The following is a 144,179-nucleotide window of genomic DNA, read 5'->3' as shown; positions in this document are numbered from 1 at the left end:
ATTTTAAAAAGTGTTGGGAAAAAAAAAAAAAAAAAAAAGGAGTTCCCGCCGTGGCGCAGTGGTTAACGAATCCGACTAGGAACCATGAGGTTGCGGGTTCGGTCCCTGCCCTTGCTCAGTGGGTTAACGATCCGGCGTTGCCGTGAGCTGTGGTGGAGGTTGCAGACGCGGCTCGGATCCCGTGTTGCTGTGGCTCTGGTGAAGGCCAGTGGCTACAGCTCCGATCGACCCCTAGCCTGGGAACCTCCATATGCCGCGGGAGCGGCCCAAAGAAATAGCAAAAAGACAAAAAAAAAAAAATTAAAATTAAAATTAAAAAATTAAAAAAAAAAATTAAAAGTGTTGGGGCTCTTATGGGCTTTTGAGTTAGTTTTTAACTTGGGGTAAATAATCTACTGAGCATACAGTGTGTTAAATCCTTAGCAAATGTTAAATATGGCTCCTGCAGCAGCAGAATTTATTATAAAATATGGATATAAATCAGATCATACCACTCTTCTAAATACTTCAATCTCTTCCTGTCCAACTCAAAATAAAATTTATTGTGCCCTATGTTATTTTGGGGGGAATAATAAGTAACTGGATTTATTTTATTTTGGATTATTTTTATAAAGTATACATATATTACTGTTATATATGGCATTCTCAAACCTTACTAATTTGATATCTCATAAAATTCAAAAAGCTGTTGATAGCTTTCCTGGCTATAAACTAACTTAAAGCTTTGCCTTTAAAAACCTGAGAAGGAACTAACATTCAGTATTTCTAAATAATGATATTACTATGCATGTCTTATATTGGAAACCCAGCTGCTTCTGACCTAAATTTCCAGTTAAAATTAAGATTTTTCTCTGCATCTTCTTGGCACTTCAGTTGGCCAGATACAACTTGGGAAGATAATTAAAACTCCCTAAAAATATAAATGAAATTGCTTCCATCTCTAAAATTCTTCCGAAAATGCTATCTGATCAAGATGGGATAAAATAAATGAGTATTTTAGGTTAGATAAATAAACCTCAGACATGGATCATTTTATTCCCCTTTATTCACTTTTTTTTTTAACAAAAGCAAAAGCATGAGGTATCTTATTATTGTCCCTCTTCCTTCTTTTAAACAGGATATATTATGGAGATTCTGGTGAACAGTAGGGAGTTGGGGTGTGGGAAGAAGTTCTGTAAAATTGCACTATGCTTTTACTTCTCCATCAGGCAGGTACGGTGGACCTTTAATTTTAAAAGAAAAATCATAAAAAGGCAACCTCTAAAATTTGTGGAGCATGTCGGTCTGCATGTCAAGACCATGCCTTCCTCACCCTCCACACACTTCTATCAACTGTTGAATTGAGGATATAACAAAGGGCTCCCTCACGGAGGTTCCATAATCCCACTGTGAAAAGAATGCATCTTTCTGGCTCCATCTGGTGGTGAGAACCTCTGTCTACTAGTGAGACTATAGTCCCAGACGTCCACCACCCAGATCTCTTTACTCACATTCACATTTGTATTTCTTAAGGAGGTCAATTGTCCTCTATGAAAATATGCATGAGGGAAGTTTCTGAGTTGTGTTGCTAACTGCAATGTTGATTAAAATAGCTTCAGCTAGGGCATTAATGCAGCTGAAGCACTAAAGAACAGCAAAGATCAATAGTGTTTCCTTTAAAAGTCTAAACTTTTAATTAGCCTTCTAACTATCAAAGGACCGATATGGAAGTTGAACACATAACACCAAATAAGTCTATTTCACATGTTTAAAGGTACAGCTAGCTTTGACCCTCTTCTAAAAACAAGTTTCGCAGTGTTAGAATTTTAGAATTGAGTCCAGTAATTTTAAAGACAATGTAATAGGGAAGAACAAATCTATGTTGGGTCTATTTTATTTATTTATTTATTTATTTATTTATTTATTTATTTATTTATTTATTTATTATTTGTCTTTTTTAGGGCCATACCCATGGAATATGGAAGTTCTCAGGTTAGGGGTCAAATTGGAGCTGAGCTGCCAGCCTGCACCACAGCTGTAGCAATGTGGGATCCAAGCCATGTCTGCAACCTACACCGCAGCTCATGGCAACGCCAGATCCATAACCCACTGAGCAAGGCTGGGGATCCAACCGGTGCCCTCATGATAGTAGTCAGGTTTGTTACCACTAAGCCACAAGGGGAATTCCTTATTTCTTTTAACCTTTGTATTCTATTGCTTTTGTTACAAGTCAGGAATGTTGCCTACAGCCTGAAATGTACAAGATAGCCCATTCTCAAGACTGGCCTTTAAAGGTATAGTATATTTCCATTCATATAGAGATAAAAAGTTGCAGAATAGAGAATAACATTTGTCTTGTTTAAGGAACAGCATGACCTGACTTTGTGGACAGCTGCAAAAACAAAGGATTCTGATACCAAGAAGTTTGCAACAACCAACCTCACTCCCTTCCCTTTTAATATAAAAGAAGCCTGAATTCTAACTTGGGTGAGATGGGTCTCTTGGACACTAGTCCACCATCTTCCTGGTGTGCTGGCTTTCTTAATAAAGTTGCTATTCCTTGCCCCAACAATTCATCTCTCAATTTACTGGCCTGTCCTGTGGAGAGCAGTACGAGTTTGGATGTGGGGACAATACTATCAGTAGGTCAACGTATCACAGAACAATTTATAGATCTACCATATTTATTCTAAAGAAGAATGTAGCTAAGATATTACAAAAATGTCAGAAACTGAGAAGGAAAAGTATCAAAGTCAAGAGCTTTGTAGCTAATGTATCAGTGTTCAATTTATAATCATACAGTACAAGCCACCTTCCTTAGAACAGAAAATCCTTCAGGGAAAGTGTAATACATGTTATATATAGCTGCCGTAACACTGCCACTTATTTCACTTGTAAAGTTTTGAATAATATGAAAAATATATGCCTATACATTATTCTAGGCAATATACAATACAGAGCAAGTTTCCAATTCCCATGATTTTTGCTTTCACATTCAGTGATTTGACAGTAACTTAAAATGTGAATTTTATTTTGGCTTGACAAAACTTATATTTCAGTATAAGGGGCTGTCTGATATAACTTTGGTGTAGTCTCCATGGCATATTGGGTGGCTAGGTTTATTATGAACTGATACACAGAAACTCAGAATATATTGTTAAATAAGAAAAACAAGTTGTAAAATATTGTACATGTAGGGAAGGGACAATTAAGAATCTGTATTTTTATTTGTTTACAAATAGCATGAAGAAATACAAGAGGATATATGAGGAACTAATAAATTTATATATGGGGTGATATACATATATAGGTAACAGGAACACAAAGAGATTGAGACTTTTCAAAGAATGATGCTGTACACAATTTTGATTTTTCAAACATGTAAATGTATCATTAATTTTTAATTAAATTATATTTAATGTAAAATATTCACTAGAAATACTTACTAAAAATATAGAAGCCATCAAGTCCTTCTTGATAGATACATTACCATAATCAGAGAAAAAAATTAGTTCTCTATAATTTGTCTTTGAAGTTCTTTACTTTTACCACTATTAACAAAGGACTTATTTGCCTAAATAGAAAGAAACTAAACAATATATTACATGTATAATACATAATATAGGTAATATGTTGACTAAGTTATATATATATATATATATATATACATATATATAATCTTTTAAGAAAATACCTTTTCAAGATTGGCTAGATCTCTATATACAGATAACTCTAGGCTATTTGTTATGGTAGAAATCTTAGCATGTATAGCCTAGATTGAAATTGAATATGATTCAATCTAACAAATATTTTGGGCCCCCCTTCTATGTTCTAGTGAATAAAATCTACAGATATTCCTACTCTTGTGGATATGACATTTTAAGTGGCTGAGAAGGAGACAGACCATAAACGAGAACTTAAATTAACAATATTTAAATTATTATTATTAAATCCTATGAGGAAAAAAAAAAACCCAAAAATCAAAGTTGTGTAAAAGGGATTCAGAGATCTAGGGATAAGGTTGGTGGGTTAATTTAAAATAAAATAGTCAAAGTGTACCTAACTGAGAAAGTAGCATTTGTGCAAGGACAGGAAGGTGTGTATTGGCCCTGTAGCTATCTGAGGGGGGAAGTATTCTAGGAAGACAGAATAGTTAAGGCAAAGGACCAAATGTAGAAGTACAGCTCAACTACTTAAAGAACAGCAAGAGGCCATTGTGAAACAGGGAAAACAGATTTTGGTCAAGGAAATAAAATGACTAGAATATATATATCACGTAGGATTGGTTTTTATTCTTGATTAAGTTGGAAACCCATTGTAGAGTTCTATGATTTCACACATTTATTTTATTTTATTTTATTGTTTTGTTTTACTTTTTAGGGCCACATCCATGGCATATGGAACTTCCCAGACTAGGGGTCGAATTGGAGCTGTAGCTGCCATCCTACACCATAGCCCCAGCAACACAGGATCCGAGCCGTGTTTGCAGCCTACATCACAGCTCATGGCAACACCAGATCCTTAACCCACTGAGTGAGTTCAGGGATGGAAACCGCATCCTCATGGATCCTAGCTGAGTTCAATTAACCACCAAGCCACGAAGGGAACTCCTGATTTGGAACATTTAAAGGGACAGATTGTGGAGTTCCCATTGTGGTGAAGCGGAAATTAATCCGACTAGTATTCATGAGGATGTGAGTTCAATCCCTGGCCTCAATCAGTGAGTCAGGGATCTGGCGTTACCATGAGCTGTGGTATAGGTTGCAAATTCGGCTTGGATCCTGCCTTGCTGTGGCTATGATGTAGGTCAGCAGCTGCAACTCTGATTCGACCCCTAGCCTAGGAACTTCCATATGCTATGGGTGTGGCCCTATAAAGCTAAATAAATAAAGGAAAAGATTGAATAGACTGCCCAAAGGAAAGGGGGGAGGTAAAAGTATAAAGAACATTTATTTATGAGATTATTACAATAATCCAGGCAAGAGATGTAGTGACTGGGGCCAAAATGGTAGCTGAAGGTGGTAGGAAGTGTTTGTATATATCTTGAAGGTAGAGCCAATATGATTTGCTAACAGATTAGCTATAAGAGAAAAAGAAGTCAAACATGACTTCACATATTTAGCCCCAGTAACACAAAGAATGGAGTTTCCTTCAACCAAAATTGGAGCGTGCTGTATGAGAGTGTTAAGGTTACACATTAGTCGGACCACAAGTGAAGAAAACAACTAGAATGACTTGGAACAGCTTCCAAAAGGATAAATAGTAAGATGCAGATGAGAATAAAGTAATTCTCTAGCTATCTTCTGCAATGTTGTGATCACATGTGACAATATTATTGATTCCATCCCACTCACCAAATCTCTTGGACGACAATGAACTTCTACTGTTGTTTGTCTTGGAAACTGAGGTTCCAGGCACAGCTTTGTCCCAACCAAGAGTCAGGACTACGGCAATGCTCCATGGAACTAAAGTTGATAAATATTTATCTCCTGGCATAGTCCATGATGGAAAAATAATATAAAAATGAATGTATATATATCTATGGCTGAGTCATTTGCTGTACAGTAGAAATTGGCACAACAGTGTAAATCAACTATACTTTAATTAAAAAATAATAAAGTTGGAGTTCCAGTTGTGGCTCAGCAGTAATGAACCCGACTAGGATCCATGAAGATGTGGGCTTGATCCCTTTCCCTGCTCAGTGGGTTAATGATCCCATGTTACTGTGAGCTATGGTGTAGGTTGCAGACCCGGCTCAGATCTGGCATTGCTGTGGCTGTGGCATAGGCTGGCAGCTACAGATCTAATTTGATCCTTAGCCTGAGAATTTCCATATGCTGTGGCTGTGGCCCTCTAGTAAGTAAATGAATAAATAAAGTTGATGGATATTTAAACTAACAAGTTATAAATATATCTGACTATAACATAAGATTATAATGCAGTTAACTCTCTTATATATGTAATAATGATGATGATAGAAGGTAATGAGTGGTCTAAATGTCTTTTATATCGACTTTGCAGTACCATGTAAAACTTCATGAAATCTTCTCCTCTAGTTATTTTTTTTTTAACATAAATGTTTAAGGAACTTGATTTTATGTATCTAAATTAACCAGCATTTGGGATAGAGAGTTGCATTAAATCCTGTGGATTTGAAATCAGTCATTATGTCTATCTATAAGTATAAAAGCTGAGAATGTAATATTTCTAATACTGGAAGTACTCAAGTATATGAGACAGAGATAGATAATCCTGTTATGGGGAAATGCCCTATTCCAGAAACAGACTTTTAACTTTTATGTTGTACCTATTTGGGTAAAGATAGATGTCTCCATTGTGACTCTGAGATTTGTATAGGAGAATGATGATACAATTTATTTAAGCATAGCCATACAATAACAATATACTGAGAAGGCATTTAAGATTTCTTCCACTGAAGACAACTTATTGATTTTTAAAAAAATATATTCTCCTGTCCAGGTAGAACCCTTTGTGTGTCCCCTGCGGTGTAGTGTACTAGAGTTCAGAACTGGTTGACAACATTAACATGGGTTGAAGAATAGAGTTTATTTGAAAGAAGAACATTTCCTAAGACTAGGATTAGTCATAAACAGAGTAAATGCACAGCTTCCCTTTTTTTTAACCCATGGTAACACATGCCAGAGGCACTGCTGGGCACCACCCCCCTCCACCCTGTGGGTTTTCCTTTATGATATCTATAAAGAGCATTCATGGGCAAGTAGCCTTGTCTGTGAGGGAAGACACACCCTGCTTGGTGCCAGGCAATCTAGATTTGGGGTGACACCCTTTAACAGGAGTTGCCTTGGAATCTAGATGCCCAGTTCCTGAAAACCTAGAGGCCATTCTACCAGAGTCCCTCATCTTTGATATGGGTTTCAATTCTTCCTGGTTCATTGTTCCGAGTAAGCTCCTGGAGTTACCTCTATACAATTCTGCTTGTTCCCAGGTGTTTTCACATGTGGGTTAAGTAAAATATGTTGGTTTACTAAAATGCAGGGTATTTCCAAAAATTTATGTGACAGTGATATTGAAATAGTTTCAGGCTGACAGTACAATTTTAATTTTATTCATGACTGAGTCTATGACATTTCATATAAACTTCTGGGAAAAATTTTAGCCTCTTCAGTGTGGGAGCTTATCAAAAATTTTTATGATATTGCTCATTCCATTGAAACATAAATGGGTTTATAACAGTACTGGGTTTAGAAAACAGTGTGGATAGAGGAGAAAGAAGATAAACTTAAAAAAGAAAACTTTTTTTCAGTGAATCCTTTAATTCACTAGAGCAGTTTTTTTTTAATGACATTCTAATTTGTGGACAACTGTTATATAACATCTTCATCTCTACATAACCCACTTAGCTGACTCTTCTTCAGCATGAAGCTCAGGAAGTATAATCTCCCAGGAAACTTCATTATTTTTCTTTCTATCCATTTGGACTAGAGGCACCTCTTGTATAGCACCTGGCCTCTCATAGCACTTGTACTGTGGAATTCATCACTCAGCCTACAAATTATCTACTTATTTATCACATCTTTTAAGCAAAACCCTGAAAATCAAAGAATATAGTTTTGGTCCTAGCATCCTCTAATACTATAACAGTGCCTGCCACAGAGTAAAACCAATAAATATCAGCAAAGAATCAAGAATTTGCATGAAACCCCAAATTGTATAAGTTACCATATAAAGAACATAGTTCTGAACATTTTATTAAAGGAAGGTTAAAATATATTTTTTTACTATTTTTATGAAATATATGTGTTTATATAGAAATTACTGGAAAAAACTTCCCTTTTGTCAGTATGTCACATTTAAGGGTCACTAAATCCACAAGGAAGTAAGACACCATGAATGAGAATTAGCCCAAGCAAATAAACAACAATAATAGCAATTATTCCAAAAATATTTAGACCCTTAGGAACTTTAGATGTTCGATAATAATAAACATATAAAATAACAGGGTATGAAACTTTTAAAATTAAAAAAAAGATTATCAGTAATACCATCTTATTTCAAAATGACTGGACAGTTTTTTTAAAAAGAACAAACATAACTTTCAGAAATGAATTGCTAATTTTTTTCTTTTTCTTCATTTTTTCAAGTTTTACCATAGTTGATTTACAGGGTTTGATAAATTCTGCTATACAAAAAAACTGTTATACATGTATAACAAATGTTATACATATACACATATCCATTCTCTTTCAGATTCTTTTCCCACATAGTTTATCACAGGGTATTAGGTAAAGCTCCCTGTGCTATACAGCAGGTCCCCAATGGCCAATCATTCCATATACCTTAGCATGCATAAGCCAATTCCAAACCCCCAGTCCATCTCTTCCCACCCTCAACGTGTGCCCTTTGGTAACTCTAAATTTTTCAAAGTCTGTGAGTCTGTTTCTGTTCTGCAAATAAGTTCATTTTATCCTTTTTTAAGATTCCACTTATAAGTGATATCATATGATATCTCTTTCACTCTCTAACTCCACTTAGTATGATAATTTGTTACCAATTCATATTGCTACAAAAGGCATTGCTTCATTCCTTTTAAGGCTGAGTAATATGAATAGCTAATTGTTGATGTCTGAAACATACTACATGGTTAAAGAGCAGATGAAATTCAGTTGAGAAAATAATTAATAAAGTAGAAGATTGATTTAATAATTACCTAGATTGCCAGAGGGTGAGGAAATGGAAAATGTGAAAAAGGAGTTAAGGGGTATGGGAGGATGGAATGAAAAAAAATTAACATACAACTTATGTAAGTTTCAGGAAGAAAATAAAGAAAATGGAAGAGACATACTATTTTCAGAGATAATGTCTAAGAGTTTTTCAAACCTAAAATAAAACTTCAATTCTTTTATACATGAAGCAGGATAAATTCTCACGAAACACAAGAAAGTACAAGGGCAGAACATCAAAGACAAAATGTAACTCCTAAAAGCAGCCACAGAAGAAAAACAATAACAAGGAAATGATAGACCTAAAGTAAACTTCCCAATATCAACAACAGAAAGCAGGAGGCAGTGGAAGAGTATCTTCCAAGTTAAGAGAGAAAATAATTGTCATCCTAGATAGGATGATAGAAAGAATTGACTTTTAATAATTGGAATACAATCCTTAATTATAGTTTAGATAAAATAACAAGGAGAAAATTTACCTTCAGCAGACTCATGCATTAACCATAATATCACTCACTGACTTATTAAAAAAAATGTATTTCAGGATGAAAGAGAGTAATCCTAGAAGTGAGATCTGAGATGAAAGAAAAAATAGTAAACACTAAATCCATTTGTTTAATGAATGGGTAAATGCTTAAAACTTTTACAAAGTAACTTTTAAAATAAGGGCTAAGTTGTAGAGCTCTTAAAAAGGCAGGAGTAAAAATGTACAAAAATAACTTGAAGACCCCATCTATTTATAACAGTGGCTGGAGAGAGCTAGGGAACCTCCCAAATATGATCTTGCTTTTCCAATTCTACAGGCATGTAAGTTCCTCTGACTGATATGACAAGGTCTCTACAGATGCAACAAAAAGCTCTCCTGACTGGAGAAAGTATGTCCCAAACACTATCACTTCCTGTCTCTTTTTGTATCAGTAAAGCTAAGTAAGCCATTTTTTTCTTTTTTTATCTATCAACATGATGTTGCACTTATTTGTTAATACGAAAATTGGTTATTATCTCACTGTTACTATTTCTGTTAATACTTTTCAGTAATATCTATCTTTTAAAAAATGTATTACTTTACAATTAGAGACAAGTTGTTATTTTTAAAATAAATATTACCTCAGGTCTCATAATTTCTAGAATGAGTTGAGGTAAGTTACTTAAACTCTCAGACTTGACTTTTCTCATTTTTAAGATAGGAATCATGATATGTTTTGAGGATAAAACAAATGAGCTAATATTTGAATATCACTTTTTTTTAAGGAAAGTTTTGACAAACGAAAGAAATAAAAGGATGGTGCCAGGCTCAGAGAAAACTATTATTACTTAATTTGCCTTTTGTTAAAACATTAAAATTTCATGGTAATGTGAGAAAAAAGAAAGTATACATGCATGCATAACTGGGTCACCTTGATGTACATTAGAAAATTGACAGAACAATGTAAACCAGCTATAATGGAAAAAATAAAAATCATTATAAAAATTAAAATCTACCTAATTTTTCCTTTGTTAAAATATTTTATTTTAAACTTTAAGACTATAGCCCACTCTAAGTATCTTTCTTTCAGGAAAATTTTATGTTTCTTTGAACACCTTCAAAAAGGAAATCTAGGGGAGTTCCCGTCATGGCACAGGGGGAATGAATCCAACTAGGAACCATTAGGTTGCAGGTTTAATCCCTGGCCTCCCTCAGTGGGTTAAGGATCAGGCATTGTCATGAGCTGTGGTGTAGGTCGCAGATGTAGCTGGGATTCTGCGTTGCTGTGGCTGTGGTGTAGGCTGGCAGCTATAGCTTTTATTCAGATCCCTCGCCTGGGACCTCCATATGCCACAGGGGCAGCCCTAAAAAGCAAAAATAATAATAATAATAAAATAAAATATAAAAAGCAAGCCTAAAAATGATAGCATTTTATTATTTTAAAGCAACTGGACAATACATTTATCTTAGTTGAATAAAATGTAGTCTATCATTTAATTTTTCTCTGCCAAAACATCATCATGGTAACAAAGGCTTTTTTCTTATAAATACATAGATGTTGATATATATTATATATATCTATATATAGTCTTTCATCTTTAAACTAATTTGCTACTATATTTTCTAAAGAGACTGTTGCAATTAATGTCTAGAGAGAAGCTGCCCCCAAATATTAATCAGTAGACAAACTTGTCTCAGTATTTTCAGAATATCAGATCAAGTCTAGTATGCAGTTGACTCAGAATGTGAAATGTAGTCTTTTTTCTTTTTTTTTTTCTTATTTCCCCAATACATTATTTTTTCCCTACTGTACAGCATGGTGACCCAGTTACACATACATGTATCCATTCTTTTTTCTCACATACTCCATCATAAGTGACGAGACATAGTTCCCAGTTCTACACAGCAGGATCTCATTGCTAATCCATTCCAAAGGCAATAGTTTGTATCTGGTAACCCCAAGCTCCCAAGCTATCCCACTCCCTTGGCAACCAAAAGTCTATTCTCCAAGACCATGATTTTCCTTTCTGTGGAAAGGTTCATTTGTACCATATCTTAGATTCCAGATAGAAGTGATATATGGTATTTGTCTTTCTCTTTCTGACTTACTTCACTTAGTATGAGAGTCTCTAGTTCCATTCATGTTGCTGCAAATAGCATTATTTTGTTCTTTTTTATGGCTGAGTAGTATTCCATTATGTATATATACCACAGCTTCCTAATCCAATCGTCTGACGATGGACATCTGGGTTGTTTTCATGTCTTGGCTATTGTGAATAGAGCTGCAATGAACATGTGGGTGCATGTGTCTTTTTTTTAAGGAAAGTTTTGACAAACGAAAGAAATAAAAGGCATCCATATAGGAAGAGAAGAGGTAAAACTGTCCCTGTATGCAGATGACATGATACTATATAGAAAAAACCCTAAGGACTCAACCCGAAAACTACTTGAACTGATCAATAAATTCAGCAAAGTAGCAGGATACAAGATTAACATTCAGAAATCAGTTGCATTTCTGTATACTAATAATGAAATATTAGAAAAGGAATACAGAAATACAATACCCTTTAAAATTGCACCCCCAAAAATCAAATACCTGGGAATACACCTGACCAAGGAGGTAAAGGATTTAAATGCTGAGAACTATAAGACATTAATCAAGGAAATTGAAGAAGATTAAAGAAGTGGAAAGAGATTCCATGCTCCTGGGTTGGAAAAACTAACATTGTAAAAATAGCCATCCTACCCAAAACGGTCTACAGATTCAGTGCAATCCCTATGAAATTACCCTTGACATTTTTCACAGAACTAGAACAAACAATCCAAACATTTATATGGGACCACAAAAGACCCAGAATTGCCAAAGCAATTCTGAGGAACAAAAACCAAACAGGAAGCATAACTCTCCCAGACTTCAGGCAATTTTACAAAGCCACAGTCATCAAGACAGTGTGGTACTGGTAGCAAAACAGACATATAAACCAATGGAACAGAATAGAGAACACAGAAATAAACCCAGACACCTATGGTCAATTAATCTTCGACAAAGGAGGCAAGAATATAAAATGGGAAAAGACAGTCTTTTCAGCATGTATTGCTGGGAAACCTGGTCGGCTACATGCAAATCAATGAAACTAGAACCCACTCTCACACCATGCACAAAAATAAACTCAAAATGGCTGAAAGACTTAAATGTAAGATAAGACACCATCAAACTCCTGGAAGAGAACATAGGCTAAATATTCTCCGACATCAACCTTACAAATGTTTTCTCAGGTCAGTCTCCCAAAGCAATAGAAATAAAAGAAAAAAAAAATGGGACCTAATCAAACTGACAAGCTTTTGCACAGCAAAGGAAACCAAAAAGAAAAGAAAAAGACAACTTACAGAATGGGAGAAAAACATTTTTTTGCTTGTTAGGGCCACACCCATGGCACATGGAGATTTCCAGGCTAGGGGTCAAATCAGAGCTGTATCAGCTCGCCTACACCACAGCTCATGGCAATGCCAGATCCTTAACCCACTGCGAAAGGCCAGGGATTGAACCTGAGTCCTCATGGATCCTAGTCAGATTCATTAACCATGGAGCCACAATGGGGACTCCCCCCCTTTTTTTTTAATAGTTGGTAATGGTGCTTAAACCCAACTTTCTTTTAGTTGAAAATAAAGGAAATTCTTAGACATGCAATAACTCTTTCTTTTTCTTTTTTTTTTTTTTTTGTCTTTTTGCTATTTCTTTGGGCCGCTCCCTTGGCATATGGAGGTTCCCAGGCTAGGGGTCGAATCAGAACTGTAGCCACTGGCCTATGCCAGAGCCACAGCAACGCGGGATCCAAGCCGCGTCTGCAACCTACACCACAGCTCGCGGCAATGCCGGATCGTTAACCCACTGAGCAAGGGCAGGGACCGAACCCGCAACCTCATGGTTCCTAGTCGGATTCATTAACCACTGCGCCACGACGGGAACACCCAATAACTCTTTCTTTTTCCTTCTAATAAATGATCAAAACCTTCAAGTACAGTATGATAGTTCATATTTGTCCTTTATTTTTCACTCAGGCTACTATATTTATATCTGATTTAATGTGAAAGTGTCACGCAGTGATTTCCAGGAAAAATAACTTGTGTTTTCTTCTGCACTTCAAAGCTGTGGTAAATTCTCAGAGAACCAGAGAGGCTGTAACTTGTCCATACTAACAAGGACAGAGGGGAACCCAGACATCCATTTCCATAGACCAGGTTCCTTCCTCTGGATTGTACTACCTTAAATTAGCACCACAAAGCCAGGAAACCATGATCATGTTCATGTGAAAAACATCAAACTCAACTTATCATGAGCCAGGCGTAGTTCTAAGCCTTCAATTCACTAAATCCTTATAATAACTCTACCAGGTTAATAATATTATTTTTCTCATTGTAAAACTGTGGGAAAGAGAGTTTAAATAATGTGCCCAAGGCAAAATTCTTTCCTACCACTAGGAAATGGTGGAGCAGGGATTCCAATGCAGGCAGAGTTCATGTTCTATAGCATTTAGAATAGAAACTGAAATTTATGTTAGTCCTCAAAATGTCCCATCCACTCATATTACACATCCTCAGTTGCCAATATGTGGTGGCCCCTTTTATTTCTCTAGGCTGACTACATGGCTTAGAGCTATTCCACTTACTCCTTCCTCTCCCTGGAAGACTGAGATACATTAACTTTGAATCTTAAAATACAAAGAACAAAGAAGAGATGAAATAAAACATAACCAAATACAATTATTTCTGAGTGTTTCAATATAGAACTTCTGAGTCTATTGCTCCAGCCTGTTCTTTGTGTAGATAGGGAAACTGAAGCATATGGAAGTTCCCAGGCTAGGGGTCCAATTGGAGCTGCAGAGTCCAGCCTACACCACAGCCACAGCAACACAGGATCCGAGCCACATCTGCAACCTACACCACAGGTCATGGCAACACCAGATCTTTAACCCACTGAGAAGGCAAGGGATTGAACCTGTATCCTCATGGGTACTAGTCCGGTTCTTAACTCACTGAGCCACAATGGGAACTCCTCTTCCTCCTTTTTATCTCCTCCTTCTTTTGCTCTTCTGTTTTCTTTTCCCTCAATCTCACATTGCATGTGGAGCAAATAGAATTCTCATGCACTACTGATGAGAATGTAGATGATGCACCCACTTGGAAAAAAAGATTGACAATTTTTTGAGTTTGACATTTTAAAAAAGGCACCTCTTCTGGTCAGCCTTTCCACTTCCAGTTATTTAATGGGCATCATTTGTAAAAGTTAAAGTAACAAGAGCAGATTACATCAGTACTTATTTTAGTATGGTATAGTATAACCTGGTGAGGCACAGGTTATATTAGCTCTGCTGCTACTGGGAGTTGGGGGCCTTTTAAACAGATATTTTTTAATCCCAAGGTATTTTTTTTCTTTTATTATTATTTTATTTTACCTCAGCAAAGGTTAAAAAAAAATATTGTGATAGAAATTTTAAAGAGACTTTTAGTCCCACTTAATGTGGACCATGACTCACCACACCTGCTCATCAGGGTCTAGCCCTTACCTAAACTATTAGGAAGAATAGAAACCACATTTCTACAACAAGTGAAGAGTAATGCTACCATCTTGGGTTCTTGCTTGTTTAATCAATGTGAACTGATAAAAGGCCAGACAGGAAAATTCAGGCAAGGAATTACTGGACACCCTTGGTGCAGCAGAGGGGAAGGATAACAAACAACAGGTTCTCTTGCTTGCTTGCTTCTGCAGCGGGGGCAGAGGCAGGTAGCAAGCTGGTTCCTTATATGGGGTGAGGGTAGAGGCAGGGCCAGGGGTCAGGCCAGAAGGTGGCTTAGGTGGTCTCCCCACCCCTTTGGTGGTGGTGTGTGCAGAGGGCAGGCATAGTTCCCTGATTTTGCTCTTGACAACGTGCTTTTGCTTTCCAATCTTCAGAAGTTCTCATCTTCTGGCCCATAGTTTGCCCCAACTGCTGAATGTATGCAATGGTTTTTAGTCTCTTACAGTTTCTTTGTATTTTGTTGCTTGAGATGTTTGTCCAGGTGCAAGCATGGCAGTACTGCAGCAAAGGACCCCAGATGCCAGGTCCTGAATGGTCTCAGAAGAATCTATGTACTTGGACACAGGAACCAATATAAGAACCATCTTAACTGATATTTGATCCAAAGTAGAAAAGAAAGATAATATTTTAAACCCCTGAAGGGCACATGAAAAATTTGACATCATCATGTAGAAAGGTACACTCATTTTATCAAATAATTTTTGGTCAAAAAATAAAATGGTTACTGGACAAGTTTTGATATTTATTCAAAAGTAAACATCAAGTGTTCATTTGACACCTGTTGTATGCTAGACATTTAGTTAAGCATAAGACACGGGGAAGGATGTGTATATTATTCAAAAGACTGGCAATCCACTTGAAGAATGAAGACTGACATTTGAAGTAATTAGAAAATAGTAAATGCAATTAAAAGCACGAATGTGATGCTTTTCAAACTTTAGGGTACTTGTGAATAATCTGGGTTTTTCAAGTTGTGACACCAAATATTCTAATTCACTTAAATCTGTGGTGTGAAACCTAAGAATGCACATTTTTAACAGCAATTTTCATAGAAGTGGCCCAGTGCTCATTCTTTGAAAAACAGTGACAAAGAAATATCCAATGTAAAGACTTGCTGTGTTTGCACCAGTTGTTAAAGTTTTTCTGAAGAAAATGTGACTTGATATTAATTGTAGAACATGGAAATTGGATTTCTAAAGTTAACTTTAGTTTTGCACTATATGAAATTCTGCTAAAGAAAGTTAAATAAGCAGTAGTCACACAACTTTTTTTAATAGAGACTTTCAACTGCCAGAAATTTCTAGCATGTAAAGATATATCCATTTTGTAAAGTTTGATCCTGTTATTATTAAGTGGTATGGTCTGTGTGCAAAAATACTGCCTCTAAGCACATGTGACCATGATGCTATTTTGAAAACATAACTTTGCACAATGAAATTAATAAGGTTGAGTGCTACAATTAATAATATAGGTTTAATATCTAAATAATAAACCAGAAAAATAAATAGAAAGTCAATGAGGCAAGGAAATATAACTAAAGAAAACAAATTAAAAGGTATTATGCCTGAGCCATTAGTTTCCACATTAATCTCTCACATACCCTTAAATGAGGGATAACTTTTAAGACGTGGCTTTTTTTCTTTATAGGAAAAAAGAAAATAACTCTGAACTTGTCTCAACTTGTAAGACACATTGTAGATGTGAAAAAGTATAAAGTATCATATATTTTTCTCTCCTGTCACATTTACCTATGTATGACTTTATGTATGTGTAGTGAAATTGAAAGTTAAAATATTTAAACCATTCTTCAAATTATCTCTCATTAAGAAAATAATTGAAAATTAGTAGTGTGTTAAACTCAAAAATAAGCAAAAGGAACTTTAAAATGAGATATAAATCTGATTGCACAAAAGCTACCACATTCAATCAGAATATCAGTTTCTAAATTGCTATGAATATTTAAAATATCCAACTTATCAAAAGAAGTCACATGTACCATAATACAAAGATATTATGTGGGAAATACGTCATCACTATGTAAGTGTGCATTATATTGGAATCATAACTTTTTCAGTAATGCTACTAAAATAAGAATAGAGATGTTTAGTATTGGTACACATCAAAACACATACACATTCACACACATTAAGAATACACAGATCATTGGTCTATTATTCCTGAATAAGAGAGAGAGGATTTAACAAAAACTAATATTCTGGAAAGTTCTTAAAGAGGCAGAAAACTTTAGAGAGTCACTGATAGTTTACAACTAATAAACATTGTGAAGCCAGCATTCAATAAAGTCTCTTAGTAGTCTGATCACTACTAGCAATATAGTTGATGAGAACTTGGTAATGTAAAATCAGAACTTCAAGAAGTTGCATTCAAATAAACTGAACATTTTCTTTTATTATCTTGTTGAAATTAAAAAGAAATGGAACATATTCCTTTCACAGGTAATCTTGATGAATAACTTGAAATTGCTATTTTTCATAGCCATAAATAAATTTAATTCTTATTACTTATGGTAGTTTAGATCTACTAAGTTGGTACCAACAGTGAATTAGTGAATACTGAACTACTGCACTTAGGGGAAATATAGGTTAATTCCTGAGAGCCTCGGTCACATTTTTGGGTAATGAGCAATACATAACTTTGATTTATGTGTGTTTCTGTTTAAAGACACCTTATTTAATGCATATTTTTGATTCATTAACATTGGACTTGCACTCAACAGCACTGTAACTTGTGATGGAAGGATGCTTATTTAACTCTCTTGTTTTTCATAAGACATCACAGCCTTTCTGAACTTAGAAACATTAAACAGCACTTCGGCTCTATGCTTGGGGACCATTTTAAACATCAAAATCACCAACAGAAAGCACAGAAATGTGCTAAAGAGACCAGGAAGAGGACACTTGTTTATTATGAGAGCTAAGACAAGAAGCTGCCTTCTTGCTCAACCTCACCTAGAACATGCACATCAGATGACGCAAATTTTCATTGCTCTATACATATCCATGAATGGCTGGAAAAGTATTGGGTTTTGGGTTACAAATAAATTTTAGCAAGTAAGTGAATTCACAAATACGGGAATAACAAGGATAAACTTGCTATGCTGTGAGAAAAGGCTGAAGAAGACACAAAGTGGAACTATGAACTGGTCTAAAACACTGGTGAAAATGAGACTGTTTCTCAGATGAAGGGCTGCTAAGGTTTGGCTAAGCAATGGATGAATGCTACAGCTGGCCAATACACAATTTATAGCAAGATATGTGGGCTTCTATTTATTTTCTGTTTCTATACCGAATAAATGATTAGGTAATTTATTCCAGGAAAAAAAAAATCTGTTTCATAAAAAGGAAGATTATCTTCCAAGCTTAAATGTTTAGGAAAACTTGTAGGCAATTCTAAGACACACATGTAAGTTAGACAGTTTCTGATCAACACTTTATGCCACATTATTCTGGATAAATATACTTAAGTTGAACCAAAATGACCCTTGAATACACTGAAAATACAACCTGTTCTATAATTACTAAGTGTTCTTAAATCAATGATTCTCAAATATCAGTGAACAACCTGTATCAGAATTCCTGGTATGTTCTTATTTGGAATACAGATTCTAAGAATCCACCCCAGGTTTAATTTAAAAGATTTTCTGAGAGTAAACCTCAGAAATATTCCTTAGAAACTGTTTCCTCTTTTTTTTTTAAGATAAGACTCTGAGTTTAAAACTAGTCATGCAGTTTAGAGCTACCCTCTTAAATGACAGTGACAAGAATTAGTGTAGAACTTGTTCAGTGGGTGGTCAGGCAGTTAGAGATAAATTACATGGCTGCTCTTATGGTTGAAGAATTGCAATTTCTCAAATAATGCCAAAGCAGCACACAACTTTTCTTCAGAGGACATGGTTATATCAGGAAAACAACAACAAAACAGATTTAGCATGGGGTGAGGCAAATAAGTCAGCACAAAAAACAACCATTTGAATAAGCACTCAAAATCCAATAGCTACCACCAAGATCTAACTGAAGATCAGCATATTATGGGACAAAAATATCCATAACTTAATTTTTAATGTTGATTTTTTTATGGCAGTTTCTCAATTGCCAACAACTGGATAATAGTAAACATATCCAACTCACTATAACTTTATCTCTTTATGCCACCCTCTACTCTCTTCCAGAAGCCAGGCACATGTTTCCTAGTGAATCTGATACTAGGTGAGAACTGGACAACAGATTGTAACGGCCAATGCTACAATGAAAATCTCTGCTCAATTTCAAAACAAAATTCAATTTCAAATTCCAACATCAAATATAGGTGTGTATATACATATATATATATATATGTATGTATATATATATGTGTGTGTGTATGTGTGTACATGTGTGTGTATATATATATATGTATGTGTGTAAACACACACACACACATCTACAATCTGGGCTGATTTATTGTGATCTTTTCATTTGTCATCCCCTTATATAGCCTGGGAGGGTAGGGGTAAGCCAAGGTTTTCTGACCACTTGAATAATCTCTAGGCCACTCTCAGTACAAATATATCAGGTCATTCCCTCTTCCCTAAGAGAATGACTTCCCTAACAGTGCTGCCCTCCATTCTTCTCAGCTGAGCCACATCAAGCTATGTATACAACCTCATTTGACTTGTTCTGAGCCAACTCTGAAACTTAAGGGATTCTTATACTGCCTCTGCTACCCATGTTGCTTTTGCTTTGTTGCTCTTCTGTTTCTTCATGTAGAATACCCTGGTGTTTCTGTATCTTAAGCTTCTCATTTGTAGCATATCTACTACGGGTTTGGTATTTTTTTGGACCGCAAATCCAGTAACTATTCATCAAGTATGACTGAGTTATTCCTCCTGTTGAAATGTCCTTACAGACATTTCTGTTAAATGGAATCAATATCTTGGATTCTGAACACTAAGCCACTGGTTCCAGAGGGCCCTAAGTCTCTATGTTCCCAGAACTAGAAAGCTATATCCAGGCATGACTAAATATGCAATATGGCTCCCTGCCTTGGCATGTTGGCTTTGTCTGGCAATAAAAAACATATATGATCTCCATATGCTTAGCCCAAAGGCTTTAAGTGATGCATTATAATATATATTGTTTTAACCGAGTCCCCAAAATACAGTCACTCAAACAAGATAGAAGCATATTTCTCTCACACATAATAGTCCAGAATTGTAATCCCATGTGATTCTGCTCTAATTACCCAAGTTCATCCTGTTTATGGTTCTTCGGTCTCATGTGGTGATGCCCTTGACTGCCTGGACAAAGATATCTTACTATATTTGCATTTCAGCCCAATGAAAAGGAAGGAAGAGAGAAAGAAAACAAAGAATCCTTTCTTTTTAAGGGATTTGACCTGAAAGATATAACCATCACTTCTGATCATATTCCAAAGCCTAGAGCTTAGTCATGTGGCTAATCCAAGATGCAAAGGAGGCTGAAAATCTAGTCATTGGCTAGAGAATCATATATCCAGCTAAAATCTGAGAGAGATTTTATTACTAAAAAGAAAAAAATAAATATAGACACAGAGATAAATCAGCCATGTCTGGCATAGACATACCTGTGATATTAAAAAATATGGAAAAAATTCAGTCCATCTAAACTGAGAACAACCTTGCATTATGGTGATTTGAGGTAGCTGCAATGTATAATAGACACTTGAATTTCTTAATGGATCATAAAGAAACAGGTGGTTGTTTACTAAATGTGAGGAGAATTTAGGAGGTGCTACCATTTACTCCAAGTTATTAGTTATCACAGATTAAAAAGCCAACTTTGAGAAAATTGATGTTAAGTACATCATAAAGACTATCCTAAAAGCCAGTACTTCCTGCTACTTAATTAAATATCTCTGATAATATTTAAACTACATAAGTAGTCAGATTTGGAAACAACACCATGAAATATAGATAAGAAGAGAACATATTTTGAGGCTTACAAGGGAATGAATTGAAAAGCACATTTTGGGGAAATCCTTGTGGTCTAGTAGTTGGGATTTGGCACTGTCACTCCTGCAGCCTAGGGTTCAATACTTGGTCTGCTGTACACCACAGCCAAAAAAAAAAAATGAAAAGCACATTTTTGAAACAGAACAATGAAAATTGTCCCATTAGCCTACCTTTATCCCCCCCAACACATACACAAATGCACAAGAGAGCAAACACTGCAAATTCAGCCCTGAGATTCCTGGAAGCTAACTTTTAAATTACCAAGTCCACTGAATCATGAAATCTTTAAAAATTGTGGCTCAGGGGATTACGACCCTGACCAGTACCCAAGAAGATGTAGGTTCAATCCCTTGCCTCAGTCAGTGGATTAAGGATATGCCATTGCCTTGAGCTCTGGTGTAGGTCATAGACATGGCTCAGATCCCCAGTTACTGTGGCTGTGGATGGCAGCTGCAGCTCCAATTCGACCCCCTAGCCTGGGAATGTCCATATGTCACAGATGCAGCCCTATGAAGCAAAAAAAAAAAAAAAAAGTAAATCAATAATCTTCTAGTTAAACTATCAAAAAAAAAAAACCCAAGAGGAAATAAATTATAAATCATTTTTCCCTCTACTCTACATTATAATATTCTTTACTGATTGGCAGGTGCCTTGCTTCCCCTAAACATACTGACTCTTACAGGAAAATATTGATATAAACAGAAACTGTTTTCATTTGCTAACAATGTATTCAGAAAAAATAATTCTTTTAATCTAATGCAAAGTAGTTGTGATGAAGAAAAACAAAGAACAAATAGGAAATAAAGGATTATAGATAGGCATTTTATCTCTCTCCTCTGCTGGATAACTTGAATGAAGAAGGGGGTCTTATTTTCTCCTAGCATTAATGATTACTTATGACAGTGCTGTTGGCATTTAATCCACGATCAGTACCAGTATTTATGCAAGAGGATGGATTTCAGAATTCTTTCTGCAAGGAAGAGCTAAGGCCAGAGCCTGTCCATCCTCCAAAGACATCAAAGGTATATAAGATTTAGGTTATAAACCAATTACAAGGAAAGTAGGAGAACCACAAGAACTGAATGGAAGGACCAGAAAGAGAGATTACCTATGTAAACATTGCTGCAAGAGCTCCAGAGGCTGAAAGCTCTTTATACAATCCTTTCATGTTTGCATGGCAGGCCCAAGACACTTAAGGGGACCCATGCATGTAGGACAGTGCTTCCGACAGAATATTCTAAAAAGTATTAGTTACTCAGTATATACTAAGAATAAAGGTGGATTTTGTATTTCTTAATGCCATAATATAAAATATTTAAATCAGTATTCTAGCTTCTACGTTACTATACCTGGAAACATTTAGCTGATATATTAGCCATTTTCAGAATCAGCTGTAAAATGCACTGATGCTTGGGTTCCATATCAGAAGATTCCAATTTAATTAGTCAAGGGTGCAGTCAGGAATTAGACTTTTCAAGCTCCCCAGGTGGTACTGATTGAAAACCACTGGGTTAAAGTACCAAAGATATGGGGATCCTGTATTGTATTTTTGCTGCTTCCTTGATATTTATTTTTTATTATTTGAAATATATTAGTTATATATCCATGAAACTGTATTGTTTTGACCATGTCCACAGCATGTGGAAGTTCCTGGGCCAGGCATCAAACCCACACCATGGCAGTGACCCAAGCCACAGCAGTGAAAATGCCATATTCTTAACCCACTGCACCACCAGGGAAATCCCGTATATATCTATATAAGTCTCGGTGATGGCTCATTGGCGTTTTAGCCCTTTGAATCTTATTCCACGTTTAATAACTTTCTTGCTTTAGATCTGTATCACCAGTAACTGAGTCTTAAGTGTCTAAATTTAAAGCATAATAGAACTAGTAAATATTGTGGATTTCTTAGCTTCCTTTTTTTTCTTTGTCTTTTTGCTATTTCTTGGGCCGCTCCCGCGGCATATGGAGGTTCCCAGGCTAGGGGTCGAATCGGAGCTGCAGCCACCAGCCTACGCCAGAGCCACAGCAACGCGGGATCCGAGCCGCATCTGCAACCTACACCACAGCTCACAGCAACGCGGGATCGTTAACCCACTGAGCAAGGGCAGGGACCGAACCCGCAACCTCGTGGTTCCTAGTCGGATTCGTTAACCACTGCGCCACGACGGGAACTCCTTAGCTTCCTTTTAATAAAAATGATTTTCTAAATTTTATTAAAGATAGGTAGAGAAAGAAGTACCATAATCATACATTTAAATATGATGGTCATGATTGTTCATTTTCCAACATCCACTGCACCCACATAACCACTTTCAGCCAATATTCATACTTCCATTCCTTTTGCCAGTGATTTGTTTAAGACTCAATTGTGATGAATAAAATGTAATGTCTGAGTAATCTAGGGAGTATTCCCTCCTATTTAGGATAGGGAAAGGGAGAGTTTCTCCTTTTTACCTAGATAATCTCATTTCTGTAAAGATATCAGGCTTACTTGGGTTGCAAGCTAACATGGGTAAACTCTCAGATACTTCACTGATGAAGATTGTCTAGGTAACAGCTTGGGAGGGAAGATAAGAAAGGAACAGTGTCGGAGTTCCTGTCGTGGCTCAGTGGTTAACGAATCCGACTAGGAACCATGAGGTTGCGGGTTCGGTCCCTGCCCTTGCTCAGTGGGTTAAGGGTCCGGCGTAGCCGTGAGCTGTGGTGTAGGTTGCAGACGAGGCTCTCATCCTGTGTGGCTGTGGCATAGGCCAGTGGCTACAGCTCTGATTGGATCCCTAGCCTGGGAACCTCCATATGCTGTGGGAGCAGCCCAAGAAATGGCAAAAAGACAAAAAAAAAAAAAAAAAAGAAAGAAAAAAGGGAACACTGTAAAGTAGGAGGGATAAAACATTCTCAGAGATGGAAGGGAAGGTCTAGAAACAGATGAACAATTTCTGACAAAAGAAATTTTAATGGGAGAATGACTTCCAAGGATTCATGCCCTTGCATTATCCCTTTCCCCTGAGTGTAGGTGTGGCCCATGACTAGCAGAGGACATTATTGAGTTAGGTTATGGCAAAGATGAAAGGGCTCCACAGATGAACTTTAGGCACCTATCAGTTGACTTTGTGTTAATGAAAAGAAAAATTATCCTGGATGTCTTTCACCTAGTTAGGTGAGTCCTTTAAAAGAATTTCATGAGGTAAGAAATAAAAAGCAGTGGAGATGCTCTTCTGTTGATCTCGAAGAAGCAACCTGCCATGTTAGAGAAAGGACAATGTGGCAGAGAATAATAGATGACCTCTAGGAGCCAGGATCTCAGTCCACAGCAGCAAAAGAAATCTGAATTTTCCAAGAAAAAAACAGTGAGTTTGGAAAAGAGTCTTGAGTCTTAAATGAGAAGTCAGCCCCAGATAAAACTTTTAGTGCAGCTTGTGAGACTCTGGGCAAAAGACCTAGATAATTCCTGCGTGGACTCCTGATCCACAGAAACTGAGGAAATAAATTATTACCTTTAAAGTTGCTAAGTTTGTGGTAATTTGTTAGAAGACTAATACAAGGAGAAGATAAATGTTGAGGATGCTAAGATATATTAACTTAAATTTAAAAAATAATCTTAGTTAATTGTAAGAGGTCATATGCAAGAAGCCAAGAAGAAAATCAGAAGTTAAAGATGAGTGGATAATGAAAATGGTTTAAAATAGTCCTGTGATAAATGTAGCAGTGAGTTCAGACAGCCTGAATGGACTTGTGTTTATGTGATGTCATATATGGCTGATGAAAAGAAAATCATAGACTGCATTCTATTTTTTTGTGCTCATGAGTCATTTGCAAATTCTTGTTTGCAGACATCCTACCACATATTATAAACATCCCACTGGCAGCCTGGGCTTTCATTCTTTGCCAATATTTAGGCTACATTCAGTCCTTTCTCACTTTTCCTAAATACAGATCAAATTTCACAATCCTTATACAAGTAATGTGTAATTTTTGTGGAGAGATAGGAAAATACGACTATATCAATGGCAAGACTTTACATAAAATAATTTACATAAAAATATTGTATTATGACTGCTATAATATAGTACCACAAATTGAGTGGCTTAAACAGAAGAAATTTATTCTCTCATAGTTATGGAGGCTAGGATTCCAAGATCAAGATGTCAATAGAGTTAGTTCCTTCTGAAGATTATGAAGAAGAGTCTCTAGAATCTCTCTTCTAGGTTATGGTGGTTTGCTGGCAATCTTTGACGTTCATTCCATGGCTTTAGATGCATCAACCCATCTCTGATCTGCTGCTCACATGGCTTTCTCCCTGTATATGTCTCTTCACATTATCTTCTCTTGGGGCATGTCTGTGTCCAAAATTCCTCTTTTTATATGGACACCCATCATACTGGATTAGGATTCAGCCTAATGACCTCACATTAATTTACTCACCTCTCTAAAGACCTTATCTTCAAATAAGGTCACATTCTAAAGGACTGGAGATTATTACTTCAAGATATTGTTCTTTAATTCAACCTATAACATACATCTTTATTTTTCCCCAAATTTCTCTGGTGTCAATCCTGTATCTTTACTATTCTTATTCTTTCTAGCCTCTGTGATAATATCTGCATTCCTCATCAGTGGTTTTAAGTATGTTAGGACTTTGAAAACAAACTTTTGGTTACCTAAAGGAGCAGGTGACAGGGGAGGAATGGACTGGGGATTGGGGATTAGCATATATACACTATTGTATATGGAATAATTGGCCAACGGGGACCTGCTGTATAGCGCAGAGAAATCTATCCAATATTATGTGAAAATCCATATTGGAAAAGAACCTGAAAAAGAATGGATGCATGGATAACTGAATCACTTTGTTGTACAGTGGATATTATCACAACATTGTGCATCAACTATACTTCAATAAAGCTTTAAAAAAGTGAAAAAAAATAGATTTCAGTCAGTAGGCATATTAAGGACTCAAGCAGTCCTCCAGATAATAAAAAAACAGACAATAAAGACTGCCTGCCAGATGGTTAGAGAATAGATGTCTACTGTGTCTCTCACATCTATGTTTAGACATTTTTCACCATTGGGAACTCTGTGAAAATCAGGAAAAGAATGAGAGCTAAAATAATGATAAAAACCCAAGCACATATGACTGTTTGTATGATGTCAGCACCATCCTTTCTCTCTGTTTTTGTTTGTTAATTTATATCTCTGAAACAATTTTTCCTTCAAACTAAGTCTTAATAATAAGTTGCCATGATTTTAACAATAGTCTATTGAATATTTATAGGACATTGAATTTATATTTACTTAAAGTTTTAACACAACTAAAATTCAAGAAGTTGATGTTCCTTACTATGACTTCTGAGAAATTGTTAGGTTTACAGTTAATTAAATGTCCAGTTTGTTAGATCTTTTGAAAAGTGATGAGACTGTAAATGTCTAAATTGCAATGTTACCTTCCCCAGTGGGATAATTACCTGATTTTTCACTTCCTAGTAAATGGCTCAACTTCCCACTGAAATGCTCCTAACATTTAATCAAATAAATGACAGAAGTCTCAGAAACATAAACTCAGCCTTCCAATATCTGAGTTTTACCACAGAAAAGTCTCAAGGCAAAAGTTTATCTTAGCCCACAATTGTTGACCCAGAGTTAGAAGTTCTTTAGCTATTAGGGGGGAAATTTAGATTACATGCTGACTTTATGAGGGAATTTTGGGCTCTTTGATGTGATCCTTCAGATATGACCAAGAGGGTATACAATATTGCCTATAATTCCTCTGCTTAACAAACCCATATGGAGAGTGATGCTCTTAAAAGGATAAAGCCTGAAGTCAACTTGTGTTAGAGGGGTGGAGTTCGGTTACTGGTAGCCAAAGAATCTGATACTCTAGCTCTATCCTTAACTATTGTGATTTAATTTGTTATAGGATCTGTGCATTAGCTAAATATGTTCCCATGGTGAATCTAATGTAATCAAGGTTGAAAAGCTGAGTCCTAGAAAAAAAAAATCTCTCTCTTATGCTCCATCCTTTCTTTTGAACATTTTATGAGCAGATTAAATTTGGACAAAACATGAATGGGCAAAGAAAACAGAAAAGTAGACTGCGGCCAAGCAAACAGGAATTTGTTGCCTAGTTTCCATGTCAACAACTGTTCCAATTGTTTTGTACGCACTGGGTTTACTGCAGTGAAAGCATACATACTATGTATGTAAAATTTTGCCTACATAGAACTACCATCCTGCAGGAGGCAGAAAGAGCCAGCAAATGGAGTAACATACAAAAACAGTTACTAATAATATTTTAAATAATACAAGCATGCAAAAGGCTATCAAGGAGAAGTATAGGCTACCATAGGGCAAAGGCAGAGGGACTTACCTTCACATACAAACAGCAAAGGACCAAGAGCAAGAGAGACACTTATAGAGAAAGATGAAACATTTAAAGGTTAAAAAAAAAAACAAAATAGCACAACAGCACTTTTTTTTTTTTTTAACTAGTCTCCTAGATAGTTGTACATTCTCTCTCCTTAACTGGTCTGTTTTAAGTGAAATTGACACATCAGGAATTTTAAGAACCTGTGAAGTATGAAAAAAACATACCATATGCAATTAGGAGACAGAGAAGGAACCTAAGCAGCTTGTTAATGTTAGCATTCATACCAGTCCTAACTGATCCTAGAATCCTAGGTATTCAAACTGTTAAAACAGTATAATATTTGTCACATGAAATTGTCTTGGCATATAGCTAATCTCAGCATCAGTAAGGTCAGTTAAAAGTGACAATCCTTAAATTCAAAGAAGAAACCTAATTTATAGTCTGGCAACTTGCCATTTTGGGCTAACTTATTTCACCAGTCAATAATTCTAATAAAAACTGATCCAAAGAGAATCATCAAAATAGCTGGATTTATAGTCCTGAAGTAACCTATATTTCCCTCTTTTACCTGTTCTACAGAGATATTGTGAAAACTTATTGGGTTACTCTTTATATCTACTAAAATCTATTATGATGTTGAGCTTTCAGAATGAATTCCATTTTAACCTCCTTTTTTGTTATTGGTGCTTTGTTGCATAAGATTGGTTTAAAGCTTGTGTATGAAATGTGCTATTGATTAATATTTTATGTTACCTTCTTTAATCATAAATTTTAGTAAAATACTATAAAGGAAACTATTTCGAATTGTAATGAGTAATGGTCAGAAACAATACAGAATGTCTTTCACTAACTGATCAAAGTTTAAAATTTTTGTCAAAATAATACCAGCAAATTTAATTAGAAAACTTAAAACACCCCAGAAAATTATAACTTCACTTTTACTCAAGAAAGTAGAAAAAATTACCAGATAAATATGTAATCTGAAGTCTGGTTAGAAGTCATAAACTCAATTCATATAATTCTGGAAATGCTCTATACCTGTTCCTATATCATTATTTCCTTCTGAGAAAACTACTTATTGAACAAAACTTGTGAGTTTTGCTCTAGTCTGGTGATTAGGTTAAGGCATTTATGAAAGCAAAGCAAAGAGTGGATCTATTATTTAGATAATGCATGGAAAATATTAAGATAGAGTTGGTAAGACTATGATGTAATTTTAAAAAAATGATGTATAAGTTAGAGAAATTTCTTCCATTTGTGAACCCCTTTTTAAAAAAATCTATATCACGAAGGAAGTATGGAATGAGTGTTTTTCTCTAAATAAATTTTCCACCCATTTATTGCTATCATTTATGTTAAACTATGTGAAGTCTGAGAAGAGGATGTGAGGTTTGCCAGACTAATAGTAATTAACCAGTAGTATAATCTTTCTTACATTGTACAAAATGCTTTCACATATAAGATCTCATTTGTTACAACAGCTCTGTGGGGCAGATATTAGAGTTGCATCCATTTTACAGGAAGCTGGGGGGAGAGGGGCTAAAGAAATTGACTGATTTACCCAAGGTCAGTTAAGTAAAGCAAGATGAAACCAGGAGCATACAACTGAACACACTGTTACAGCTTCACAATGTTAAGTAAAGGGCTTCTTTGTTTCATTTGTTTCAAAGTGTTGCATTGTAACACTATGGCATCATTTCAAGACTAATTCCCTGCTTCAGAATTTAGGAGTGTGACTTGCTTGGGTCAAATGATGTAGGCAGAGGGGGCACTAGCAGTCTTAAAAGGTACTTATGGCTTTGCGTGGGTTTGATCTGATATTTATTCTGCTGCCATGAGAAAGACATATCTTGGTTATTTCAGGAGGAAAATAAGAACTGTACCAGCCAAGGTATTCAGCCAAACCCAAGATAAAGCAGAGCCACCAGCTGACTGCAAACACATGAGCAAACAGCTGAGAACAGCAGCACCAGGACATTAAATATGGTCCAAAATTTTTACTTTTAAAGCAGTTGAGGTCAGTAAAACTCCAGAAATATTTGAGAAATAAAATTTTATTATTGTTTTCCACTGACAGTTTGAGGTTTTATGCTATTATATAATATATTAACTGTTAAAGAATTCAAAAACATGGCAATATGATTCAACCATGAATTCCTTCTCCCTCCGGTTTTATTTTTCCCAAGTCTTTCTGTCCATTTTTTTTTAAAGATATTAGAAGCTCTCCAAGGACAAAGGCACAAGTCCTCTGATTATAAAAATATGTTTTGAATATGGAGACATTAAAAGTGCATTTCATGGTCTCAAAAAAAAAAAAAAAACTTTACTGAACTAAGGCAATAGGAACAGAGATAGTTATTAACATTTCAGATACCAATGGTACCAATGGAAGAACAGATTGAGTTCTTGTCAGTTAAGAAAAGAAAGCCCAATAACTGAATTGTCTTAGCCCCATTTATGATAAAGAGCTGTCTCTCAGACATAGAGGAATTTGTACGTGAATGATAATTGTAGAATGTGACACCCATCACTTTTCTACCACGTGATGCTATCCCTGGGTATTTGGCTGACATTGAAGGAGATATTCTTTATTGACTTAAGTAATATATGACTATGGCAGCTAAGTTTGATTAACAGTAAAATTACACCATGAAAAATACTCACTACAAACTTGAACCCCATTTTTTTTGGTGTTTGGATCTCCAAATTAATATTCTAAAAAAAATCAGTATGCCTCTTAAAAGAAAAAAAAAAGTTGAGCAATATTCTAAATTTGCTTTTAAATAAATAATTTTTCCAAAAGAACTAGTTATTCATAATAAGCAGCTATTTAAATATTCGGGTGGTATCATTGGTGAATGCCTAGAATTTATCATGACTATTTTTCATCATAAATGTAACTTTCCACTCTAACGTCATTCTATTTTTTAAAAATTAAAGCTCTCAGGAGAAAATAAGAAAGTACCAATTTTTATACCATTGAATTGATGTAAATGCTTAAATATTTCCAAAAGTTGTTTACTTATTTTTTAAAAAATAGGCAACAAAACAAAGTTTTTTATTTGAATGTCTCTGAGTAGCAATATCACACCACAGAGAAAAAAATAGGATATTTGAAAATTAGACAAAAATTTTGAAGCTATAGCAGAAAATATTAAAAAATATGAAACTGCCTGATTTCAAACTAAATCATGTAAAATGAAACTAAGTATTATCTTTGTTGTTTAAGGAGTTACCCTGAATAAGCATGGTTGGATAAAACAGAGGTTTTTCCTTTATATTTTAACTTTTCAACTCTAAAAAAACAGTGACATCTAAAATAAATTGTGCTACCTGGTTTTGTAATTAAAATAAATTTCATTTAAATCCTATTTCATATGTATCTGGAACACTGAAATTCAGAAATTTAAATTTCTCAAAGAATTTGGTTGCAATCTGTTTTTCCTGGTTTACCCATCCAATTCCATGTGGTCTCTTTTCTTTGCATTCTTTGGCCATGGCTATCAAAATAAAGTAAATAGTTATCTTGCTAGAGTTGTGTTCATGTGAACATGCATGGAGAGGATTTTACAGAAGAAACATAGGGATACGAGGTCTTATATCCTCATATGCTTGTTTCAGATGCAGTGTGCCTGACTGATTCTATAACATGGCTCTTTTCTGAATGGTTCTAGAATATAAAACATATTTTCAAGTGATGAATTACAGTGTTGATGTCCTATGTGGAGTTTGATGAAGATTTTAAAGACTTCACTGTTACAGCAAAAGATAGAGCAGTATTTTGTCTCTCTTATCTTACACATGACCATCTTGTAATTGCTTCTTCTATTATTTACAAAGATTCTAAATATGTCTTTGGAATTTAGGCTACTGCTTTTTAAAAATAATTTTTCAGCCTCGTGATAAAAATGTCCATTAAGAAGTTAGATGTGGGAGTTCCCGTCGTGGCGCAGTGGTTAACGAATCCGACTAGGAACCATGAAGTTGCGGGTTTGATCCCTGCCCTTGCTCAGTGGGTTGACCATCTGGCGTTGCCGTGAGCTGTGGTGTAGGTTGCAGACACAGCTCGGATCCTGCGTTGCTGTGGCTCTGGCGTAGGCTGGCAGCTACAGCTCCGATTAGACCCCTAGCCTGGGAACCTCCATATGCCGCGGGAGCGGCCCAAGAAAAGGCAAAAAGACCAAAAAAAAAAAAAAGAAGAAGTTAGATGTGGCAAAAATTATGGGCAACCAGATCAGTCAAAATGGTCATTAGGGCATTGGGGGGGGGGTCACAAAATGTGAGAAAAAATTGATTTTACATACAAAAATTTGATACATACTTTTCCTGTACGAAAATATATAATCTATAGATTTAGAAGGCAGCATAGCTTAGTACTTAAAAGTACATAGCCTGTAATTAAACTATCCAAGTCTTAATTAGCTGTGAAACCACAGTATCTCAGCTGTAAAATGGAAAAATTAATAGTTTTTGCATCATAGATTTGTGAAGTTTAAAGAAAATAATGCCTGAAAGTATTAAGAACAGATATATTAAAAGTTACAATAAATTATATTAATTTTATATTTTAAATATTTTTCATATGACTCGGGGAGTAATGGGGGGATAATCTACAAAGCTATGTGTATTTTGTGTATTTTATCTGGATCTAATCATACTTCCAAATGAAGATTAGAAAATATAGTTTCTGGAGTTCCCACTGTGAGTTAAGGATCCAGCATTGTCTCTGCAGCAGCTTGGGTTGCTGCTGAGGTATGGATTTGATTCCTGGCCTGGTGCAGTGGGTTAAGGATCCAGCATTGCTACAGCTGTGGCATAGGTCACAGCTACAGCTCAGATTTCATCCCTGCCCCAGGAATTTCCATATGCTGGAGGTGTGGCCAAAACAGAAAAAAAGAGAAAAAGAAAATGCAGTTTTGGAAGCTACTTCTGAAACATACTATATGTGTGATCTTATGCATGTCATTTACACATGAAACCCCTTCTCAGCTTGTTTATTTACCTGTATGTAATAAGGTTATATCTCTATAGTATCTTCCAGCTTAAAATTACATGAATTCATTTTGCACTCAAAATTTTCCTAACAGTATTTGAGGTTATTTATATTTGTATTATGTATGTATGTATTATTTATATATCCATACATCTTTAAAAATATAAAATGTTAACATACTTGATCACAAGATGCTGCTGTTACTATATAATATATAGGATATGCATCATGTTATCTTTCAAAAACAAGGAAAGTACCAATATTTTATAATAACTGTAAGTGGAAAGTAACCTTTAAAAATTTAAAAATAAAGAAAATAGAAGACAGGTGGACTAAAAGTTTTTTCTCCTGTGTAGGGATTTCTAAATGAAGGTAAGTGACGTAGAAAGATTGTGGGGTGGAAGATAGGAACGTCACAGCCAGCAATCACACTACAGCAGCAAAAATGTCCCTAATTCTGGCTTTTTCTTTCCTATTCTCTTTCTCTCCTTCCCTCTTTCTTCACTTTTCCCAGAGATGTAACCAAAATATTTTGACCTCCTGTTCTTCCCCTTCATAAAATGTAATTTCCACCCAGTTCCTTCCCTACCTCAAAAGCATTAATAATTCTTTTATGTGCAGTTAAACATGAAGTTGAAAGCCATGTGATGTTAATTATATTTTTTTCAAGTAAAATGCCTATGTTTACAATTTTCTGTGTGGAAAGAACTTACTGTCTTAAATGTAGAATGATGAATTAATTTAGGAAGCTTAAAAATTGTCTAAATTCACTGATTTAATTTAGACAATCACAAATCAAATTAAACTTAAAAATCATCCATTAGAGAATACTTGGGAATTATTTTAGGGAAAGACTTCTGCACTGTTAAAATATTAAATTTCAATCCTTCCCAAATCCATACAATGCAGATATATATTTCAACTTATATTTTGTCCTTTTTTTCTTTTGCTGTAGTATTTACACACAATACTTAAATTGTGTACTCAAATCTTAACTAAACATTCACTGGGATTTTTTAAAATTATAGTTGATTTACAATGTTGTGTCAATTTTTGCTATAGAAGACTGGACGGGATTAAGATGGCAGAATAGAAGGAATGGAGCTCATCTTCTCTCATAAAAACAACAAAATTACAACCAAATGCTGAACAAACTTCAAGCAAATGGACTAGAAACTTTCATAAAGATATCCTACTCCAGAAGACAAAGAGGAGGCCACATCAAGAGGTAGGAGGGGTGATTATGTGATATAAGCAATTCCATACCTACTGGGTGGGAAGCCCAAAGACTGGAAAGTAACTGCATCACAGAGACTCACCTACAGGAGTGAGAGTTCTGAGGCCCACATCAAGTCCCCATGCCTAGGGATCTGGTACTGGGAGAAAGAGCCCCCAGAGCATCTGGCATTGCAGGCCAGTGGGGCTTGTACGCAGGATCTCCATGGGACTGGGGGAAATGTAGACCCCATTCTTGAAATGTGCATACAGGCTTTCATTTGCACTGGGTCCCAGGACAAAGCAGAGGCTCCAGAGGAATCTGGGTAGGACCTGACTGCAGTTCTTGAAGGTCTCCTGGGAAAACACAGGGGGACTGTGGCTCATTGTTGGGGAAGGAGATTGTAGGCAAAGCTCTTGGAAATAATCATCAGTGTGTGTTCCTCCAGAGGTAGCCATTTTGGGAAAATCTGGCCCTACCCATCAGCACTGAGAAGCCCCAGACCAATCAATTTCTGCTATACAACAAAATGATCCACTTACACATACATATATGTTCTTTTTCTCACACTCTCTTCCATCATGTCCTATCGCAAAAGATTGTATGTAGTTCCCTGTGCTGTATGGTAGGACCTCACTGCTTATCCATTAATAGTTTGCTGAGATTTGATAAATGCATATTTCTGTGTAACCCAAAGTCATATCAAGTTATAGAATACTCTCAGCACCCCAGAAAATTTCTTCCGGTGGGAATCAATCCCCTTCTACACCATCTGCAGGGGCAATGGATAGTCTGATGTGTTCCAACAATAAATTAATTATGCTTGTGTTGGAACATTCTATAAGTAGCATCATACAATTTGTATTTCTACTATTTATTTTTTGTAATGATTTTTACTTTTTCTATTATGCTTGGTTTACAGTATTATATCAATTTTCTACTGGACAGCAAAGTGACGCATTTACACATGCATATATACATTCTTTTTTTCACATTATCCTCCATTATGCTCCATCATAAGTGACTAGATATAGTCACCAGTGCTATACAGCAGGATCTCATTGCTTATTCATTTCAAATGCAATAGTTTGCATCTATTAAACCTAAATTCCCAGTCCATCCCTCCCCATCCCACTCCCCCTTGGCAACACAAGTCTGTTCTCCAAGTCCATGAGTTTCTTTTCTGCGGAAATCTTCATTTGTGATGTATATTAGATTCCAGATATAAACAATATCATATGGTGTTTGTCTTTCTCTTTCTGACTTACTTCACTTAGTATGAGAGTCTCTAATTCCATCCATGTTGCTGCAAATGGCATTATTTTGTTCCTTTTTACGGCTGAGTAGTATTCCATTGTGTATATATAACACCTCTTCTTAATCCATTCATCTGTCAATGGACATTTAGGTTGTTTCCATGTCTTGGCTATTGTGAATAGTGCCCCAATGAACATAAGGATGTGTGTGTCTTTTTCAAGGAAAGTTTTGTCCAGATATATGGCCAAGAGTGGGATTGCTGGGTCATATGGTAGTTCTGTGTATAGTTTTCTAAGGTACCTCCATACTGTTCTCCATAGTGGCTGTACCAATTTACATTCCCATCAACAGGGCAAGAGGGTTCCCTTTTCTCCACACCCTCTCCAGCATTTTTTATTTGTAGACTTATTAATAATAAGGCCATTCTGACTGGTGTGAGGTGATATCTTATGGTAGTTTTGATTTGCATTTCTCTAATAATTAGTGATGTTGAGCATTTTTGCATTTTTTTCATGTGCTTGTTGGCCATCTGTATATCTTCTTTGGAGAAATGTCTCTTAAGGTCTTTTGCCCATTTTTCAGTTGGGTTGTTGTTTTTTTTGCTGTTGAGCTGTGTAAGTTGTTTGTATATTTAGAGATTAAGCCCTTGTCAGCTGTGTCATTTTTAACTATTTTCTCCCACTCCATAGGTTGTCTTTTTTTTTTTTATGGTTTCCTTTGCTGTGCAGTTTGATTAGGTCCCACTGGTTTAATTTTGCTTTTATTTCTGTTGCCTTGGGAGACTGACCTAAGAAAACATTTGTAAGATATGAAGCCACCATCACCCTAATACCGCTACCAAAAAAGAAAATTATAGGCCAATATCTTTGATGAATATAGACACAAAAATTCTCAACAAAATGTTAGCCAACCGAATCCAACAACATGTAAAAAAAGATCACACACCACAACCAGGTGGGATTCATCCCAGGTTCACAAGGATAGTTTGACTTTTGCAAATCAATCAACATCATACACCACATTAATAAAAGAAAAGTGAAAAACCACATAATCATCTCAATAGATGCAGAAAAAGCATCTGACAAAGTCCAATGTCCACTCATGATAAAAACTCCCACCAAAGTAGGTATAGATGGAACGTACCTTAACATAATAAAAGCCATTTATGATAAACCCACAGCCAATATGATACTCAGTGGAGAAAAACTGAAAGCCTTCACACTAAAATCTGGAACAGGTCAAGGATGCCCATTCTCACCACTTTTATTCAACATAGTATTAAAAGTCCTAGTCACAGCAAGCAGAAAAACAAAAGAAATAAAAGGTATCCAAATTGGAAGAGAAGAGGTAAAATTGTGTCTGTATGCAGATGAAATGATACTATATATAGAAAACTCTAAGGACTCCACACAGAAACTATTTGAACTGATCAATGAATTCAGCAGAGTAGCAAGATACAAGATTAACATTCAGAAATTGGTTGCATTTCTGTGTACTAACAATGAAATATTAGAAAAGGAATATAAAAATATAATACCTTTTAAAATTGCACCCCCCAAAATTAAATACCTAGCAATAAACCTGACCAAGGAAGTGAAAAGACTTAGATGCTAAGAACTATAAAACATTAATCAAATAAATTAAAGATGATTCAAAGAAATGGAAAGATATTCCATCCTTCTGGGTTGGAAGAATTAATATTGTAAAAAAAGGCCATACTACCCCAAGCAATCTGCAGATTCAATGCAATCCCTAGCAAACTACCCATGACATTTTTCACATAACCAGAACAAACAATCCAAAAACTTAAATGGAAACGTAAAAGACCCAGAATTGCCAAAGCAGTCCTGAGGAAAAAACAAACAAACAAGAGCCATAATTCTCCCAGACTTCAGGCAATACTGCAAAGCTACAGTCATCAAGAAAGTGTGGTACTGGTACCAAAATGGACATACAGACCAATGGAACAGAATAGAGAACCCAGAAATAAACCCAGACACCTACAGTCAATTAATCTTTGACAAAGAAGGCAAGAATATAAAATGGGGAAAAGACAGCCTTTCCAGTAAGTGGTGCTCGGAAACCTGGACAGCTGCATGTAAATCAATGAAACTGGAACACACCCTCACACCATGCACAATTTATATTTCTTTTAAAGTTTCACTCAGCGTAACGATTTTAGATTAATCTATACCTTTCAATCACTAAGTCATTTCTTTTTATTAGTGAAAAATATTCCATTAAAAGAACATGCCACAGTTGATCCATTCTGTGAATTATGGACACTTGAGGTAGTTTCAGTTTGGGCTCTTATGAATAAATCTTCGTGTGAAATGTATGTTTCAAGTGGTTTCAGTGAAGCCACCATTCACCGTGATACACAAACCAGACAAAGATACTACCAAAAAAGAAAATTACAGGCCAATATCTTTGATGAATAGCTAGATGTAATGATCCAGTGTAATGATCTAGTGTAATGATCCAGTGTGACTGCTGGATCAAAGGTAAGTGTACGTTTGGCTTTGTAAGAAATTTCCATAATTCCCCAAATGGTTATAAAGTTTTTCATTCCTTCCCATAATATATGAGAGTTCCAGATGTTTCACATACTCTCCACCAGTTGGTGTTACCTTATTTAGCCATTAAGGAGAGTGTGAATTGTTCCCTCAGTGGATTCTTTACTTTGAATTTCCCAGATGAACAATGATGTTGAACACATTGAGTTTTTTTCTTTTATTGCTTTTGCTTTTTGCTACCTAAAAAATCTTTGCTTACACCTGTGTCATGAATATATTTTGCAATATTTTTCTCTAAAATGTTTAAGTTTTTAGCTTTTATATCTAGGTCCATCTTGAATTAATTTTTATGTACACTATGAAGTAGGATGTGAGGTACATTATTCTTTCTCTGCGAATACAAAGTTATTTTAGCACAATTTAATGGAAAATCTTCTTGACACTGAAGGGCTTTGGCAACTTTATTAAAAAATGCAAATAACTGTAAATGTATGTAGTCAATTTTTAGGACTCTCAATTTGTCTATTGGTAGATCCTTATTCTAGTACATACTCTATGGACTATGGTAGGTTTATGTTAAGTCATTAAGACATGTAATAGAAATCATTTAACACTGTTCCTTTATTTTAAGGTTATTTTGGATACTCTAAGCCATTCGCATCTTTGTATAAATTTTAAAACAGCTTGTAATCATCTTTTTATAAAAAACCTGCAGATGTTTTCATATGAATTAAAAGTAATCCACGTATCAATGATGGGGGAATTACCCTGTTAACAATATTGTATGTTCCTGTCAGTAAACATAAACTATCTTTCCATTTATTCAGGACTTTAATTTATCTTTGGAATGTTTGGTAGTTTTAAATGTGAAGTCTCTATATATATTACAATATATATAGACTTTAGTCAATTTAGTTTTAAATGTAATGCCTATATAGATTTTTTTTTCAATTTAGTGCTAAGGAGTATTTATTTTTGAAAGCAGCATACATAGAATTTTAAAATATCATATACCAATTATTTTCTGCTTGAATATGCCGATGCAATTGAGTTTCTATGTTGAATTTATATATGGCTTTTTAAAATTATAGTTGACTTACAGTGCTGTGTCAATTTCTGCTGTAAAGCAAAGTGACCCAGTCATACATACAAAAGCATTCCTTTCCTTATATTATCTTCCAACATGTTCTATCTCAAGAGATTGGATATATAGTTCCCTGTGCTATCCAGGAGGACCTCACTGCTTATCCATTCTAAGAAGTCGGTTTCTGTTTTGTAGCAATCTAGTTAAATTCATTATTATTTCCAGTTTTTGCTTTTTAAATTCAGTGGGATCTTTGTAAATGATGATGTAATTTGCAAACTGCAATTGCTAGAACTTTAATGTTCAATGGATATGATATGAGTAGACATTCTTGTATTGTTTTCAATCTTAGGAGAAACTCCCTTAAATTCACCAGACAATATGATATTAACTACTGGTTTATTGATACTTTTTTATAAAGTTAAAGATGTTCCCTTTGATTCCTATGTTGGTAATTTGTGCTCTCTACCTTTTGTTCCTTAGTCAATCTAGTTCAAGATGTATCCACTTTTGTTGAACTTTTCAAAGAACTACACATTGCCAGTGCTATTTTTTTCTATTATTTGCCTGTTCTCTACATCATTTACTTCTATTCTACTCTTATGCTTATTATTTCCAGTTTTTACCAATTTTGGTAGTTGTGTTTTTAAAGGAGTTTATCCATTTAAACCACAAGTTCAATGGAAGAAAATAGCACATGGTAGTCTCTTATTAAAACTTTTCTTTAATATTCTTATAATATATAATCAGATGCAAATCCTCCAGAATATTGGGCCTAAACTTATCTACCATGTGGCTAATTTATTTATTATTGAATACTTTAATATTATGTAAACAATTTAACACCTTTGATAGAGTGTTGTGGAAAATAACTAAGATTTGGGTTGTTTCAACAAGTCTTTTTCTCTGGGATTCTTTCCCATACAGAAAGGAGATAAGTGAAAATCCTACCTGAGAAATACAAAGTTCAAAAAGAAATAATATTTTAGATAAAAGACTTGAAGACACCAGCAAGTAATTTTTTTCTAAGAAATTAAGTCCAAGAAAGTCTGCATGAAAATTGTGTCATTCTGTTCTGATCTCCATTACCAATTAACCAAGACTATGTGCAAATTTCTATCATGTGCACCTATTTAGTCAGAAAGCATATTTTCACAGTGATAAAATCAAATTCAAAAATCAACCAAAGAGCATAAAAGTAAAGATACTGATTACTTGGGTTATGCTAAATTAAAAATGGGGAAAAAACAAACTAGCTTTCTCCTTAGGAATGTGGTCAAAGTACTCAGCAGAATTCCTTTAGGGTTTCCACCAAGATCCACTCTGTTTCTTTAAGTCACTGTACCAAGCTTTCTTTTCTTGATAAAAGAAAACATTTCCTGTTTCCCATATTCCTTGTTTTCCAGCTGATCATACAACAGGACAAAATCCAAAAGTGCATAAATAAGGTGTCTAATTGTAAATTTTTGCCAAAACTTCACTCTAAGATAAAATATACTACTAAAAATGAATGCGCATGTTTTTTCTAGTCAACAAGTGAAAATATGTAGTCCATAAAATAGCCCTTATTTGTATGAGATGTCAAAAAAAAATCACAGACTCAAACTCATTGCACAAATGCTTTGATGTGCGTTTTGTCTACTTCAAATGGCCTTTCATCTACTTTACCCTTAAATCTTCTTTCACACTGTATTTTAATTTCCAAGCTATTTATGATCTTTTTAGAGGTGACATGAAATAAATCTCTAGAGGATTAAATATGGAAGACTTTTCACTATTAAGAATAAAATCACTTTTTTTTCCCTTTTATGTGCCATGAAAGCATGCAGAAGTCCCTGGAAATGAAGTCTAATGATAGCCATGGTGCTTATTTCTTGATGGTACCAATGTCATGATCAACAAAAAGATTTTGTGATGGGGAGCAATGAAATCTTTGAGTAAATAAAGCAAAGTCTGGAGGGAGCTTGTGATTTAATGAATGTGAGATACAATCAATCCTATTATTTACAGAAACTTGAGCTGCCTCTCTCCCCAAGACAGAGCCTTAAACTTTTGTTGTATGAAGGCCCATTCAATTTCTCAGCCAGAAAAGAATGCTGAGGCAAAACTTCAAATTAGATTTAGGATTTGTCACATGGATTCAACCCTCCTATTTCAAAAACCTCTCTTCTGCCCTTCTTTTTCCCACATTCACCTAACTACATCTCTGACAAGGTATTAATTTAGCACATTCTCCTCCACAACCACCTACACAGAGATATTGACATTTTTATAGGACAGTTTCAAAGAACAAAAATTTGCAACACCAAAGAAATGCTTCCATAATTCATAATTTTAGAGTATATTATCATAGATCATGAGAATATTTTGATGGTTTTTTTGTCTCTTTTTGTGTGTATGGTTGGTGATATTCATTGTCTTATTCAAATCAGAAAAGGAAACAATATACTTACATGAACATAATTTCCTCATAATCTCATTTCAGTTTTTGGTTTAAAATAATAAACCTGCCATTACCAAACATAATTATTTGCTATATCAATGTATCCACCAGGTTTGTGTTAAAATTTTGGCCTGTTTCCATAAACTGAATCTATTCTCAATTTTTAAAAAATTGCTATAAATAACAATCAAAGGAATATCGAAGCCTACAAAGGCATTTTTCCAAAGAAAGTCACCACAAAAACATTTCTGACTCATAGAAGAATCACTGGAATCATGCTTTAACTTCCTAATAGGATTCTGAATGAGCCGAAACTTACATTAGTTTTTAACTACTGTATTTAAAAATTGGATCATGTTATTATTTCAACCGAAGTTTTACTAATACTTATATATGTTACATGTTCAACAATTTAGCATGGCTGGCCATGAGAATAGTGAAAAACCCATCAAAACAGATAACAATGATCTTTTACTTTCTGAAGCTTGCCTTATGCAACATGGAAAATTCAGTGGGCAACTCCATACCTTTTTAGTATTGTCAGTGCATCTACAGGTGTGCAGTGCTCTTGAAGGTAGCAAAAGATAAATGATTTGTCATGTTATCACATACAAGATAACAACAATAAGATTAACAACTGGCATTTCAGAAGAAACATTGAAGGATGGGAGGAAGGGGGGTGATACAGTCAAAATACTGAAAAAGAAAACTGTCAACAAAGATTGATATATCCACCAAAATCACTTTTCAAAATTAAAGGTTTAAAAAAGGCAGTCTCAGATAAACAAAACCTGAGATTTTGTTCCCAGCAGACTGTCCTTAAAATAAACATTCAAAATCACTTAAAGAAATCAACAAACTAAAAAAAAATAAGATTCACATGACATATGAGTAGATGCAGAAAAAACATTTGACAAAAGCCAACACCATTCATGATAAAAACGACCAGCAAACTCAGGAAGAGAGAACTCCTCAACTAAATAAAAAATTTCTACCAAAAACTATAGCTAATGTTATACTTAACAGTGAGAAACTTGAGCTTCCCCATTAAGATCAGGAACAAGACAAGGATATCCTTTTTCATCTCTTCTTTCAGACATCATACTTAAAGTCCTACCTAATTCAATAAGATAAGAAAAGGAAAGGAAAAACATAAGGATTGAGAAGGAAGAAATAAAATCATCTTTGTCTGCAGATGAAATAATCATCTACATAGAAAATCTGTAAGAATCACCCCCCCCCAAAAAAAAAACTCCTGGAACTAATAAGTGATTATAGCATGATTGCAGTTACAAGGTTAATATACAGAAGTCAGTCACTTCCTATATACCTGCAATGAACATGTGGAATTTGAAATTAAAAACACAATAACATTTACATTACCACCACCAAAATAAAATACATAGATACAACTCTAACAAAATATGTACAGTATCTGTATGGCGAAAACTAGAAAACTCTGATAAATGATTATCAAAGAAGGACTAAATAAATGAGATATTCTTGTTCATGATAAGAAGTCTCAATATTGTCAAGATGTCAGTTCGTCCTAATTTAATCTACAGATACAATAAAATCTTAATCAAAATCTCAGGGAGTTATTTTGTAGATATTTAGTGCTAAAAATAAATGGGCTACCAAACTGTGAAAAAGTACATATTATTAAGTGAAAGAAGGCAGTCTGAAGGCGCTGGATACCATATATTCCAAATATAAGATATTCTGAAGAAGGTAAATCTATGGAGAGAGTGAAAAGATCTTTGGTTGCTGTGAGTTTAGTGAGAGGGTAGATGAATAGGTTGTCTAAAGTGGATTGCTAGGATGTATTTATCTGGAACCACAAAACAAAAACAAAAACAAATACAAAAACAAATAGCCAAAGCAATATTAGGAAAGAAGAAAAAAATTGAAAGCATCACACTTCATTTCAAGCTACATAACAAAACTATATAATCAAAACTGTATAGTACTTGCATAAAAATGGACATCAATGAAGCAGAATCAAGAACCCAGAAGTAAACCATCATATAAATAGTTAACTAATAATTGACAAAAGAGGCAAGAATACTCAATGGGGAAAGGAGAGTCTCTTCAATAAGTGGTGTTAGGAAAACTGGATAATCACCTGCAGATGAATGAAACTGGACCCCTGCCTTACTGCCACTCACAAAAATTAACTTGAAATGGATTAATGAATTAAACATGAGACTTGAAATTGTAAAGTTCCTAAAAGAAATATAGGAAAAAATTTCACTGATATCGGCCTTGACAATATTTTTTTGGATATGCCATCTAAAGTACAAGCAAAAAACAAACAAATAAAATGGGATAACATCAAATTAAAAAGCCTCGGCACAGCAAAAGAAATAGTTAACATGAAGAAAAAGCAATCCATGCAATAGGAAAAAATATTTTCACTCCATCTATCTGATGAGAGGTAATATCCAAAATATATAAAGAACTCATATAACTCAACAAAAAATTTGATTAAAAAAATGGGCAGAGGACCTGAATAGAAATTCTTCCAAAGATAACATACAAAACAGCTAACAGATACATAAAAAGGTGGTCAACATCACTAATCAACATGTAGATGAAAATCAAAGCAACAATAAGATATCACCTCATATCTATTAAAATGGCTATTATCACAAAGACAAGCTATAACAAGTCTTGGGAGGATATTGAAGAAAGAGAACACCTGTGCACTTCTGGTTGGACTGTAAATTGGTGCAGCCACTATGGAAGATGGTATGGACATTCCTTAAAAAATTAAAAATAGAACTACCATATTATTCAGGATTCCTACTTTTGAGTAAATATCCAAAGAAATGAAATCAGAGTCTCAAAGAGATATCTGAATTCCCATGTTCACTGCAGTTTGTTTACAATAGCCAAAATGGAAAGAGCTAAATGTCCTTCTGTGGATGAACTGATAAAGAAGATGTGGTTATATATACGCACACAATGGAATATTATTCAGGCATGCGAAAGAGGGAAATTCTGACATTTGTGACAACATGGATTGACCTTGAGGGTATTGTGCTAAGTGAAATAAGTCAGATAGAGAAAGACAAGTACTCTATGATCTCACCTATGTAGGCAATCTAAAAAAAAAAAATCAAACTCACAGAAATAGAGAGCATAGTGGTGGCTGTCAGGGGTTATGGTGTGGGGAAAATGGAGAGATGTTGGTCAAAGTATACAAATTTCTGGTCATAATGATAAGTTCTGGGGACCAAATGTACTGCATGATAAGATAGGTAACAATACTCTACTTGAAAGTTGTGAAGAGAAGATTTTCGGTGTTCTCTACAAACCCACACACAAATATACACAATTATGTATAGTAAATGGGGGGATTAACTAATCCTATTATGGTAATCATTTCACAATAGATACATATATCAAATATCATGTCCAACACCTTTAACTTGCACAATGTTATATGTCAATTATATCTCAATAAAGCTAGAAAAAATTAAAAGAAGAAATTATGTAAAACAATATCAAAAGATTTTGGGGGGCCTGTAACCTTTAGAAATATATTTGACAATAAGAATTCAAAAAAGAGGTGTGAGAAAGAAGCTATACTGGAGTGAGAAAGTAACTCCAATTGGTAACTGGAATCCACAGAAGAATTGAAGGGACCAAAAATAATAAAGAAGATAAATAGTTAAAAAAAACTCTTTTAATATATTTTTGCTCTCATTTATTTTCATAATTTCCTTAAAAGACATAAAACTATATAAATAAATAATTATAACAATGTATTGTTGGGATTGCAATGGTTAGATTAAAAAAAAACACAAAAAGTTTAGTGCAGAGGCAATAGAGCTATATAGAAGTTTCATTTATTTACTACATAGTAAATAAAGTTTTAAATCAATAAAATTGAGTTAGTATACATATGAAATAGATACTCAAAAGATGCATAAGTACTTGAACAACCACTAGGAAAATATCAAAAAATATAGCTTTGAATTATTAAAAGAATTAAAAGATTACACCAGAAAATACCCACTTAAGCCCAGAAATGTGGTAAAAGAAAAAGAAAGGAACAAAGTAGTCATGAGAAAAAGGGCATAAAAATCCAAGATATCACTGAAAATGTTAAATGTGACTAGATTAAATAATCCAATCAAAATACAGAGATTGGCAGATTGACTTAAAAAAAAACAAGACTCAATTATATGCCTTCTGTAGAAGATATACTGTAGAATCAAAGAGACAAATAAGTTGAAAGTAAAAGAATGGTAAAAGGTTTATCACCCAAATAGCAACTATAAGAGAGCTGTAGTGACTATACTAATAACAGGAAAAATAGACTTTAAGACAAAAAGTGTTACTAGAGATAAAGAGGACATTTCTAATGATTAAAAAAAATCACTTCATTAAGAAAATACAGGAATTATAAGCACATATGTACCTGGCAACAGAGCCCCCAAAATACATGAAGCAAAAACTGACAGAATTAAAGCGAAAAATAGACAATTCAACAACAATAGTTGAGGACTTCAACGAATAATGAACAGATTTGGGCCACTAAAAAAGCCTGTTCAAGGGTGTCTTATATGGGCATTTTTAGTGGTTGAACCCGTCCAATATTTAGTCCTTTCTAATAGTTGAACCTGTTCAGCATTTATTCCTAATAGTAATTAAAGTGTAAAGACTACACAAAAATTAGGTCCTATACAATAGAATAAGAACCTGACCATAGGGTCCAGCACCACATTCTTGTGAAGCTAAATTTAGGATTAGGAAGACCCAAGATCAAAATGTAACTGGTAATAATGGATAACTGACTCAAAATCCAAGAATAACATTTTATAAATCTTTACATAAAGCAGTTTAACCTGAGTGGAACTGAGGGAAACAATGAATCTCAAAACCAAGTGAAAATTATATATATATATATATAATAAGTATATATTATACTTAAATAATTTTTCTAGTGAAAGAATGTATATCTCTCAAACAGACTCAATGAGATACACCTTATGAACCACTGAAGTCAAGTTTTGCCGATTGTCTTAGTAACACACTTCTCAGATATTGCTAAAATATAAAACATTTTTTATCATCAAAGTACATTTATCAATAATGCTGCAGTGTGCCTAATATTAAAACACATTAATTTTAACAGTAACTATTGGGTTCCTAAATATTTTCATCCCAAGGAAATGACTTTGCATTTATCTGAGCTGAATTACATTCTAATATTTCTTGGACTAATCAAAAAATACCTTGCAACACTATTCCTGAAAATCCTCCCAAGAATACAAGCTATTTTAAAATTTATATTTAAAAGTGTCAGATCCAGAATATAGGGGTGAGATGAAACCAATTTCTATGGAAATTCCATTAGTTTCTTCTTACCACAGTACTGCGTTGGCTCTGCTGCCAGTGTTGGTTGACAACCAGCTGCCCTGTGTACCTGAGATAAAGCCTTTCCTGACCATTACAGCCTGATGTCCTCTTTTTCTTATCTGAACACTTAGAAAACTTAAAATTGATACCTCTCGGGTGGAAATTAATCATTTCCTGCTCTGCCTCCTGACCTATTTCCTAGTAGCTGGCTAAATACTAACGCAAACTGGAGTTCCCATCGTGGCTCAGTGGTTAACAAATCCGACTAGGAACCATGAAGTTGTGGGTAAGGATCCGGTGTTGCCATGAGCTGTGGTGTAGGTCGCAGACTCGGCTCAGATCCCACGTTGCTGTGGCTCTGGTGTAGGCTGGCGGCTACAGCTCCGATTGGACCTCTAGCCTGGGAACCTCCGTGTGCCGCGGGAGCAGCCCTAGAAAAGGCAAAAAGACCAAAAAAAAAAAAAAAAAGAATACCAACTCAAATGGAGTTGGTGAGTATGTTACTATCTGTTGTATTAATGCTCTAACAACAAAAATACTATGAAAGGGCCTTCGTATTCTTAAAGATTTTTTCCTCTACAAAGTATATTTTCTTATTGCATAAAATTTCTATTTAGTAAATGAAATTTGATCCCTTCACAGTTGAAAAGAGTTGCCCTTCAAGAGAAATCACATTTATATGTCATAATCTGGAGAGACAATTATTTAGTTAAAAGGCAATAAGATTTTAATCTTTAACTTGAAATGTGACTGATTCATAAATGCAGTTCAACAAGCATTGCTCTATCCCTGTCATCTCTGGCTTTTTACCTTACATTTAGCTTCTATCTCCTACTAAAAAATACCCTGAGCACAGAATTGGATGTGTGGTCATAGGTCTCAGCTAGAACATGTCTTGCCTCAGAAATGTTGTTTCCTCACCTATAACATTAGTCCATACCCAAAGTGCTGACTTCAAAGATTGTTTAGTAATAAAATAGGAAATATATAGGCCATTGCTTTGCAAACTAAGTTCTAGTCTTATATTAAAGTATCACAATATTATTATTTAATTTGATCTTATAGTATCTAATTGTCTCTTATAATGGAACTGAAACTAGTACTACTAGAGTTCAGAAACCCGGTAGGTCAGGACTAAGAGCAACCAGAATATGAGGCCAAATAGTCATGAGTCACACTGGACCACATACCTTTAAGCTTCAAGATCCAAGGCAGAGGAGACAACTATTAAATTCTCACAGCTACTAAGTGGCAGAGCTGGCACTCTCATGCCAAAGTTCATACTTTAACCACTCATTTATATTTCCTTTTATATTTTAACTACATATGTATATATATTTGTGTGTATGTGTGTGTGTGTGTGTTTTTATGAGCTGCACCCAAGGCACATGGAAGGTCCCAGATTAGGGGTAGAATCGTAACTGTAGCTGATGCCACAGCCTCAGCAATGCGGGATCCAAGTCACGTCTGTGACCTACACCACAGCTTATGGCAACACCAGATCCTTAACCCACTGAGCAAGGCCAGAGATTGAACCTGCATCCTCTTGGATACTAGTCAGATTCATTTCTGCAGAGCCACGACGGGAACTCCCTTAACTTTACCTTTGTAAAGCTATGAAATAGTTTCCTCTGCTAGAGTTTCCCCATGCCTGCCCTCCATGGGGGTCTACAAGAGCCTTCAACTACCCTGGCTTTGCAGCACTGCATTCAGTGACATGGCATCTGTAGCATCAAATAAGCCACGTCAGGAGTGTCCACACTAGGAAAGTAGGCGAATGTCACAAATCAGTGCCCCCCTCAAAACCTCTCCCACTCCCCAGAGATGGTTTTTAATCAATTACCAGCACACCATTAGAATCAGGCAAATCTAAGTTTATGTCCTAAAATTATGACTTGCCATACATTGTTTAACATCTCTGTGACTCAGTGTCCTCCTTTGTGAGATGGTGGCAATGATACTATCTACCAACAAAGATAGTTGTGAGAAAGTTCTGAGAAGTAAAGGAGGTCATTGTCATTTCAATGTTCCTACCAGTTTCTGGATCCAGCATCTTCTGCTCTTGATCAACATATCCCAGTTTCTGTATCTCTCTGGATGTGCCCATCTCTCCAGACTTGGGTGTGGTGATTTGCTCTTCAATCTCTGTTCTTCAATAAGTCTGAAAAAGTCCTTGATTTTCAATGTGTCCATTTTTTTTTCTAGTTGTAAAAATGAAATTGATTGGAGTTCCTGCATGGCTCAGTGGTTAATGAATCCGACTAGGAACCCTGAGGTTGCAGGTTCGATCCCTGGCCTTGCTCAGTGGGTTAAGGATCCAGCATTGCTGTGAGCTGTGGTGCAAGTCACAGACTCGGCTTGGATCCTGCGTTGCTGTGGCTCTGGCGTAGGCTTGCAGCTACAGCTCTGTTTGGACCCCTAGCCTGGGAACCTCCATATGCCACAGCGTGGCCCTAGAAAAGACAGAAAGACCAAAAAAAAAATGGAATTGATGAACTTCAAGCACTTAATATAAAAGAGTTTGGGAGATGATTTTTTTACTTTCAAACATTAGTATCTCTTGACAGCCTTCCTGTGTTAAGAAAAGCTCCAGCCACCAGACTGTCATAGGGCAAGTTTTCTCAGGTTCATGTGTAGTCTGGGGAAAAAAAAATGTAGTTTTATTGATTATACTTTGCATACAAATAAAATATTATAGAAAAATTAAAGTGATATGAAAGGAGAATATCAATCTGTTTGTACTGTTGTCATTGCTACCAATATTAAATCCATGGCACGTATTGCCTCAAGGATATTCTCAAGAGTTCTGGTTTAAAATCCCTGATCTGAAAATACCTCGAGGATTTTTTTCTCCTGTTTCTGTCCCACTTTTCCTTTCTCTAACACTGATATTGCAGTACCCTGGGGCTACTAAATCTGTGATTTTTTTGGTAACAGGCTGTGGCGCTACTAATTCTGTGATTTTTCACAACAGTCTTCTCTAGAGACCTCTAAACCAGTATATAGTGCTGCAAGCCTCACTAACCATTTATTTAAGAGATGTCTTAATAAGCCATATTGAAATATCCTGCTGCCTAGGATGAGATGTCCTCACAGAAGTGAGAAGAAGGATTCATTAAATGCTCTGAAAGACTGCTCACCCACTTTAAGAGAAGAAGAGAGGAAGAGAAATTAAGAATCCACTTCCTTCTTGGGGATCTAGCTTCTATTCACTCTTCTCTGTAGGCAACAATAGTCACCGAATCTTCCATGCTACTGGCCTCCATTCACTCATTTCACTCATTAAATACGCTCCAGGAACTGCCCAAAGTAACTCATATTCCTAACTCAACAGCTGTAGAATCTATGGCTTGACTCCAAATATTTCACAGTGTAATTTCACTTTTAGAGTACATACTCTGAAATCTTCTGCCAAATTAGAAGTTATTTTCCATTTATTCTTTGCTCCATGAAGCACCCTTAATCAAAATCTTATTCTCTAGAGTAAATTCTTAAATTTTCTAGAGAAAAAAAAAATCACAAACACATTTAATAGCCACCCTATTATTCTTTCATTTTATGCAGTCAATAAGGTTTCTTTTTCAGACTGCTCCTGAGAACCAGCAGTATTTTTTTGCTTCTAACAAAAAAGCTATGCATTTCAAATTGGACTCTTTTCCACCAGCATATAGGAACAATGGTCACTGATTTAATTTAAACTGGCATTGTCTATGCTATGGTGTCATAATATAAGCTTCATATTTCATCTTTTGGCTTTGAAAAAAAAGATAAAAAATTTAACCACTGTCTCCAAATACTACTAGTATTAAAAAGCAAACTGTTGTCACAATAAAATAAATTCTTATTTGTTTCAGAAAATCTATTCAAGTTTATTAAAATCAGAGTACTTAGAGTTTTCACAACTACAGATATTTTGTAGTTATTCACTGACAAGCTAACAGTCCTTAACTTTTTATAGCTATTATTTTTCTCAATTTGTTTTTACCTAAGGGAGCTAAAAAACAATGATTATGATTTTTGTGGAAACTAGGTTCTGAGTAGACAAAATAAATAAACAACAACAATTGTAATAAGTCAAGTAGAGTTACCACAGTCTTGCCAGGATTTCTTCAAGGGCCTTCTCTTAGTCTCAAAGACTTCGCCCCAAATCTAAGGTGCTTTTTTGTTAATGGAAAATCTGATCATACCCTTTCTCAATTAATAGTTCACTTTTCTTAACATTAAATCCTCATTATTGTAAGTGACCCATAAATTACATGAATGGATGAATGAATGGCAAAAGCCACAGTATGATAATTTTCACTTGAATTTTCTCTAGCCTGAATTACCAAATTCTAGTTTTAGCTCCTATTGCAAGTGGTCTTATGTGAAGATTAAGTTTTTTTCACAGATCTTAAAACATAAATCCTAAGTTAAGAAAATAATAATTTTTAAATTATCAACAAATATCATACTATCACACATCACAGAGATACTAGAAGATATTACTAATGTGTCATTGTTATTTATTTAAAGTGTGAAATTAACCACAGTTCCTCATGGAGATTCAAAAAATTCACTCCATCTATTCTTATAGGTTGTCAACACACTGCTTTTTATTGCTCGCAATATATGTGCACATAGATATAGGGTTCCCCTAGTATTTAAAAAAAAAGGATCTCTTTTTTACTACAAAAATTCCTGTTCTAGAAAACCATAAGTTTTAAAATTTTAAAAGTACCTCTATGCTATTACCTTTAAACTTCAGAAATAAAGAATATGTGCATTAATAGTATGATCAAGCACAGAACTTTTGAGGGAACATACCAGGTCCCACTCCTAGGGACCTCAGGAGGAAAAACATATTACTCACTGATAAATAATAAGTTGTGGTAAACTCAGAATTTGATTCCATATATTTATCCTGTTTTAATTTAGCTTCCCATTCTGCTATTGGAGCAGCACCCCCAGACACACACACACACATACACACACACACTCTCTACGCAATTATCGGTAGAGAGCCAAGTTGGTAGCATTTATCAAACTTAATATTGATTAAAACCTAGATGAAACATGGCTAGGACTACCTTATAAAAGCCCTCTTTTTTGAGGGCTTATCTTTTTGAAGCCAGCACCATACTTCCTCAGAGAGTATAAATAACTGACACACACACGTTAGAGCTGAAGATGTTTGCAAACATCCAAACTCATAAATTGTACACATAAAATAATAAAGTTCATGTAAAATTCTTTATATACCAATTATACCCCAATAAGAGAGTTAAAGAACAAGGACTTATTGAAGTTTCAAAAAGGAGTGAGAGACAGAAAATGTTAGTTAATAGAGAAAAAGGAAGATAAACCAATGAAGGGATATTAAATTGATTTACAATGATCAATATGCTAATAGTTAGCAATAATCCTAGGGCCATGCCAACATTATAATAATGAGGTTCAAAGATTTCATTTTTTCTTTGAAGTAGCATCACTTTTTGGCCAACAGATTAATTCATAAAATGCAATGGAAAAAACTTATCATGCTATTCATAAAATTATAATCTAAGAGCCAATAAGAGGCGAGCAACATCTATTAAAGAATGCTAGTGTTTGGCAGTTCCCGTCGTGGCTTAGTGGTTAACAAATCTGACTAGGAACCATGAGGTTGCAGGTTCGATCCCTGGCCTTGCTCAGTGGGTTAAGGATCTGGCGTTGCCATGAGCTGTGGAGTAGGTTGCAGATGTGGCTCAGATCCCACGTTGCTATGGTTCTAGTGTAGGCCGGTGGGTACAGCTCCAATTAGACCTCTAGCCTGGGAACCTCCACCTGCCATGGGAGCAACCCTAGAAAAGGCAAAAAAAAACACAAAAACAAACAAACAAACAAACAAACAAAAACCAAAGAATACCAGTGTTCAATAACTACTAATTTGATTCCAAAAATGATGAAAAGAAACAGAATAGTCGTACTATATATTTCTTTCATTATAACCAGGATTTTATAATATCCCCAAAGTTTCAGTTTGAAATATAAGTTCTCTTCATTTTGATTAAAAATGTCACAGTGTTCATTCTCTATTATTAAAGATAGGCTCCTAGTTGCTTGAAGGGACCATGTACAAGTAAACAACCACTAAAGAACCTATGCTGGCCACTCTGGCTTTGTCACTGGAGTTGTTAAAATGAAGGGGCATCACATACACAGACGAATGAAGTACAGATTTCTTTGTGGGGTAGAAGGAGTTGAATCAGTTTAGCCAAAGGGACAAGGTTTAAATGCCTTCAACTAACCAATTCCAGATTCCATGGACTTTTATGGACATTTCGCAGAGTGTTTGGGAATAGACCTTGGTTCCCTTGAATTAGCACTGACTATATGCTAATAACTGTACAATGTATTGTTCAACTCTAATATCTATCCTGAATGCCAAATAATAAGCTCAGATGCTAGCTAACATATATTATAAGGCATTTAATAAAATGTCTCAAATATAACATCGTAAAACAAAACTCTTGATTTTATTTCCCACCCAGTCTGCTCAGCCTTGCATTTCAATCTCAGTAAATGGTTCAGTAGATGAGGTCAGCCATCCACATCTCAACACCACATCTCTTTCAATAGTAAAGTACTTTAGAGCCAACAATGAAGTGAATTCTAATCTGTTTATTCTCCTCATCTCCACCGATAGTCTGGTCCAAGCCTCCAACAGTTGCAACAGACTGTATAAGTAGTAGCATAACCATCTCCTGGTTTCCATTCTGACCCAGGAGCATCCATTCTTCCTAAACCAGCCAAGCTGGCCTTCAGAAATCATGAAGAAACAAAAAGTTAGGATCACATTACTTTCTTCTTAAAACTCTTGAATGTTCTCACAATAATATTCAAAGTCTTAACATGGTTTACAAGACTCTTTGTACATATGTTTCTGCCTACCACTCTTTAGCTCTATATTTCACTATTCTTTCCCTGATCACTCTGTTCCAGTGATACAAAACTCTGTTTTCTTAGTTTTGACACCAGTGGTGACCAACTTGGCTAAAGTAGGATACCATATATGCTCTGGAGAAGCAACCAGTAAAAGGTGCAGCTTCTACCATAACCAGAATTTATCAAGGAGGAGAGCAAGAACAGGATTAGCTCCGTTCACTTTTACTTGTAATGACTCCCAGATAAAGTATTTTATTTCCATGTCTGCAATACTCCGCTTTGCTTTTTAAAGGTTTTTGTTTCCAAGGGACTAATTTCTCAAGGGGTTAAGGAAAAGTGATGATTCAGAGAATATATCTAGATTTCTTCTGTGAGGCAACTAGAATTTTACAGAGAACTGTGATATATGAGCAGTATTATAAGGGGAAGAAAAGTCAAGGAAGATGACTTGTTTCATACGTTTTGAGTTTATAACACTTCCGGAGCACCCAAGAAGTGATGTCTAGTAGGATATTAATGCCCAGTTGAGTTGAGAAAATCATTGAGGAGTTACCTCTATAGAAGGTAATTGAAAAGTGATCAGTGTGTAAAGTGAGATAGAAAAATGTTGTTATTACATCCCTGAAGAACATTAGTACTTTAACAGGAAGGGTGATATACCCACTGAAAAGAAACCTTAAAAGAAGTAGCCAGAAAATTTGACAAAGGACAAGGAGAAAAGCCACATGATAGATACCAAAAGGTCACATATTTCAAGAAAAGGAGAGGATGGTTTAAAAAGTCACTGATGACATCTTTGAGATTAAGTTTAGTCAAATGGTGAGAAAAGCCTGAGTCAGTGGGTGATGAGTAACTTTCCTGAGGTGTAACTTGGTATGAAAATGTTATTTAGTTTTTTACATTTAAAAGAAATCCCTAAAACCAATCAGAATTAAACTTTATACAGACAACATCCATAAAACCAGCTATTTCAAATGAAAGAGCTAAGAATGACTCTAATGACTCTGATACTAGAAGGTTTTTATTAAATGCTCACTACTTTAAAGGTAGTGGGCATTTAATTAAAATAAATAGGCAACATTAGCCATTTTAATCATTGCAACTACCTTAAAGACGAGTGTTATTTTCCACATTTCACTCATTGAATAAACCAACATTTGGAGTAGCCGTCTGACTACAAAGAAGGGCCCTGAATTTTCTAGTATTAAAATAGTAAATAAAGGCTCTCATTTTTTAAGATAAACAAAAGAAGGATGTGCTTTCACTGAAAAAAAAATCACTTCACTTATCCCATAAAGCCAGCTTCTCTTTCATTCAATATTTTACAGTTTATGTATTTACTTAGCATAGGAGAAACTATTTCATTTTGAAATGTATTAATTAATGGGTTCAGTCATTTTCTCAGTACTCATTTTCAAAATATTCATTTGAAGTTAAAACTCAAAAAGAGAGATTATTATACCGCCTTTGCAAAAATATACATTTGGAAATTGTTTGCATTAATGCTTTGCAGTGCCTAAGCTTTCTCATAAAAAATGTTTCAGAATGGAGGATGGCAGCTTTTGCTGAATTAATTTTCAAACTAGTGTGGTTTATGCCATGGAACAACAAAATGGCTTTCAGTTTGTTTTTAAATCCACAGAAACTTGGCTTTAACTCCCTCTTGGATTAAATCTCAGCATTATCTCCCTGCGTCCCTTGTGTTCATTTTTCAGATGAACAACTGGGAAGGCAATTCACTGAAATAGGCAATATGTCCCTGTGCTTTCCCTTGGCTTGCTCTGAGGACTCCTCACTTTCACCAACAATCTGAGGATCATCTCCATGTGGACTTGCGGAGGAAACAGGACAGTAACTCTCAGGTGAACCTATCAAAGTGTATGGGTGCGTGTATCATTTTGAATAAAAGTTTTGTTCAGATATATGCCTAGGAGTGGGATTGCTGGATCATATGGTAGTTCTACATTTAGTTTTCTGAGGAACCTCCATACTGTTTTCCATAGTGGTTGTACCAATTTACATTCGTACCAATAGTGAAGGAAGGTAACCTTTTCTCCACACCCTCTCCAGCATTTACTATCTGTTGAACGGTTAGTGATGGCCATTCTTAGCAGTGTGAGGTAATACTTCATTGCGGTTTTTTGTTTTTTGTTTTTTTCTCTTTTTGCCATTTCTAGGGCTGCTCTCAGGGCATATGGAGGTTCCCAGGCTAGGGGTTAAATTGGAGCTGTAGCTACCGGCCTACACCAGAGCCACAGCAATGTGGGATCTGAGCCATGTCTGCAACCTACACCACAGCTCATGGCAACGCCAGATCCTTAACCTGCTGAGCGAGGCCAGGGATCGAACCCACAACCTCATGGTTCCTAGTTGGATTCATTAACCACTGAGCCACGATGGAAACTCCGGTACTGTCCTATTTTTTAAGTAAAATTAGTTTGTCCTAAGATATTGAAAGGAGATAATTAGGGTTGAAGTTTAGAAAACGTAACCTGAAAGAGTATTACCTTCTGTGACTTTTGCATGGTGTTAAAATACACACACACACACACACAGAGAAGCTTGTTTTCTGATTCTCCTGATGAAGCTGCTTGCCATAACTTTTATCTGGACCTCTTCTTTTCTTTTTCTCTATTGTCTCTGTCCTAATTTTTTTTCACTACCAGAAGTTTCTCTTTACAGTAGGACCACAGTGTAAGAAGGCATCCCAAATGGTCAGTTGTGAGAGTTCATAAGACCCACCCCACAGCAATTCCCTTATACTAAGGGCAAGCTCCTTGCTGCACCTAGAGGTGGAGTGAGCAGAACCCTTTCAGTTTCAATGGCTATTCTCAGATTGGCTTGATATGCTTCTCAGTATATCAGTAGTGTTGGCTATTGTTTTCTATATCCAATGTTTTCCAGTTCATTAGATGCTACACTGTTTTCTTTGATTTTTTTTCCAGCTCAAGCACTAACACCATGTATGTCTGTAGCTGTCAGCAGTTTATCCAACTCACTTGTGCATTTTTTTTTCAGTTTTATGGAGGTAAAATTGACATACAGCACTGTACAAATCCAAGCAAATTGATTTGACTTACACACATCTTGAAATGACCACTACACAATAAGTTTAATGAACATCCATCATCTCATATAGATACAAAATTAATGAAATAGGAAAAAAAAATTTTGTGAAGAGGACTTTTAGGATGTGCTGTTAACAACTTTCACATATAGCATACAGCAGTTTTACTATGTTTATCATGCAGTACATTATATCCCTAGTACTTACGTATAACCAGAAATTTGAACTTTTTGACTAACTCCATCCAGTCCCTCCCCCAACCCCCACAAATATGATCTCTTTTTCCTTGAGTTTGTGTGTTTTTGAATAATAAATGATATACAACACTATGTTAGTTCCTGTTACACAACAGCAATTCTATATTTCTATACATTTCAAATGTTCTGCATCTATAAATGTGTGAGAATTTTTTCCCTCACTTGAATTCTAGTTTGCATGTATATAATTATAGAAAAATTACATTTCCTCAGGATTCTAAAGACATGGCTCCACTCTCTACCAAGCCTGATAATAAGAAACCTGATGTCAACACATCTAAATTACTCGCACCAAATGTTTTCCTCATTTTCTTCTACGTGCAGAAGCATTTATAACTTTCTGTTTATACATGTTTTTCTAAAATTTCACCGAGCTAGTCTTTTAAATGTATCTTTCTAAATACTAAGTAATTTCTTTCAAGTTGAAGGCCAGTGTCCTTCTGCTTGAGAATGTTTCTTCTACATGTTACTCTCCATCTCGCATCTATAATTGCATGCATACTGCAACTTTTCAATTGTACCTGAGTAGCTCCTTTTTTTCTTTTGCACTCTGGACAATATTCTTAACAGAATTCTGCATTCTGTGTCTGCTTTCAGCTCTCTTATTCACTCTTAAGCAGTGTACACTTTACTGTTCAACTCCTCTGTCAAGTATTTAAAATATGTATGATAAGTATGATGTATAACATTTTATGACATTCCATATTTTTCTATATGTTTTCTGATATTTATATTTTTATGACATTCTGTTCTTAATATGTCAAAGTATTTGTGTAAAGATATAAATTATAATTCTTTTAACATATTTATGTGTGTTCTTTTTAGTTAGTTTATTCCTTTTTCTGGCTATTGGTTTTCCTCAAATAGTCAATGATTCTTTATGTCCATTTTGTCTTTGGAATCTATCCATCTATGGATACTGTTTAGATTTACTGTGTCCAGACTCAAATGATTAATATTTGATGAAAAGAAAACCAGAAGACATTCTGATGGGTACAATTTGCCAATACATGTTTTTTCCAACTGTTGGCAAACACATACAATGATTGCTACTTAGCACTTACGTATGCGGTTCATGAGTCAGTATTTCTAATAAGTGCTACAGTGCTTCTCTCCTCCTCCAAATATAGGGAATATACAAACTGGGTATTACCTAGAGTTGCTCCTGCTTTTCACAGTGCTACTTTTATTTTATGTGCAATTTTTTCATTTAATCCAACTCAGTTTTTCAGTTTTCTGAGATTCTCCAAATTTTCAGTTTACCACTGACAGCCCTTTCCATTTTCTATGAAGTTATAGACATATATATATATATATATATACACACACACACACACAGATATATATATTCTAGTTTTAAATATTATTACGGAGGGGTGAAAAGAAACATAGTCTGTTATTTTTAGCCTGATGTAATGAATTTTGAAAACTACATTAGATAACTTTTCACAAAACTTATAAATTTTAATATGTTTTTAGTTGAAATAAGCATGCAGGCGTATTTATCTAAGGTGTCAATATCTATCACACCATACATCAGTCTTCAGTAGTATAGTGTAGATTGCAAGGACTTCAAAATTAGAAGAGTGTCAGCCCTGCATTTTAGCACAAGTGTGAATCTGAACAAGTCACCTTAATTTCCTAAGCCAGCTTTTTTCCTTTAAAATGTTACCATCTCACATAGGTGTTTTGAATTTTAAGTGGATAATACATATGATAGTATTTAACATAATTTCTGAGCTATGACACTCTCCCTTTCTCTTTATTCTTTCCTCTCTCTCTCCTTTCTTTGCTTCCTTTTTTTTTTCCTATGGCTCTACTTGATAGATGCCAGAATTCTCCGCAGCTAAAGTCTGTATCATGTGCTCTCAAAAAGACAGTGAAGATGGTTTATTTCAACTTGTTTTGAGTGCTATGAAATGTCAAACTGGCATTGTAAAAGAAAACAACTTTGAAATCAGTATGCCATTTGTGAATAATTCCTTCTCTGTACTATTTAAATATCAATAGTACTTAAAATTTCAAATATTGAAAGACTGAATAAATACTATTCCATTGCTGCTTCTAGAACGATGTGTTTGCTTCTGTAGTTCCTTGAGATTGTACAAAATAGTTAAACAATTCGGCACATTGTCCTCCTAAATCAAAATAATACTTAATTCAACATTACCTTGTAGTTTTTTTTTGTTTTTTTGTTTTTTTTTTTGTCTTTTTGTTGTTGTTGTTATTGTTGTTGCTATTTCTTGAGCCGCTCCTACGGCATATGGAGGTTCCCAGGCTAGGAGTTGAATCGGAGCTGTAGCCACCGGCCTACGCCAGAGCCACAGCAACGCGGGATCCGAGCCGCGTCTGCAACTTACACCACAGCTCACGGCAACGCCGGCTCGTTAACCCACTGAGCAAGGGCAGGGACCGAACCCACAACCTCATGGTTCCTAGTCGGATTCGTTAACCACTGCGCCACGACGGGAACTCCCCCTTGTAGTTTTTGATGTTTGGTGTCAATACGCTGTGATTTATGAAATAACGTAGATTCACACCTAAGCACACAGAAACACACACAGGTCAGAATAGCTTACTTAGACTAAAAACTAATAGCGCAGGTTCAATTCATAAAAAAGCCTTTTCGTTTTGCTAAATATCACAGACAGAGATTACATCCAAATGTGACCAGCTGCTATTGAAGCTTGTAAGTATCATCAGTGAATGAGAAATCAAACCGAATGGAGATGCTGCTGAAACAATGCATAGCCTTGATCTTCAGCAATTTTTATGAACCCAATAATTCAAGAATGTTTTTAGTACCTGTAATCACTTAAGTTCTGAAAATGTGGCCAAGTTTATATACTATTTGTAGTAAACTACACAACATCTAAAGGAAATATCTTGGGAAAGTTCTAAAATTCCAACTTGAGAAGACATACCAACTGTGTTGTAGAAGGTAATTCAATAGGAATATGGATAGATCTTTACTAACATATCATCATTAATGGGAAGAAGAAAAAAAAAAACTAAAAGGACATTTATTATGGAATGTACTCACGTTGTTTTGATTTTTTAAATGCCACATAACTAATTATAGTGTTATTAAAAACCTTAACGCTCTCCCCTGAATTCTCTGAGGGCATACCTAGACCCAAACAAAGCATCTTAAAACTTCTCCATTTTTTCCTCTTACTCATTTTCCATCCCACCAAATGATCTTTCTGCCTAAAACACCAACATGCCTCCAAACTTTTCACTCCTCGTACCCTGACTCCCCTATCTCTTTGCACTTACTCTGATCTACTATCATAAATAGCTTATCAGGCAAAGCATGCCTTTTTCTTGGAGGAAAAGAAAGACACTAGGAGCCTGCTTGTGTTATTGTTCTGTGCCGCCACACAAGTACATGAGAAAGAGTAAGGCCAATCTGTTATTTGCGGAGTTCTTCTTATGGAACTAGGGCAGACACATGCATCTATTCAATACTATTGCATCTTCACAGCAAACTTAAGATGCTGGCAACAGCTCCATTTTACAGATGAGACACTGATACCCAAGAGAATTAGTTTCTGGTCAAAGTGGCAGAATGACACCTAGGATTCTGGCCTGTCTGACTTCTCGGCACATCTGCTCGGCTTCCTTTCTATTAAATACAAAACAAAAACATGTAACTACACAGTCTCAAAACATGCTTCCCATCATAAGTACTTTAAGACAAAAATGTGTTCATTTGATGAAGATATGATTCTTATAAAAGACTAAACTTTTTTTGAGCCATTAAAATGGAATAAAATAATTTATTACATTGGACAACAGATCTGGATAAACATGGAAGTGTAGATAAAAAATATAAAAGATTTTCTATATGATTCATAAGCTCATTCTAAAGGCAAGTCGTAATGATGTCATATGCTAAGCAAAGAGATGTTACTGGATTAACCATATAGCTTTCTAAAGTGACTCTTTCAAGAATGTACGCATGCTAGCATTTGCCATTGTACTGTAGAGGCAGTAAAGCGATAGCCAAATACTTGATATTTATAAATATGTAAGTGAAAGACATGAATATACCCATAAATATATATATATAGACATATATATATAGACATATATTTAGAAGATGCTTATACATATGTAAAGGCATATAGTAATATGTGTGTGCTAGTAACATTACATTTTAGTTGCCTTTATCAATGATAAAAGGATTGTGAGTTTAAAATAGATAAACCACATAAAGTGCTTAGTAAAGGATTATAGTATTAGCCACATATTAAACATGTTTATTTCTTTATAGCCATAAATTGTATATATTGTTTGTGGCACTACAGATTATTTGGGATTGAGATTATTTTAATAAGAAAGATTACAAATTTTAAATACATTTATTTAAAGTAAATGCCTTATTAAATGGTCAAATTAATGCAGATATAAAATAAGTAAACTACTCAGGAGGCTTTAAAAAATAATTACTAATTAGGCAAAAACGTGTTTAAAATCATCAACAAAGCTAGAGCATTTGCACAAAATCTCTGAAACTTAACAGAATAATGATTTATCTTTCAGGAAGTGATTTGACATAATTTATGAGAACTGCCATTAGCTAAATTGACAGGCAATTAGACAAAAGAAGGCTGATTTTAGTGGAAAGAAAATAGACATGATTCGTGTAAATATGAATGACCTAATGGGTTGCTAACAAACCCATACATCAAAGATTTTCTACTAATTAAAATTTTAGTAAAGGTAACCACATAAAATGTATGATATCTCAAAGTCATCTTTCAAATTTTCTTCAAAAATGTTAAATTACTATTGGAAACTTTCACAACTATAACAAATTTGAGAGGAGGCAAGAGAAGCATTTGTTTCTTCCATTAGCTCAAAAGGATGGCTGAGAACATGTTGGTGCTTTTAAAATAGTCTAGATGATGGAGTAACAAATAATATTACTTATTCGGAAATAGAATACATATGTTTAAGGGCAAGAATAAGAAAAATATATCTCCTCAGAAACAACCATGGGATTCACAATGGGTGGAAAATGTAGATGGAATATTCTAAACAACTTCTTTTCAGCTTTGATGCGTCCTTTAAACTTCTCTCTATCTGATACCCATAGTGCTTCTGTGCTAGCATTCAGGAAGAATTTAACTTGGACTAAAACCATGCTCAAATAATTAATAATTACAATTTTGATATAATGAAAAAAATTATTTAATTCAATATTTTAATAGAATTGAGAGAGACATCAGTGGATTAGAATCTCTTTTGTACTTTGGGGTTTTAAGTTCATTACTTAATTTGAAATTAGTGGAAACTAAAGAGAATCTCAGAACACTTTAAAAATTCAAATTATTTTTTAAAAATATATAAAAGCATAAGAGTGTATAAGTTAAAAAAGGTAGCAAGATGACAATCTCTTTTTTTGCAATTCTTATTTAATTTGTCTTCTGGAGCCAGGTTCTCATTGAAAGCTCAAGGAAGAATAATATAAACACCACTTTATGGAGTTCCTGTTGTGGCACAGCAGAAACAAATCTGACTAGTATCCATGAGGATGTGGGTTCAATCCCTGGCCTCTCTCAATGGGTTAAGGATCCGGCACTGATGTGAGCTATAGTGTAGGTCGCAGACACAGCTCAAATCTGGCCTTACTGGGGCTGTGGTATAGACTGGCAACTACAGCTCTGATTCATCCCTTAGCCTGGAAACCTGCATATGCCACATGTGGCCCTAAAAAGCAAAAAACAAACAAACAAAACCCCACCATTTATGGGAGAAAGCATCACTATCCCCAATAAGGCAAAAATCAATTTACTTTTTATGGGGCTTCATCGCCCTTAAGTTCCTGGTGTAGAAACACTGGCTTTGTGAACAAAATTGGTGTGTTATAGAATAGCTTTGAGATTTCTTTGTCAAATCCTCTCTTATCTCAGCCTTTTCAGTAGATTGGAGCATTTCTCAACACAAAGAAAGGGAAAAAAGAGGTTTGTGAATAACACTGAGAACAAGGAAGAAATAGCAGTGCTCTCTACATCAATTGTTTTCACTGAGGTGAGGATACCTGCCTGTGTACGTTAAGTTTACTGGGTCTTCCCGGGCTTGGGCTGCTAAAGCAAAATACTATAGACTAGGTGATTAAATGACAGAAATTGATTTGCTCATAATTCTAGAGGCTAGGACTTTGAGATCAGTGTGCCCACATTGCTGTTTTCTGGTGAGAGCTCTGTTCCTGACTTAGAGATGGCTTACTTGGCCCTGCAGCCTCACATGGTTGAGGGAGGCAAGGGTGGGGGCATGGAGCGCGCCCTCTAGTGTTTCTTCTTATAAGGACACTAATCCTATCAGACCAAGACCCCAACCTCAGGAACCTTTAGGTCTAGTCCTAAAGGCCCATCTCCAGATGTCAGCATAATTAGGACTAAAGCTTCCCATATAAATTTTGAAAGAACACAAACTTAGTCGATAACACTAGGGTACCATTTCTCACCAGATAATGTGCTGTACAGTGTATTTTCAAGTAAAATACTTTAAAAGTGACAACATATGCTGAAATTTTACATATTATATTACTATTAAAATGTGTTATGAAAATGTATCTATCTGCTTGGAAAATCCATAATAGTGTCTTACTATGAAAATATAAGCAATTAAAATATTTAAGAATTCAATGTATGAAAATAGTAACATAAGAATTTTTAAAATTTTATCATAGCATAACAGTAAAATAAATTGCCTTTTTAAAAAACTTGCAGGGTAAATTATTTATCAGATTCTCAAGTGTGATACACCGACAATTGCTTTCTAGAATCCTTTCCAAGAACAAGATGATTGAACAAGGCCAAAGAGATAAAGAAAAGAAAAAAACCTAAGTGCTATAGATTGTTGAGTCGATTTTAATCCAACAACAATACCCAGAATTTAAACTGATCCTAAGTTTCAGTACAGACATAAAGAGTATTAATTTAAATTTTTTGATTTAAAATGAAAAGATAGGAATGATTTATTTTTAAACTCTAATATTCAAAGATCTCAGAAAAGCTCTATAAGTTTTGTAGGTTCAGTTTAAAATCTATATATTAAAAACAAAGTACAAAAGAACTAACATATACCAGGAGTTCCCTTCTTACCTCAGCAGTTAACAAACCCAACTAGGATACCTGAGGATGTGTGTTCGATCCTTGACCTCGCTCAGTGGGTTTAGGATCTATCTGTGGGTTAAGGATCCCTCAGATGTGGCTGTGGTATAGGCCAGCAGCTGTAGCTCCAATTCAACCCCTAGCCTGGGAACTTCCATATGCTGCAGGTGTGGCCCTAAGAAGCAAAAAAAAAAAAAACTAACATATACCAAACTATGCCATGAAACGGGCTGGTTAAAAAAAGAAGGTAATTTTACTGGGAACTGTGCACATCAAACCACCCTTCCCCAAATCTAGGAATAGTTTTAAATTTTTCTTTTATCTGAAAAGTTAAAGATAAATCTATTACTCTAACATGTTCACAAACACCAGTATTAAACAGCTTCTAAATATGGAAAGATTGTTCTCTCTACATGGTAGGACTCCTTCTGTGATATTATAAAAAGTTATTTCCTTTTTTTTTTAACTAATGGGAAACTATCAAACTCATGATGACGCATCCAAGTTTTCTAAGTTTCCCTTGAAAGCGCAAATTCTATCATTGGAAACAAACATTTCAGTCATTTTCCTTGAAAAGACACATATGCACAGTGTTTGTTCTTTTTGGGTTTTTTGGGGTTTTGTTTTTTTGTATTTTTAGGGCTGTATCTGTGGCATATGGAGGTTCCCAGGCTAGGGGTCTAATCGGAGCCTTAGCCACCGGCCTACACTACAGCCACAGCAATGCCATATCCAAGCCGCGTCTGCGACCTACACCACAGGGCAATGCCGGATCCTTAACCTATTGAGCGAGGCCAGGGACTGAACCTGGAACCTCATGGTTCCTAGTTGGATTCGTTTCTGCTGCGCCACGATGGGAACTCCTATTTCCATTTTAAAATATACTCAAAATGAAGCTGTATCACTTAGTGATAAGTTATCACTGCATCCCTTAGGCACTTAAAAACAAAATAATGTCTTCTAAGGTAAGACTGATGTCAGGCAAGCTTTTCAGGTAACAGTGGCATCGAGTGCAAAATTTTAAACTCACCCTCACCGAGCCCGCAAATAGTTTTGCCGAAAACAAAAACAATTAACTACAATATATTTTATCAAGTTCATGACATTTTTGTACATAAAATGTCCTGTGTTAACATCCCAGGCTATAACACACAAGGAAAACACATATACACATCAAATCTCTTAATTATTCATACTGGTAATAAGTGTATTCATCAGGTAACTCTGTTTATGTTTAACCCATTTGTCAACTTTTAAGCAGCAGCCCTATTGGCTTTGAAATGCTTCTAGGAAGTAGTGTCTTAAGTCTCAGGTCTTATCTCTAAATAAGCTTGTTATGCTTATAGTTATCAAAATAGTTCTCTGTATATTTGAATAAAGTATGCTGTAGGATAGTCACATGCTGATAATTTAGAATGAATCCATTTTACCTCTGACTTTACTGGAAAAAAAATGTAAGTGGATTATTGTTTCTCACCTATAGAAACTAAAAAAACAGCAATTACTAATAATTCCCTCTGGTTCCCACACTAGGGGAATGAAAACAGCAGGCAGATCAGAGAGGCCATTTCATTGGTGGCATGTAGCCTTTCAGCACAGGGGACACAAGGTCTTCAACTTTATATATATATGGAGGGAAACGTAAAGTAAGCATTTTCACTGTTGTGTGCACACGCACACAAAACCTCCATAGCAGGTAGATCATTGTATTTCCATTTCAAGGTTACAACAACTTTGATACAGTCTTGCTTCTACAAATAAGTACAGATGTTTGTGTCAGCAGAATCCCTTAAGAAAACTAGAAGCGATATTAAAACAAATTGGAATATCCGGCCTGCCACTGAAAAGACTTCTCGTATGTCAGAAAGAATCTGTTTTTGTACTTTACCTTTTAACTATTTGTGTTGTCTTTCATCCATAACATTCTTTTTTATTTTATTTTATTTTTTTTTGTCTTTTTCTTGCCATTTCTTGAGCCGCTCCCACGGCATATGGAAGTTCCCAGGCTAGGGGTCCAATCGGAGCTGAAGCCACTGGCCTACATCAGGGCCACAGCAACGCAGGATCCGAGCCACGTCTGCAACCTACACCACAGCTCACAGCAACGCCGGATCATTAACCCACTGAGCAAGGGCAGGGACCAAACCCGCAACCTCATGGTTCCTAGTCGGATTCGTTAACCACTGCGCCACGACGGGAACTCCCCATCCACAACATTCTTGATCAAGGTTCGACCTGGCACACAGAGAAACACATGCTACTTTGAGGATCATCTAATTGCTGCTTTGATCTGTTTCTGGATCTAGAGAGGAAAAAAAGCAAACAGAAATTAAGATCCTTTTTATCACACACCTCTAACCTTGGAATAAGATTCAAGGGCTCCTTATTTCTAATAAATCCAGAAGGGATACTCTGGGCTGACAGTAAGCCTACAGGTTTTGTATTAGTCAGGGTTCTCCAGAGAAACAGAACCAACAGGATGTACACACACACACACACACACACACACACACACACACGCACAGAGGAGAAAGAGAGAGAGATTGATATTTAGTATAAGGAATTGGCTCCTACAATTGTGGAGGTTGAGGAGTTCCAAGTTCTTCAGTCTGCATTCTGGAGACCAAGGAGACCCGATAGTATATTTACAGTCTGAGACTGAGTCACAGCTTGAAGACAACTGGGCAGAGAGAGAAAATTCTCCCCTCCTCAGCCTTTTGTTCTGGTCAGGCCTTCAACAGATTAGATGCGGCCCACCCACAAACAGGGAGGGCAATCTGCTTTACCCAGTCTACCAATTCAAATGTGGATCCCGAAACATCTTCACAAACATAGCCAGGATAATGTTTAACCAAATACCCAGGTAACCTGTGGCCCAGTCAAGGTAACATATAAAAGTAACCACCACAGGTTTATCATCATTTTCGTGCTTGTTGGGAGGCAATGTTGCCTAGCAGTTAAGACCATATTCTCTGAATTTAGTCAGACTGGGCGAAAAACCCACTTCTCTGATCCATCTACCTTATGGAGTCATTGCAAGTATTAAAGGAGTAAATGTATAAACGATAGAGGGTTGTTTGCCATTATTACAGTAGTTTTTGTAGGAATCTCTGGGGTGCCTCACTTTACCCCTATTTTCCAAATTCTTCTCTTTTTATAGAAATAGAGCTATAAATTTGGGAGAGAAATAGAGTAAGTGGAAGGCAGTGCAGATTTCTGATTATGAAGCTGATTTTGAAGCTGATTAAACTTCAATAGAAGCCTTAGCCTCTGATGGCCTGACCTAAAATACTGATTCCCACAACCTGGAAAGTAACCTGTAGCCAAAAATGCTGTCCAGAGACTGCTGTCCTGATGGTCACTGTTGTCTTAACCTTGGTTACACTGAGACTTTATGGGCCATAATTCAAAAACAGCTCTGAAAGTTTTTGTCATGGCTCACTGGTTAACAAACCTGACTAGTATCCATGAGGATGCAGGTTCTATCCCTGGCCTCACTCAGTGGATTAAGGATCCGGTGTTGCCGTGAGCTGTGGTGTAGGCTGCAGATGCAGCTTGGATCTGATGTTGCTGTGGCTGTGGTGTAGGCCAGCGGCTACAGCTCAGATTGACCCCTGGCCCAGGAACCTCCATATGCCATGGGTGTGGCTCCAAAAAGACAAAAAAAAAAAAAAAAAGCTCTAATAGTCAGTTTGAAAGTTAATTGGGTTGTTTTGAAGAGGAATTTAGCAGTTTTAACTACTTCAAGAAGTTTTTATAAACACTGTCACATGGGCAGTAAAGGAGATGGCAGGGCTTGTATTTAACATAACCAAGCTCTAAAACTGAAAATTTTCCTCTGTATTCCCTGAAGGAATCTAGCTTTGCAACTCTCTGTGAAGTCATGATATTGCTTACGAACATCTTTCACTTTCCCACTGTCTGTTGATTTGCAGTCATTTTTCACAAACAAGAAGAGTGCGTGTCTCAACCCAGGGCTGCCAAAGCGCAGGCAATTCCAGGGAGCACTGAGATTGCTCTCTGTGTGTGGACAGGAGAGAAACCCGACAACTCAAAATTTAAAATAAAATCTGGGAATTGTATTTTTCACGGGTTAGATCTTCTAACTGATCAGAGACAAAATGGCAGATGCTATTGCTTATTGTCCATTTTTTCTCAGTTGGACTTGGAACTCAGAAAATGCTTAGAAGGTGATTTTTCTTTTTCGGTGCAGTCTCATGGGTTACATTTGTAGAGTTCTTTAGTGTTCAAAGAGACTTCAGTGTTCTTATGTAGTCTCTCATCATCGTCTTACATTTAATCTGTAAGATGTGTGACAAGGGCATCATTCTCACAACTAAGAGACAGAAAGGGGTGGGATGGGGAGAGAGGTTGACTGGCACTCAGTGATTTGTCCCTAAATCACTAACCTGGTTCACAATCATGAAAACTCCACAAGGACAGGTAAATTGGGTCTATGTTGTCCACTCACGCATCCTGGGCCCAGGCCAGTAACGTTTTGTGGGATTAATCCATGAATCTGATTACAAAAGAACTGGGAATCGAGTTTAGTTCTGCAAACTTTTATGATGCACCTTTCATACTGGCAAGAGTTATTCACTGTCCCATGCTCCCCCAATTTTCCTCCGTCTTTTCTGGACGCAACTGTTGTTGGGTCTGTGGAGGCAAGGCCAGGGAGCCCGCACAACAGAGGGGTAACCGGAATTTCAGCCACACAGCGATGGAGCAGGGAAAGGAGGGGTGTCTATGAGGGACTCCTACCTGAGAGACTAAAGGTGACTCCCTCTGAGTTCCCCAAGGATCTCAAAAGAAGGTCTACTAGGTCTTCTCCGGAAGGCGCTGGTTCATTTTGTTACTAGCGGTGTTAGTGGAGGGGGATCCTTGAGGGGAGGCCCCACATCCTCGGGCCCACATATGGACAGGCTGGGCAGGCGCTCTGAGGCTGCTATCCTCTCGGTCCCGCTGGTAGCCGGCCGGCTGCGGCGACAGGAGGCAGGGAAGCCGCACTCTGATACCACACTCGCCACTGGCTCGCCAGTCAAGACAAAGAGTCGGGCGGGGCTTGTAGGGGGCAGGAGGGGGGGCTTGTAGGGGGCAGGAGGCGGGGCTTTTGGGGGTAGGAGGTGGGGCTTTCGGGGCGGGACGGCAGCTCTGGAAGCCCGAGGTCTCCTGCAGTGCATGAGTTGTGGTGGCTTTATGCAGCCCCAGAGACCACAGTGTCATCTTACGCTTGTACTTTTCTTCTCCGCCTCTTATCTTCTTTTCCTCTTCCTCTCCCTTTCTCTCCATTCTGTGTCTCCCTTTTTTTTGTGGTTTATTTTTCCTTTCCTTTAGAGCATTCATTCTCCAGGTCGCAGGTTCCACCAGATTTGCGCCCAGGTGAGAGATCGGATATCACTAATGCTACTGTATAGGGCACTTTGCACCTGCCACTCTCAGGTCTCTCACGTGCAGAGGAAGGTTCAGCCGGGAAAAGGTGGGAGAAGAGTCTCCAAGCCTCTTGTACATGTGGCAGCTGGCACATGTGGGCTGAACTGTCCAGCCCCCACCTGGCAGAAGCATCAGTCCCAGCCTCTCCACGTGCTGTCGTGGAGACTGGCATTGGTAGTGGGCTCTAGGAGAGGGTGCAGCCTTGTTAAGAACCACCGTGAAACGCCAGATTTACTATTACCTGAGATTAGAAAGTAGAGTTAGGCACAGATCATGGGGGTGGGGATTCTAGTTGAAGCAAACTGTGGCAGTGACCTGCTTGCTGTGGAGTGAGGGAAGGGAGCTTTGCCACTTTCAAATAATTTTCCTTGCAAGTGTTCTTTTTTCTTTTTAAAGGTTGCTTCAGAGCTACTGTGCTGGCTGACTTCTTTCTCCTTGTCCTTTGTTGGGAAAGTGGATAGAAATTTCTAGAATGTGTGTATTAGAGTGCAAGAGTGTGGAGATATGTGTTCTGGGAAAGCAGAGAGTGAAGTGACCAAGTCAGAAAGACCATCCTTGAAAATTTGAACATTGGTATCATTCTGCCTGGTACCACCAGACTCTGGGATTGTGTCATCCAATAAAACCCAACAAGCTCACAGCCACCTGTTGTGATACCTTATTATTGTTACAATGCTTCTCATTCCCCAAGAATGAGACATACATTCATGTATACACAGACATATGTAAAGTTACAAAACAGCAATGAGTTTTTTTAAAGACAAATAATTTGAGGGCTTAGGGACTGAGCTATGCATGACAATTTCAAAATAAACTAAAAGGTATTGCCTGGTGGTGTAAAGAATAAAATCAAATTCCATTGTCATGTAAGGTAGTTCTCCTTCAAATACACATAGGATCTTATGTAGTGTGCAATGCAAATGGATCCAATAAGTAGACAGATGTTCACCAGTTCACTGCTCTTAACTCTTCTGGAAGCAGAAGGGTGAGGTTGTGATAAAGATTTTTCTTCATTCCTCTTCCTCCACAAGTTCCAAATCTCAAACAAGCACAGAACTGATACTGGAGAAACAAGATTGGCACAGTGGAGTGCCTCTGACCTCATTGAGGATCTTGCAAAGACCAGTCTATCCTTTCTTTACAGAGTACATAATATGGGTAAAAACAATATCAGTGTGAAAAATCTGACCATTGAAAGGAACTTGATAGGAAATTAAATCACAAAAAGGATATACTTATTTAAACAATTAGTTCAGGAAACTGTACTAGGCATCATAGTGATGTTTATACAATAACAAGGAAAAAGGAACTGATATGTCAGAGTGCCTCATGATGGAATGAGAAAGACACACTCGTGTTATACATGAAGAGCTCTTTGTACCTTGTTTCTCGTATGTGAAATGGGTGTGATTATGATGAAGATGATGGTAATACAAAGGGTAATAATGGTAATGTGTGTCACTAAGCATTTTCTGTATGCCAGGCATTGTTCTTAATATTTGACTTGTATTAAATTCATTTATATCTCACAACACCTTTAAGAGGTAGCTTCCAGTATCATTACCCAAGTTTACAGATAAGGCGCAGAGAGACTAACTTACAACCAGAATGACTCAGCTGTGAAGAGGTGTCGTGTTTCATGGTCCACACCAATCAGTTTTCTTAACTTCATTTGGAAGATTCCTTTGGATCAAGTTATTATCATTGTTTTACCATTTATGGAATCATTCTACTGTTCTCTGTGGTGCATGGTTCTGAGATGCCTTAGGGAGGGAGGTGTTTAGTCCATACAGAGCTGAAAGGAAGGACAAGTAAGTGAAGATTGTTAAAAGCAGTGCCAGACATTTTAATCAAATGTGGCAAGTAGCTGAGGGTCACCAAGCAAAAGTGACAATATCTACATTATATTTAAAGAATGAGGTGACTGTAATAATATAGAAATGAAGGAAAATTGAGTGTATTCATTTGGGTGTTAATTGCTTATAGCTATGAAATAAGGATAAAAAGAGATGTCGAAGATTATAATGTATAAGAATATCCATATCAAAACATGGAAGTTAAGGAAGAAAGAGGGAGGAAAGAAACAAGGTTATGTGCAAGGTTACAGACCTTTTATGCAGGAAATTATATGCTAAAGAAGGAAGATGTTTTGATTTAAAAGATAAACTCACGGTATTATAGGCAATATGTCCTTTTAGAAATGTCCTGTAGTATTGTTCAAATTATGTAGGTATTAGATACTGTTTTAAGTAATACGTGGCGTCAGTGTTCTTTAACCATAACCAACCATACGTGTCGTACATGAACAGTAAGAGTTAATGGCCTTGATGAAATGATGGAGAATATACACCATGGGAAGCCGTGGATGGTTTCACTTAGAAGGTGTTAGAAAGGATATATAGGTTTCAGGCATGTGTTAGGTTATTAGGGGAAGGCTCAAAGAAGGGGGACTTTCCTTAGATTGAATGATGATGGAAAACAAGGTAATTCTATGGGTATCAAAGCAGTTCTTATCTAGAAGATGAAAAGAATGGTGCAAGACTTGCGCTTAGCTGGTAAAAAAAAAAAAATCAGCATTTTCTTATAGAATGAGTCAGGATGTGAGAAGTTGAGAATGTTGGTCAAATTTTTAATTTTCACAGTGGCATATATAGGATATATAGGTTTCGGGTATGTGTTAGGTTCAAAGAAGGAGGACTTTCCTTAGATTGAATGATGTCAGAAAGCAAAGGTAATTCTATGAGTATCATAACATTTCTCATCTAGAAGATGAAAAGAATGGTTCAAGACCTGCACTTAGTTGATTTTAAAAAAAAATCAGCATTTTCTTATAGAATGAGTCAGGATGTGAGAAGTTGAGAATGTTGGTCAAATTTTTAATTTTCACAACAGCATGCTTTTGTTATGCTCAAACCTGATCTTAGAGCAGCTTTATTTTGTCTAAATCCTTGTGGTTACAAAATGGCTTCATCTGACTTTAGTGTTCTGAGAAATTGTTTATAAAACTGGATTAACTGTGAGGAGAGGCCAACACCTGGCTACAGTGAAGCCTGGCCGATAATTCCAACCAGTTATCAGTTTGACCACCTCATTGTGGCTGCTTTTCTTTTTTTAAAATGAGCATTCCACATTAGTATAGTTATGTCATTATTTTAATTAACCAATACAACATACCTGTGGTTTTATGGTAGTAACATAAAAGTGAATTAAAAGATTGTAGGAGTTCCCTTGTGGCTCAGCAGAAATGAATCTGACTAGGAACCATGAGGTTGAGAGTTCCATCCCTGGCCTCACTCAGTGGGTTAAGGATCTGGCATTGCTGGGAGCTGTGTTGTAGGTGGCAGACACAGCTTGGATCTGGCATTGCTGGGGCTGTGGCGTAGGCTGGCAGCTGTAGCTCTCATTAGACCCCTAGCCTGGGAACCTCCATATGCCACGGGAGTGGCCCAAAAAAGAAAAAGAAGAAAAAAGTCATAAGTCATTAGTAGAGCAGACATGAGGTTGAAATGGTAAAGGGCTGAGTACAATACGTAAAGCAGGGACATTTGGGAGATGCTACTCTATGTGATGCCATGATGGTTCATTTTACACATAAACTTGACTATAACATGATTTCTGAGTGTGTCCAGAGAGATTAACATTTGATTCAGTCAACTGAGTAAAGCAGATTGTCCTTCCCAATGTAGGTCTCATCATCAAAGGCTTGACTAGAACCAAATGTGAAAGAAGGGAAAATTCTCTTCCTCCGTTTCATTTGGGACACTGGTCTTCCCCCGCCATGGGACCGAGACTTATACCATTGGTTTTCTGGTTCTCAGGCCTTCTGACTTGGACTAGAACCCATAGCATAGGTCTTCCTTGTTCTTAGACATTCAGATTCCAACTGGGACTACAGCTCCAGTTTTCATGGGTCTTCAACTTACAAAGGGTGGATAGTGGAACCTCTCAGCCTCTGCCTCCATAATCACATAAGCCAGTTCCTCACAATGAATGTGTTTCTGAACATTTATGCATCCCTTTGGATCTGTTTCTCTGGAGACCTTGACAATACAGGTGCTGTACTAGATAGTGTGTGGTTAACCCAGCACCACCATCACGTTCTTCTAAGTCTTGGAGTTCTGTCTTTTAGAATCTCCTCCCCATATGATGCTATTGTAGTTAGCCCGTAAGAGAAACTCCTGCAAGATTTGGAATGCAGGAGTGAAAAAGAAACAACCATTTTCAGGAGATTGCAGTGCCCAGACATGGTGGCTTCACAGATGTCCCATAGAGTAATATAGCTGTGTGGCCAGGGCCTCTGGACCTCCCCCAGAGAGCAGTGACTTCAACACTCAGTCCAGTACTTCAGGCTAAGGTTGTTGCTGATTGATTTTCCAACCATCCAGCCTCAGCATTCCAAACCTTTACTCCTTCAGCAACATCCTTATTTAATTAAGCATGAATTCCTATAATAAACCCCTTCCTTACTATACTTACAGTGTCTCCATCTTCCTAACGCAGCCCAGAATGGTGCATATTTAAAATATATGGGGTTGAGTAAAAGAGAAGAGCTAGGTTAAAGAGAGTACTAGGAACTTCCAAACATCTGCAGAATATCTTTAGCAGTGACTTCTCTTGAAACTTGAATTTCTCCTTTATCACTTTTTTGACATATATGTGTATATTTTATCCCTGACATTCCACTCACCAGTAATCTCTGGAATGTCTAAAATATAATGAAATACACTGTTCACAGAGATGATTCTTAATTAGTGAGGAACCATTTACACCATCACAAAATCAGTTTATATTCTGTACAATTTATTAATCCTATATTTGTATTTAATTTCCCCAAGGTTAGTAGAACTAATTTAGGCATTTTTGTCACTTAAAAAAAGGTAGTATCTTATTATTCAGACAATCTCATTTTCCAAACATGCTAAATATTATAAAAGAACTGCTGGATAGTTTTTGCGTTTCCAGATTTTTATGGATCCAGATATTTACAAACAAGTTCTCTCACATACAGGGTAATTTTAATTTGATATAAAATTACAGTTTTTCTTTCCAGATGGGATCAATTTTGCATTACATCTCATTCTGTATTTCAGGGCAGATGGAAGCCTGTGGTAGAGCATGGAAAGTTTAGCTTTATTCCCAACATGTGACTGTTACTCAAGATTACTGTGATTGACAGTTTCTGTAGTAGAAATACTTCTGCCATGATCCATTTCAAGCTGACAGTATTTTAATAACCAGTCCTCAAATTCCTAAAAATTTTCCAGTCTCCTGAGGCAGTATGAGCCATCTCCAGTACATCGCTCTTACTTCTGACACCCTGAAGAATTAAGGAGGGAGTAGAGGCACAAATACAATAGAGCAATGTGTGCTGTAAGAAAAAATAAACTTCTGGAAGACTGCCAGAGTCCCTATTCTTTCAGTTGTAGTAATTTAGAACAAAGAGTAAAAAAAATAAAACCACTCCGGATGAAGAGGTCCTTTGGTTTCCAACTTGGGAGGCTGACACTAGAAAAGATGATTCTGAGAATTGAATCTTACAAAGAATACAGAACCTTAGGTCTCTCCACATTTCCTATCTACTCTTGAGGATAGTGAAGCCTAAATCATGGGAAAACTGCCATGCCTGTTGGAAATATGGCTTAAGAACTAAGATCAGGGAGTTCCCTGGTGGTGTAGTGATTAAGGATCCAGCCTTGTGACTGCTATGGCACAGGTTTGACTGCTGGCCCGGGAACTTCCGCCTGCAGTAGGCATGGCAAAACAAAACAAAACAAAACAAAAACCTAAGATCAAATCCTTAATTTAGGGGAAAACTAAAATGCATGCAGAAGCCCCAGGTCTAGAAGTTGTAGTGTCTGCTTAGAATGCTCTTTACCTATTAATTGTGCTTGGCTTCCCTTAGCTATCAGGTCAAAAATCAAACAAGACTAGGGTCTCTTTTCAGCGTTTCCTTTTAGTTTGATTTTATTTGGATCTGTAAACTAGAGTCTCTTTTCAGCATTTCCTTTTAGTTTGATTTTATTTGGATCTGTAAACTTATTTGCACTTTTAGAATTAGTAAGGGAACATTGAATTCAAACTTGTTTCTTCAGCAGAGCCAAGTTAGAGGTGAAATTTCTTTACATTTTTTAAAGCATTGTTGATTTACAATGTGCCAATTTCTGCTATATAGCAAAGTTAGATATGTATAGACACACACACACACACACACGCATATATATACATTTTCTTATATTATCTCCCATCATGGTCTATCCCAAGAAGAAATACATTTTTCTCTTTAGGACAGAATGATGCATATTCACTAATCATTTTTGCTTACTTAATGATTATGTTTTGGGTTTTTTTATTTTGTTCTGTTTAGTTGCTATTGAACACTGAGCATTTCCATCATCTTCTCTACAGATCATGGAAATGGAATCAAAGGAAGGCATGATCTCTCTGGCCTAGAGCCACCACCGTGTGGTAAGTAACCTAGAACCTTCTTTGCAGCAAAGCTGTGAAGAGAGATGCTTCCCAGGGCTCTAGCAAGGACATGACCTCTCAGAGAAGAGCCTCTGGCTGAAGCAGAAATTTCTTAGGCTTCCTAGCAGCCATCCTTCTATGTAGAAATGAAGGTTATGTTTCTATTTATTTTCTTTGATTTAAGCATTTTCCTTTCAAAGACATAGGATGGTATGAGTGCTCTCTGCTGTAGATAAGTCTAATGAAATTGACAGTAAAGAGCTTCAGGGTATACTTTTGTTTGCTAAGCAGGGAGCATGTTGGTAAATACTTAAAGATTTGTATTCAAGGCTTTAGGTTTCTTATATATAAATATTCAGAAAGCACTGCCATTGTAATTTGGTAACATTTCAAAACTTTTCTGGAATATACTCTGTTTGTTTTCTCTGCCCCCCCCCACACACTTTTTCCTTTTAGGGCTACACCTGTTGCATATGGGACTTCCCAGGCTAGGGATTGGATCAGAGCTGTAGCTGACGGTCTATGCCACAGCCACAGCAATGCAGGGTCTGAACCACGTCTACAACCTGCAACACAACTCACAGCAATGCTGGATTCTTAAGCCACTGAAGGAGGCCAGGGATCGAACCCGCATCCTCATGGATATGAATCGGGTTTGTAACCCTCTGAGCCACAACAGGAACTCCCTGTCTTTTTTTTATTTAGTTTTCCAAAGGAACAACTTGCTTTTGTCCCTTTCATTGGCACAGACAGCTAAGGAACACTACACAGCCCCTAATACTATGCTAGTATGGTGAGTTCTGTGGAAGGGAGTAAACAAAAGGTTAGAAAACCTGGCAAAAGAAATAAAACAGGTACTGCAACATGTTTTTGAAAATTGTATTATAAAGTACTATTTTCTAAGGTAAAGCAGTATATCGCAATAAAGATTTACAGACATACTGGCAACCATAGGAGAAAGAGATATAGGGAAGGTGCAGTACAATCTTATCAAGAAAACTTTTTTCCCACTTTTTTGGCCTCCCTGTAGCATATGGAGTTACCTGGCCAGGATCAGATCCAAGCCACAGTTGGGACCGACCTTTGCATCAGCTGCAGCAGTGGCAAAGCCAGATCCTTAACCCACTGTGCTGAGCCGGGAATCAAACCTGCTCCCAGCACTCCAGAAATGCTGCCAATCCCATTGTGCTTTACCAAGTGTTGACAGGCAGTTCCAACCCCCACAGTGGGGAAAAAAGAAAGAAAGTAAAAAAAACCAAATGAAACAGTAAAGGGCATAGAAGTTCTCCTTGGATAAAGCCACATATTTCCATGATGGTGGGAGAGGCAGTGTTTACATGAGAAACTCCCTGTACACACTCTTCTGATTTTAGTATACTTGCTAACTGTGCCTAGGATTGCCTTCATCGCTGTACATGATTATTCCTTTTTGCTAGGATTGTGGTGGATGTATTTTTGATTGTCGACACAACCCCAGCATCATTCTTCCCCTTTCCTAATTTAAGCTCTCAAGTCTTCCTAGCATTTGAGGGTCTGCATTCAGAACTCCAGGAATAAGTTTGAATTAGCTTAAACCAGTTAGCATAGTTTTATTTCTTCTCAGAGATTGATTCAAAGATAGGCATGTGACCTAAACTAACCCAATGCTAGTAAAAATGAGGTCTTTTTGTTCCATGGTTTGGGGATGTAATGCTACCTGTATCCCTGAACATGGATGAGGACACAAAGTGCCCTGGATACTGTCTATTGGCATTAATCATGTGTTTAGGAAAGAAGGTGTCCTTAAGGTGAAGCAAGCAGAGACTGGAAAGAATCAAGGGACAAAAACAAAAGCAGAAAACAAATCTCACACGCTTGGTGAAACTGCTGAATCTGCATGAAGCCACCTGGAAGCATGACTTCACACTGTGCATTCCAATGATATGATATAATAAATTAGCTTATGATTTAAGACACTGTAAGTGAGCAGGACCCTGGGAGGCCTTCCCAGAGCGGCCCCCCGAATCTTGTCCTCCACTTGCCTTTCTATCTATGAAAAACTTTGGTCAAAGAACCAATTTAATCATAGAAGTGAAAAAAATACAGAGAAAAAAAACCAGTCATACCAATTCAGCCCTTCCACAAAGTCAAGGACCTTCAGTTCTACAAAGGCTAGATAATAATCTGAGCCATATCCTTGAAGCTGTTTTGCAGGTGCTGAAACCCACACAAGGTGGAAGAAGTCATTAGATGCTGCCCACAAGCACGTAGACCCCATACTGGATGGAGCCAGAAGGTTGATGACGCTGACTCTCAGTTACCTCACCACCCACCAGTCAGGAAAATGTCCATGAGATGAGCTGATCATGCCCTCTCCTCAAACACTGTAAGACTTCTCACTATCCCCTCTAAGAGAGGGCACAGTCCTTGAGGCATTAGCCTGCTATGTTCCCCTCTTTGCCTGGCAATTAGAGCTACTTTTTCTGTTTCCTCCAACTCTGTCTCCGTGTTTCTATTTGGCTTTGGTGTACAGAGGCAGCCAATATTTCATCAACACTGTGTTTTGGGTTTTCAAGTATTTGCACCATAGTGAGGCTTAACAATAACAGGTTGCTTTTTTTCTGAGGCCTGTTTGTAGAAATAGACTGAGACTTGTTCTTTTTTTAATTATTTTTTTTTTATTTTAGGGCTTCACCCCAGGCTTATGGAGGTTCCCAGGATAGGGGTTGAATAGGAGCTGTAGCTGCTGGTCTACGCCGCAGCCACAGCAACGTGGGATCTGAGGTGCGTCTGCGACCTACACCACAGCTCAGGGCAACACCGGATCCTTGACCCACTGAGGAAGGCCAGGGATCAAACCCAAGTCCTCATGGATACTAGTCGGGTTCGTTAACCACTGAGCCACAATGGGAACTCCAACTTGTTCTTTTCTTAATCTTCAGCCTATAGGGGCTTTGTAAGGAATCAAGTAGGTGCTCAATATTGCTTCTTGAATTAATGCATACTGTATTTTTTTCTTTTTCATCTTTAAAACACCTTTACTGTTTCAAACTATTATCCTCCAGTCCAATTCAGTTGTCTTTTTAAATTTTAAATCTCCATAATTTTCTTCCTCTTATTTGCATCTGGTGTAACAATGTCCTTTCTTATACTTGTTTTTGAAATTAGGTTTGATGCCTTTGTCCCTCCTTCAGGCTCTTCACTCAAATTTTTTTTTTTTGTAAGTACTTATTCACTTTGTAGTTAGAATGAGCAGCATTTTCCTAATGCCAAGGTCTGTTTCTGCAGTGTGGTGTAATGACTCAGAGGCAGAGTTCCTGGGGAGCAGTGGACACAGATCACTCTACTCATCAGTACATTGCTCCCTGTGAGTTCCCTACTCCCTTTTTCATTTGATGTGTATATTCTCTCATTAAATTATAAATCCTCCTATAGAGTACATCTAGCTTGGGCTTCCAGCTGGAACTTCCTAGGTGTCAAATAAGCTGCACTTCCCTTAATTAAGAGACCCCCAGTAAGAAACCAGCTATACTAAAACCAATCCCTCAGCCTTTTAGGAATGAGAGTCTTTCAAAGAGATAGATCGTTAAGTAAGGCATGAGTATTATAAATGTTAGTAAATTGGAACTTTATTGCATAGCCATTCAAGAGTATATGTGGAAATTTTTTTTTCCTGCCACACCCGTGGCATATGGAAGTTCCCAGGGCCAGGATCCAATCGGAGCCAAGGCTCCAGCATACACTGCAGCTGCTGCGGGCAATGCTGGATCCTACACACACTGCAGGGGTCTGGGGATGAAACCTTGAGGAACGTCAGATACTTAACCTTCTGCACCACTGTGGGAACTCCTTGGAGCTATCTTAAAATACTCTTTGATAAAAAATATCCTGGGAGTTCCCAATGTGGCTCAGCAGAAATGAATCCAACTAACATCCATGAGGATACAGGTTCAATCCCTGGCCTTGCTCAGTGCGTTAGGGTTCAGGTGTTGCCACAAGCTGTGGTATAAGTTGCAGACGCAGCTCCGATCCTGCATTGCTGGGGCTGTGGTGTAGGGCAGCAGCTGTATCTCTGATTCAACCCCTAGCCTGGGAACTTCCATATGCCACAAGTATGCACCCTCCCAAAAAAAAAAAATTCTGTTCTTGGAATCCACTCTGAGAAATCATGCTAAAACACATATTGAAAAATAGCTAAAATAGCTAATTAGCATGAAAAATATTCACACAATCTTGCTAAGAGTAAATGTACATTATAAAATAGTATATACAGTAAATCCTATTTTTATAAATATACATAATATATAGCTCGATATTTTATATATATGTAAATATATGCATCCATATGCACTCATGGAAGAAAGCATAGAAGTCTATATACAATGAAACATCAGTAATAGTTAGCTCTCGATAGAGCCTCAGATAATAATAACTATGACAACTTCTTGAGAGACATGTTGTTGGTATAAGACAATTAATTGTTCATTAGGAGTTCCTATCCTCAGCATTGTGAATATTTTAGATTACCTGTCTTCTACCCCTTGAGTGTCATTGCATGCCCTTGCCCTGTGACAGTCCCAAACAGTCTCACATTTCTGTATCTGCCTACCTGGAATTGAAAATCAGGTGGGAACATCATCCTCTTGATAAATTGAACCATGTTAGCTCAACACCACGAAAGGCCCAGACTCACACTGCATGTCAAGTGACTATGTTCTATCTGTAGCAATGGCTTGGTCTGAATTTTTTGTAATTCTTTAAAAGAATAAATATATTTTAAAGCAAACATACTTTAATATATGTAATATATTCTCAAACTAAAGGGTCCTTGCCGATATAGCTGCTTTCCTCAAAGGATTTTATTCCCAAACTTTCTAACTACAAAGCTCCTCCCCTTTTCACTGAACATACTACGATGGAATATAATGTTCTGAAAATAACAATATAAGTATAATTTACCCAGGTTTGTTTGGTATGGTTTGGACTCTTTCTTTATCCATGAGCTTTTATAGTTATATTGTTAATAAAACATTAAAAAGGTATCCAAAGTTCTTTTAAAATTATTACATGTAAGGTATAAAACCATTCTGTTTGTGATGTCAGCTTGCTGTGTCCTATACTATATTGAAATGGAATTTGATTGCAGAAAATTCCTTTTTACTCCATCCTTCACTCTGACAAATTATACCTTTGTGAAAAACAAATTAATAAATTACTTTCACAGACCATACGTGGTGTTTATCTAAGATTTATAGCAGTATTTGAATTGGGTCTATGATTGACACAGTGAAACACTTTGTTCCTGCACCCAATGATAGCAGGACTAAGCTTCACACATAGTCAAATAATCAAAAACCTCTCTAGCAATGTGAGTAGGTGGAATAGGTACAATTTAAGCCTATTTAACAAAATATCTACCCCACATTTTAATGCTCCAAACTGCTGTCAAAAATAAATTGTTGAAAGTACTGTGTGTTACATTAGTATAGTATTTGCACAGGAACTATGAGGAAAATCAAAGTTCATGAAGAAAAATAAACTGTAAAATTTCTCATTTTTGCTAAAAAAATGCTCATTTATTTTTAAAACACTTGGCAAATGAATTAGTCATGGCTCATATTTTTAGGAAAACCTTCATATTTATACGAAGCCAGAAATGAAAACCTTTTAAAATATTAAACATATAATGGGAAAAAAATTTAAACACCAAAGTATAATGTGCTTGCTTAGTTTTCCAAAATTATTTCAGGATTTGTCAATTATCTATTGCTGTGTAATAAACCATTCCAGATTTAGTGGCATGAAATAGTACTTGGATTATACTCATGGATTCTGTGGAGCAGGCATAAGAATAGTACACATCAAGAACAGCTTGTCTCTGGGGACTTAGCTGGGAAGACTCAAAGGCTGAGCTAACTTCATGGATGGTGACTGGAAGGATATGGTGATGTTTCCACTCATGTATCAGGGTGCTACTATTAAGCATATCTTGGACCTCAGGTGGGCTTTCAAATAGAGTATCAACATGTGACCTTTCTCTGTGGTCTTGCTGAGTGGTTAGTTTTGGCTTCCTCACAGCATGCAAGTGATTGCTAGGAGCAAGGCTCCTCAAAATGCAAACCTGGGTACTTTAGTGACCTCCCCTTGTTAATGCAAAAATATCACTGGCAACAAAAACATTTCCTAGTACTTCTCAGCACTACCTGCAATTACTTAAATATGACTCTTTGAGAGACTGAAAATTAAAGTAATCAGCAGGAGGTTTCATGGACCTGATTAAGAAGTACATCACAGACTGATGATTAGAGTGATAATCACCAATGAATGTGACCAAGCTACGTGCAGTGGGAAGAACTCTAAGGCCCCTGAGACTCCTATCCCCTGAGGTACAGGCTGTATTATCCCCTTCCCTTTGGTATAGACTGATGAGATAGTTACTTCCTTGATTAGGGTGTGTTATATGGCAAAGGTGGAATGATTTTGCAGATGTTATTAAGGCTCTAAATCAGCTGGCTTTGAGTTAATCAAAAGGGAGTTTATCCTGATTGATCTGATCTAGTCAGGTGAGCCCTTGGAAAAGAAGTCCAGGCCTTTTGTATAAAGGTTTGAAGTAGAGGATTTAACAGACTTCAGAGCAAAAGAAAGTCCATGTTGGAAACTGCCTATGGAGAGGACCAGGTGGTAAAGTTCTAAAAGTACTCTCTAGGAGTTGACAATGCTCCTTCGCCAAGAGCTAGCAAGAAAATGGGGCCCTCAGTCAACAGTTCCAGGTAAATAAATTCTGCCAACAACCTGAGGGATTTGGAAGCATGTATTTCCTTCATAGAGCTTGAACATGAAGACACAGCCAGCAGACACACTGATTTCAGCCTGGTATAGGCACAGAATGGAAGCCCTGCTGATATTGCCAACTCCTGGCCCATAGAAACTGAGATCATGGACATAAGTTGTTTTAAGACATGGATAATTTATTTTATAGCAATAGAATATCTATAAAATACTACAATACTACAAAATAAAAGCACAATCCCTGGTAAAGCTCTTTGCTTCCTCAAGATGAAATATTCCAATTGGGAATATTGCACTGGCAGAATATGCCAGAAGACATAAAAACTGCCAGCACGAACAGATATTCATTCAATCTCCATGTCACTCATGATTACATCGGCAGCTCTCAGCTCACTTCTACAGCAGTTTGGGGAGTCACTTACGATCAGCTGATGGATGAGGAAATGACTCAATGGCCCAAGCTTTTGGGGTCATAGGTATGTCAGCTTGGTCTGTGGGTACAGAGTGAAAATGGATAGTGGCAGCTGCATTATACCCTCACTAACGAATGTCCTAGAAAGACATGACAGATAAAATCCTCCCACTGAGAAGAGTTTTGGGGAATATATTTTTCCATTTTCTGTGGACAGGTAAGTGCCGAAACTTTAAAATAAACAGGAACATGTGGGCAGTAGCAAGGAGTCTTATCAGCTAGTTAGTAGCAACGACAACAACACCACTTTGGAAATTTGGGGGCAAAGGCATGTGAATGAATGTACAGGAATGAATACAAAGTGTAGAAATCTTTGTATCATATGTAAATGCTCAACATTGTAAAAAAGGACTTACAATAAAGAGGCACAAAAATAAGCATGTAGATAAAATGCCTTGTTGAGTTGATATAAAATAGCATTTGCCCCCTTAGTGCTGGCATGATGAGTACGTGAATGGAGTAGCTGTGGTGGCAGAGACAGAAACCATGCACGGGCTCAACAACATGCCCTGTCCCTTCCAAAAGCTATCTAGCTTCTGTCTCTGTCAACTGCTCCCAACAAACCAACAACCAAGGCTAATGTTGAGCCCGCAATATGGCACATTGTGCATGAGGAGACTGCTCGTCATTTGGTGGCACGTTGACTGCCTTAAGCAGTGATTCACTATGACTGGAAGAGACATGCAAGTCAAGTTGGGTATGAATTTGCCTTTTCTGTATGTAAGGCCTTGTCTAGTACCATAAGCCAGGAGTTTGTGGAACATTTGACCCATTGTCATGGGAGCTTGTAAAACATCATATCAATCAAGAGTACCACTGCACAGTGGAAAAGGTTTGGGGAAGGGCCTGCCATCACGGATCTGCTGGTCATAGGTGATAAGGCACCACCCAGAAGTTCCTCTGGAACCAAAGAACTTTGTATGATGCCAAATCCCCAGCAGTAAAATACATGGTTCTAGAAGCAAAACGGTGGAAGTAAGAGAGACGCTGCTTATCACTCCTTTTAAAGACCCACTTAGGTAATTCGTGTGAGTTGTCCCCAAAGTCGTGGAGTCCCCAGTGTTAGATGCTCTGGTTCCCAAAGAATGAATATTTATACCAGAGTTTCTAACATGCATCTTCTTGAACTATCAGCTTAGACTCTTGCCTGGATCCATGTGTCCATGGACCTGCAGTCAAGAAGATGCATAAATGCTTTGCATCCAGGGCATTCTCTTGGTCACCTCTTGGTACTCCCCTGTTCAATTCTGAAAGTAAAGAGACAAATGCAGCATCTGGGTTTGAGAAGGGCATGTTGGTCAGGCACTCAGATCCTATTGAATGGCATAGTTGTCTTTGAATAGTTCCCATTCCCATCTTTATATCCCTTCCAGCAAATTCACTTTATTAATCTTAATATTATAAAGTATAACACTTTAACTTGTTTTGATTTTTTTTTTTATATTACATTAGGAGCTACTAACAATGGTTATTTAACTCCAGTTCAGATATTGAGATACATTCTTTTCAGGCAGAAAAAAAATTAAAAACAGGAGCAAGATGCTTCTTTTTTTTTTTTTTTTTTGTCTTTTGTCCTTTTAGGTCCACACCCATGGCACATGGAGGTTCCCAGGCTAGGGGTCTAATCGGAGCTGTAGCCACCGGCCTACGCCACAGCCACAGCAACGCCAGATCTGAGCCGTGTCTGTGACCTACACCACAACTCTCGGCATCACCAGGTCCTTAACCCACTGAGCAAGGCCAGGGATCGAACCTGCAACCTCATGCTTCCTAGTTGGATTAATTTCCTCTGCACCATGACAGGAACTCCGGAGCAAGATGCTTCTTGAAAATCATTTTAGAAGTTAAATATTTACTATAAGTGAAACTTGGGAGGGAAATATTTTCCAAGAGTAAAATGTTGACCATGACTGTTGATTGTCTTTCATGATTTTTAAGAGTAAACAGTTTGTCATGACACTTACTAAGATGATAAAAGACTTTTGAAATAATTTTCTCTGAAGAATATTAGTGCTTTGTTGAAGTTCCCGTCGTGGCTCAGTGGTTAACGAATCCAACTAGGAACCATGAGGTTGCGCGTTCCGATCCCTGGCCTTGCTCAGTGGGTTGAGGATCCGGCATTGCCGTGAGCTGTGGTGTAGTTTGCAGACACGGCTAAGATCCTGCGTTGCTGTGGCTCTGGCGTAGGCCGGCGGCTGCAGCTCCGAGTGGCCCACGAAATGGCAAAAGGACAAAAAAAAAAAAAAAAAAGAATATTAGTACTTCGTTATAACATCTCAGAGTTAAGATTTTTCTCTGTTAAAATTAGATGTAATCTAAAAAAAATTATAAGTAGTCTAATAAAATCAACTTTTGAAAATGTATTCCCTACAGAAAATAAAAAGCAGGATTTTAAAGCCATTTGAAATGTTTATTTCTGAAGTTTCCTTTTTGTCCCCTTATAAAGTTAAACAGTAGAAAGTTAAGATTCGAAAGTGATTTTCAAATCATTTGGTTTAACTCCCTCACTTCATAGAGAAAGAAGCTAGAAAGTTTATTTGAGTTACCTAAGGTCATGCTGCTAATTTCTGCTAGGACTCCCAACTAGTATGTGTCAAAATCTATTGTAAAATGTTCTGTCACCATATACTTGGAATAATTATTGTAGGTGTTTATTTTTTTCATATTTCTTGATGACAAATTTCTTGCTTTTTTAATTTGTGTGCTTGTTTTTTCAATATCCAAATAAACTTTGATTGATAGTTTGCATTTCTATTTCTTTTCCTAGGAAAAAAAAAAGAGAGAAATATGTTTAGAAAGGTTTGCCTTACATGTACCTATTAATATTAAAATATGGTAGAACCACATATAAGAAAACTATTCACCCAATATATTTTTTTTGTAATTCACGGGATGTTTAAAATTTCTTTCCCATACCTCTGACAAAGGATAACAACTTCAGCAGCTCAAGGAAGAAAGACAGGAATATGAATAGATTCCCCTGAAATTCTAATTTTGCTTAGATCTTGATATGGCTTAGATCTTGATATTGGGTAATTTTTTGCTAGATAGGTGGTTTTTGTCTGCTTTTTGGTTTTAATTCTTACTATTCAATGGAGCTTGTTAATGGTTAGAAAATTTCTAATAACTTACTATAGCCATTTTCCCCCCATGGATTTTGTTTGTCCTTTCCTCTTTTTCTTTCAAATTACAAGAAATCCAATAGTTTAAATGTATTACAGCTTAATATCTTTACAAATAATTTAGTAGCTATAAAATAGAACAAATGAATTTATATTAATTGAATTTTTGATTATTCTTCATTTCACCCCTTTCCTATCAAGCTCTCTCTCCATTATAATTTCATCATAGACATAGTCCACACTTTGAATAATTTGAGATGTTTGTGGTGCAGTGCTTCAATTTGACATCTCTTCTTCAGTGCTTTATGGTTGAATTCTATCTTTATTATCTTGTGTAGCATGCTGACACAAATGGCATTGTATATAATTATTACTTTTTGTATAATATGCACTTCATAATGTTTTTAACAAATGAAGTCAGAAAGTGAATGGCCTTCGAATGATTTCCTGCTATGCATTATGGGTGCTACAAACTTCAAAAATAAGCACAATTTGTATTTACATTTATCTTTGCAAATGACTTATATGCTCTTTATAGGAGAGGTTTCTTTGTGGATGATAAAAGGCATTCTCTCTGCTGCAGCTTATTAATTGCCATGCTAATAATAATACTTTGCCTTTATGTGTCATATTTTTATTTTTTCACTTCAGCACTTTCCTGTGATTTGTGTCAAGAAATTATAGCTGCCTCTGTTTGAAAACACTTCATTTATTAAATTTAGATGATTTTGCTTAGGATATCATGTATTTTATCCTCATCATGCTTTAAGAACCCTTCAATAAGGAATATAGTTACTAGAAAGTGTATTGTCTGAATCTTGCGCATCAATAGCTTCAGTGTTAATCAAGTAGGCTGCAGTAGTAAAACAATTACCTATTACTTATTGATTAGAGAATTAAGTTTGCCACATTCTTTGAAAAAACATGCTAAAAAGTTTTAGTTGAAAGTAGTTTGGAAGTCACTCAGGAATTTTTGTTTGTTTGTTTTTTGCGACCATGTATAGCAGCCTGATGTGGCATTTCAGATGAGGGACTGAACTGAGGCTGCAGCAGTGAAAGCATCTAGTGCTAATCCGTAGACCACCTGGGAACTCCCAGGAATATGTTTACTTTTTAACTTTTTGGAGGTCTCCATTTACTTCATTTTGCATCATTTCCTTCTAAAATGCCTCCCAACTCAGTCAAAAGCTTGACAGTCAAAAAGGGCCGTGGGGCAAAAATCAATTTGATGCCTGTTAAACTCTATGCAATGACTCATGTTGTCTTTATAGGTCAGCATGAAGGGTAAGAGAATTTCATCAAGATTTTCCTACTTCATAAAAGGACTGATGCTGCTTGTTTTTAATTTCATAGAAACCTGCATTCAGCTAAAAACTTTGCATATCATAAACCAGATGTTACATGCAAAAATGAAAAGTATCATGGATGGCTAAAGCAGTTTGAGGTGACAGGAAAAGTCCTGAGCACCTTCTCAGATATCACTAAAAGAATCATTAAAAAGCCTTGAAAATAGAGTCCAATTTGAAGTCATCATCTACATCCAGTTGTAATTTTGTAAAAGCCCATTTGCAGCATATTCTTTCTTCCACCCATCAGAATCCCTGACCCTGGTGTTCTGTATCCTTAGCTGAAATCTGGTTGCCAGGGTACCCCAATAACTCTTGATCATTTTAGAATTGTGCCTTGAGCCAAATTTCTGTACATCAAAAGTTCTCATCTGTATGTTTCCTTTTCTAAACAGCCATCTTCTTGCTTGTACATGGTACGCCAAGTAGATAAACTTATTTTTTAGTTGTAAACTAGTGTATCTACTCTTGACATATTTTTCAGATGTTCATTCCTCTCTATACTCTGGTTTGTAGGTTATATATTTATATTTAAAAGTGATTAGTTTCTGCAAAATACCTAATGTTTCAATTTTTTCTTTTAGCAACATATTATTTTTAGCCATTTTAAAAGAAAATCATAGATTTTCTCTACTATGTAAAGCAGCTAAAAGTGTTCCACTCTGGAGCATAGAGACAGTGACAGCCCTTCTCTCTAACTTTAACTCTTTGAATGGCACAAAGACACTTTTGGACAGCTTTGGTGGCTAGAATCTACAGAAGACAGTCTTCAAACCATCTCTTCAAACCATCTCAATACATTAGTTAATTTAATGTATTAACTAATGTGGGGGAATTTTAGAAACAGAAAACCTCTTTTCAAGTACACACTGAGTCCATGCTATTACTATAAAGATGAATAAGCAATTATTTCATGAAGAACTCGAGCCTAAATAATTGCACACAGACATTTTCTGGAATGATTTCCTCATTCAAATCCTCTGAAAGATTGTAAATTAGAGAATTCATTGGATTAAAGCTTGGTTAAATTGCAGTAATAGAGTGCTGATTTCTTATATCTTGGAAAATATATAAAAGTATGTACACACACACACACACACACACACATGCACGCATATATATATATAAACCCTCCTTATTTTTCCTGTTTCTACACCCCTTCACATTGTCTAGTGCACTGGCAAAACGTCACCATGAAACGATTAAAAACTTAAAAACAACTTAATTTTTTCTCACATATAATTTATCACTTTGAGTTTAAAAGAAAATAAAAATATAAAAATAGAAGATTTCCTGTCATGGCTCAGCAGAAACGAATCTGACTCGTATCCATGAGGACACAGGTTTGATCCCTGGCCTCGCTCAGTGGGTTAAGGGTCCGGCATTGCCCTGAGCTGTAGTGTAGGTTGCAGATGCAGCTCAGATCTGGTGTTGCTGTGGCTCAGTGTAGGCCAGCGGCTACAGCTCCAGTTTGACACCTGTCCTGGGAACATCCATATGCCACAGGTGCAGCCTTAAAAAGACAAAAAATAAATAAATAAATAAAAATAAATAAATAAAAGGAGTTAGAAGTCAAAGCAGAAGTATTACTAGAAACTCCAGAATCTCAGGTATTCATGACAGAACTTCTGATTATCATTATTTTGGCTTTTGGTGTTTACAGCTGAATGTCACAGCTACCAGCTATTTTGCACAATGAAAAGAGGAAGCAGGGTGCATTAGAGAGATGTTATGTATCAATGTTGCTCTGAGGCAACAGTCTTGATATGTTTATGAGCCTATGTATCAGTGAAGTGTTGAATGTTAATAATCTTACCAGCTCTGCAAGTGTTTTCTAGTTTCTTTTCTACATTAATCTTCAAAAATTTTCCCAAAGATAGTTAACGTATAAAACTTGGTTCGGTTTCAGTTTTACCTACGGTGATTTCCAAGACCCTATTATATAAGCTTGCTTTAAAAATCTTCTGGTGTATCCTTAGTATTATTTGTTCAGTAAGCTGTCTTTTGGAAATTATATTAAGTGGAATTTCCAAGTGAAACTGAATTAGAAGATAGAGTTAATGATAACCAATGGCTTAGAAGGGTTTTGTTTGTTTGTTTCTTGGCTTGGCCCATGGCAGACAGAAATACCCTGGCCATGGATCAAACTGGAGCCATAGCAGCGACAACACCGAATCCTTAGCCACCAGGCCACCAGGGAACTCTGATGATACCAGTGGCTTAGAATACAGTGCCTAGCACGTGGTAGGCCTGGTAAGTATCTGTTAACTGACTGAAAAACATGTTAATATTTATGTTTTCCAAAGGTTGGGCCTATGACACAAGTATAACATAAAGAGGTCACTCAATCACCTTGCAAGTTGAGAGTTACAAAGCAATCGGGTATAATAAACTGATAAAAAAAAAAAACATAAAGGAAAAGACTATGAGAAAAAAGTGCAAAAACACTGAGTTGTAAGCTTAGTATTGGAAGTGATGCAATTGTCCCTCGTGAGGATAAATGTTGACAACTTTTCCAATAGTTAATGCCCATAATCGATGTTTGATGAAGTTGCAACTCAGGGGAAATACAAATAGAGAATTATCTGAATTTAATATCTTTTTGGGGGCTATAGAATAAAGGACTTGGCAGCTGGGTCACTATGATTAAGCAGAACCAGGGTAAAGTATTTTTCTTCTTAATATTAGCTGGTTAAAAAAAAAAAAATTGCTTAAAAGACAGCAAACCTAAAGACATTTTTTTAAAAAATGCCATACAATCTCCTCCCATGACACACAAATACACATACCATCTCTACACATTCGCCAAGAAGGGCAAAGGGCTCTGAAATATTTCAGATCAAAAGCAGAACATAAATTTATTTTTGAGATGTAGTGTAGCCTTCCAGCATCATGGTTCCAAATACTTCAGACTGAAAAGTGACTGATATAAGATCCAGAAAATTAGGGGCAAGGAACATGCTTGAGTAATTTAATACAGTTACGTTTGCACTTACTAAATTTCCATCCCTGTTACTCATTGCAGCCCCTCCTTCCTTGAAGTGTTGGTTTCAAACCAGGAAACAGGACCATGTCATTGCCCCTTGGATCTTGAGGGGGAGAGAGTCAATTAAACTGGCTCATTCGTCAGACACCACTGTTGCCCTGGAAGAGGAGTGGGTGCTGGAGCTGTTGTGCTCAATGTCTGCCGGCTTAGCTACATGGAAATGAGGACCCGCAGACACAGGTCCTCCTTTTCCCAGCTGATGAATACCCCTCCGATGGAGCAGGTATTTTTTTCTGGACATGAACATAAGCATTCACATGTTTGTCTCTTCTAATATGTTTTAAATACATTTTATTAGAGTATAGTTGACTTACAAAGTTGTTTTAGTTTCAGATGTAGAGCAAAGTAAATCAGCTCTGCATACACAGATATCCATTCCTTTTCAGATTCTTTTCCCAAATAGGCTATTACACAGTATTGAGTAGATTACCCCGTGCTAGCAAGGGTAGGTCCTTGTCACCTATCCATCTTATATAAAGTAGTGTGTATGTGTTCATCCCAACTACCTAAGATATCCCCTCCCCCACTTTTCCCTTTTGGTAACCATAAATTTGGTTTCAAAATCTTTGAGTCTATTTCTGTTTTGTAAGTTCTTTCGTATCAGTTTTTATTTGATCCCATGTATTAGTGACCTCATATAATATTTTCAACTCTCTGATATGGAGACCATGTTTCAAACACATCTGTAACCTCTGAAGGAATTAGCAGAATGTGTTTGATGCAGAGCAGGCCCAGTGAAAATGCGATGGCTGAATAGAGACTGAATGGGTGAATGGACATGGTGAATGAAGAGTGACTGAACAAAGGAGGGAGAGAAGGAGTGTGTCGGGAGAGGAGAGTTGACATTTAGAATAGCGTTTTCCACAGACGATGATTTTAACTTATTAAGATTGTGATGGAGAGTTTCAGGAAATGCTTTCTAAGTCCAGAAAGATAATGGGAATGAGTAAAATTTCTGGGTATAATACAGGGTGTAAACCCACCAGTAAACCAACAGGGAGTTCTGGGACCTGTGGCATATACCATCTAAGGGCATTTGAATTCAAAAAAAATTTTAAAATATATATATATATATATATATATATATGTGTATATATACAACCTGTAGCTAAATATGAAGGCAGCCTGCTCTGTCATGTTAAGGATGAAGTCTAATGATAGATTATCTCAGGCCAAGGGGTAGTCCCTGTGACCTGTGTTACTGGAAGAATACCTTTTACTATCTGTATTATTTTGCCTGTGGAATGCCCTTAACTATTGCTGAGCTTATTTTGTATTTAATTTTATTTCTCCATCTTCTATAGAAAGAAAAGAGGAAGAGAAACTAGTCCAACATTTTAAAAACATTTTTATTATTGAAATATCAAGCATGTACAAAAGTAAAGAGAACAGTGGAATGAACGTTCAATGTCTCTCTCCATCACTCAGCCTCAAAAATTTTCAACTCATGACCACCTACTCCCCACTGGAGTATTTTAACACAAAATCTATACATTATACAATTATATCCATAAATATTTCATATGCATAAGTGTATATATATATATGTGTGTGTATGTGTATATATGTAAACATAAACTACATCTACAATTTAGTAATTTCTAATTATTATTAAATATCTAGTCCCTATTTGAATTCCCCTAATAGTTTTGCAGCTGCTTTCTACACCTCATTTGTTTGAATCAGAATTCAAATGTTTCACACATAACATTTGTTTGAATTGCCTCTTAAATATATTTTATTCTATAGACTAACCCTCTTTCTTATTTTTTCAATTTATTTATTGAATATATTAAGTAACATCTCTGAAAATTTTGGTCTGGTTTTGCCTTTTGTGTTCATGTAGAGTCATTTAATATTCTTCTCTGCCATTTCTATGTTTTGTAATTTGACTTTTATTTAATTTTATTTTTTTGTCTTTTTGTCTTTTTAGGGCCACTCCCGTAGCATATGAAGGTTCCCAGGCTAGGAGTCCAATCAGAGCTGCAGCGGCCGGCCTACATCAAGAGCCACAGCAAGGCGGGATCCGAGCCGCATCTGCAACCTACACCACAACTCACTGCAACGCCAGATCCTTAACCCACTGAGCAAGGCCAGGGATTGAACCTGCAACCTCGTGTTTCCTAGTCGGATTCGTTAACCACTGAGCCACGATGACCGGAAGTCCTGTAATTTGACTTTTAAATGATAGATACTTGATCTGATTCAGATTCAATTATTTTTAAATGAGTTTCATAGTAATGTTGATTGTTACTGATTGGAACATGGTTTCTTCAACTTTTAATGGATAGGATTTAAACATACAAATTTTGGGGATTTCCCTCGTGGCTCAGCAGGTTAAGGATCTAGCATTTTCATTGCTGTGACTCTGATTACTGCCATGGTGCAGCTTCAATCCCTGGCCTGGGAATTTCCACATGCCATGGTGTGGCCAAAACAAACAAAAAAAACATGGGTTTTTTTCTCTTTTATCTTTTTAAGGAAGTTCCCAGACTAGAGGTCGAATCAGAGCCATAGCTGCTGGCCTACACCACAGCCACAGCAATGCCAGTTCCCAGCTGTGTCTATGACTTACACCATAGCTCATGGCAATGCCAGATCCTTAACCCACTGAGTGAGTCCAGGGATGGAACCCACATCCTCATGGATAGTAGTTGGGTACATTACTTCTGAGCCACAATGGGAACTCTCCCAAATCCATGAATTTTTAAGAAAAAATATACCATGTATTCATATTGCTATTACCAGTTCAAATTTAAAGCTGAGCTAAGTCTCCTACAGGCAGGAGTTTTGTTTTTTTTTTTAAATAGTCAAGTTTTGTTTTTTTTAATCCATCCAGGCATTCCATATTTTTTGATTGGTGAATTCTATCTACTTTCATTTGGGGGATTATTGATAAACAAGGACTTAGTACTGCCCTTTTATCTTTTTTTTTCCCTCTGGTTGTTTTACATGACATTTTTCTCTTTTCTTCTGTTTCTATCTGACATCTTAGTTTGGTGGTTTTCTCTGATGTTTTTCTCAGTTTCCTTTTTTTTTTTTTTTTTTTATGTCTCTGTTCCAAGTTTATGGTTTGTGGTTACTCTAAGTTTTGTATAAAAATGTCTCATAGATAGGAGTTCCCATTGTGGCACAGTGGAAAATGAATCCGACTAGGAACCACGAGGTTGTGGGTTCAATTCCTGGCCTTGCTCAGTGGTTAAGGATCTGGCATTGCCATGAGCTGTGGTGTGGGTTGCAAATGAGGCTCAGATCTGGCATTACTGTGGCTGTGACGTAGGCCAGCAGCTGTAGCTCCAATTTGACCCCTAGCCTAGGAGTCTCCCTACGCTGCGGGTGCGGCCAAAAAAAAAAAAAGTCTCATAGATAAAATAGTCCTTTTTCAGCTGATAGCATCTTCTCTTCATTTGCCTCTATAGGTTCTTTTTCCTCTTTCACTTTTGTGTTTCTGTTGTCTCGAATTATCCCATATTATTTTGAGTTTGTTACCAAATTAAACTCTACAGTTATTTTTCCCTTTTTTACTCTTCAACTTTTATGCTATAATTAAGTGTTTAACTATTCTGATATAAAGTTTCAGTTTTCTGATTCTATTTACTTTACTCAAAGTCTTGGATTCTTTTGCCTTTTTGTTTCAGGTAGCAGAACCCCTTTCAACATTTCTTTTAAGGCAGGTCTAGCTGAGCTCCCTTGGAATTTGTTTATCTCAGAAAGCCTTTATATTTATCCTTCATAGCTGAAGAATAACTTTTCTGGATAGAGTATTCTTGGCTGAGAGTTTTTATCTTTCAATATTCTGAGTATGTCATTCTATTCTCTCCCAGCCTATATAGTTTTTTTCTGAGAAATCTGCTGATAAGCCTAATGAAGGAGGTTCCTTTATAGGTTACTGTCCTTTCTCCCCCTGGCTTCCTTTAAAATTCCTTTTTTTTTGTCATTGACTTTTGACAGGGTTTTTTTGTTTTGTTTTTTTTTTGTCTTTTTGTTTGTTTTTTTAATGGCCACAGCTGTGGCACATGGCGTTCCTGGGCCAGGGACTGAATCCGAGCCATAACTGCGACCTACATCACAGCTGCAGCAACACCAAATCCTTTAACCCACAGTGCCAGGCCAGGGATCAAACCCACAACCCAGGCCACTGCAGCTGGATTCTTAACCCACTGTACCAAAGTGGAAACTCAAACTTTTCATAGTTTTAATATGAGGTATCTTGAAAAAGTTCTTTTGGGTTTGGATAGTTATATGTTTTCTTAGCTCCATGGATTGTATAGCCTTTTCTTTCCCCAGGTTTGGGAAGTTCTCATCTATTATTTCTTTAAATAAACCCTGCTCCCTTCTCCTTTTCTCCTGAGATACCTATTATCTTTTATGTTATCCTTCCTAATAGAGAGCAGTAATTCTCATAGAATTTCTTCTTTTTTTTTTTTTTAGATCTTAGTTTTCTCTCCTCTTTTACCTGTATCATTTCTGAATTTCTATTTTTGAGCTCACTGATTCTTTCTTTCATATGGTCTGCTCTATATCCAAGGCTATTTAATGCTCTTTTTATCTCACTTATCAAGTTCTTCAACTCTAGAATTTCTCCTTGGTTCCTTTTAGAGTTTCAGTCTCCTCAACAAAGTATTCTTTCTATTCATTAGTTTTTATTCCTGAGCTCACTGAACCGCCTAATTTTTCTTATAATTCATTGAATTTCTTCATGACAGCTATTTTGAATTCTCCATCAATTAGGTCACAATACTCTGTGACTTTAGTTTCTGGAGGATTGTCATTTTCTTTTTGTAATATTGTGTTAAACTGATTTTTTGTGGTGGTTGATGAATTGTTCCTCTGCTGGTACATTTAAAGTAGCAAATACTTTTTTTTTTTTTTTTTTGGTGAATCTTTTTTCACTTGATTCTAACAATTCAATGGGCATGGATTAGAGGCTTTTCTTTCGTTTTTCCATAGGTGGCACAATAGCAGAAGTTCTAGGTTTACCTTACTTGACCTGCCTCTGGCTAAAGGGCCCCTGGACTTTCCATCCTCTACTGCCTCTTCCAGGAAGGTCACCCAGTGCCCTCTTTGTCACCACTTGTGCCTCTTGGGTTCCTGGTGCCTTCTTACTGTCCTTGTCACTGCTGTTGTTGGTGTCACCTCATGGGGCACCAGGACGATAGGCACCCCTGCTGTATCTTGGGTCACCTTGTTTGCTGCTACCACCACCAAGGAGAGAAGGGGTGGGTAGTGAGGGGAGCCAGAGTTACAGTCTCCTCCACTGTGTTCAGAAATGTTGAGTCATGGGAGCTCCTGTCTGCCTTGGGGAGAGGAGGAAGGTCTGGAGTCACATGTGCCTCTGCAGCTGGAGGGACCAATGACTCGGGTCCCATTGCTGCTGCTGCTCAGTTCCTGTGGCCACCAGCACCACTATGGTCAGGAAGCCAGCTTCCTATGCACTGCCTCTCCTGCTACTACTGGGTTTTCTGGGTCTGTCGTCTCAGCCATGAAGTCAGGGAGGCCAGGATCACAGGCACCACTGATGTGTTCCTTCAGTTCCACCTCCCCTGTGTGTTCCAGTCCACCCACCTTTGGATGACCAGATGTGTGGAATTCTCCAGGATCCTGGTGTGTTGGGCAGAGGAACTGTTGATGACTTATGGATGTTTTACGGGCTGTAGATTAAAGGGAAGAGATAAAGGGAGCATGTCATGTCTCCATGATGCTGATATCACTCTTCATACCTTTAATCATTTCTACAACTTTGAATTCATGAAAAGCTATATTTACCTGCAATTATTACATGGGGATTTCCAACAAATAAAAAGTCAATATTGTATTATTCTGACCTAGGTAACTTGCAGAAATTTGATCTATCTGGTAAGTTTTTTGGGATTTTGCTCTGCCATTCAGTGAACTGTTTTACTAAAAGCTTATGAATACTGATTTATTTAATTAAAAAAATCTTTGTTCTAGTTAATTGAGGAGTTGAATGGCAAAATTAAATCATGTGAATGAGATTAAGTAAATTGGGTGACTCTTCAGATGTTGTATTCTGAAAAGCAGCCTTACAGAGAAGAATGTGCAATCTTCAGCTTAAATTTAACATATTGCAAGTTTCACAAAAAGGTAGTTTGTGGTACATGTATGTTAGTTATGTTCAGTCACAAAATAATGTAAGGAATCATGCTAGGATACTTTCTATTGTTTAAATAAACCAAATGCATAAACAACTTTTAGGGGCTAACTTTTAATTTAACAGAGTATCTGGAAAGATACAATAATAGGAATAATAAACAAATATATGCAAGTTTAGTGTGTTAATTGTTGGTCTGCTTTTACTAAAGATAAATATGGTATAGGGTGTTAATCATTGAAAAACCCATAAAGGAATATTCTGAATCACTTGCTTAATAAATATCTCTGAATCATATCTTGTTGACAAGCACCCAGATGTTCCAAAATTGTTTTATCTCTTATCATGCCAGGTTGGAAACTCTAGTTACCTGTCTGACTCCTGGAGGAGAGTTGAATAGATTCAGTAATTGTTGAACTGAGATAAATTGAAGGCTATCTTAACTATTAGCATAATTAGGACATTCCATCTTAAAAACAGTAGTTAATAGAAAAATAAACAAATTTTGAATATTGCTGTCAAAAACAGGATATCCAACTTGCATTTCTTTATGGAATTAAAGAATATAGTGTTCCTTAAATTTTTTACACAGTATGGTATACAAAAAAAATGGCCACCCAAAGACGGTTCACAGCCTAATCCCTGAGACACTGTGAATATGCTACTTAGCAAGACAAAAGGGACTTTGAAAATAGGATTAAATTAAGGACCTTGAGAGGAGGAGATTATACTGGATTATCTGGTTGGCCTCAATGTAATCACAAGAGTATATGGAGGAGGCAGGAAAGTCAAAAAAGGAGATGGGATGATGAGAGCGAAGGTCAGAGTGATGCTAGGGAGGAATGCAGTTGTCCTCTAGCAACTGGAAAGGCAAGGAAATGAGTTCTCCCCTAGCATCTTCAGAAGGCATTTAGCACTGGGAACACCTTGATTTTAGGACTGTGACTTCAGACTGTAAGATAATAAATATGTGTTTTTTAAGCCACTGAGTTTGTAGTCATTTATTACAGCAGCAACAGCAAACCAATAAGGAGTCTGTTTAAAGGAGAGCAAATTAACACAGTGTAAGAAAACGAAATCTGGTCAGTTCTACTTACATTTGTTTTATCCTAAAAACTGACCTCATTTGGTTAACAAGGCATAAAGAAGAAGAAGACTGAGAGGAGAATGGATTCACCCGCAGGATTATTACTTTGCTTACATCTGTGCTAATGAAAGCTGTGGAGCATTTCTAGACCCCACTGCTGAGAAAGAAGGACATCAGAAGCTCCTCAGGCTGCAAACTCACTTATGCCTGCCTCATGTCCATGTCATGAACTGTTTTGACATCTTTTCTGTTTTGCATATACATAAAAGGGATAACCAAGTTACTAATATTTGAGGTCTACTAGTAATATCTAAACTGTATTTTTTAAGTCAAATTTTTACAATTTTCCCAAGTTTATTGAAAACTTAGGTCATGAAGAGCTGGGTTGGAAACCTGCCTTTTCTACTCATGACCATGTAACTTGACTTTATTGTTTAACTCCCCGGAATCTTAGATTCCTCATCTGCAATATGGGGAGAGAGAGCTATTGTGTGCTTGATAGAAACTGGTTCAAAATATATGCTCAATAATTTAAGGGTATTCTTTTCCTTTCATCATTGAAAATAATTGCCCTATTATCCTTTTAACGTAAAGCTCTCCATCTTACAGTAATAAAAGCATTAGAATATTTAGCTCAGCTTGCTATAGTATAAAACAGAAATATTGAATATAAAGACAAATACCTATTTAACCTTAGAAGTTTCCTTAAGCATTTTGAGCCTCACTTATCATCAGTAATATGGAGATAATGAAAAATGTGAGAATATGACAAGCACTTTCTGGTATTTCATAGGTGCTCAATAATGTTATTTTCCTCTGCTTATTTAAAACTGTGCTTTAAAATTATGGCAGAATATATTATTTTGAAAGGACAAATGAAAACTAAATATTGTGTTGGTTTCACTTAGTAAACAGCCATTACTTAACAAAATAAAGAAAAAATATCTTAGAGTAGAAAACATTGGTTCTTTGAATTCTGATAATGATCATGTCAGATAGTTAAGAATCTCCCTACTAGTTTCCCACTTTGAATTCATAAATAAGCTATTTCTCAGTTTATCAAATGCCATCATTTTAAAAAATCCTAGTGTTTTAGCATTCGCTTACAACATTTAATCTATGCTAACACTGTCCCCTTCTTTCTCATAAAAAAATAAGCAGAACAGGAGCTGCATCTGAAGTAATATTTGATCTGATCAGAAAAACAAATTCTTAGCTTGGTTCATCTCCTCTGACAAGCTCTGCCTAATCCTATAATAACTCCACACTGAGACTAATCTTGAATACATGAGCCCAGATATGAAAACCTCATAAATATCTACCTAGTTCTCTGTCTGAGATACTTCTTAGGTAATGTCTTAATGTGGTCTGGTTTACCATGGGAGGTAATGAGTTCACAATTGCTTGATCGGTTATTCTCTTCTTTGGGAGTACTTAACAATCGCTTTGATTATATAGATGACTGTGAGTGAAGGATGGTAGACAGTGACCTAAATGAAAAGACTGCATAGAGAAGAAGAGATTAGTGGAGGGAACGGTAGGAAACAAAAGGCTGTTGAAAGAGGGGGGAGGAGAAAATGCATCTGGCAAAAAACTGTGTCTCTTTTTAAAGGGTGTTTTTAAACTTCTATGGTGTAGAAAAGAAGTTTATACTGCATGACTCCAACTTAAAACAAAAAACCTTGGCTCATCAATAGGGAGAAAGGCAAACTTAATTCTCTCAAAATAGTATGATTGTTTAACTCTTACTTTCAGTAATTCATAAGCTCCCTTTATCCTTCGCAATCAGAAAAACTTCATAATTTCCCTTTGCTAGCTCTTTGGTGAAATGACACATATATTCTCAACATAATACATTAAAAAGTATTTTTTTCACTTTTCCCTCTTCTGGAAGCTGCCCTTTTTTTTGTTTGTTTGTTTGTTTATGGAATAGGAGGATCAAAGAGTGGTTTTCCAGATCTACTTAGAATGTTTTCTCAGTGATTTATGTCATATCTCAATCTAAAAGACTAGAGATGGCTCAGAAAATAAAAAGTGTAAAAGAAGACATTTAAAGTTAAGGCAGACTAGAGCCCAAAGAAATGAATCAAAACGCTATGGATTGAGGAGATTTAAAGTAGTTGACCCCAAGCTTTCTGATAGTGACTATGAATAAGAGAAATATAATGGGCTGTAGAGCTTCTATTTTTCAGTCAAAAATAACAGAGAGACACATTTATAACTAGGGAGATAGTTTTTTTTTTTTTTAGCATGAATCTCACACAGGATTTTAATGTAAAGTTCTTATCTACAAAGCGAAAACATTGAGCCGTGTATAAATAGCCTGGTGAACATGGAATGAAGAAAGTCTTAGATGAGTGGAAACACTATGCAATGACCAAGAACTGAGACAGAAACTTCATTCAAATGCAAAAGTACATGTCCATGTATTTTAATAGCACTGAAATATGAAAAGTTTTGTATTAGAGGCTTTTAGAAGCACAGTCCTTGCTGCCAAATTGAGATGTGTCAAGCAGAATTTTAAAATATTCCCTTACCAGATGCAAAAGAGATTAAAAAAAAAATTGCTTTTAACATTCCTTGACAAAGAAAGAAGGATTGTCAATGTCTTTTCTCCTCCCAACCCCTACCCTATCAAAAGCATGTAGCTTTAGAACCCAAAGATACATATCTTTAGGAATGGAAAATGATTAAATAGGTAAAAGAGAACTAGAGATTGAGAGAAGAAGACTAATAAGTTAAAAGCACAATTCTAACAGCTCTGGAGGATTTGGACCTGACGTGACCATTGGAAAAGAAAGAGAGACATACAATAGTACTTGACAACCATATAAAACCATCAATATACATACATACATAATTTATTTTAATATCTGACTACATACAGATATTTAACTATTGATAAATGCATAAAAATTCAGGAAATAGTAACTTATCAAATTGTTTTTGATATCTAATATGCAATAATATTAGAAATATTGGCATTCCCATTGTGGCTCATCAGTAATGAACATGACTAGTATACACGAGGATGCAGGTTTGATACCTGGTCTTGCTCTGTGGGTTAAGGATCTGGCATTGCCATGAGCTGTGGTGTAGGTCACAGACACAGCTCGGATCTGGCATTGCTGTGGCTGTGGTGTAGGCTGGCAGCTATAGCTCCGATTTGACCCCTAGTCTAGGAACTTTCATGTGCTAGAGGTGTGGCCCTAAAAAACAAAAGCAAAACAACAAAAAAAAGAAAGAAAAATATCTTTTCTGTGGAAAGTTTCATTTGTGCTGTATATTAGATTCCAAATATAAGTGATATCATATGGTATTTGTCTTTCTCTTTCTGCTTTACTTCACTCAGTGTGAGAGTCTCCTTTGGAATGGATTAGCAAAGAGATCCTGCTGTGTAGTCCTGGGAACTATGTCTAGTCACTTATGATGGAGCATGATAGTGGGAGAAAAAAAGAATGTATACATGTATGTGTAACTGGGTCACCATGCTGCACAGTAGAAAAAAAAATTGTATTGGGTAATAATAAAAAAAAATTTAAAAGAAGAAAGAAATACATCTTATCTGAGTATTCTGGTCTGATCTAAAATTGAAATTATTGATCCTTTTCTTAATATGTGGTGCTTTATTCATTATCTCCGTTTGATATAAATAGTCTTTCCTGCTCTTTATTAAACTTGTTTTGAAAAATGTCTTATGGGATACTGCTCTAAAATTTATTTAACAACAGAAAAATATTATATAGTTTCCTTGTTATACAAGTTGCTTACAGTTTGTTTTCACTAATTTACCACTACCAACAAGTAGAATATATGATCCATGAAGGAGGTATCTTATTTTGCTTTTGATGTCCATTGATCCAACCTAAGTGTTTCAAAGAATATCTGGCAAGAAGAAAAACTCAACAATATTCCTTGAATCAATTATTGAGTCACTTGTGATAAGAATAAAGTAGCAAAATCTTTGTGTGACAGCAAATCACTTATGCTTTTACACAAAGGAGAGTTAAATGGTGAGCGCTCACTCTGCATGATAGATGGCTTGACATTGGTCACTTGAAATGGGAAAATGTCTTTCCCAATGTCTTTTAACTGTACTGCATACAATGCCTCATATAGGCTTATCTAGGATCCAAAGTGTTTTTAAATTTTAAAAATCTTACTCATACTCCTTTGGTCTTTGTCACCTTTTTCAGAATCATGATACACACCAAGTAAAACAGGATGAGATGATTCGGCTCAATGATTCATCCTTTTTTTTTTGTCAAAATCTCTATCTCTGTTGATCTGTTTTTCCCTCTTGGATTTCTTACTATATCATAATTTAGCTTCACCTGTATGCTTTCACTTGTCTCCCTTTCTCTTCCTTTTTTCTAACAATCCAAAATTCTGTCCAGTTTTTAAAATAAATAAAATGGATAAATAAGTTAAAACATTATGGATTGTGTTTCATATGAAATTCTTATTTTATGTACATAATTATCTATCTTACAATGTGAATTATAAATCATTTATCTTATTGTTGTGAGACATGTTTCTGCAATGTTTTCTTAGCTTCTATTTTCTATGCTGAAAACTCTATCTTGTCCTGCTTTACTTTACCCCACATTCCTGCTTGAAAAACAGTTGCAGTGCAGGTAAATGACTTAAGTTTAAGAACAAAGACCTAAAGGCATAAGTTATTCATAGGGTCAGCTGAATGAAGACATAATGCGTTGGTCTAGGCACACTGGACCTGTGCAGATAGGCACGCCATTTGCACAAGCATGATTTGTCCTCTAAAGAACAAGAGGAAGATGAGCCTCATGGCCCCAAGGGGTTTGTGAGGGGTCCTTAGCAGGATATGCATTACCAAGAACTGAGGTGCAAACCTAGGCACACCATCTGCAGAAGCAAAATAGTGATTCTCTAGAATGTTATGCATAGATAGCTGATGCCAAGCTTCTTTAATGCTAATGATTGTTAAATGCCTAAGGGTCAGAATAAAAGCTTAACCATCTACCAGCTCTGTGACTTTTAAAATAATAAAAGAACTTAGAAAATAATAAAAAAAAAAAAACCTATATCCTGCACTTATAGCCCCCTCCTCACTTGAGGTAATCCCAAAGAGCACAATAAAAGCAGTGTGGTTTCTTGAGGCATCGCTCTTGCTCTCTGAGAACTTGAGTCCCCCCACCCCAGTTCCCACCTTTAATTAAAATAAATGTCTCTGTGTCTTGTTTTATGTTAACTTTTTTCCTTAAGTTTCATAGCACCTGTTCTTCAGCCCCAACCTGCTGAGCTGGTCTCGGCATCTTGTGATGAAATTCTTCTTTAATATATGTGTCTACATGTGTGTACACCGTTTTTTTCAGAAATCAGATGAGCCTATTATGAAAATTGAGAGACTATAGAAGAGTATTAAAAACTCATAAATTTCACTATTCAGGAACAATCACTGTTAAAATGGGGCATGGGAGTGGGCATGACAAAAATCCCATTTTGGGAAATGTTAAGCTTAAGATGTCTATCAGACATTTAATAGAGATATCAAATCTGCAGTAAGATCTATCAGTTTAGAGTTCAGGAAAGAAGTTCAATTCGGAGGTAAATGTTTGAGAATCATCAGCCTAAATGGCATTTAAAGTCACGAGACCAGATGAGATCATCAAAGGAGGGAGCATAGACAGAAAGATACCAGATGTAAAGACCGAATCCAGGGATACTTCAGTGTTAAAACGATCAAGGACATAGGAGGAACCAGCAAAGGAAACAGGAGAGTGAAAAGAAAACAGAGAGAGAGAATAAGACATGGTGTCCTGGAAATCAAGCAAAGGGAGTCATTTCCTGAGATGGTCTGCGTTGTTGAATGCTCCTGTATAGTCTGTGTCTCTGGTGATTTATAGATACTTTAACCTTCATTACAATCCTCCTGAACTGGTAAAATAATAAATATTGTTAATATTACTTAATTAATATTATCTTGAGCATTATGTAGTGTCAAGGATGTGGCTGGTCAATGTAAATATATGTCCTGTTCTCAAGGAACTTGCAGTCTGATAATGATTCCAGGCTCTTTGGAGCTTCCCCCTCTTGTGTAGAATGAATAAGAGATAAGAACAATGAGCATCACTGCCAGTAAGGATCCCACAGTGTGAGTATCTTCATCTTCTCCAAGGACTATTCAGTCATTTATAACCCTTCCACCTGGGGAGAGGCAGGGGAATTTTCTTCAGGCTCAACGTCATGGTATATTTTCAGCAGTAAGACTTTTAGAGGTTTCAGTGTTTTTCTGTGATATCAGTTCAAGATTCTTAACAGAGGCAATTATTCCAGGTGAAATATAAATCTGTATCATCGAGATTAGTATGGGACTAAGGTATGAAAATTAATAGCACAGAGTTCTTTTCTTAAAAATTTCTTAGCATTTAACATCAAGTAAATTTTTAGTTTTTAATTAGAGATTAATTTGGTTCATGACTTTTTGATAGTTTTAGAAAAACTATGAAAGTTTTATATTTTATATACTTCAAACATTGAGTTTTTCCTAGAGAGAGGATTTTTGGCATAGGGATTTCACTTGAACAAATATAATTAATATCACAAAGTCTTCAAGTTAATACATTTAAAATGATTATTAAAACCTTTGAAATGGTGAAAAAACCTCTTCTCTAAAAAGATTAAAGTGTCTCAGCTTCAACTCTAGGGAAAGTGAATGAAGGGAAAGAGAGAAGATAACTTGAAAGGGGAGGGAGGAAAGTAAAATAGAAAAGGAAAACCCGATTTGGAGAATTCTTTTTTTTTTTTTTTTTTTTGCTATTTCTTTGGGCCGCTTTACTGTTCACAGGATATTTATTTATTTTGTCTTTTTGCTATTTCTTTGGGCCGCTTCCGTGGCATATGGAGATTCCCAGGCTAGGGGTCTAATCGGAGCTGTAGCCACCGGCCTACGCCAGAGCCACAGCAACGCGGCATCCGAGCCGCGTCTGCAACCTACACCACAGCTCACGGCAATGCCGGATCGTTAACCCACTGAGCAAGGGCAGGGACCGAACCCGCAACCTCATGGTTCCTAGTCGGATTCGTTAACCACTGCGCCAAGACGGGAACTCCGGAGAATTCTTTTTACCTGAAGCATCCGCCTATAGTTCTTTCCTCTCTTCCTCCAAGGATACACTCAAATAGCACATTTAGAATATTCTAGATGACCTTGTCGTTCACAATTTTCCATTTCCTTGCAAAACAGAAGTAAGATAAATGAGAAGGAAAATACCTCTTTCTTTACAGCTCAATTATGTTCATTGTTTAAATAACATCTTTTTATCACACTTTTTTCTGCTCCAATATTAATAGTAACACAGTTAAAAAGATTCACACACACGCACATCACTCAGTATGTCAAATCATATACCAGTCTTCAAGTTTTAAAGCTACTCATTAGATTTTATATTGTTTAATAAATACAATGGAAGCAATTATTATTTTTTCCTTGTCTTTTTTTTTTAGGGCTGCACCCACAGCATATGGAGGTTCCCAGGCTAGGGGTCAAATCAGAGCTATAGCCACTGGCCTACACCACAGCCACAGCAACACAGGATCTGAACTGGGTCTGTGACCTACACCACAGCTTATGCTAATGCCGTATCCTTAGCCCACTGAGCGAGGCCAGGGATCGAACTTGCATCCTCATGAATGCTAGTCAGATTCATTTCCACTGAGCCACGACAGCAACTCCTGGAAGCATTTATACCAACATCAGACAGTGGCTTTGCAATTTCAAATGTACTATGATAGGCATTTTAGAGATAATATCAATACATAATCTTCACACAAATTTGTATATATATCATAAAGCAAACTTGTACAAATCTCTTACATCCATAAAAACATCATTCGGAGCATCAAATTGAAATTACTAGTATTCCAGAATTTTCTCCCTATGCTCCCTTCCACTAACTGCCCTCCTAGGGGTTTTTACTCCTGATTTTAAAGCCATTGGCTAGTTATGTCTGTTTTTGCAATTTATAGTAGTTGTGACAAGAGTATATGAAATTATTTCATATCTGGCTTTGTTTACTTAACACAAAGATTTTGAGATTGATTCCATATTTTCGTGCTTAGTTGTAGATCATTCTTTCTCAGTGATGTCTAGCAATGAGTGCTACTACGTAGCTGTGCAGCTTTTCATTTTGTGCTTATACCACAATTTACTCATTCATTCTACAATGATGAGCATTGGGATTGTTTCCCACTTGGGGACCTTATGGAAAATAATACTATGAACATTCTAGTAGATGTGTTTTGTGAAAATATGTACATACATTTCTGCTGGGAACCCCTAAGAGTGGAATTTCTGAACCATAGGTTCAGCATCAGCTCAGTATGTATAAGCACATAGTAAATATTGCCACACTATAAATTGCAGCAATTTACAACTCTAGGAGGGGATACAGAGTTAAGGATGCTGCTACACAGTCTCACTAATACTTGGTATTGTTAAAAGCAGTCTTCATTTTTGTCATTCAGATGAGTATGTAGTTGGAGCTCATTGTGATTTTAATTTGCCCTTCCCTGATGAATAAGTTGCATGTGCTTTTATAAATTCATTGGCCAGTTTAATAATCTATTGCAAAATGCCTGTATCAGACCATAAGATATTTTAGCTATTTATTATGAGGTTGTCTTTTTATTAATAGAAGAGTAGCAGTAATATATGTATTCTTGGTTAGCATTTTTGTAGTTGTATATATTACCAATATTTCTCTCACACTGTACTTATAGATTATCACATTGTGCAATATAAAAGCAATTCAAAGAAGTAACAAATTTTCCATTTATTTTTCTCTTTAATAAATAAAATACCAAGTGATATATGTTCATAGAAAACACTACTTAAAATTAAACTTTTGTGATTTAAATTTTTTCCATTGTTATTTAGCAAATATCATTCAAATTAATTACTCAAGAACATAGGAAAAGTTTGTGCTTGAAGTGTTTCAATTTCAATAACAAATTATGGATTTTGTTGTTTGGTTTGAAAGCATGTATTCTGTGATAATTAGATTTATTAAAGAAAATGTATGGTCATGTGATGTTCCCTCAAAACAGTGTAGTCACTCTGATACTTCCCAGTCCAGACCTACAATGATGTCCTCATTATTGATTCCACCACTCACCTTTTTCATGCTAACTGAATTCTGATCTGGTTCCTAGTCCTCTGTTCCAGCCTGATGATCCTATGCACAGCTCCCCTGACTCAGACTATTTCCCTGTGTATAATACCTTTCCTTTTCTCTCTAATGCTTCCAATTATTTTTCTTATTTGATTTGTATTAATCTTTTTTATTTTTATTTTTTTCTTTTTTGGCCTCCCTGCGACATACGGAGTTCCTGGGCCTGGAATCAGATCTGAGCCGCAGTTGCAACTTACTTTGCAGCTGTGGCAACGCTGGATCCTTTAACCTACTGCACGGGGCCAGAAATTGAACCTGTGACCTGGCACTGCAGAGACAGTGCTGATTCCATTATGCAACAGCAGGAACTCCTGATTTGTATTAATCTTCAAGGCAAATTCTTGTCTGATCATCTTCTCTATAAAACTATAATTGCATTTGTTGACTGACTTTCACTCACTGCTCCATTCTACATACAACAGTTAAATTTCTCAATTTTTTTTTTCACTTAAAAGACAACATATTGAAAGATAATAAAATACTGCAATTACTCATATTCTCACCAATCCAACCAAGCATACTTCATGGTTTTACCTATCACTTCCTACCTGGACACTTACTTTTTTTTACAAATACAATCATAAGTACACACTATACTAATTTCACTATGTTTTTATGACATCATATTATAAATACATTTCCAGATCTGCCACATATAACCTTTAAGGGTGTCATATCTTATCACATAACTGTAACATGGAGTACCACACAGCTTTTCTAATGCTGGACCCTCTGTTTTTTGCTGATTGTTTTCTGTTCTTTGTTTTATCAAATCTCCACTCGCATATTGTGCTTAGATTTTTATTGACTGCCTACTGACCTTATAACCTAATCTATCAGTGTATATAATTTCTTGTATATCTTGGTGATTCTCAATTCCATTAGACCCATGTTTTCTTTAATAACGAGTATGTGGTAATATTTTTTTTACCCTGAAATGAAGATCATTGATTTTCATACACAAATAACTCCAGAGTCAGAGGAACACCAAAGAACTCTACTTGTTTTGCCATGCGCCACAGGGTAGCCGCGTATGTACATCTTTGGGTTGGTTTTACTTGCACCTGCCAGGATCCCAGGAAAAATCTTAGAGTATCCATAGTACATTCTGAATCACCTCAGCTCTCTGACAGCTGAAGAACTAATAGGCAAGCTTCTTGCCTCTCTCAATTCTTAAAAAAAAAAAAAAATTCCTGTAGAAGAACTTCAGCGAATTCATAACAGCTAGCTCAACAGTGTGCCCAGTCACACTTAAATCACTGTGGAGAACATAGCTTGGGCTGTGTTTTTTCAAAAGACATGAATAAAATAATAGCGATAGCTAGCAAATAATAGCAGCCTCGTTTTGTGTTTGTACGGAAATTCATACTCACATTTGAAAACTTTTTTTGCTTTATCTATTATTATTTATGTCTTATTTTGTGAATAGCTACCCTGTGAATTTTTTTCTTTTTCTTTTATCCTTTTTTTTTGGTCTGGAAAAGAGCCAGTTCTGACTATTGTGTATTATTACATTGGGTTTACAGAAACAATTTTCTATTTGATACACGCAAAGATAGAACTTCTTTATTTTTATTTTATTCTTTTCATATTTGTATTTTTACTTTAAGCCTACAAACTTATAACTACAATGCAGAAAATAGTTTAAAAAAACCATAGCACAGCCTTACCAGGGATGCTTAAAGCAGTCCCACTTGTCCTTAGTAAATAACAATGTATTTATAGAAGCCTCAAAACAAACCATAGAAAATCAGTTTTTAAAAAGATCATATTTTTCACAATAATCACATAAGGGTTGCTTCTTTGAAAATGTATGCAATCAGTAACAAATCACAGATGTGCTATAAAAAAGATACAATTTTAAAATTTATCTTCACTTATTAAATATAATTTTGTTCCAAGTTTTTATTTTGCTGTCTAAATATCCATGGAGAACCATTAAATAACAGACACTGGTGTATTACAAAGTTTGTGTAAATTAATAATAAGGTTATAAACTTGAGGTATCTAAATTGGTATGAATTCTTTGAGAAGCTTCATCAAATTTTAATTAATTTTGTTTTTGCTTACTTCCTTTAAATGTAAGATGGGCTTTTATGGGAGTGATGGAAAAGTAACAGTCTTTTACAAGTGCTCATAAAATTTAAAATAATATTTTAGTTTCCTTAACTCAAGACAAGTTTGTTAAAATCATCCCAGTGGACAGACCTGAGAAAATATTCCTTTTCCTAAGTGGTGGGGTAGATATTTGTTGCATGATTTTAAGCCACATGTTACAGGACTATCTTATCTGTCATCCTCTGCTTCTCCTACAGTCTCTTCAGGTCCCTTCTCAGCTTGGCAAATGTAAAGTCCCGCTCCAGAAATCATTATTAGGGGGTTAAAATAATAAAAAGCGAAGTATTAGACATCATTTCACATTGCTAAAAGGGCAGCAAAGTGAAAATTAACCAACCTCAATTTTTTTAGTTGATTGGGTTTCCTCTCATCTAAGGAAAAGTGTTTAACTCATAACATTTATAAATATCCAAATTTACACAAGCCAACTGTTTCAAACTGTGTTATTAATTTATCATGGGTTAAATGAAAGAAGCCAAGACTGCTGTTCTACTTTGAATTCAATTCATTATAGCCAAATTCTGTTAATAGGAATGTTTCAGACTTTGATTTTTGACAGAAATAGAAATGTAAAATTTTTCCAACATTGTATCTAATTTTAAATTACTTATAAAATGGGTAAATGGATTAAAGAGAAAAAATACTCAAAAATAATAGTATTGCAGTTCTCTCTTGGCAAAAACATTCCTAACAAAATTGTATTCCTAGAAGCCAAAAACAAAACAGTGGAGACACCAAAGCATATTGAGCATGGCTTTAATGAAACTAACAAAGTGTTCATGTGGTCATATATTTCTGTAAGGTTTCTAAAATGTTAGTTTTTATACAGTAACAATTTGTTTTACCTTTATGGTGAGGGATTGAAATACAGCTTCTAACATTTGACTACAGGGAAAGGAGACTGGTGATGATGTCTAGCTTGGATTAGGTGGCATATACTAATATTTTTGTTGCTTCCATATAGTAGTGAAGATGCTGGCAGTCTCAAGGCAAGAAAGGCTTTTAGGAAAATACCTACATCGTCTGACCCAGCTCACCTGAGGCACATGAAGGTAGAGTCATAGGACATCTTGCAAGTATGTGGGTGATGGAGAAGAAGCAAGGTTGGAAATGAAGGTGTCAGAACTGCCACATTAGAGGTGGAATTCTCTTTCTTTCCATTGGAAAATAATTATATAAAGAAAATCACATATTACGTAAAGTGTTAAAAATAGGCAATCAAAAGATGATATGAAAAAAGATGTAAAAGACTGTTAAGTAGGTAATAAAAATATTACATTATTTGTCTGGAGTTTATATTTGTGGTATTGTCTCAGCTTCTTAAAATGTCTAGTTTATAATGATTCATTTCTTCATTGTAAATAAAATTTCATCTTGTATCTGCTACGTACTAGTGCTTTTAGATTCTTTTTCTTAAAGAAATTTCCTCAGAGTTTTTAAATTTCCATACCCACAAAACATGGATCTATCCCTCATGGAGTGCATTAAATGTCCCTTTTAGGGCACTGCATTGCCAATGTGTGAATCAGAAAACAGACCTGTGTTCCACAGCCCACTGTTTCCTGGTACCACATATCATAATACAGACACACTTTGGACACAGCAGCACATCTCCCCACAGAGGTCTTGGTGTCTCTAAAGCATTTCATTAGCAGAGTTCTTTCCAGGTGGTAGATTTTTGACCTCTGCAGGATTTCTGAGGTACTCGAAATTTGGGGGTGTGTTCTGAGAAAACGATACCTTCTTGATCAAATGATCCAATGAGAATGATACCTTCAGGATTTTCCATAAAGTACCGAAGTACCGCAAACTAAAAATCTAATTCACAACATACCACTGTACTGCTTTCCTCCCTTCCTAAAGGGATAGGGTCAGTCTTTTGGGATAATGTTGCCCTTTCTTTACTAGAGAGCCAAGTTCTCACATAATTAAAGATACGCTCTTAACCTAGAACGCCTCTGAACACTGAGGTCAAAACACTAGGACCTAAGCAGGCTGTCTGCCATTTCTTTTCTTTTTTGGGGGGAGGGGGAGGGGGAGTTTATTTTTATTTTTATTCCATTTTATTTTTTCCATTATAGTTGGTTTACAGTGTTCTGTCAATTTCTACTGTACAGCAGAGTGACCCAGTCACACATGTATATACATTCTTTTTCTCACATTACCCTCCATCATGGTCCATCATAAGCGACTAGATATAGTTCCCTGTGCTATACAGCAGGATCTCATTTTCTATATTCGTTTCCAAGCTTTAGCATCTCAGGAGCGTAAATCTAGTAGCTGGCCTTGGTTGTAATATTTAAGGAGTGTGCATGCAAAGCATATCTTTATGTAGTTGTTAAACATGTTTTCATAGACATTGGTCAGAGTAAATCAACATGGATTGATCCTAAAAGAGATCACTTTTGAAGGGCATTCTGGGATATGGTAACCGTCTATTTCAAATCATTTATTGTTTTACTCACAGAAGAATAAAATACATTGATTTATACTTGGGCAACTGGTTTATTGCTGATAACACTAAGGGCAGGAGCAAACACTTGTTGAAATCAAATACATTAGCGTTTATTTTGACTCTCATATAATAGAACGAATATAACTTTATTTGATCCTCCTTTGAAAAAATAGTAGCAGTCACCAAAAAGTGAGAAAGACTGGCTCATGCCTCCATCACCACACCATCCTAATGACTGAAAGACTGAATGTGGACAGCATCCGGTTCTGTCAGAGTTCCCACAGATGGTTGTCATTCCAGCTGACAAAAGGATTCATTTCAATAATAAGCCATCTCTCACAGCAGATGCCCTTGGTCTAGCTTTCTGAACATAAACAAAGGGGGAAAAATCACCAAAGAAATCCTTTATCAGTTCAGTTGAATACTTTCATTTTCTATTTTATTTTTTCTGCTACGTGAGCTTCCTCTTCAGGTTTGAATATCCTCCTGTAATTACTGGAAATATAGGTGTTGACTAGATCCTTTCATGCCAGCACAAAACACGCAGTGTATTTAATGAAGGCGGGACTCTAGGCTACAGAAAACAAGGACAAGCAAACTTGCTTTTCTTAGAGTAGGTGAGTGAAACCTGCAACCATCCTGGGTTAGCACTTCACCAGGTACCCAGAGGCCTACCCAGGAAAGATCTGTATGTTGTAGAAGTAATGGAGTTATTTAGACATTTGGAGCCTTTCCTCTGCCTTAGCATTGTGTGTAGGGGCAAAGCATTCATGATCAAAGGAAAAGAGCAATAAGAATGTCTTGATTTCCTCAGTCTAACAGATTTCAGAGTAATGTCCACATTTTTTTCCATCAAATCTGTTAAACTGGAGAATATTTTATTATAATTTTTTTATGGCCGTACCCATGGCAGATGGAAGTTCCTAGGCCAGGGAATGAATCAGAGCCACAGCTGTGAACTATGCCAAAGCTGTGGCAATACCAGACATTTTAAACCACAGCTCCAGGCTGGGGGTCAAACCTGCACCTCCTCAGCAACCTGAGCTACTTCAGTTGGATTCTTGACCCACTGTGCCACAGTGGGAACTCCAGGCCTGAGAGTATTATGACCTAATATCAATGCATCATTTGATTCCTTAACTTATCTTTTGAAGTAAAATATTAAAAGAGCATTCACTAAAAATATTACAGAATGTGCGTGTATTTGAAAAGAAAATATTAAACTTTGGTGATTTGTTATATTTTCTGTAACAAATAAGAGCACATTTTGAGTCCATCAAAGGTAGTTTAGTTCAGGCTAAACTAGGAAAGTCTCTTCTTAAAGTTCGAATATTAACTGCTATTGAAAAATAGACTCTCTACAAAAAGTTAAACTTCTGAAACAAACTGAATAACCATTTTACATACTCTAGAATACAGAAATTGGTTTCTAAAATAAGTTCTTATTGAATTCCCATGGAATAAGATGCCTATTCTGGTTCTGAGTTTTCTTATCCATAAGGTGTGTGAATGTGTGTGTGTGTGTGTGTGTGTGTGTGTGTGTGTGTGTGTGTGGTGAAGAGGGGATTGATAGCTAATGCTGATACACCAAATAATTCTATGTTGCAGTTATTTCAAACGTTGAATAAAAAAGTGAGTGTAGGGGTGATCTAATTTACGTAAGGGAATTATAGCACTCTAAAGTGAAAGTATTTGCTAGCAGCAGATATTTCCATTAAATATTTGTAGAACTTCAAAAGTTTTTCCTTGACTGTCCTCTCCCCCCACCTCCTAATATTCTCATCGTAAAAATATATTTCTAGTCTGAATTTCCTTGAATGTTGGAAACATCAGTCCTGTTTGTGTAGCAATATCACATGTTATGAGCAGCATTTTCATCTTTTATAGCTGATTTTGATCTACACACACAAAGAAAACTAATCGCAACATGAAATTGAAATAGAGCCACAGAGTCTGTGAGTTTAGCTCAGTTTGGGAGAAATAGGTGTCACAGGTGAGACAGATTCAGAAAAAAGAAGTGTGAATTTGGCCCTTTTTCTCTCCCTCTCTGAGACCTAAAAGGGACATCTATTCCCAGTGGACACTGAATCAGGTAAGCCATTTCCCACTGGCTCAATTTTCTCATGCCCTGGCCTTATCCGACCAAACTCACACAGCATTTCTTTACTGAAGAGGATGAGAAGCATGCTTCCACTCCAATCATTAAACTCACAAGAGAGCTACAGAATTTATCAGGCTCGTTTGTTTTTCACCAAGGACCCCTGAGACCAGCCAAACAGTAGTTTAACTTGAAGAATTAGGAGCTCAGTCCTGAAAGTTATAACTGGACTATAAATCAGGTCATAAAATACAGGTTCAAGATAAGACCTATATGGTTTTACACAGAAAAACAGATTGTTTTGATGGAAAAAAAATACATTCAGCACTTACCTGTGTGTGATGAAGAAAAGCCCAGAGATGTGCTTCACAAGAATAAAAGTGCATAATAAATGCTTTTGCTGTACGTCGTAAAAAGTGCATAATAAATGCTTTTGCTGTACGTCGTATTCTAAGTCCCATTCTCAGACTAGAGTCAAAACGTACCTTAAATGTTTCAGAAACCTTCTTGGTAAAGACTTTTTAAAATTAAATTATCACAGATGCAACTTATTTTCCCCCCAAAAAACTATCTTACATTTTATGGAACTAGAATTTTATGAAACATTTTGAGAGACATTGCTGTAGATAATTAGAAGTGGAATGTAAGGCCATGCTTGAACTAGTTGAAAATCTCTACGAGAGCTTAAAATTTTCAGTTCCATACTGAATACGTTTCCCTTTTTCCAGATGTTCAGGACACGCTGAGAAATTTGGAGTTCAGGTATCTAGATACATTAATGCTGCTTTTTAAAACTCCACTGACATAATTCCCAAGTGCAGCTCTATTTTGTAGTTAAGACGTTTCCAAGATGAGAGACTGAATAGGTTTACAATTTTATTTATCTGCCAGAATTTCCTAAATGACTAAAATCATGTGCTATGTTTAAGAACCAATTTGGTTATTAAAGATTTTACGTTTTTTTATTTTGCCAAGGATTCCCAGGAAAGTCAATAACCTCTATTTCAAGTATTCAGGAAACTGAAGATGAATTTATAATCACAATTGTAAATATAATCACAATTGTAAATATAATCAAAATTGTAAAATTGCTGAGGGGAGATGTAGCTGGAAAAAAAAATGGATCACTAAGTCAAAAGAACCAAACAAACAGGATGTTAGGTCTATACTCTGGCAGGATCTGCATTTGGGTACAGGGTTTTTCACTCAGGGCAATACATAACTAACCTAGGTTGCATGTTTACGTATATATGATATTTATGTCCATGCTTAGTATATCAAAATGATGGCAAGAAAACAAGCCCTGCAATTATTTCTGATATAAAACTAACCCTAACCTGGTCTTCCAATGGAATTTTTTATATCAACTAGGAATTAAACATCTGGTCTGCTCTCTTCTTTAACAAACAACAACAAACTTTTTAATCAAAATGTCTGTTAGTTCTTCTGTACCATTGAAGGAAAGGCTCTAGAGAAGCTATCCAGCTTTTATCCATGCACACTGAGTTTTCAAGTTATCAGAGTGGGTCCAGGATTGTGGTAAAGATGGGAGCATTAAAGCATACTGCATCATAACAAGGTAGACCTATTTGGTGCTGTAATAGCACTTATTTTAACTGGCAGCGCACCGTTACAGATTTAATCAGAGATGAGGACATATATTCTTGAGCTCACACTCTATATATCTAACAAACAAGACTATAAACATGGAAATAAAGAGATAGAGCTTTGCAGAAAAGAAGAATAAAGAACAAACTGAAAAATTCAGTTTATCTGAAAGAGGCTCATTGAGGGTAAGACTTTGACCTGCAAGGTGTCGGGAGACATGTTTCTATGATATTTTCTTAGCATCTTTGCTTCTATTTTCTATGCTGAAAACTCTATCTCATCTTGCCTTACTTTACCCCATCTTCCTGCTTGAAAAACAGTTGCAGTGCAGGTAAATGACTTAAGCTTGAGAACAAAGACCTAAAGGCCTAAGTTATTCATAGGGTCAGCTGAATGAGGACATAATGCGTTGGTCTAGGCACACCGGACCTGTGCAGATAGGTACGCTGGTTTGCACAAGCATGATATGTCCTCTAAAGAATAAGAGGAGGATGAACCTCATGGCCCCAAGGGGTTTATGAGAAGTTGTTAGCATGATATGCATTAGCAAGGAGAGCTGAGGTGCAAACCTAGGCATGCCGGGTTGCTGCAGATAGGCATGCCATCTGCAGAAGCACAATGGTGATTCTCTAGATGCTAAGCATAGACAGCTGACGCCAGGCTTCCTCAATGCTAATGATTATTACATGTCTAAAGGTCAGAATAAAAGCTTAACCATCTACCAGCTCTGTGACTTTTAAAATAATAAAAAGAACTTATAAAATAATAATAAAAAAACTATATCCTGCACCTATAGCCCTCTCCTCACTTCACGTAATCCTAAAGAGCACAATAAAAGCAGTGTGGTTTCTTGAGGTGATCCTCTTGCTCCCTGAGACCTTGAGTCCCCGGGTTCCCACCTTTAATTAAGATAAATGTCTCTGTGTCTTGTTTTATGTTCACTTTTTACTTAAGTTTCACAGCACCCGTTCTTCAGCCCTCACCTGCTGAGCTGGTCTCGGCAGCAAGGTATTGTTTAAATCAACCCACTTCACCCTGAGCTGTGGTGTAGGCCGCAGACATGGCTCGGATCCTGCGTTGCTGTGGCTCTGGCGTAGGCTGGTGGCTACAGCTCCGATTTGACCCCTAGCCTGGGAACCTCCATATGCTGCAGGAAGCGGCCCTAGAAAAGGCAAAAAAGACAAAATAAATAAATAAACAAACCCACTTCATTCTTTGTATATTTTCTTAGTATTCTCTGTCTAATGTTTTTATTAACTTTATTGCTTATGATTTGATATGCTGTTGCTTTTTGGAAAAATTCCAAAAAGACTCTATGCTTTTGCTATATGTTTGAAAATCTCAAAAGGTAGATGTATTAGAGTCCCTAACGCACCACAAATAAACAAACAGGCAAATATACAAGCAAACTGACAATATTGGATAGGATTTCCACCTTAAACTGTATTTATTTTGATGGCATCAAATTTATTTTATTTTATCAGGTATGCTAGATTTCTCTTTAAAGAAATACCAATGTCAGAGTAGAACATTAAAATATAGGGGGGGAAAGCCATACATTGAAAGAGAAGCATTTGCATACATTCTTTTCAGGATATCAAAAATAGATTTGACTTTAAGGTAAGCTGTGCACGCATAGTTCACGTAAAAAAAAAAAAATCTCTCGTAGTGTTTATTTTCCCCTAAAACGCATTAAGCCATTTTTCTTAGAATACTAATTAGGAATCAGAGTTTTGTGAAGAATGTATTTGGTGATGAATTCTTATTACTGCATACTACCTGCTCAATGTACTGAACTGGTGATCACAATCATAAATTTTATGAGGTTACTATGATATAATAGGAAAAGAGCACCGTCTCCAAAAATTATACCTGCCAGGGCATCTTTCTCACTAAGAATGTCTCTGCCAGAGATGTAACTTCCTTTCTGTCAGAAATGGGGCTGAATGGACCATGCCGTAAGAGTGATTTCTTTTTATTTTACCTAAAAAGTGATTTCTTTTTATTTAACCTAAAGTCTGTACTCTTCTCCCCACTAATGTAGCCTCGTTACATGAAAGGTTAGTAAACATCTCTGTGATATTCCCTTGGCTTTTCGTTTCACCATGTTTAAGTGTAACTTATCAGAAAATGTCATTCTCTCTGGTTAAGGGGACATCAGACAGGAAGAGTTTGTGGAAGGTAAAGTGAAAGAGGAAGACAAATTTAATAGTTGACTCATTTTCATGGTATTAGGTTGTGATGACCTAGAGTTGACCTACCTAAGTTTTCAAGGTGGTTTCTAATCCAGCCCAGCCAATGTTATGACTTTGTTAGATGGACTTCATTTGCCATCTAAGTGGTATGACTTACCAGGTCACAGTTTGCATCTCTCTTGTGACTTTCCTTAGACTCATGAGGTTTTGTGCCAGAGGATCCTTCCGTCTTTGGTAGCCCATCTCCTTTCTTTGGTCTTCCTTGTGTTCTCCTCTCCTTTACCAGACCTGCTCAGCATTGCACACATGTGCTGGTGTGACACTTCAGGCAATCCAGTTGACAAACAAGAAAAACAGCACAAAGTGAGAAGGAATTGAAATACATGCTTTGAGTTTGTAAAAAATTCAGATTATAATCAAATCAAAAGTTTTTCAAATCAAGTATTTCAAAACAAGGCTGAAGCTCTCCCTGGTAGAATGTATATATCTGTGACTCATGATGCAGCTTGTGCTGATGCCTCAAAAGGGCAGAAGAATAAGAGCTCTGTCACATGAGTTCCCGGCCCCCTCTGTGGAAATGTGTCCTCATGGCTACCTTACTCACCAATTTCTGAACTTGCTGGTCTACACTGAGCACCTGAAATGTGAATTCCTCCTGAGTCTCAGTTGGTCTCTTGTTCGTGATGGGCAACGAGACACACTACAGTGGGATGCTAAAGTAGACACACAGGTGCTGTAGCTGAGGGCACTGCAGTGGAACAGGGAGTGTCTGATATTTCTCTCTCTGCTTGTGGATTGTGCAAACCACAGAGACTCTATCAGTTGCTGGTCTTCTCAGGCCAAGGACTCCTGGATAATGCAGCTCACAGCAGGATCTGAACAAGCTCTAGAATCACCTCTGAGTTGAGAGGATGCAGTTGGGCAAGTATAAGATAAGCCTGATTTTTCCATTTTCATACTTTTCTTATCTATGAAGTTTAAAAAACTTAACAGAATGAGTTGCCAAATGTTCCAGTTATCTTTTGCTGCATCCATGCAGATAAATAAACAAAAATCCCAAAGTTTTCTTGCTTAAAATAACAACAAAAAGAGGATTCCCACTTCTGGGAAGATAAAGTAGATATAATTTTCCCTGTTCTTCCCACAAAATAAAACAAACATAAGCTTTTGGAAGGTTAAGAGAAAAAGGTAGAAAAGTTAAGAATTTGGTGTCCAAATGAGAGACCTGGTGGGGAGTTTCTGAGGTTTCTGTTTTTACTTTTGGTTTTTTTTTTGGGGGGGGGGCTGTGCTTGGGGTAGGCATGTGGAAGTTCCCCAGGCCAGGGACTGAACCTGCACCATAGCAGCAACCCAAGCCACAGCAGTGACAATGCCAGATCCTTAACCTGCTGTGCCATGTCCATAAGTTTTTTGTTTTTCACTTCATATATCTGAGGCAGGGGCTGGCTGAAGAAGCTAGCAACATGGAAATAACCAATAAGCACAGACAAAAATGCCCCCAACAAAATCCTGCTTTCTGAAACTAGAGGATCAGGAAAGGGGGAGCAAACCTCTAGCAGGACTGCCATAGAAAAGAGAGAAGAAAAAAAAAAATTAACTAATATCAGGAATGAAAGAGAAAATACCACTTTAGACCTGTAGACATCAAAAGGATAGTAAGGGAATTCTACAAACAACTATTACACATATTTTACACATTGAACAAAATGGATAATTTCTTTGAAAGTGCAAATTAACACACTCTCTTAACCTGAAACTTTGAATAGTTTATTGAGGAAATTTTATTTACAATTTTAAAACCATTCCTCCTGAAAGAACTCTTCAGGGCCAAGTGATTCTGGAAGAAAATTATACCCACACATGTGAAAAATTAGCACCAAATCTACAAAATCTGTCCTAGAAAATGTAAAAGGATAAAACTCACTGTACTTCACAAAGGTAATATTACACTGATGCTAAAGTCAAAGCAAAGGCAATATAATAAAGCAAACTGCAAACTAACATTCCTCATGAATACAGGAGCAAACATCTTTTTAAAATGCCAGCAAATTGAATTTATCTAAATTCTAGATGATAACCTGATAGGATTTGCTGAAGAAATGCAAGCATTTTAATATTCAGAAATCAATCAATGCAGTCCATCAACATTGACAGACTAAAGAAGGAAAATTACACGATCATATCAGGTAATATAAAAAAGCCTTTGACAAAATTCAACACTCATTTATCACAAACTTTCAGAGAAATAAAAATAGAGGGGGAACTTCTTCAACTTGATATATAGCATCTAGAAAAAAAATAATATGTAATAGCTAAAGACTGAATGTGTTTCCCTAAGATTGGGAAAAGGTTAAGGTTGTTCACTCTCACCAGTCTGAGCATAGTAATAGATATTATTGCCAGTGTAATAAGGCATAAAAAAAAAAAAGACAGAGAGAGAGAGAAATAAATGCCATACATATTGGAAAGGAAAAAATGAAGTTGCCCCTATTAACATGGACAGGTAGATAAGAGATAAATAATGAGAATTCATACTTGGATTGAATTTTCAATTTTAAACTCGTCTTTTCCATTTGCAGAAAATTCTCATCACCTATCTCCTCTCTTCCATTTTTTACTTCTCCATCATTTTCTCAATTCTGTTCTTCTCTAATTCTTATTAGAAAGAGCTTCACATTGATAAATCTCTTTTAAATGCCTGAAAATTGTTCAGACATTTTATCTCATTTATCTGGTTGCTTTTCAGTCACTATCTCAATTCTCTTTTCCAGCTTTATTCTTTTTTGTCTCTGTCCAACTAAAGTTTATCTTGGTCCTGTCCTATTTTTTACTTACATGACTAAATTTTTAATTTCCAAATTTTCTTTTTCATTATTTTTATATCTACTCGTACTTATTCAAATTCTGCTCGCTATTTTCTTCTCTTTTATTTATTTATTTTTTAAATTTCTGGCACGCGGTGGTTAAGAGGCCACTTTCTGAAGCCAGATAGCCTGGGTTTGAATTTGAGCTTCACCACTTACAAGCTAGTCGGGGCAAGTCACTTAAACTTCCCTCTCTTAGTTTATTCATTTGCAAAATAGAAATTGTTCTCGTTAAGGTTTTTGGAAAAAAAATGTTGAGTCGTTAAATGTAAAGTTTTTCAAAAGATGCCTGGGGAGTAATGGTCTCCACCTGAGTGTTGGCAATATTATCTTTTTGTGTTGTTAATTAATGTCACTTTTTTTTTTTTTTTTATGGTTGTGCCTAAGGCATGTGGAAGTGCCTGGGCTGGGAATCAAACTCACACCACAGCAGCAGCAAACCAAGCTGCTGCAGTGACAACGCCATATCCTTAATCCACTGCAACACAGGAGTACTCCATTAGTGTCATTTCTTAATTTGTCTCTACCAAAACCCAAAAGAAATCTTTCAAATATTCCTTGTTTTAACTTCAGCCAGACCAAAAAACCATACTCTGTATATAAATTTCTTGCTGATGTTGTTATTACCAAAACTTTTTTCACTTATATGATTTGGAATTTCCATTGGGAAGCTCATTTTGAATAAAAATCTTGTATTCCTTCCCCTCTTTTTCCTTCCATTTCCTAAATCTCATGTTCATCACTGTCCTGCAACTAGGTCTTTTCTAGAGCTTTTTCTCTATTGTAAATAACTCACACACAAAAAGTAAAGTGACGTTTTGATATAGCGTTGTTCCTTCATTCCCCATCTTAGCTGCATCTTTAAAATTGAAAAATTCAGTTCCACTGATCATACCTTCCTCCCAAATCAGCCCCTTTCCATCTCATTCCCAAAGCCAAACATTCTCATCTCCTAGGAGAAAAATCTTGGTTACAGTTTCAGCTATCGAGTCCATTATTCTGTGCTTCTCTCAGAGGCTCAGAAAGAAATTTAGTATATCTTGTTTTACCTGTGTTTGGTTCTTGAAAGAACACCTGAAAAGGCTTATTTTCCCTCTAATTATAAAAGTAATGTGAGAGTAGAAGAGCCACAGAGGAACTCATCATCTTAAGCAGAGAACGTGGTATTTTGTCCCCAATCCCAAGTACCTCAGTGAACAGCTTCCCTAAATATGTCAGAACCTGGACAGAAAATCAAAGACCAAAAAAATGAGGGACAGAAACACAGGGTAAGGAAAAGACATATTTTGTTTGTTTGTTTGCTATAAAAGCAAACATATTTTCTTTAGAATTACTCCGTGAAAGTTAAACTATAGTAAAATGATTATTTACTGTATCAATATAGTTATAGTGTTCATTCAAATGAAATGTATCCTTTCATTATTATTCCTACAGTATTATTTTTAACTCCTTTAAAAATCCATTTATTGTGTCCCTGGTGTGGAATACAGGACATTATTACTCAATAATAGAAGCCTCACAGTCTGAATTTTGGTCTAATTAATATTGGCATTGGGACAATATTTTCCTCTTGAAATTAAGCAAAACATTTCCTTAGCCATTTTGTAAATATGTATTGTAGTCATGAGTAAAATATGCATCATTAAAAAGGAAATTATTTTGATTGATTTATATCTTAAATACTTAAATCTAGAACTGTTTTAGATGAGCGAAAGATTTTTAACTCTAATTAAAAAGAACAAAATTTGATTTTATAATCATAGCCACTAAAAAGCAACATAATTTCCTATCAAGACACAGGAAGGGCTTGAACAATTCCTTGTTAGATGTTCTTCATCTCCAATTCTCAATAACTCTGAACATTAGCCTTATATTATAATTGGCTTTTAGTGCTTCTGGTCAGGCAGGCCCTGCTGACTGAAATCTGAAAGTGCTCTATTTTACAGATCATTTGGAAAGTGTTATTATCTTGTTGCTTTTTCCCGAACACAAGCTGAAGTGGCTCCCTTCCTCTGCAATCACTGCTTTGCCTGGAGAAAGGCTTCTGTGAAAATACTGCAGGAAAGAGGCTAACTTCAGAGCCATGGCTCCTGTAAATTCTGAAAAGGACCTATGTGGGTCTCAATTCCTCTGCCACATACTCTTATTATATATTCTGAGTATCTTAGAAATGTGATGTCTAAGGCTACAATATTCAGCGTAATTCCTTCTTTCCAGAGAAATGGCTTGAGGTGAATGAACACAGCCTCTTATTAGTGCAAGGAAATAATGAGATTTACAGTCCTCTCTATTGATTTCTGCTAGAAAGGAACATGATATATTTCTCAGTCATTCTCTAAAGATTAAATATCTAACCCTACACTATGTTGAAATCAGTGGAAGTGATTTTTTTTTTTAAAGACCTAAATCTGAAGATGTTTATAGATCTGACTTAGTTCCTTCTCAGGATCGTTAAGTCAGTAGCAGGAATTTAGAGATACAGACAATTTTCTTAAAACAACATGATTGTCTTACAGGCATTTTCCCTCCCATCCATGGGGGGAAAGAAAAAGAACAAGGATGAGACCAGCTCACTCAATTTCCTCCAAATGGGCAAAGAGGCTTGGGCTACACACAGTAGTTCTATCACTGGAATGTGAACGCAATGAAAGGAGGACATATTTTCAGTTCATTTACTGCTGAATCCCCATTGCTCATAATGATGGCTAATGCAAAGTAGATGTTCAATAAATATTTACTGAATAAACAAAGAAATTTATTTGTCTATTCATTTTTTATGATTTTTATTTTTTCCATTATAGTTGATTTACAGTGTTCTTTCAATTTCTACCATTCAGCAAAGTGACCCAGTTATACACACACACACACATTCTTTTTCTCAACGTTATCCTCCATCATGTTCCATCACAAGTGACTAAATATACTTCCCTGTGCTATCGAGCAGGATCTCATTGCTTATCCATTCCAAATGCAATGATTTGCATCAATTAACCCCAAATTCCCAGTCCATCCCATCACCTCCCCCTCTTCCTTGGCAACCACAAGTCTCTTCTTCCAGTCCATGAGTTTCTTTTCTGTGGAAAGGTTCATTTGTGCCATATATCAGATTCTAGATATAAGTGAAATCATATGGTATTTGACTTTCTCTTTCCGACATACTTCACTTAGTATGAGAGTCTCTAGTTCCATCAATGTTGCTGCAAATGGCATTTTTTAAGGCTGAGTAGTATTCCATTGTATGTATGTACCACATATTCTTAATCCATTCATCTATCAATGGACATGAAGGTTGTTTCCAAGTCTTGGCTAATGTGAATAGTGCTGCAATGAACATACGGAGGAGGGGGGTATGTATATTTTTCAAGGAAAGTTTTGTCCAGATAAATGCCTAGGAGTGGGATTGCTGGGTCATATGATAGTTCTATATTTAGTTTGCTGAGGTACCTCTATACTGTTTTCCATAGTGGTTGTACCAATTTGCATTCCCCTAACAGTGTAGGAGGGTTCCTTTTTTCTCCATACCCTCTCCAGCATTTGTTATTTGTGGACTTATTAATGATGGCCATTCTGGCTGGTGTGAGGTTGGTACCTCATAGTAGTTTTGACTTGCATTTCTCTAATAATTAGTGATGTTGAGCATTTTCTCATGTGCCTGTTGGCCACCTGTATATCTTCCTTGGAGAAATGTCTATTCAGGTCTTTTGCCCATTTTTCAATTTGATTGTTGGTTTTTTTGCTGTTGAGTTGTATAAGTTGTTTGTATGTTTTAGAGATTAAGCCCTTGTCAGTTGCATCATTTGAAACTATTTTCTCCCATTCTGTAGGTTGTCTTTTGTTTTTTATGGTTTCCTTTGCTGTGCAAAACTTGTTAGTTTGATTAGGTCCCATTGGTTTATTTCTGCTTTTACATCAGTTGGGAGACTGACCTAAGAAAACTTTTGTACGGTTGATGTCAGAGAATGTTTTGCCTATGTTCTCTTCTAGGAGTTTGATGGTGTCTTGTTTTACGTTTAAGTCTTTAAGCCACTTTGAGTTTATTTTTGTGCATTGTATGAGTGTGTGTTCCAATTTCGTTGATTTACATGTGGCTGTTCAGTTTTACCAGCACCCCTTGCTAAAAAGAATCTTTTTCCCATTTTTCTCTTTTTCCCTCTTTTGTTGAAGATTAGTTAATTGACTATAGGTGTTTGGGTTTATTTCTGTGTTCTCTGTTGCATTGGTCCCTATGTCTGTTTTGGTACCACTACCTCACTCTCTTGATGACTGTGGCTTTGTAATATTGCCTGAAGTCTGGGAGAGTTATGCCTCCTGCTTGGTTTTTGTTCCTCCAGATTGCTTTGGTAATTCTGGGTCTTTTGTGGTTCCATATAAATTTTTGGATTATTTGTTCTAGTTCTGTGAAAAATGTCATGGGTAATTTGATATGGATTGCATTGTATGTGTAGATTGCTTAGGATAGTATGACCATTTTTACAATATTATTTCTTCCAACCCAGGAGCATGGAATATCTTTCCATTTCTTTGAATCTTCTTTAATTTCCTTGATGAATGTTTTACAGTTCTCAGCATATAAGTCTTTCACCTCCTTGAATAGGTTTATTCCCAGGTGTTTCATTTTTGGGGGGTGTAATTTTAAAAGTTATTGTATTTTTATGTTCTTTTTCTACTATTTCATTGCTAGTATGCAGAAATGCAAGCTATTTCTGAATGTTCATTCATTTTTAATTCATCAAATCTCATTGGATATTGGCAGATATTCAGTGATGTAAATAGTGTAATTACTCTGGTTTCATAAATGAATTTCGTAGAGAGATGTCTTACTCTGGATGACAGAGAAAGCATATCCTAAAATGGAAGCTCATTTGACAATACCTGAATGGAAAGAGCCGTTCAAGGAGGGAAGGGCGAGGGGAAAAGTAAATATGAGGGCACTCTTACTGAGCAGGTTACATCTTGATAACAAGTGCATTTGGTTTCTCAGAGTCAGGAGATATCTTCCCAATATATGCTGGGGGGAAAGGGGAAATATTTGTGTCCACTGACCTCCTTTCCTCTGTCCCTCATTAGTCCAAGTTAAATCTTCCTCACCTTCTGATGGAGTTACCCGACCTCTCCAAAGAGTTGCTTGAGATGCAATATTCCTGAAGACCTGATCCAGCCAGTGTACAGGGGTAGTGACTACTCTTTGCCAGTGGACACTACATGGGTAACGTCAGTGGTTTCCAGGCTCCAGATATTAGGTGATACACAGACTATCTCTCAAACTTCTCCATCCAGAAAACTGGGCAAGTGTGCATGTCCGCATTGAGCATAAACTGAGTTTGCTGCATTAATAGTAATCCAAAGCTCAGTTCAAGTATTCTGCAAGGTGGTAGTAGCTGAACTGGGACTTGAACCTAGATGTCTTGATTACATATCTACCTTGTTATACATGAAGTTTTCTCTTCATCCATTTCTAGTTTTAGGTATATAAGTTTAAGTCAACAGGGAACTATGCAAAAAAGAGAGAAAGAGAGAGAGTAGATTGAAGTCCTACACACACACTAATATAGAGAGAGCAGTGTTTTTTTTAATCTCTTTCTCTCAGAAGTTCTTCTCATTCATCAGTAATGTATCTTCAGACAAACAATTAAAATTTCATCTGAGGAAATGTATTCATTTGCTTTTATCTGTTTGATATGCTGCCATGCTTTCTTTTTAGACATATTTCACTGCCAAAAAAAAAAAAGAGTTTGGGGAAAAATAGAATGAAGACGTCATCAACTGTTAAGTCTATTATTTACTAACTGCTATGGTGTCTGTAGATAATTGGCACTTTGGAATAAATATAAAACTTCTCTGTTCATTAAACTCTAGGGGGTTCTGAGGAATCAGAAGACACCCAGAGTTTATGGCTAATTTATTCTCCTTCAACTTCTGATTACAGCAATTATGTACCAATAGGATCTAATCTGAGAATGAATCATTATGTACCTGGGGGCAGTTTTGGAAACATTCAGAGCTCTTTGCCTCTAGTGGATGAGGTAGAAAGTAGTTATTACAGGTACCCCAGGACACTGCCAAGATAAGAATCAGTTAAGACTTTAAAAAGTACTAAGACTCAATTTATATTAGCTATTTCTGAGCTCTTCCTAAAGACCAAAATGTGTTGAGGAAGTGATGCTCTCTCATTTACATAATAGGAGCTCATCTTATCAAACTAGTAACTAACTCTCCAAGGTCTAGGGTCTTTTTACGTGGCATAGAACAGCATACGGCTACCAGGAGAAAATGCTTGACTTCTACTCTGTTGGAGCCCCCCTGGGAGCTGCTGTTTTATTTCTAATAATGATGAGACCAGACTAGTGTCTATATGTTTTAATAGGTAGAAAATCTGAGAGGAAAAGTCTGCTCCCTTTTCATAATAACATTTTTTAATATAATCAATTGAAATATTTAGCCTGTAGTAGCAACCTTGGACAATCACAGTTAAATTATGTTATGTAAGAGTGTACTTATTATGGAGCATGTCCCTCAAAACTAATTATCACATTTTTCCTTTTTTTTCATTCTATATATCTTACAATTTTGTTTGTCAGTTATGCCTAAATAAAGCTGGAAAAATTAACAATAGTACTCCCAAAATATCATCATGAACTACTTCTAATTCCCCATAAAATTGTAATGACTAAACATGCATTTCACAGTTGAATTTAAGACATTTCAATATTTCTCCAAATGTGCTTTAGATCTGCTTTAAAAGTAAATAAACCCCTATATATACACACGAAACCAGCATTTGCACCTCCCCCATTGCATTTACTCCTTCTTCAGTGAAGCTAAGGGAGGGTCTTCCATGCACCAACAACATCGATCTTGTGTTTTTTAAATTAATGTTTATAGGATCATATCTTATCTATCCTTCAGCAACTTGCCTTCTTCATGCAACATTATGTTTTCAATATTTATTTGTGTGAGTAGGTCTGGAGATCTAGTTCCAGTTTATGCATTTTATCTGCTATATAACATCCCATTTTTTGAGTACACCACAATGCTCAGGTAAAAGCAAGGCAAACAGATCAAGGTAAACAGGTAGCAATCTGCTTTACATCATCCAATTCCTGTACCCTGATTTTTGCTCTAGAATGAGCAGTGGTAGAGTGTGGCAGATTAAAAAGTGGCTCCCAAAGATGTCCAGGTCGTAATCCTTGGAACCCATGAGTGTTACCCTACATGGCAAAAAAGACTTTACAGAGGTGATTATACCAAGGTTCTTGAGATGGTCCTTGTAAGGAGGCATTAAAAGGAAATCTGATAATGGACCAGGAGAATACAGAAGCAGAGACTGCAGTGATGTGCTTTGAAGATGGAGGAAGGGGCCATGAGCTCTAGGGATACAGGTGGCCACTAGAAGCTGCCAACATGGCATCATCAAGAACTTCTACCCATTTACAAGAGTTGTCACAAGTTTCCATTTCTTGATACAACAGTGCATTAAGGCATGTGATTTTTCATTTTTCATTCTAAGAACGGAGTACTTATATATATTATACCCTTAAAAATTTATGTCTTAGGCCACCTTGTAAGGTTCTTTAATCATCCCATAGTGCAGTTTATAAAGATTAAACTGCATAAAGATTAAAACTATGTAAATAGTTTTTCTGGAAATGATCAATCATAGTATTTTACCAGGGTGAAATAATGGCATCTTTACTTATAGGAGAATATTGGAAATAACCTGGATTTCCAAAAAGAGTCCAAAAATACTGTAATGGGGCTTCCTTCTCTGGACAAATCACAACATAGAAGCAATTTTCATCATTGTATTCTCATTACTGATGGGCCAAACATTAAACAATTTGAATAGAATCAACATCTCTCTAAATAGGATGTTAAATGTAACAACTTCTCTATGCAACATGGAAAAGTATAGTAAGTTATTTTTTCCTCATCTCTATTCCTCACACTTACGCCTGATCATTAATTACCTTGGTTATTAAAAGCCTTTGGGTCTTTAAGAACATTGTAGGATAAAAGTGGCACAAGGCACAGAATATAACAGAAATTGAGGGGCATGATTTCCTTAGGTATGAAGCTTAACAGTTGTTATAATCATCTACAAAAGCAGAAAATCTGCAAAATCAGAAGTCTGGACTATAAGATTCATGGGGCTCTACTTTCTTTATTGTAAATCCAAATCTAGTTTTTAGATTATGTGGCATTTGGATTCTGTTCTTGAATGTCCTGGTGTCATTTTCCAGTGAAGTGTATATAGTATGAAATTGTCGCCTATGAATTTAGTCAATTAAATCAAATGTACAATCCAATATGGCAAGTAATAACTTCATTTCTTCTTCTAAGTTTCCATTTCTCCCACTGATCTTCACCCAAATCATAAAAGTAACACAATTTCAATTGAGTTTACTGTTATAAACAGTACCCTCACTATGGTTCCTATAGATCTAACAAGTTTTATTAGCTGAGATTTCACTTCCAGCTCTTTGCAATATCTTCCCATTCCCTGGTCTACTCCCTGGCCAGTGTTCTTGAAGGCAGGCTCCCCATGCAGCATAATGATTGCATTGATAACCAGAAGGGCAACCTGCAGTAGCTAGTGCAGGAAATGCAGGCACAGCCTCCTGGAACTGCCCTCAGGCCCAGCTGCTCCTTCTCCTTTTCAAAGCCATAGATCATTAACAGAGACACGGGCTCCTCCACTCTCCCATCGTCATGATCACTCTGTCCTTATAGCTCTCAGCTTGAAAGCCACAGATTAGGGCATGTGGACATGGTCCATGGTGCATGTGATATGGTCCATGGTGCATATAACATGGTGAAGACAACATATGTCATAGACATTCATTCATACCTTTCCCAGACTGTCTTCTGTATTATTGTAAACTGGACAGAAGTTTAAACGCCTAAAACACCCACTGCAGTTGACACTGTATGACACTGTATTACTTACATGCAGGTTTACATATCTTTCTTTTTTTGTGTGACAAGTCAAATTTCTGTCCAATGGTGCGATCTCTTTTGAGAAAGATGAATCCCATCTCCCAGAGATCACTGTGCTTTGTTGCCTGATGTCCAGAGTCTTGAAACCATTGTCACGCAACACACACACACACACACACACACACACACACGAAATGTTAGTTTTGTGGTTGTTTCAGGCAGTAGAATAACTGGTCTCTATTACACCCTCTTGGCCAAACATGGAAGTCTATGCAGTGAGATTTTGTTTTCAAAGTGAAATAATAGAATAACAATACACTGAAAGTTAAAAGAGTGACTTGGTAAAATATTTTGTTGCTCAGCAGGTTCTGAGAACTTTAAGCCTGTCCCATTATGCAAAGACATTGCTTGGCAATTGCTCACCCAAAATACTAATGATGAGAATATGCACAGCTTCAGAACAGAAACAAATGGCATATCCAACAGTGCACATGATGGAGAGACATTGAAAGAACCCCTGCTGGAGGGAACGAAATTGACTTAGAGGTTCAAAGGATGGCTTTATGCTAATTTCCCCCTGAAACACTAGGAAAAGAAAGAGGACAGAAGTATATGCTACATTTGGAATATTATTTCATTATTTTATTAAACAATGATTTTTCACATACTGATTTAAATTATTAAAAATAAAACTCTTTATAGAAAACATTTTAATATGTAAGCTATGAAGAAAAGGATAAAAATACTTTTCCAAATTCTCACAAACAACAAAATCTGTCAACATTTTGTTTATTTCTTTTCCAATTTTTTCTATGAATAGGTAGTTTCTTTTAGTTTCAAGTAGTTGGGCTCACAAATTACATTCAAGTTTGCATGCTACTTTTTTTTCAGTTAACTCTGTAACAAGAACAAAGTTGAGGAGTTCCCATCGTGGCTCAGTGAAAACAAGAATCTGACTAGCATCCATGAGGATACTGGTTTGGATCCCTGGCCTTGCTCCATGGGTTAAGGACCTGCCATTGCAGTGAGCTGTGGTGTAGGCTGCAGACATGGCTTGGATCTGGCACTGCTGTGACTGAGCCGTAGGCCAGTGGCTACAGCTCTGATTAGAACCGTAGCCTGGGGAGCTCCATATGCCAAGGGTGTGGCTCTAAAAAGACAAACAAACAAAAACAAAGTTCACATGCTATTATAAATTTTTAGACTCATAATTTTTCATGGCCACATACTATTGTACTGGGTGAATATAGTCTCCTTTACCAATTATTTTTTTTAGAACTCTAAATCTCCTTACATATTTTCCTCTTTAAAAAAGTCCCATGTTTCCTTAGGCTAAGTTATTAGAAGTAAAATCACTGTGTCAAAGAATATAAGTCCTTTAAAGACTTTTGACATATTTTGACAAAATGCTTTCCAAAGAGAAACCTATCTTTTGGAAATAAAATATATTTTATTATAACAGATTATACTTTGTCCTGCCTACATTATTATAATGTAAGTAATTTCGATTACTTTGTGGCCTACTTTAACAAAATTTCACTTATTTAAAATTATTAGTTTGTTAATGATTCCAACCGTAATGTATATTTCTTAAAGTTTTCAAACTACTGTAAAAAGGAGAAAACACTCTTTAAATTGTAAAGTTAGAAAATAAAAGTATTTATACTAAAATATTTGGTCTTCAAGTGTTTTATTTTTTTGTTCTTATCTGAAATATATTAAGTCTTATAGCAATTACCCTTACTTATTGTGCTTCTTGTGATACACAGCAAAAGGGTAAAATTCAGAAGCATAATTAGAATTTCAAATTAAGACCATAATTTATTAGCAATTTAAAAGCTGAATTCTTCATCCTTTAGAGCAGATACAATTAGTCACATCACATAAAAATTTAAAAAATGCTTGTTTATGCCAACGAAAGTGTAATACCTTCTGAGATATTTTATAAGAACTCAGTGTGAGGTTAGGTTTACTGCAGCTTATGTATAATCTTCGGAGACTGATTGTAATGATCATTAAAATACAAAGGTGAAAATCTTTCATTACTTAGTAATGAAATCAATTAAATTTCTAGTTATTTGTGCTAGGAAGGATAACACTGAAAAGTAAATTTTTACTCACTGAGTACAATTTTCTACCAATCCATTCCTTCCTCTCAAAAAAGGATCAGCAGGTACACAGAAAATTTCTATTCAGAGTTAATTTCTACATGGTGAAGGGTGTTCTCCGCCCTACAAAAAAAAAAAATCAATGAATTATCAAGTAACAATCACAACACCTAGACCCTATGCGTATATCACGATATACTTTCCAAGAAATCTAACTGCTAAGAATTTTAAAATGACTTTATAATACTATGTATAACTTCACAAGTAACTTTTTGAACGTTTGGAACCTAATACATGGTAGATAATGGTAACTACACTGACATTTAGACAGGGGATCACGACTCTAGTTTATAGCTGATCATCAATAATCTGTGATCTTTTGAGCAACTCAATCTCTCTAGTTCTAAGTTTCCGCTAGAAGACCTATAACAGACCCTATATCTTATTAACTCTATAGTTCTAAATTTTCATATTCTGATAAAATCATCAGCTACCTAACCTATGGAATGTTAATCGCATCTCTAAAGCAAAAGAAAAAAGATCCACCAGGAATAACAGAGGTCAATCAAAACTCAGGCAATCAAATAGGCCAAGAAAAAAATCATGTTTCTGACCACCCACTTGATTTAATGTTTATATAAGCAAATACACATACACACACACACACTAACTGCAACCTAAAGGTAATACCACAAATGCTCAAATGACTGGTTAAGGGACTGTTCTGCTTCCAACTCTGTTTTAATCATGTCTCTGATGTGATGTAATATAGAATGTATTTTATATAGAATGAGATGGTGACCAAAAAATACATGAAAATATTTTTTTAAATTTTCCCTGGGATTTACAAGCATAAAAATAACATCTGGCTGCAGGAATTATAATATATCTGAATAATTTTTTAAGTTTTAAACTTAAATTTTTATTGTCTTTGTTTAAAACAACATGATAAAACTACATTTTTTAGTTCATTAGTAATATAATCAGAAATTTTTCCTTATAGACAAAGTTTTAGCAGGTTTACTACTATCATATTTTCATGTAAAAAATCTGTAAAAATTGTTTTCTCTTTTAATATTTTTATTCAGCTTCACATTTTATGTTTCATAATATTCACATTTTCAAAATTAGATACTTCATTTGTTTATTCTGTTTTGAGAAATCAGCACGGTGTACAGCTGATTCTCTCTCAAAGTGAGAATTTGTTCATGCTGCTTTCTATGACTGGACTGCTTTTTACCGCCTTCTTTATCTATCTCAGTTTTACCCACCCTTACTCGAGACTAGGTAATTCTTTCTCCAGAAAGTCATCCCTGACCCACAGGGCAAATTTAGATTCCTTATCAGTGGTTCTATAACATATGGTGAGTACCTCTGTTGTTAGACTTACACAACACACTGGGATGTGTCTACATCCTTTACTCGACCCTAGGTTCTACCACATAAAGATTGGAAATTCATTTTTTCCATTGTCTACTACTACGTCAAATACACTGTAGGTGTATAATAAATATCATTGAACTTTTAAAGGGACACTGAAGGGACAATGTTAGAGTAGATAATCATTCAGGTCTCTTCCAGCTCAAAATTGTATGAATCCAACTGTGAAAAGAAAAACCTGCAAAATTCCTTATAAGGAATCTTTCTTTTATTAGGCGACCTCACATCTTCCATATCATTAGTGTTCTTCATAGGATAACACGAGTCTTATGAGTCTTTCCTGACAAGTAAGTTAGACTAGCCATGAAGAAAATGTCAAAAATTAGCAGAGGCCAGAAAAATATAGACTCCATTTAAAGTTTGGCACCGTTGGCTCTAAAATAAAGGGAATAATTTGAAGCCAGAAATACTTCCTCAGGGTTTTCTTAGAAAATTTCTTCAGATACTTCTTAGAATTTTTCCTCAGAAAAATTCCTCAGAAATGTTTCCTGAGCATCTCTGCTGCCACTGGTGACTCAGAGCCCTGGTCATGACAATGGAAGATAAGATTGGAAGAAACCAGGGTCTTTTTTTTTTTTTTGTCTTTTTTTGCCATTTCTTTTAGGGCCACACCAGTGGCATATGGAGGTTCCCAGGCTAGGGGTTGAATCAGAGCGACACAGCAACGCGGGATCCAAGCCGCTTCTACAACCTACACCACAGCTCACGGCAACGCCAGATTCTTAACCCACTGAGCAAGGCCAGGGATCGAACCCGCAACCTCATGGTTCCTAGTTGGATTCGCTAACCATTGAGCCACGACGGGAACTCCCCAAGGGTCTTAAAAAGATAGAGAATTAGGTGGGGCATCTTCTTGTTCTTATAAGGACAGATCACGCAAATAATAATCCCCTTAATGCCCTAGTGTGTGAACTACCCCTTGGCAAGTGTCAGACAGGCCTGTCTCAGCCATGGCTCTCTGTAGAGTATTGTGTGTATGTGTGTGGGTGGGTATCAGGAGCAGAGGAATAGAGAAAAAATGTTCCTGATATTTCTAGCCACATGTCCATGTGTGGTCCAAGTTTCATTGAAAGTAGACCCAAGAGATTATTCTTTCCTAGCACCTTGTAAAAATGAATGCAAAAGGTATCTGGAGGAATGTACTTTAAACCCAAGCTTCTTAAGCTCCCAATAAAAAGTCACCAAACACACAAGGCTGTCATAGCAGCACTGGACCAACAAAGCTAAATAGATACTGATATTGTTTAACAAGAATGTAAAATATATTGAAAAATAAGAGTTAGAAGAAAAATATTAGTTCAAGAGACTGGAATTTCACCAAAGGCTTTGAGAAAGTGAGAAATATAATAATGAAATTGATTTAATAGAGAACTGAAATAGCACATCAGCCACAGGTGAAGTAAGAATTAGCAAACTGGAATAGGTATGAAGAAATTACCAAAATTACAACTGAAAGACAAAGAGATAGACAGTAATGAGGAGACAGCAGAACATGAAGTGTGAAAAGTTACCACATTAACCTTCTAGAGCTTCAAAAGGAGAAACGAGAGAGAAATGGAGAAGAACACATTTTCAAAGACATAGTAGCTGAGAAATTTCCGGTACTGACTAGGCAGGTATCCTAAACCTATGAAAACCCAATGAAACCAAAAGACCCAGTATGTGACTGCAGAATTTCAAAGTGAAAGAGACATAGCAAAGGCAGCCAGAGAGAAAAGACCAATCACTGACAAGTTTGTGAAACGATTCACCAATAATAACAATGGAACCAGACTAAAATGGAATAAGAATAGTCCTCAAAGTAATATGAAAATAATTTTTCAACTACAAATTACATATTCATGTAAAGCATCTTTCAATATTTCAGATGAAAGCCATTTTCAGAAAAAAAAAAAACCCTGAAAATCAGTACCAATAAATCTTTAGCTAAAAAAATTCTAACAGATATATTTTAGCAGTAAGGAAAATTATTCCACAGGAAGGTATAAGCCTCAAGAAGCTTATATCTTATAAGCTGCATTTCTAAAAAATTCACACAATAACAATAATGCATTTTCCAAATGGAACCAAAATCTTGTGGGACAGTGGAATAAAACATGAGGGGAAGTGATAGAGTATTCCAAGTCACTTACTACCAGTTGTGACAAGAAAAACTATTAATTAATTACAAATGTTCATGATGAATATTAAATTTTATAGAATAACCACTAAATCAAAAGAAGTAAAATACTCATCTTTAAACTAGAAGGAGAAGGGGGAACCAAAACAAAATTTAAAATCTAAAGCATCCAAAAGAGGGCATTAGAAACAAAAGGAGAAGGAAATATACATACACCAAAAGCTGAACAAATGGATAGCATGAAATAAGAGAGAAATTAAGTCAATAAATTCGGAATCCCCGTTGTAGTTCAGCAGGTTAAGAACCCGACATGGTGTCTGTGAGAATGCAGGATCAATCCCTGATTTCCCTCAGTGGGTTAAGTATCCAGCATTGCCACAAATCCGAGGCTCGGATCCAGTGTTGCTGTGGCTGTGGTGTAGGCTGGCAGCTGCAGCTCCGATTTGACCCCTAGGCTAAGAACGTCCATAAAAGAAAAGAAAACCAAAAAAAAGTTCAATAAATTCAATAACAATAATAAATGGAATTTTACTAAACATTTCAGTAGTAGCAAAAGATAATCCAGCAATTTAATATCTATAAGATAGACACAAAATACAGAAAAATTGAGAGTAAAAATTTTTTTTCCGTTCCCCCAAATCAAGTACCCACAACAAACCGCATCTCTTTTCCCAAAGTGGTTGCACAATTTTATAGTCTCACCATCATGTATGAGAGTTCTAATTGTTCTAAACACTTGACGACTTTGGAGTTTTCGATACTTTATGTGTTTAATCCTGGTGGGCATACAGTGATTTTTGATTGTGGTTTTAATTTACTTTTTAAATCAATAATACTATTCAAATGTTATGATGATGATAATAATACACCTTGGCTACTAAAACCCACTATCTTTCCTAAAGGAACTTGCTTTGGAGTTTACCTTCTCAATAAAGCCCTTTTTAAGGTTTGCATCCCTACCATCAAGATGCCTGCTCTCTTCAGTTAGATGTCCCCTATCCAACATGGACAGAATTCATCATGTTCACATTTTTATTTCTAGTATATTTTACATATAACATTTCATATTTTTTACTGTCGCATATTTTTTTGGCATTGAATTATTGTCTATTTGTCTTTGTCCCATTCTTGGCTTTGAACTTTCTTAGGCAATCATTTTATTTTGCAGACCTTGCTGCTCATTCCTACTCTTGCACTCCAGGGCCTGAAATGCAAGTGTTTCAATAAAAAATTTTAAAAATATTTGGATATAATTATTTGGACTTGGCTTTAATATCACCAGTTATCAGAAGAAAACTCTGTTATTGAAATACTTTACATTCAGATGAAACATTTTAAATGACAACACAATGTTTTTTTTTGTTTTTTGTTTTTGGTCTTTTTGCTATTTCTTGGGCCGCTCCTGCGGCATATGGAGGTTCCCAGGCTAGCGGTCCAACTAAGCTAGCGGTCCAATCGGAGCTGTAGCCACCAGCCTACACCAGAGCCACAGCAACGCGGGATCCGAGCCGCATCTGCAACCTACACCACAGCTCACAGCAACTCCGGATCATTAACCCACTGAGCAAGGGCAGGGATCGAACCTACAACCTCATGGTTCCTAGTCGGATTCGTTAACCACTGCGCCACGACGGGAACTCCGACACATAATGTTTTCTCAACGTGTGCCTCTCCATAAGAATAACGTGGATCATCTGATGAAATCAAGCTGCAACCTAAATGAAGAGAGTCAGAATTTCTGAAGGTGGAGACTGACAGTAACAAATTCTGGAATTACAAATTGAAAAGAAATATAAGGCTAGTCAACAGAAATGTTTCAATTCACTACTTCTGTCCTATTTACTTGAACATGCTTGTTTTGTTTCCTTTAGTGCAGATGTAGTCATTTTGCTGGAATAAATCTTTCAGGAACAAACACATTCTATTAATTACAGCCTTAAATATATTTTCCCCCAAAGAATATGGACAGTTAATCACAATGAAGTTTTATAATTCTGTGATAATTATAACTTATTCATCTTTCAAAACAGTATTTCTATATTGTTTGACATATCTGTAAAGTGACATTAACATGATGGGTTACATAAAACAGGACATTTTTGTTTTGGGAACATTGAAATAAAATAATACAGACACATAAGTACATGTATATAAAAATGTGAATATGGTATTGACAGGGTACATGAAAATAAGGGACAGATTTGACCAGCTCAGTATAGGTGGAGTCTTTTAAACTTAGCAGCATCTTGGATTTTGTATAAGGCAGATAGATAAGGCACATCAAAATGATGTATTATGGGAATCCTTCCTATGCAAATAGGAAGGTTTCACTAGAATCATGTCCTCAGGAAAAATTCTAATTATTGTCAACCCAGTTTGAAAGGATTCTCTCCTCTCTGTAACTTTAGTGCATCTAGCCTTCACTACTTTATTCTAATGTCTTTAAAAATATTTCTGTAATTCACTCAGTTTATTTTTAATTGTTGCACTGGAAACTTTTGCGGGGAGCCGAGGAGATGCAGAGACTCGAAAAAAGGACCTTGCCTGATGGCAGAAAAACCTGAAGGCAGGTTCCTAATCAAGGAAGGGCGCTCACCTGAATGGTACAAGCCAAAAGTGGGCTTCTGGTCAGGATAAAAGCCTGCCTGAATGGTACATGCCGAAGGTGGGCCTCTGGTCAGGATGAAAGCCTGCCTGTACGGTACAAGCCGAGGGCAGGCCTCAGGTTATACAGCTCTCATTTTGATGTTTATGGAGAAGAATTGGGGCTTTCCTGGGAAAACAATTTCCATGTTTGCGCTGGAGAAAATGGATTGTTTCTCGGGTGACCTGGTCTTTCCTGCCGTTTTATTTGTTATTCAGTTTTCCTCCGTCTTTCCTGATTATTTACTTATTATTCTTATTTCCCATTCTTATTTTCTTATGGTGATTTGTGATTTAACAAAGTTACAACAATAATATAATAAGAATTTCATCCTGAAGGACTTTCCCCTATTTAAATCCAACTTAGTTAAAACATAGTGTTTATTTATTAACTAGTTATATAGTAAACTTTAGAGTTAGGATCTTAATGAGGTTCATAAAAGTTAGACATATATTATCCAAAAAACCTAGCTGTGAGTTTTGTCTTTGATTTTAAAAGCTTTTAAGTGATAGCTAGTTTAGTTAAGTTGGTTTATATTTACTTACACGATCTCCCTGCCATCACGCTTTGAAGATAAGCACCAGTCTACAAACAAGGCTTGTGAATGCCAAATTCTTGTGTCTATGGCCTCTTCAAAGTACTCACTAAGTTTAGTTAAGATAGAGATCTTAAAACAGGATGCATAGCTGCTATACCATGTAATAGTTAACCGATGTACTTTTAGCACTGTGACGTAATCTGTAGTGAAAAACAGTCTATATAATCAACCACTGTTGCCAATAAAGTTTGAGCAGTCCAGCACCCTGAAAGAAGGGACAAAGAGGCTGTCTCCGTATGTACACTCGCCAACGCCGTGTCCCTCTCTGATTGGCCGCCGGAGCTGGCCTCTGGCAAACTTTGGCCAGTCATGGTCTATGACACCCTACCTGGAACTAAAAAAATCTGGCCTCTTTTTAAGTCTAAAACAAGCTGAGCAAAAAGAGTAAAACATTTTTATTTTTGTTTGTTTTAGAAAATACCCTGCTTGGCTGTAAGCCCTAAAATTCTACAGTTCACTGAAGGGGAGGGAAAGATTGTAAAACCGTTAGAAGAACAACTTTGGTGAATTAGATCTCATTTACTCCGTGGCGGTGGCTCAGAAACACAGAGTATGCTGACTTCTTCAGAAAGGGCTAATGCAGACCTCCTATCCTTCTGTCTATCAGGCATTTTTTTTCTCTTTCATTTTAACTACATATTAGTTTATTGGGAGCATTGCTAGATGGTTTGATTACTACGTAGAAACAAATCATGGTTAAACAAAAGCCAATAGCATGGAGATTTCATTAAAGTTGATAATTGTAGTGAATGTAATGATGGGGTTAAAAATGGCAACCAAATATAAAAAATTAAAAACAATGACCAAAGTGCATTATATTCCATATTGTTATATTATTTAATACTCTATGTTTTGTATAATAAAGATTTTGAGAATTTGGATTAGACAGTATCCATAATTTATAGGCTTTTTACAGAACATGAGAAGTTATTATGTTCAAAAAAGTTAAATAACAATATCTAAACTGTTCTAAATTCTTTCTAAAGTAAACAATATCTAAGCATGGAAACCCCTTAGTACTGAAGACATCAAAGTTCTGTGGGAAGGTTCTTCAATTATTTCAAAATTCAGGCTTTGAGTCTCGGTGATTACAGAATTTGGGTGAGAACATGTTTCTAAATATTTACTTCTGCCCGTCTTATGTGGCACTGGGTAAAAAAAAGTTTGTTGTATCAAATCTGTTTTATACATAGATAATATCACACACACATACTCTCTCTTAAAAAAACTAATATATTATTACATTATTTTTAATATTGTTTCATTACTCCCCTATTCTAGGATTTATCACTCCATTCCTCTCTTTGATATTCTTACTACCCTGATAGAACAGAGTGCCAGGCTCTTCTCTTTGCTCTTACTCTCCTACTTTGTTACTTCAAACTTTCTGTGAACTGAGAATAGTAGGGAACCTAGTTGGAAAGCACTGTGTTTTTTGTGTGTTTTGTTTGTTTGTTTTTGGTCTTTTCCAGAGCCAAACCCACGGCATGTGGAGGTTCCCAGGCTAGAGGTCCAAACAGAGCTGTAGCGGCTGGCCTGCACCACAGCCACAGCAATGTGGGATCTGAACCTTGTCTGCGACCTATACCACAGCTCGCAGCAATGCTGGATCCACAACCCACTGAGGGAGACCAGGGATTGAACTGGTGTCCTCGTGGATGCTAGTTGGGTTCATTAACCACTGAGCCACAATGGGAACTCCGTAAGCACTGTGGTTTTTATTGAACTACTGCTGGACTATAATCACTGAGCTTTAATTGCTGAGCCATTAAGGACAACGCCATTTCAGTAGCTACAAAAGCATGGGAAGATCATTGAGAATACACTATTACCTTCCTAGATTAATCATAGTACTGCAGTTTTCATCATTTTAGAGATGAAAGCATTCTATGTGCTAATCAAGAAACATTCAACCACCTGGACCCATGACTTTCTTTTTCTCTTTGACAATTTTTCTTTAACAATTCCCTGATACTGGTTTGAGGTTCAACCCCACCTTACTGACTCATGGGGAAAAAAAAAAAAAAGGCGACTATTGCAAAGTGTAAAATTCCCAGTTAGTCCTACTGTTAATTTTTTTCTTCCCTCATTTCATTGTCAACTCTTATTCGATTATCAGCTGTGCCAACTTCAGAACATTCTCTTCCAAGCTTTTCTTCTGAGAAGAATAGGAAGGTAGAGGACCTGGAGATGTAGGTGAGCTTTCTATACTATTATAGCCCTATCTCCACATCTCAAGAGGAGCTGGGGAAGCACTGTTTTCTATCTAGACTCAGTGTGTCTGTGGGTGGAGCCCAAACATCTTTCAGGATCACATAGCAAGATATCTCACTTCTCATCCTCTCCTTAATATTTTTCATTGAAATGCAGGTATTTTCCCCCTCCATGTAACACACTTGAATTTATAATGTCTTAAATCCAAACTGGATAAAACTAAGGAAGTGCCAAAATAATCAGGATGCAAAATTTTTGATGAATTTCAAATTTCCCAAAAGGCTATGATTCAACCTCATATTTAGAGGGTGCTAATTTGTATAATCATAGGTTAGTGGAACACTGCTATAGAAATTGTTGCTTAGAAACACGAATGCTGTGATGGGGCATTTTGAAGCACTTTATTGAACTACCATTGAACTACAGCCATGGAGCTTTAAATTGCTGAGCTGTTAAGAACAAGGCAATTTCCATTGGTGACTACAGCAGCGTGGGTAGGTCATTGAAAATGCAGTAATATCTGCCTTGATTATTCAGAGCATTCCATTACCATCCTTTAGCAATAAGAGCATTCTATGTACTAATTAAGAGCCATTTGGCCACTTGGACCCATGCTTTCCTACCTTTTCCCCTCTACCCTGTTGCTTTTTTGATTAATTTTCATATAACATTTACTCATGATACAGAAGAGCACATGCTACAGAACAATGACAACAGCTGCCTTGTGTTCATGCCAGAGCAGGGATGCCCTCTAGGAGTCCTTTATGTGTCACTCAGAAGCTACCCTGTCATCCAAACCACTATTCCAATTGCTCTTTAGAGCAGGTGTCTCTTTATGCTAATATTCACCCTAGGAGAGTGTTATAATTTTTATTTCTGGCTTAAGTATATAATCTACATATAAACTCACCAATCAGAGAAGCTATCTTGAGTTAATATATTGAAATGTAGCAGTTGGTCAGAATGGAACAGTTTTGGTGGGAAAAGTACCCACCACTGATTCTCAAGGTGTCCTTCACTACTGCTTTCTGAGGAGTTGGGGCACTGGCCAGCAAGGATTAATGTGTGTTCTGGAAAAGTGACTTCTGTATGTTTTTCATCCTCTCCTTTTCAAACGGGGATTTCACACACTTACCTATATCTCCATCACCAACGTGTTGAAGGTATATAATTTGACTTTTAGTTAGAGCTTATAACTTGGCCTCTGCTGGAAATAAGCCCCCTAATGGCAGGTATCTCTTGTCCATATTTGTCTCTAATATATCCAGAGAACCTAGAATAGTTTTTGGCACACAATTGATGCTCAATAACCATTAGTTTGATGGATGAATGAATGATGAAAAAGACTAACTCATGGAGAAATTTATAACTTCAAGGTGGATGCAGCACCTGGATGAGATTTTTGGAGTAGCCTCCCTAATAAAACATCAGTGTGTTGTGGTGCAATTTCAGTCCCTGACCTGGAAACTTCCTTATGCCTCTGTCATGGCCAAAGAAAAAAAAAAAAAACAAAAACCCAAAAAAACAAAAAACAGAAAAAAAAAACAACTTTCCCAGCAACATCTAGACTGCGTTTTAGCAAATAACATCTGCATTATAACCAATCCAATTTGGTTACTAAAAGTAACAATAGCAGCAGTGTTGCACACACTTTTTAAAAAAGAATGCTTGTACCCAAATACCCAAATCCTTGTCTCACAGTCCTCTTTCTGGAAGACTAAGACTAAGACAGATAACAAACACTTTATGTTGTATAGCTACAAGTGAATTCTGGGTTCCTGAAAATATTAAAGAAAAATAGGAAGTCAATCAGAGTTAGATAGCTTTAGATTTATATTAATAAAATACATAAATGTTAATAATATATTAATAAATATATAAATATGAATAAAGATAGTTTCTGTGTTACGTTACTATACAAGGAAAATTTTACTATGACATCTTTGTTTTCTGGGGGGTTTTCTTTGTCTTTTTTTTTTTTTCTACCCTCTCTCCCTTGTGACCTCATCCAGTCTCACAACTTTATTTTATTTATTTTTTATTTTATTTTATTTTATTTTGATTTTTAGGGCCACACCCTGCAGCATATGGAAGTTCCCAGGCTAGGGATCGAACCAGAGCTGCAGCTACTGGCCTATGCCACAGCCACAGCAACACAGGATCTGAACCACATCTGCAACCTACACTACAGCTCACAGCAATGCCAGATCGTTAACCCACTGAGAAAGGCCAGGGATCCAACCCACATCCTCATGGATACTAGTTAAGTTCATTACCACCTAGCTACAATGGGAACCCCCAGTCTCACACTTTTTTTTTTGTCTTTTTAGGGCTGTACCCATAGCACATGGAGGTTCCCAGATTAGAGGTGGAATGAGAGCTATATCCTCTGGCCTACACCACAGCCCACAGCAACGCTGGATCCTTAACCCACTGAGCAAAGCCAGGGATTGAACCTGCGTTCTTATGGATACTAGTTAGATTCGTTTCCATTGAGCCACAACGGGAAGTCTGACATCTTTGAATTTTAACTCTTATTCTCAATTAAATTCAATATATCATTTCTCTGACTTTATTTACAATGGTTTCACATTTGAAAATAATACACTGTTGAAGAACAAACCATATTATTTACATTTCACTTTTTACAAAGATTTTTAAATTATACCACTGATAGTGACTATAAATGTAAAATCATAACCTCAAATATCTATCTCCAAAACTAAATCTGATACTTAGTACAAATGAATTTGTAAAAATAAAACTGGCTGGGCAAAATACCAAGAAAACCGTTCAGAGAGCAAAACATGAGAATACAAAAGTTCCACATGAAAAACTGGGAAAAAATTAAGATTTAATATGCCCAGAGAGTTGAGTGATCTGAAGATTGTGGCACCGTCTGCTGAGATCTAATATTTCTATTCCACTACTGACCATTAATGCAGCCTTTGTCAGGTGATTGATGTGAAATTCGTCATTGGTCATAATATTTTTTTTCAAAGATGCAAAACTAAAATGAAAGGAATACTGCTCCCCTTTATAAATACAAATAATTGATTTAAGAAGCGCAAAAGTCTGTGAGTCCAGCTAGAATTAAAATGGACAATTATTAAGAATGAGACTTGCCTCAATCTGTTATCTACCAATATATTCAGAAGGATTCCTTATGGCCACATCTATTGAACTGTTTAATCATTAACTGATTAACCGTTTTTAAGTACTATACAATATTCTAACTTACATATTATAGTTGTTCTTACAGATGAAAGTTATGCAAAAGAATACTAACATTTATTTTCATAAAAGTGTATATAAATGGTAGCAAAATACAGCATGTTGAAGGAAGAAGATAAAATAAAAGTAGATACTACAGTTAAAATTTCAACTAGATGTATTTTCAAAAGAATGCTGAAATTTATTATTTCAATAAAAATTCTAGTAATTAAACAAAATTGTATTTTCAATTTTAACAATTACTTATGTTACTCATTTTCTGATCTGACCATTACCATCAACTACATATTTTTTGTCTCATAACCATTTGCTATAACTTGAAATTATGTTATAAGGAAAATTCTAAAGTGAAGAGACTCAGCTATTATTATTATCAATTTTAATATGGTGACATTCCTTTGCTCTTTTCTTCCCATATAGATGCTTCCTATCTTTAAAGACCTCAGTTCAAGCCCCATCCTTGATGAAAATCCTTAAATGTTTCTTGCACACAGTACCTACTGTATATGTTATTAAGCATCCCTAGACTCATGTCTAGTATAAAATATGCAATTCAACTATCCTAAATTTGTATTCCTTTTTATTTTTCCTATTTCTTAGAGGGTAAAAAAATGTCATACTTAATACTAACATGTGCAAAAACATCTTATATATATATTAAAAGTATCTTCTATAGAAATAAGTCCTATAATTTATATTATTGTCATTATTATTCATGTCCTATAAATCCCTACAAAAATCCCACTAAATGCTTGTTAATTGAATAATCCCTTACCCTGTGTGCAAATACTGCTAGTGATACAATCAGATATCATGTCCATGTTACACAAATCAAGCCTTTCCACTATTAATGGAAATTCTTTGCTATGACATGAAATGAAAACCCGGTGCCTTTTGTTCTTTAGGTACTCGGTCAACTTACCAAGATTTTGCTGAAGATATGGATGAGAAAGATGCATGCCAACAATCTCATAATCCAATGTTAAAACCTGTTTCCAATTGTGATGCTGTCATGCTGCTTCTTTTCCTTTTTTTCCCTCTCCGTGACCAGTTTTCCACCTGTGTTCTCCCTTTTCTGTGCCTAGGAGGCTCTGCGTGTGGGCTCCCTTGCTGGCTGGCTTTAGACTGGGTTCCACCAATGCACTGTACCTGTAGATGAGTAGGAGAGGAAAGGG

The sequence above is a fragment of the Phacochoerus africanus genome, chromosome 3 (genome assembly GCF_016906955.1).
Source record: "Phacochoerus africanus isolate WHEZ1 chromosome 3, ROS_Pafr_v1, whole genome shotgun sequence".
NCBI classification, from domain to species: domain Eukaryota; kingdom Metazoa; phylum Chordata; class Mammalia; order Artiodactyla; family Suidae; genus Phacochoerus; species Phacochoerus africanus.
Note: the sequence above shows the minus strand (reverse complement) of the source record.